Source organism: Triturus cristatus, chromosome 4_1 (genome assembly GCF_964204655.1).
Source record: "Triturus cristatus chromosome 4_1, aTriCri1.1, whole genome shotgun sequence".
In the NCBI taxonomy this organism is placed as follows: Eukaryota; Metazoa; Chordata; class Amphibia; order Caudata; family Salamandridae; genus Triturus; species Triturus cristatus.
The window spans coordinates 920,809,931-920,941,775 of NC_140585.1; the positions used below are offsets into that span (position 1 = coordinate 920,809,931).

At 45.4% G+C, this 131,845-nt stretch overlaps 1 protein-coding gene and 1 long non-coding RNA gene across 11 annotated transcripts in view; both read right to left on the bottom strand.

Annotated features, from left to right (window-relative positions):
* The window catches only part of SBF1 (SET binding factor 1), a 1,208,265-nt gene extending 1,198,575 nt beyond the window's left edge, over nt 1-9,690 (bottom strand). For all 8 annotated transcript variants that reach the window (XM_085653743.1, XM_085653740.1, XM_085653741.1 and 5 more), the window contains exon 1: nt 9,476-9,690. In XM_085653743.1, the coding sequence (XP_085509869.1) occupies nt 9,476-9,530 (55 nt within the window). In that variant the 5' untranslated portion in view covers nt 9,531-9,690. The remainder of the gene's footprint in view (nt 1-9,475) is intronic.
* Nucleotides 9,691-38,880: 29,190 nt separating this feature from the next.
* Nucleotides 38,881-121,355, bottom strand: LOC146855814 (uncharacterized). 3 transcript variants are annotated; one of them, XR_014981398.1, is made up of 3 exons: nt 121,235-121,355; nt 110,384-110,461; nt 38,881-39,013 (listed from the first exon to the last, which is right to left on the bottom strand). It is a non-coding gene; the product is annotated as an uncharacterized LOC146855814 (long non-coding RNA). The 3 variants fall into 3 exon arrangements; XR_014981396.1 differs by lacking the exon at nt 121,235-121,355 and adding an exon at nt 120,626-120,763; XR_014981397.1 differs by lacking the exons at nt 38,881-39,013; nt 121,235-121,355 and adding exons at nt 46,506-46,628; nt 120,626-120,763.
* Between the last annotated feature and the right edge of the window lie 10,490 nt (nt 121,356-131,845).

Consider the following 131,845-nt stretch of genomic DNA (forward strand, 5'->3'; position numbering starts at 1 on the left):
GAAAAACAACAATACCTAGCTCTTTGGCTGCAAACGAAAATGGGTCAGACAAGGATGTCATTTCCTGGAAGAACTTTTCTTACAAACCAGTGAGAGAGAGATATAGATATATATAGATATATATATATATATATATAGACAGTGAAAGAGAGAGAAGCGGCAGCATTATCGATGTTTAATGACTGCCGACCTACAACAAGTAAGGAAAACAATGCCAACATCAATCCTAGGGAAACAAACACTACATTACGAGACAAATTCAGATTACTGGAAAAGAAAAGGCGTTCAGAACAGAGTAAATGGTGGGAATCACGTTCTTTACAGATGTATCTAGATGTAGACAGAGTACCACGTGGATTAAGAATACTTCTAGCACCAAGTTATAAGGCCCCCAACCCACTCATGATGCGGGAGTGGGCAGAATGTAATTTGGACTCTTCCAAACGACTAATGCAAATTCTTATTAAGTATGCAGACATCGATCGCACTGCCTTGCTGGATGAAATAGCAAAAATCAATGAAGATATTGATACAATAGACCAACTGGAAGAGAAAGTAAAACTACGTGAGGAAATGCTAACAAGGCTTAAAAAAGAAGAAGATAAAATAAAGGAGCGTAAAACCTACAAATTTTTCCGCGATAAAACGGACTATGAAGTAGGACAAATCTTTACTTTTTCTAAAAAATATGAAACGCTCAGGGCAAATAGAGACAGCAGAAAAACAGAAACTATTAAAGCCAAAACTAACAAGACAGACGTAGCATCATCGAGTACGTCACAACCTGAATTAAGCTCGGCCCCGGATAGTGACTCAGAACGAGAATTTGCATCCAACCAAGGCAGGCCGAAACAAACATTAGATGAGGAATTGTCTTTTTTATGCGAGGACAGACGGCAAACTCTCCGTCCTCGCATACAGAAAAATTATGGCCAAACAAAAACTGGAAAAGACGATAACGACGGAAGGCAAAACACAAAAGATACGTATCGCAGGAAAAGAGGCGGGTGGAGGAAATGACAGCTACCCAACCAATAGCCACAAACAAAACGATTATAAACCTATCAGATACGATTTTAAACGATAATGACATAAGAACATTAAATCTGGGTTTAACATATTGTCCTGCAAACAACTTTAATTATGTAAGGACAAGACTTGATATATTCAAAAGCACACGCAAGATTAAACTGCAGAAATGTTATCTTCTAAATCGAAACTCCAGTGGGAATGATTCTGCCATAGCAACAGAAATAAAAACTCCAAATCTAATAGGAGCCACACAAGCTGATGACATATTTCTCAATGGAATGCACGAATTACGGGATCCACAACATAATGGGGATCTACTTGTTCTACCTCAAGATGATCCAAATCTATCTGTTGTTGAACCTGAGAATATGCTAATACGAAGTAAATCTCCCTTAACCAACTTTAAACCAAAGTCAACATTTAATCCTGTTATGTTGAAAGATTCGATTGACTTATTTCATGATCAAATTACAGATCAATTAAAGGAGCTCAACAGGAAGATTTTTTGTGGAAAACCTAAATTCAATAAAGAGAAACTTGATTATATGGCTTTGATGTCTAAACTGAAAAAGAACAACAAAATAACAATCCGTGCCTCTGATAAGGGTGGTAACATTGTATTGATGTCCAAAGAAAAATACATTAAGGAGGCATATAACCAACTCAATGACAGAACCTATTAAACCAGATGCAATGGAACCGAACTAAAAACAATGTACACAGCATTTTATAAAAAACTGTCAACCTGGAAATCTAATAATTTGATTACTGGACAAGAATTCAAGTTCTTAAAAAATGATTTTCCTGTGGTGCCTACTATTTATTTTTTACCCAAAATCCACAAAGACCCTATAAATCCACCTGGAAGACCCATTATTTCTGCAAGAAATGGATGCTTTGAACACACATCGCAATATGTGGACTTTTTTCTACAGAGTTTAGTAAAAGCCCTTCCTTCATATGTGAGCGACACTAGTGACTTTTTACGTAAGATCAAAAACGTCATTTGGCAACCTATTTTTCTTTTAATTGCCCTTGATGTCAGCTCACTCTATACCAGCATCCAACACACAGATGGTCTGAGGGCACTTGACTATTTTTGGGAGAAATCTATGGGTAATTTGATGTGTCATAAAAGGATAATTGAAATGGTCGAGTTCTTTTTAACAAATAACATTTTTATGTTTAAAAACCTTCTTTACAGACAATTGAGAAGTGTTGCGATGGGGGCCAACTTCTCCCCAAGCTATGCATGTTTACACATGGGCTGGTGGGAGGAGCTGGTCCTCATGACGGAATACAAGGAGGTTATGACAACTAATGTTAAGCTATGGTTGCGTTTTATAGATGATCTATTCATTATATGGAATGGCAGCTTTGATAGAGCTCAAGAATTTGTGCAGGTCATCAACATGAATGATTTAAATTTGCAATTCATAGCAAAGACAATGATTTACGGATGGCCCAATTAGAATGTAAACAGAGATTCAAAGAAAGGGGCTATTCCGACCATATCATAGATATTGCTATTGAAAAATCAATGTGTAAAAATAGAGCTGAATTACTAAAGGAAACAGAAACTGTGACCAACATTACTAAAATAGAAATAAAAACAAAGGCAAACCATGAAAATACTGAAAACAAATTTAGATTCATTGTCCAGTACAGTAAACAGCATAAAAAAATTGAATCCATCATAACTAGGAATTGGCCTTTAATCTTGAGCGACCCTATAATAGGCCCTAGATTACCCAAAAGGCCTTCTATTACTTATAGTAGAGGTCGTTCTATGAGGGATGAAGTGATTAAAACTAGCCCGGAAGTCATAGAATCTACAAATTGGTTACAAACACATACGGGCTTCTTTAACTGCAAATCATGTAAAGCCTGTCAACAGGGTGAAAACAAAACTACTTATATCACCCCTATTGACCAGAAAAAACACAAAATTGACAAGCTACTCACATGTAAAACTGAGTATGCGATTTATGTCTTGTCATGCCCTTGTAACCTGCTGTATGTTGGGAGCACAAAGCTCCAAGTCCATAAAAGAATTCTACAACACTTAAGGGCTATAAACAATCAAGACAATACCTACCCAGTAGCTCGTCATTTCAAAATCAAGCATGATTCTAAAAGTAAAGGAGTTAAAATATTTTGTAATTGACTCCATTCCTGCAAGTAGAAGGGGAGGTAACAGGGAACCAAAATTGCGCCAATTGGAATCCAGATATATTCTAGAACTTAACACCAAACGGCCATCTGGCCTGAACATTACTGAGGATCTTTTTACGTGTTTATAAGAATGCTTTTCCAGGTTATTGACACAAAAAAACATGGGATTTTATGAAAATGGGGATTTTAACACTATGGTTATTAACTATTTATGAATGATTTAGTGATCTTTTATATACATATTTATCTTGATGCATATATGAAAATTTAAGCGGGTTTTATCCATTTTAGATTACAATGTATTAGCTTATTTAATAGTTATTATTTATGTATTTATTCATCTATGTGTATGTAGGATTCCTGGTCTGTTCATGATTACAAATGGATATTTTATCATTACATATCCCTTCATAACACCCAGAAAATGTACTCTTATGTTGATATGAGATTTGGACTGAAAAACTATGATGTGATAGATGCTTGGACAAATTAAATGTCCAAATGCATGCATTTGTACTTTATACTAATCTATGAACTGAACAATATTAAAGGAGAAACTTGTAGTTTATTAGAAAGTCTGGTCTTCTATCGTAATTGGTTTTGTATGCTTGAAACACCAATGAATATATATGCACAATGACGTTATATAAACCAATGGATGTTCTTTCGCTGTGTCATGTGATCAAGGCCCGTGGGAAGGGCTGAAACGCGTCATAGCGACCTCTTGCCCCGAATAAACTTTTTGGCACTTAATTGTGGTCCGTATCCGTTTGTTTGCCCTGGAAATATGTGCAATTCAAGCGGAGTATTTAGATATATATTTATTATGATTCATAGCAGTTCAACCCTGAAAAAGACACTGTAAAAATGGTGGGATGGCCAGCAGGTTAAGAGCGGGCGATTACCACAGCCCCATTGTAAAAGATGGTCGATGCAGGTAAAATTAATCTGAGAGCATATGAAAAAATAGTTACATGTGAATTGTTAAGCCAACACACTGACACTGCTCTACAGAGGAAGCAGAAAGAAAACCGCGAACACTCTTTGGTAAGAGCATATGAGCATCCTTTTAATCAGCAGGATATACACATTTCCAAAGGGGTAGATATATTCCGCTAATCCATTGAATCCTGTGAACATGTAAAATGCTGTGTGAAAGTATATAAGAAGATGCAAAGGGTGGACCTTTGCACTACAATTCATATAACATATCAGTAAAGGTTTGCCTTTTATAAATTCTAAATTGTACTGTAGCTTAGATATTTAATTTTCTGTGCATAGATTTTCATTTATTATTTAATTTTTTTTTTTTAAAAGAACACTTTGTGGCTTCAAAATGCGGCCAAACTGAAGAAACTACTTAGTTGAAGCAAATATAAAAAAGTAAAACAACCAAACACCTGCCCAGCAATAAACAAATCTGAAATGCATACTTTAAATATTAGTGAAGGGCCACTATATTAAGTGCAAGAATGTTGTGCAGTAATACTGATCAGAACAAAATTATTCTGTTATTCCAGTTTGAAAAGAATACAAAAACAATATAGGAAATACAACACTAATATTTGTTGAGAATTGCTCATCAGTTCATGAGCAAGTCCGACTCAGCTGTACAGTACAGAACAGTAAAACAACCTAATAGGACACTCAACATCATAACCGTGAAGGAAAGTGGGGCCAGGACCAGAAATCTACACTTGTGAACAATTCATAAGTTTCTGCTTCAGCGCATGTCAAATAAGCACATCTATTTAATTAATACAAAAGAAGCCTTTTTAGTTTAAACTGTCAACATAAATGAGATTTGTGAGCACAACAAAAAGCATAAGGTGATTTTGTCCAACATCAGTGCACTACAAGCCCGGTCAATAGGTAAATTACACAAATGCATAACTAGCTGGTCCCAAAAAGGCACAGCCCATATCAGTGAGTTATTCCAGATGTTTAATTTAATTGGACGAAAACAAATTTCACATTTTCAAGAACCCAACACCAGATTCAGTAAGTTATAGTAAGTCTGTGCTAGCTTTCCTCTTCACAATAAGTATTTAAACGGAAACGCCTTCATATTAACTTAAGTCTGAGATCTATCTGTGCTAACATATTGGACATACACAAGGAACTACAATATTAGACAGAAAGCTACAACAAATTACTAAAACAATAGTAAAGAAACAAAAAAATATGGGAAGGACACACATTCAATATTGTCCACCGCAGTCATTTAATAAAAAGAAAAAAAGATTTGGTAACTTGTATTGCTAAAGAAAAAGCTAACATCGATGAATAATACACTTCTTTAAATGACTCTCCATGTATATCATAACATGGAGAAACCCCACAAAACGGAAGTTTGAAGGATTGAACACTGAATTCAGACAGAAAAAATATGAAACACAGGAAAATACTCAATGGATAACACAGTGGACATTAGAAGTGACCTTTCATACTGAAACATAACGCACCCTTTCTGGATTATGAAGTTCTAACTGAAGGTATCAAGTCCCAGCTCTTAAGATAGGCCCTTGAATTTAATCATGATCAGTGTGTGGACCAGGCCTACATATGAATGTAAAATTGTAATATGAATGGTGGCATTACAAACACAAGTTTCATATCAACTCTCTTGTCCCAACTGCATATAAAACGAAGAGCACACTGCTGGTTGCATTAGAGAAGCCAATTTAATGCACTAAAATTCCTTTTCTGTTCATGACAAAACAAAGCATACACAAAACAGACAGCATACTGAAGTAGATAGTAGACCTTTCCCTACTTCTATGCAGAGCAACAATCTGCAGTAGTCAGCACATGGAAAACAAACGTTGACAAACGTTGACAAAAACAACTCAGCAATGATCTAACAGACACCAAACCAGTCCAGATAGCGAGAACTCAAAGAAACCTCTGAAGATGCTGGACAAGACTTTGAAGTAGACAGTAAATCCTTAGAAAAATAAAGGATAGGAATGCAAAGGAACATAGTCATCCAAAAAGGATTAAATCATCAGTATGTCAACATACAAAAATAATTCTGTCCATTTCTCTAGAAAGATCAGCAGACGTAAAGAAAATAGAACCCGTCAAAAAAAAGCATGCCACTAGTACTATAAAATACAGCACGCCAAAGAACATTATCAGACACAACCTAACAAAGTTTATCCCAGGAGATCTCTCCATCACTTCTCCCTTTAACTTATGCCTGCTCAGGACCATTAACTTTAAACTCAACATCTTTGAATGGACAACCCAGTACAGTAACCAGCTATGGACTATGAACATAAGTATTTACCAAAAAAGGGACCGGCAGAGCTGCTCAAAGCTGCCAGCTTACTGAAAAACAAACTGCATACCTATCGCTAACACTTCTTCATCCATCAAACTAAGCGTTGAGTCCCAACACAATAACCGCACCTTGGTAGTCATCATGCACAGCATGGAAACTATTCCCACATAGGATCAAAACATAAACAACATTCTTTCAAACCTCACACCATACACTGTGTAGCATGCTACCAATGTATGTAGGCGATTCAACAGCCTGACAATGGCTAAAACGTGTTATAAAAATGTTGCAATACAACCAGTAAAGCAAGAGGAACGCAGTCCCACAAGCACTGAAGCACAAAGAACCGTCAAACAAAATCCTTAAAAACTTCAAGGACAGAAAGTCAGTAGAAGCCGAAAGGATCCCAGGCAGTAAAACCATGAGAAGGGGACGGCTAGGAAGAAAGCCTTGCAAATCAGGTAGAAAGACAACTTAGCCTTCAACCAGGCAGCAAGCCAATGGCATGAGTCAGTCAAACAGTAAGCAAGTGCATCCTATCAACAGCCAGCAAGCCCAGGGAATCAGTCACACAAGCCAAAAAAAGTCACAAAGAGAGAGGACCAATGTTAATAAACGCACATGCAGTTAGTCTCTCCCCCCCCCCCAAAAAAACAAACAAAATACATCAAAGGTTGCAACCCAACAAAAACAGTCATAAATGCAGCAAGTCAATGTAATATGAAAGAAGTCCAAAAAAAATCCAGTTCGACAGTAAGTCCTCCATTCCACTCATACAATAAGCAGGCCAACAAGAGTAATCAGCAGACAGTAAGATTAAGGCCATTTCAAAGACCAGCAAGTCAAATGAAAATATCGAACAGCATCAATTCAACGAAATGTCAACAGGCATCCAAATAACAGAGCCTTTTAAGTGGCAGAAAGTCAAAAGAAGTCACTGAAGGAGCAGCACTTTATCTGAAACGATCATACAAGCAACCAGCCAACAAAAACCTTCAAAAGGGCAGGAGGTGAATAGAGGCACAGAAAACTGAACCAATCAAATGGCAACAAATCAACATAACCTGTCAAACTGACACAAGGACAACTGCAAACCAGCAGGCGCCCAGCATCAAGCCAATTGAACATTAAACATGTATCAAGCCAACAAAAATTGTCACATAGGCAGACGACAATCTAAATGTCAGTCAAGTAGCATACTAATAAACCTGTCAACGGGAGCAAGCCAACAGAACCTCTCAGATAAACAATAAACCAATGAAATCTATTAACAAACACTAAGCGAATCAAACACGTCGTAGAAGCAGTAAGCCAATAGAATTGGCCAAATAGGTAGCAAAATAAAAGAAGTGTCAAAGAGGCAGGAAGCTATAAATCTTAAATTGCCATTATTCAAACGGATCTCTTCCAAACGGGACAAATAAAGGAGCAAACCAACAAAACTCTTATGAAAAAAAGCAATAGTACCAGTCATCGAGTTCTCAGATATCCATAAGATAGTACCTTGGCCCATGAAGGTGGCCCTGATCAAGGGTTACCTCATTCCGAACTCTACTCCCCCTACCACAGAATAGTCCACCAACAAAAGCAATGCCTTTCCCACAGCTGTGCCATCTCAAGAGCCACTGCCACTTGTCCAGAACCCAAGCATACCCTTTCCTTCTGCTGCACTCAACAAAGTTGCACACAGAAGAGTTGCCACTTTAGTCCTACTTTCTTTTGTCAGCTTATCTAACTCAGGATCGTGTTTGTCACCTCTTAGTCAAGCTCTACTCTTATAGCATCCTTCCATCAACAACACATCTCTCGATGCCTCAGTATGAAGTGCAATCAGGTAAACTAAACAATTTTGTCCACACATGGGTTTCGCTTGAACTAGTCCTACACCCTTGTGGTAAACATCTTTCCTCCAAAAATTACTACTGACATAGGCATTCCTTCTTTGCACACTCGGCATGTTTAATGCGTCCCATGAATGGTACCCTGTAACCCTTGCCCCCTAACTGACAGACCTCTTCCCTAATAATGGTACATCAGGCACACCGCAAAACTGTATGGTTACCATGCACATGAATTGTATAATTTCCCATTCGTGGGATTGGGGAGGGTGATTTAAGAGCACTGAATCAAAATAAAAAATGTATTTCAAACTTTGAGCTTCCACTTTATGTAACCTTTGCTTTTAATGTGAGCTGAAAAGGTATATAAATGAAACGATGTACTATTTACAATAAAGTTCATTTTCCCATCACGCACCAAATCTAGTGGAGTACCTTCTTGTGGCACATCAATGATCTAAACATAGATATTACCACGGCATTGCACGTGGAAACTCGGTACAGTTGTGTCTCAGCTACTTCTAAATGGGTGTGTTTCCGCATGTATGGGGAGTAAAATCAAATGCGCCGCGCCAGCATGCCGTTTAACAGTTGAGCTGCTCCTATCATTTCAACAAGAAACACACTACGCAGTAGTTGCCAAAAGTGAACACTTTTATATGTATACATAAATAGAAGAGGTAGGATGGTACAGTCGAGGGAAAGCAACATACGTTTGTTCTGGGTAACGTAGTAGTGGGTTGAAGAAGTGCATCATTAGAATAGTTATAGGCATGACTCCTTAATAATGATGCCAGTCTACAATAACAATGGTACTCTTCTTAGGCTTTTACAACACGTACAGCAACTGTACACTTCAAGCTCTCTACGTCCTGCTACATGAATCACTTCTGTCATTAATATTAATTTCTACGGAAACGTAAATACACTCCCAACCACTTCAGTAGTAAGGCATTCTCATCGAAAACCATTTACCCCTCCACCCAATCTATTTGACATACCTCCTTCCAGGATACACCCCTCGTCTACCCTAAGTGAAGGTACACAACCAACAGTCACCTCCGTCTCCGCCCTATAGTGATGGCATACTTCACACCAGTAATGATACACTTGGCCCCACCCCCAGCCATAATATACTCCTTACCTCTCCTTTCTAAATCGAATCCCACCAGCACGAAGTAGTCCGCCAGGCGGGTCATGCTTATGTCGCGGTACCCCGGGCGCTGCTGTTGCTCATGTCCCGCGGTGGTTCAGGATAGAGGCAGTGGTGACACACACTGAACCCCAGCGGCACCCCATAGCCGCCATCTTCCTGCAAATCCGATCTGAGGCTGCTGCGCACGCGCCGACCGGCGAGTCAGGGCGGGGACGCCACAGAGTTCAGGCAGCTCAGCTGATTGTAAACCACGCATGTGCGAGATGAATGGCAAGTGGCAGACGTTCGCTCATGCGCAGAACAAAGGGACTGTTTACTTCGCTAGCGCGCTTGGTAGTGGCTGGATTATATTAGTAGCCGTCTCTTATCTAAGAAGGCAGCGGGTTCGCACTCAGGGAGTCGTGGGGTCTCAACTGCACCAATGTTGCTTCCTCTGTCGCTTTTAGAGTCGGGCGATATGTAAATAATGTCTCTGTTGTAGTCCTCTTTCTACTTCAATGAGCTGCGAATGACAGTGAGGAAGTAGGAGGGCCTTCATGTCATGACAGTCTATCTCAATTCCAGGGAGGAACACCCTTGTCATTCTCAACTACCTAGTAGCTGCTTTGCACAGTAGACGGTGCATTATGCCAATGAGAATATAGATTAAAGTATTTGAAATTCATGTTACACGAGTAATATTGTACTCTTTCTGGGATTGTCTCGCATCTCACCCTTCTTTTGCAGTTTTATATAGTGCGAACGTGTCCAAGAGTATTGGAGGAGAGTAGTTTGAGCTCTCTTTTATATTTACAGTTGGAGTGCGTTATAATCACGGTTAGACAGCACTCACATATATATTCTGTGTAATAAATGTATGAAAAGAGGAAAGGGAAATACAAGATGATTACGTATCATCATGATTAACCACACTTTAGTTTGCACTTTAGAAATGTACTGACTGTAGAGAGCCACCCGGCCACTCTGATGGAGCAGGTAAAGCAACATTTTGTATATCTCCTCTATTTTGCATGAAAATACTAATCACTTAACCGATTTATATTAATAATTTGAATTAACTGTTTGCAGTGTTATATTAATCAACCATTTGCACTTTTAGTAAACACCAATTACACGCGGGACTCATTGCTATTTGCATGGCAGAATAACCCTAATAATAACTGTGGTACGCCTATTAATAAAAGTACGTGTGGTAATAGGATATTGCATGATTTATGTCGCTTTTGTGATGTTTGCGTTCCCGTTTGGACCGAATGGTGAGTTTTATTGCTTTAAATGTCGCTAAAAGCTAGGAAAATACTAATACATAAAGGGATTAGTGAGGGTTTAACATTAGAATCTACATTTCTGTGTATTAATTACTCTTTTGTGTTTGTTTTGCTTAAGCTGGCATTTGGGCCTTCCAAACCATGACATCCAAAATGGAGTTCAGAAGTGGCCACATCTCGGCAGCACGAAGTCTACTGCGCAGACTCGGATGGCTCCGTAGACCTCCATTTATAAACAAAAATGGTTCTGTCTGGTTTAATTATCTTTGCACATAAAGAGTCACATAAACCAAATATCAATGGGACATGAATGACACACACGTCTAACCAGATAGGAAGCGTTATCTGGAATAATCAGAATAACAATGTTTATGCATATCCACTTTGCATTTTATCAGAATTACTTAATTCAGATATATTAATCTTTTCAAAAGTACACAGAGGCTGTTCAGAAATAGGTCAAATATATACATATAGTGCTCATGTGAAAAAGGTGCCTAGTGATCAACTTGGTGCAATATGTACAAGGTGATTTCAAGATTTATATACAAGGGAAAAGACAAAAGTTATATTGAGGCGCAAAGATAATTAAACCCGACAGAACCATTTTTGTTTATAAACGTTATACCCAGGTTCTGAGGGACACGGGTCGCCCCACTTTGTTTTTCAATCCGTAGACCTCCAGGCAACCTCGAGTCAGAACACAGTGTTCCTGGTCAAGGATAGGAACATGGAGGACTGCCAAACTTCAGTTAGTAAAAAACCAATACAAGAACAATGAATATCCACAACCAGAAGAGAATACATTGTTTCATGGACATGCCCAGGACAGAGGAAGTGACTTAACATTTCTTTGGGAACCAAAAGTCTGATAAAGTTCGACAATGTTAAAATTTCCTTCAAGTTGACCAATCAGATTGTAGTATTGGTAAAAGAATGTTTCATGTTATCCCAAATTTTATTATAAAAATGGTAGTAGAATAGGGAGGAGTTACCTCCCCTCACGCCCCTACCGACCCCACAGGCTATGACAGACAAGCTAGATGCTTGCACGATTCTTGGTCCTTTGGAGATCTTTGGGACTGTGACGTGCTGAGCCGAGAACTTATCCGGACATTGAGTCTTGGCCTGCTTATTGGGACAATTGAGCAGAGAAATTCGGTTTATGCAGAGCCAATTGGATTAGAAAAGCCCCGATAGCAAGAATAGGTAAATATAAAATGACATGTGATTTGTGCTGTTTGACTAAATTTCAACTTGATTGACCAAAATGCTAATTTTATAATTGCAAACAAGATTTAGATAAACAAAATATTTGATTAACAAAAAAATTGAGTTTGTGATTTTTCAAATAAAAGATTACAGGATTCTGAAGCTTAAATGTGTTTTAGCTGGTTCTAAATCCCCATCAACCAGTCCAACTAATTGGTTCATCGACCAAGTGGTGGAGTGTCTTGATGTTAAGGTTAGGATCCTATAGGTGGTGATTCAAATGTATTATCTGTAATATAATTTCTCTTTCCTATAGGTAATAAGGTACTCCCCCACATGACCAGCGCATCATCCCTCCTGTGTGCAGACTCGTGAGAGAACGTATGAGTGTTGGCGTTATGGGCCCCACCAATGAATGCGTGTATTGAGTGAGTTAGTGTGACGACGGGTCTGCGACACAGGGAGGATATTTGTAAATTGCCCCCCCCCCCAGTTTTCGCGCTGGATCAACTCCCTTAAATTGTATCGTTACACACCCCTCGTGACCGGGCTCAGTCGGAGGGGATAAATAAACGGGCGGCGATCGCCCGTGATCACTTGACGAGCAGTGTACCTGGTGTGTGTGGTATCCGTGTTGTGGTATCCTGCTCTATCAGGATACTCGCGACACGTGGGTAGGCCACAGGCTTGAGCAGCACGCAAATGAGGGACACAGACACTGTGGTTTACTGCTGGGCCAAGACCCCGAGCGGTCCTGAGCCCCTTTATTTAAACCCTCGGGCAAGCCCGCCCTCGTGGTGTGTGTGTACGTGTGAGGCGTGCGTGGACGGGCCGGGTGGCTCCGTCACTACATCCCTCCAATCTTTTAGATTCAGAGACCCTTTCGGGTTTTGTTCAGTCTTTCTTTGTGCACCACGCTAAGTCTCCCAGTCTCTGGCTGGGGGTTGGGTTCGGCCGGAGACCATACCTCCGGCTCCCGGAGTTCTTCATTGCTTCCGACCCCTCCATGTCCCTCTATGGCTCGGAGGACACGGCTCCAGAATTTTGCAGTGCTTCCGCCGTCTCTAATTCTCTTCCTGCTTGGTGTTGCATAGGCTCCGGGCTGCCAAGAGGGGTGTCCGTGGTGACTACCCCTTCCCCTTCCTCTGGGTCTTCCGTGGCTTGGTCGGTCGGTGGTGGACCGTTCACGACTTTCTTGAACCATGAGGTATTCCTCGTGACTACGCGAGTCGCGCGCATGGCAGATACCATGGTGCCGTGCACATTGATGACCTCCCACACCTCGGGCTCATACGGGGTGCGATACTTCCAGCCGGGGTAGCGGTCCTTCACCACCACTCGGTCTCCAATGTGAATGTTCACCGGTTGTGCCCTTCGAGCTTGGCTCGCCTTATCATTGGACGCTTTCCTTCGGGTCTGGGCAGCCCCTTGATCCAACTCTGGGGGACTCCACGAGGGGTCCGTGGGAACACTGTCTCTTGACGTCCTCCGAAACACCTGGTGAGCCGGTGCACACTGGGTGGTGCAGTGTGGAGTTTGACGATAGGCACTGAGAAACTGCAGAAGGCACTGCTCGGCATCTTCTCCCCTCTCAGCTCCGATTCTGAGGGCCCGGTTCATTGTTCGCATAAACCGTTCCACCTCCCAGTTCTCCTGGGACCACTGTGGCATGATCTTGTGGTGTTGAATGCCTCCGGAGGCTAGGTACTCCTGGAAGTCTCTTCCCTGGAACGGCGGCCCATTATCTGACTTGATCTCCGCAGGCAGTCCCATCATGGTGAAGGCGCGCTCAAGAGTGGTCTTGACGTGGTGAAACGCTGTTGACGACACTACCTCCACCAACGGGAACTTGGAGTGAGAGTCGACGAGTACCAGGGTGCTCCGTCCGTCTGGAAATGACCCGAAATCAAGACTCACTTTGGACCACGGCTCCAGGCATGGATCTTCTGTGATTACCGGGTGGGGCGCAGGACCGCCACCCGTAATGTTCCAGGCATGGCATGTGCTGACAACTTCCTCGACCATGGCGTCCATCCCCGGGAACCAGACTTTGCTCCTCAGCCTAGCCTTGGTCTTCGAGACTCCTTGATGCCCTTGGTGCGCTAGACGGACCACTTCTTCTTGAAGGCTCCTCGGAATCGCGAGGGTGGTTCCCCACAATACAACTCCATGAAGGCCCTCGCTGAGTTCGCTCTGGACCCTCCACACTTGTTGTCGGAACAGCCTTTCGTCCTCATTCAGGGAGCTGATTCCGTCTAGGAAGTGACACCAGTTCCTATTGGCTAACGTGGTCTTGACCTTAGCAAGGCACTCATCGGATTCGGTTGCCTTTCCGATATCTTCTAGCGTTAGGGCGACTGGACATGCTTCGAGGGAGACCATCCGGACAAACTCTTCAGTGAAGTCTTCATCGGCCAATGCATTGGACGGCACTGGCAGGCCGGGGTGCCGCGACAGGAAGTCGGCAGGGTTGTTGACCCCCGGACGGAAGATAACTTCAAAGAGGTAGGCCTGCAGCGGAACTGCCCACCTCTCGACCCGGGGAGGAGCAAGCCGAGATGTGCCAGCGAAGAGAGGAACCAGAGGCTTGTGGTCTGTGACTACCCGGAATTTATGCCCATACAAATAGAGATGAAAGTGCTGGCACGTCCATTTAATGGCCAGGTCCTTGTGCTCTATCTGTGCGTACCGCATCTCTGTTGCAATCAACGCCCTGCTGGCGTACGCGGTTGGAACCCATTCCTTGGACTCTGTCTCCTGCATCAGGACTGTGCCCAGTCCTACGGGACTTGCATCCACCACTACTTCGGTGGGCCGATGTGGGCGAAAGTATGCCATGACTTTGTCGTCGATGAGGGCCTCCTTGACGGACTGGAATGCCAGATCTTCATTCGCGCACCAGACCCACAGTTGACCAGATTTTGTGAGGATGCGAAGTGGCTCGGACAGGGACGCCAGGTTGGGAATGAACTGGCCACAGTACTTGGCCATCCTGAGGAAACTCCGAACTTCAGTGGCTAACGTGGGCCACGGGGCAGAACGTATGGCCGCCGCCTTCTTCGGGTCAACACGCAGCCCTTCCCTGGAGAAGATATATCCGAAGAAGTCCATCGACTCCTGATAGAATGAGCACTTGGCTCTGTGCAGGGTGAGTCCGTTGTCTGCTAGCCGTTGAAGGGTGGCTCGGAGGTGTACATGGTGCTCCTCTAGCATCTTGGAGAATACGAGAATGTCATCGCTCAAGTTTATTACACCCTGCAGTCCCATGAGAGTCTCCCTTATTGTGTTCTGGAACACCTCCACAGCCGAAGAGACGCCGAAGCCCAGTCTTTTATAGCGACGCAGTCCTACGTGAGTGGAGAATGTTGTGATGTTCCTACTGTCGGGGGTGGAGCTCCAGCTGATGATAGCTGGCACTGAGGTCGAGTTTGGTAAACCACTTGACGCCGTTCAGGTCGGCCACAATGTTATCCATCGTGGGTGTGAGATGACGCTCCCTCTACAAGGCCTTGTTTGGTAGGTGGATGTCAACGTAGAGTCAAATGGCTCCTGGCTGTTTTGGTTTCGGGGCTACGACTAGAGGGGACACCCACGGTGTGGGGCCCAACACCTTCTCTATCAACCCCAGGTCCTCCAACTTCTTCAGCTCCTCCTCCACTTGTGGCCACAAGTGAAATGGCACCCGCCGATGCCTCAGGGCCATGGGCCGGACCGTCGGATCGACGTGTAGCTTGAACGTCATCCCCTTCATGCAACCAAGGCCCTCAAACAGCATGGGAAAGTCTCTCAGCATCTCCCGGGCATGCAGATCATGCACCTGGTTTGCAAAGAACACTAACTACAGGTCCTTTGCCGTGTGGCAACTGAGGAGGGTGCCTCATTTTCCCTCGGTGATGTGGAACTTCATGTTGAGATGATGGCCTTCGTTGGCAATTTCGACCTCCATGACTCCTTGTAGCGGAAGTGGCTCATTTCTTTCCATCGTATGTGTATATCCTTGCCTTGGACGGTAGGAGTGGCGGGCGTGGCAATAGTTTCTCGTACTGGTCACTGTCCATCATGTTTACTGACGCTCCGGTGTCTATGAGGGCACTCACAGGAGACCCAGCTACGGTGATGGTGCACATGGGCGGCGCTTTGTTCCTTCTCAGCCGACAAATGACACAAAGAATACGTCGTCGGGATCAGCTCCCAGGCCAAACCCAGGTGGGGTGCTGTCCACTTGCTCCACCGGGTCCTCTATTATCAGTTGCCTCACCGCCGTCGAGAGTCCACGTGGGCCAGGGGCGTTGCCCCTTCCTCTTCCACTCCTGCAGACCTTTGCAAAATGGTTCAGTTTTCCACACTGGGGGCACGTCTTTCCTCTCGCGAAGCACCTACCTGCCGGAGGGTGCAACCTGTGATGTGGGCCGGTTGAGGGCCGCCTCCATCTCGTCCGCATGCGTGTTGGACAGCTCGTGGGACCTGGCGAGCACAAGGATCTCATCCAGACTGATGCCCGGTTGGCGTAATATCAGGAAGCGCAGTGTCTGTGAACGACATTCCTGAATGACTTGCGCCCTGATCGCCTCCCTCTGGTCTGGCAGCGTGCAGGAACTCACTAACGTCCATAGACAAGCGTAGAAAATATCTATGGTCTCAGCCTCTCCTTGTTGCGCTTGTCTGAGTTTGAACCACTCAAAGTCGGGGTTTATCTGGGGGTTGAAATGCCTGTTCAAGGCCGCAACCGCTCCGTTGTAGTCATCGTCCGGCCCAGTGTTGGGCAACGTCTCAAACAACTCGTACAGTTCACCCCCTCCGTAGCACATGAGAAGCGACCTCTTCACCCTTCCGTCGGTTTCCCGCACACCCACGAAGTAATTGTCCAGGCGGCCGATCCAGGACTTCCAGCGTGCCACAGCAGTGGCGGGATCCAAGAGTTCATTGAATGACTGTAGGGGGGCAGCGTTGGCCTGAGCAGGCTGGGGATGATCTGGCACAGCTGCCTGCTGGGGCACTGGTGGCGGTGCCACAGGGGCATTACCCCCTCCATCTGCGTTTTGCACACTCATTATTGTTCGCTAACGCGTTCCACCAACACTGGGTGCGCGAACAGCAGGGTAGGTGTGGTGGGGCAGGGACGCCCTCTGGCAGGGAGTCGCAGACAGCGTGAGTATGGTACAATGTTCCTTGCAGCCGCAGAGGCCAGGTGGGAGACACCGGTGCGTGTGACACGCAGGTAAGTGATGTCAACGCTTGGTAGGTTGCAGGCTGCAAGTGACGTGCCTGAAGTGCTGTGCAGTCTCTAGGGCGAGAGGCCAAACAGAAGTTGCTGGCGTGTGGAGATGCTGGGCTGCCGCTGTGGGCACTTGCAAACTGGTGGGCCAGTTGGGAGACTTCACACTCACTTGGGCCCTGATGCTCTCCCGCTTCACTGCATGCACGGGGGACGTCTCTTTCCGACCTGCCGGCCGTGAGCGCAACCCAGGGAGCGTGGCCCACAGCAGGCCTCGCAGGCATAGGGGCGCTGGCTCGACCACACAGACGTGGGAGCAGCGGGTCTGGCGCACGCACAGACACGCATCCAGCAGGGCCGGCCTCACCTCTTGATTACTGCTCCAGGCGCCACCGGTCTTCACTCCACCTCCGCCGCCGCGCGACCCCGATGTCGGGGCAGGCAACCAGGTATTGCGGGGTGGGCACCCGCTGATGAGGTGCGCAACGGCGCGACCTCCACTGATGAGCAGCAACATCGCGCGGGGTGGGCACCCGCCGTGATGACACGCCGGGGCCGACAGGCTGGCCGCGCACGCCCGCGGGAATCCTTCCCGGCGGCACCCTGCCGCGACCACAGCACCGGATAATGTGGGTGAGGCACAACAGAGGCATGGGTGGGACCCGTCTCGTTGCCAGTGTGGTATCCTGCTCTATCAGGATACTCGCGACACGTGGGTAGGCCACAGGCTTGAGCAGCATGCAAATGAGGGACACAGACACTGTGGTTTACTGCTGGGCCAAGACCCCGAGCGGTCCTGAGCCCCTTTATTTAAACCCTCGGGCGAGCCCGCCTTCGGGGTGCGTGCATGCGTGTGAGGCGTGCGTGGACGGGCCGGGTGGCTCCGTCACTACACCTGTGGCGCTGCGCTGTCTTGGGCCTTCCGTGCCTTCAGGGCTGAACGCTACACTGGCGACGAGGGAGTGTCGACTCCTCGCTGCCAACCAGCTGCTGCCTCGTTCCTGTGCTGCCATGCCGGTCGCCGCTGGTGCCCTCGTTTACTTCTGTCCAGCGGCTCCACCCGCTGCCACCTGTCACGCAGGGGCACCCTCAGTGCCGAAGAGCTACACGGGGCAGACCCACCTTCCTGTCCTTGTATCTGCCCGCAGTGCTTGCCGGCTGCCAGCGGCCCTTGGTGATGCCGCATCACAGGGGGCATGGTTCCCCCCCTCAACAAGACGGCATCGTCTCCTGCCTCCGGCGCTGCCCAGAGCGGCTGTGTGCACGCCTCCCTGCCTGTTGAAAGTGAAGGTGAGGTGGGAACACTTGGGGCTGCCGTCCATTGAGTCCCTCCTGGGTCCACACAAGTGGAAAGGAAGGAAGCACAGTATTTATTTATAAAGTTATATATAGCGCGAACAAGATCCCGAAGGATATCAGAGCGCTTTACATTAGGATGGAAAGAAGGACAAAAATGCAAAATCGGCATCAAGTAAGAGTTAAAAAAAACAGGATTGATCGCAGATTTCAGGACAATTGCACCATGGAGGGTAATACAATAAACAGGTATAGGCGGGCAGTGAAGGGGGTCACAGTATGTGGTAAAGAGGAGCAGTAACAAATGATGGTACAATGGAAGTAGGAAACAATGTCTTCAAGCAGATGAGCCTAGCCCAATTAGGGTAAGAATGTATTTATAAGGAATCTTTTGGCTTCCAATTTGAATGCCATCGTTGAGGAGATTCTGCGTACTTCTGGTGGAAGAGAGTATCATATCTTTGGGGCAGCGCCAGAGAAGGCCAAGTTCTCTTTTTGCTAAGGATGAGTGGTTTCAAGAGGAAAGTATTGGCGCTTCTTGAGGCTCTTACACCACAAGATAGCTCAAGTTTTTGCGCAAGGTACCTGGGAGTATCGAAGTGAAGGGCTTTGTGTGCCAGAACGGCAATCTTTACCTGAATTCGTGCTTCGTAGGGCAACCATTTAAGAGATTTTAGGACTGGGGATATGTGCTCATTTCGTTTCATGCCTGAAACCAGTCTAGCCGCTGTGTTCAGTGATGCCCTTAGTGGAGCCAGGGTGTACTTGGGAAGGCCACAGAGGGTAGCGCTGCCGTAGACAAGCCTCAGCAAGACAAGTGCTTGAACCACCTGGTTTAATAGTTCTGAGTGTCCTCATTAAGTGGTTTGCTCCCTTACACACCTTACTGATATGATTTTTCATATTCAGGTGCCTGTCCATGGTGACTCTGAGCTATTTGGCTGAGTCTATGATGAGAGGAGTGCGGTTGAAGGCAGCGAGGTGACTCAGCCACAGGTCTAGCTTAGGGATGTGGTTCGGAGGGGAGATGAGCAGGAATTCAGTTTTGGAGGTGTTGAGCAGGAGATTGAGTTTAAGTTAGTGTTGAATGAGATGATGTTTTCCGGGGAAGAGATTTTCAAATAGTATTGCGTATCGTCCGCATACATATGGAAGAGAATGTTAGTGGAGTTTAATGAGTTAGCTAAAGGTTCCAAGAACAGGTTGAAGAGGATAGGAGATAGGGCGGACCCTTGGGGAACCCCCATAAGACCTGGACAGGGCTGGGAGAGAGTGGTTTACCTTGACTTTTTGAGATCTGTGGTGAAGGAAGGACGAGAACCATTGTAGCACCTGACCAGAAAAACCCATCCTGTTTTTCAGAATGACAAGGAGGTTGTCATGATTAACCGTGTCGAATGCGGAGGAAAGGTCAAGGAGGATCAGGAGGCAGGATTCGTTTTGGTCAAGCATTTTTAAAATGTCATCCATAACGTGAGTGAGCGTCGATTCGGTGCTGTGCCCCTTCCGAAAGCCGTATTGATGCTGGTCAAGGAGTTGGTAATTCTCTATGTGAGCACAGAGTTGGGATTGTACTCATTTTTTTATGAGTTTCGCTAGGGTGGGGATGTTGGAGATAGGGCGGAAGTTATTGAGTTCATCTTTGTCTGCGTTCATTTTCTTTAGTATAGGTGATACCTGGGCTGCTTTTATGCAATCGGGGATCGTGCCTTGTGAAAGAGAAGCGTTTACAATCCTTGTCCAGGTGGGGATGAGTATATTCTTGATTTTTTTTAAGATGGCCGATGGCAACGGGTCACTGAAGTGGTTGGATGGGTTGATATTCTGAAGGATCTTGTTGATGTCTTTTTCACTGAATGGGGTAAAGGTGTCCATGACCCATTGTTCTTGGTGTTCAGGCTGGTAGAACTGCACTTTTCTAAGAGGTCAAGGGGTGATACGGCCCTGGGGGAAGGTAGTAGAGCCTTCTTAGAGGCGAGGTCAATAGAGATGAGTCTTGCTTTCTCAGTGAAGAAAGCAGCAAGTTCGTCGCAAGAGAGTGGGCTGCCACCAGGGTCAGAGTGGTTTGGACCTACAACTGATTGCTGTTTGACCAATTCGAAAAGTTTCTTGCCGCGGTTTGCCGCTTGCTCCAGTTGGTGTCTGAAGTAGTGAGCCTTAGCGATCTTAATTTGTTTGTTGTAGAGGCTCCTAGCATCTCTAACGAGTTTCAGTTGGTCCCAGTAGGGATTGGATCGCCAGGAACGTTCAACTGCCCTAAGGTTGCGGCGTTCCGTGTTTAAGTTGTCATTATACCAGGGTTTGGATATTTTTATTGAGGCATTTTTTTGTTGGATTTGAGCAATGTCATCCATGATGTTGGATATGGTCGAATTGTAGGAGTCGGTGAGTGGCTGCACCTCAACCAAGTCAGCTTGGGAGGAGAGGGACGATTTACAGTGGGCAGCTAGTTCATCAAAGTTTATTGATCTAAGGTCCCTTTTCCATATCTTTGATTTAGTTGGTTGAGCCTTCCTCATTGACACCTCCCTGTTAATATAAAAGAGGATGCTGTGGTGGTCGGACCAGTCACACGGGGTAATGGAGTCCAAGGTTATGGTCTGCCCTTTCGAGATAATGAGGTCTAGAGTTTCTCCTTTAATATGAGTTGGTTGGTCATAGTGTTGAGTCAGTTCTTGATCATTTAAGAATGATTTAAGGCAAGATACAGCGAGGTCATTGGGGTTAGACCAGTGAAGGTTAAAATCAGCAAGGAAGATTTGGGACACGGTTGAATCAACATTGACAGAGAGGATTTCCATTAGTTGCTCGATGAAGGGGAGATTGTCTCCTGGGGGGGTGGTAGAAGGTGTGAAGTTTACAAACCGGTAGGTTCATACTTGAGATGCTGAGACAAAGGTATTCACAGGAGGAAGGCTTGGAGGACACCAAGTGAGAGATCGAGAGTGTGATTCTATGAATACAGGCTAGGCCACCACCCAAATTCAGAGCTCTGTCTAGCCTAATTATGTTGTGAGTGGGAGGCACTAGGAGGTCTAAGATCGGAGTGGAAGAGGGATTTAGCCAAGTTTCAGTGAGGATGATAATGTCTGAGTCATTGTGTTGGATGAGGTCGAAGATGGCTGATCTGCAATTAAGTAATACACATTTAAGTCATAACGGATTAGGGGGGGAAGGAGTCTGGGTGACTGTCACACGAGTGTGGTTGGCATTATTGCTGCCTCTAAGATTGCAAGGAGGTTCTCTGTATGGGTTTGAATGGATGGATTGTATTTGTCTCGGCTGGATCATGTTGGGGTTGGACCAGGTAGAAAAAGACTTGTGAAGGTCCTGGAGATCAATGGACGCCGGGTGGGTCTCACATCTTCTGGGGCGGGACCCCGCTACAGCTGCACCTTGATGGGAACTATGGCTAGGCCGCCTCAATCACTATTTTTGCGGTACACGAGAAACAGATGGGGCTGTGAAACGATCACTACTGATGTAGTTTGAGGGCGATGAACTGTACAAACTATTCAGTACTTTACCCAACACCGGCAAAGATAACGACTACGATGCAGCGGTAGAAGCCTTAAATTAACATTTGGACCCGCAGATGAATCCCGACTATGAGCGGTTCAAGCTACGCCAAGCAAAACAGACAGACACAGAGTCAGTAGACATGCTCTATGACAGGCTGCAGAAGCTAGCTCGCACATGCGTGAACATTGATCAACATGAGGACATCCAGGCACAGATTATTCAGGGATGTAGGTCACTCGCACTCCGACGCCAAATACTCTGCCAACCAGGCATGTCGTCAGACGAAATTTTGGTCCTCGCACGCTCACATGAAGTCTCCAACAGCCGGGCGGATGAAATGTAAGCGACCAGGGTCAGGAACGGCAATACATCACCGGCAACGACAACTTCCATTAAAGAGGAAATGGTGGACGCCAGACAACGGTACCCGGGCCCACCTCAACTACTGAGCTCCCCGGGAAAAGACCCCGAAAAGTGCAGATGCTGCGGTTTTGACAACAAGCCAGCAGACCACTGCCGCTCTAGGTGCGGCAAGATCAACCACTATGCCAGCGTTTGCCACGGTGGAAGAGGGTGGCCGAGAGGAGGCAGCTCGGGAGGGCACACCACGACCCTTCGCCATTTGCCGCTCTTCATCCCTGGGACACCCCCCACCTATGGGCCCGCAGCACAATTTGAAGATGACGAGAACAACATCTTTGTGATCTCCTTTGCCGGACATTCTGGTCACAAGAGGCGTCCCCCACCTATGTGCACAGTGCGCGTCAACAATGTCCTGATTCAAACCCTGATTGACAATGGGACATCGGTAAATGTCATGGACTCAAACCACTACAAAAGGTTGGATGCCCGTCCTCCTCTCACCCCCAGCTCGGCCTGAATCTTCCCCTACGGGGTTACGAAGCCCTTACAGCTGTTGGGCATGATTGAAGTTGATGTTGCCAGTAAGTTTCACATAATGGAAGGCCACAAGCCAACGCTGCTTCGTTGCCACACCGCCGAAGACTTGGAGCTCGTGTTCTTCGCGGAGCAAATACACGACTAGCATGCAGAAGACCTGCTCGATGAGTTCCCTCAACTTTTCCAAGGGCTTGGGAAACTGAAAGACCACAAGGTAACTTTGCACATTGACAAAACCATAAAGCCCATGGCACTCAGGAATAGGCGAATCCCTTTCCACCTCTGCCCCCTGGTTAAGAAGGAGTTGCAAGACCTAAAACACCAAGGGGTAATCGAAAAGGGGATACACCAGACTCAGCTTCGGTGTCTCCTCAGCAGCGGAGGTGTTTCAGAATGCCTTCAGAGAAACACTCTCAGGGCTGGTGGGCGTCATAAACCTGAGTGATGGCATCCTCATATATTCCAACACCATGAGTGACTGCATGCCACGCTACAGCGCCTGACAGATTGTGGCCTCACCCTACACCAGAAAAAGTTCTCATTCTATCAGAACTCTATCGATTTCTTTGGATACGTGTTTTCCCACGAAGGTGTCCAAGTCGATCCCAGGTAAGCAGAAGACATCTGGGGGCCCTTGTTCTGCAAAACCCAACTGAACTGCGCAGATTCCTTGGCATGGTAACGTACTGCGGAAGATTCATATCTAGCCTGGCCACTTTTTTCAGATCCACTGCGCCAACTCACAAAGATTAGCGTGCCTTGGTCATGGGGTCCCAAGGAAGAGGTCACGTTTCAATAAATCAAGAAATCACTTCTGGATCAGACCACAATGGCCTACTTCCACACACAGAAGAAAATCGAGTTGATTGTGGAGGCCAGCCCCTTGGGGCTGGGAGCCGTCCTCCTGCAGGAAGGTGCTTGAGGGGAGTACGTCCCAGTGGCCTACGCGAGATGGGCGCTGTCGCAGACCGAGACCAGGTATGCCCAAATAAAACACAAGGCGCTACCCATCCAATGGGCCTGCCAGTCCTTCCATCCCTACTTATATGTGGTCACCCGTTCAGGGTAGTGACGGTTCATAAGCCACCCCTGCTGCTGTTCAGCAGATCATCCCGCCTGGCACCCTAACAATAGAACGATGGGCAATATAGCTCCAAACCTACTCGTTTCAGCTGGTCTACAGGCATGGTGTCCCAGCTGATTTTTTATCACGCCACCCCGCACCAAGCACCCCGAGAGAACAGACCCTGGAAGAAGAACACACGGAATGCTTTGTGAACATGGTGGAGCATCACGCCTGTCCAGTGGCCGTCAACCGAGAGGTCATAAAGGAAGCCACGGATGCTGAAGACACTCTGCGAAAGGTGAAGGAAACCTTGGAAAAAGGACAATCATACAAATTCCTGGAAGGATCAAAGCAGATGTTGGCGGATGAGTAGAACACGCACTACCAGGTCTGGAGGACACGACACAAACTGAGTATGAGTGGGTCGGGTTTGGTTCTGCGCACGCAAAGGATTGTCATCCCCAAGAGCCTTTCAGAGTCGGATGGTCATGCTCGCCCATCAAGGCCACCAAGAGGCCGCCAAGACCAAAGCAAGGCTCAGAGCGAAAGTGTGGTTCCCAGGCATAGATGAGCTAATTGACGAGGAACTCAGATGCTGCCACCCGTACAGCATCACCGGAAGGGATCCTGATCCAGCGCCCGTACTGATGGAAGCACCGTGCCTCACTCTGTGGGAAAGGGTTAGCGTCGACTTCGGAGTTTTCCCGATGGGAAGAACACCCTGGTGATCATAGACTCGTTCTCCATATTTCCAGTGGTTGAACTTGTACCCTTCATCGCATTTGTCCATGCTGGAGAAGACCTTCGCGATGTTTGGCTTGCCGGGATGAGTGTAGACCGATTATGGACCCCCCCTGCCAAGGGCAGGAATTTCAGGACATTCTGACACGAGGGGGCCATTCATCACCGGAGAATCACACCCCAATGGCCGCAGCCAAATGAGGAGGTGGAAAGATTCATGAGCACACTGAATCGAGCCCTCCGAATCGGAGTAGATCAGAACCAGGATGCTGAAGTATGTTTTTACCAGTTCCTCCTGGCCTACCAGAAGACCCTGCACTCCACCATGGGGTGTGCCCTGCAACCCTCCAATTTCGACGGTCGTCTAGGGACGTCATTCTGGAAGACTGAATGGGTGCCACCAAGTGTGGACGTGGAAAAGGTACAGCAGAAGCGGCAAACAACCAGTGAGAAGACCTCCCAAGATCGTCATGTGAGGGCTCTGTGTTTGAAATTCGGATCGCAAGTGGTAATCAAAGACCGACACCCAGGGTGGAAATTCCGTACACCCTACGAACCAGAAGTATGGACAGTAGTGCAGGTTGATGGCACCATGATAACAGCCAGGTGAGGCCGACATACGGTTGTGAGGAACGTGGCCTCCTTCAAGAGTGTTCCCCCAGATACCGCACCTGCCAGTGTCCGGAGGTGGGCAGAAAGCAACGTGAAAGACCAGGAACACCCACCTCATGTGGCCAACGAAGCTGGCATGCCGCCCACACCCCAACCGACAACCGGAGAGCCAACTGGAGGTGTAGGGCCTGGCAGTCAAGCACGGGAGAGTTAGATGGCACGGTCCGAAAGTACATCGGATGAAGATCGTGCTGGCGAACAAGAGCAGAGTGTGGCAACGAGAAGTCAGCAGTATCAGCTGGCCCGAACCCGGCGCCCAGCCAGAAGCTAAGAGATTTTGTCTGTAAATGTGCATAAAAGTTTTGGTTACTTATGTATGCTTTGATTAAAAGAGGAGAGGGATGAAGAGAGCCACCTGACCTCACCCCTAAAATGTATCATTACACATCCCTCATGACTGGGCTTGTTCCGAGGGGATAAATAAATGGGTGGTGATCACACGTGATCACTCACCAAGCAGCATACCAGGTGTGTTTGGTACCCGTGCGGTGCTGCGCTGTCTTGAACCTACCATGCTTTCAGGGGCGCCTGCTACACTGACTAGGGGAAGGGATAAGAAACTACATGTGTTTATTGACCTTTTTAATAATACACTCATAAGCTCTAGCAAATTAAGACTTGCCACTTATAACTGTTTAAATGTGCTGAAAGTATTGCTTATTTGTTTATAGAAATGCGCACATAATGTAATCTGTGCATTTTTAATTTAGCTTAACTGTTGGTCTGAAATGCATTTCTGATGTATTTTCTAGTTAACATTTGAATTCGTATTTTTTTTGCTTTATAGAATATTGCATGTATCTTCGGTTCCAACTCCAGGTGGACAGGCTTCATTATTTGGTAGAAAGAATTTCTTAGTAGATATAGTGGCTTAAGAAGGAGAATTGCAATAACGGATGGAGGACTAGCTCGTGGGAGAAGGAGATGGCATCAAGGATGTGCAAAATATCTCAGTGTATGAACATTGAGGCGAAGAAAGGAATCCGGAGGGGGCTGGAAATTGGAAATTTACTTGCAGCACTTTAGGAGGTGCCTCAATTCAGCGATTGGTTATGTTGTGATGTAGTTTGGAATAGCTGACACTCTATTTTAGTGCTCTTTCAGGTATAGACCTCATCTTAAGCTTTGTGGCTTCATGCTACATGACCCTGATTGGATGTACATCTTAGGAAGGATCTAACAGCTGACACCTTTTTCTTCCCCACCTTTGCTGGCCTGACTTTAGGTTAGAATTTCCACCTTAAGGTAGTGTAAGGACAGTTATGAATTTTTAGGGCTTTTGCTTAAGGCTTGATGCAATCCAAAGTGCTCTTTTATCTTTTGATAACATATGCTGTGGTGATTGAGTTAGCCGTTTTCTTTTTGTTATACCGACGTAGTCGGTTTGGAAGATTCAGCTTCAATCTGTTTACTTTGTATTTGGACACCATAATGCTTTGATTAGTGTAAAGTAATCTGTTTCAAAAATTGAATTAAGCACACTAACATGAATTTGGCTGTCGACCTGGGTTCTTACTTGGAGACATGGAATTTTAAATTCTAGGTATTTTTAAAGGAGTTTTCTCTTTACCTCTTATGCTGCTTAAAGAGAACCATCAAGTTAGATTATTTAGGAGTATGGGTTCCAGCTTTAACAGATGGTAGCTACAGAGGATGGTTCTGCACTTGAAGTAAGATAAAACATTTTTTTAAAACTTCTTTTTATTTTCACTGTGCTCAGTCAACAATACATGGAGGACACATTATACAGTATATCATCAATCAGTAAGTCATGAGTACAGTGGTCACATCAAATGTCATTTAACTAAATTATCATAACAAGGTTATAGTGGTTCTCTTCCTATAACTAAAGTCCCTTCCTACAGATCCCGATATGCCTGCCAATCACCTCATACTTTTTCCCATTTACGTGGGCACCCTCTGCTTATGTATATTCTATGTTCAGCTCGCCAGCACCAATTCAAATCTGTTTTCCAGTCAACTACTCTCAGCAGAGAAGCCGCCCCCCAGCACCTCACTATATTGTGCTTTGCCACCACCGTGGCCAGTGCCAACCATAAGTTTATCTAGACAAAGTCTCCTCCCCTGTGATAAGTAACAAATCTCATTTTGCTTCAAGAGGGACCTCAAAGTAAGAGAAAATTTAGAACCGAAATTAGACTAGCCTAGAGCCTTACCCCAACGTCCCAAGTCTAGTGCCTACGATTGAGAATTGGAGGACAAGCGGCATTCCAGTCACGCATGGTAAACGCAGTGGCAGAGGAGGAGTGAGTATTACTAGGGTTGTGTATGTGTGACAATATGCTATATTGCGGTGGAAATTTGGTTGTGTGATGTCTGGTGGAGATGTTGTGAGAAGTGTGTGAATGTGGTGACAAGATATTGTTGAAGTTGTTATTGGGCCTGACGTGGCCTAAGATCCCGGGATACATAGTAAGGTGCAGAAGACACCATGTTGTATTTGTCTGCTGTGTTTTGTGGGGGTTCATTGGGAGATGTTGTGGGTGGCCCCACGGAGACAGATACTCTGTGTGAATGAAACAGTTGTAAATAGTGTGGTAGACCTTTTTGTGCAGAAGGGAAACTATACTGATTCAGCTGATTCCCTACTGGTCGAGGTTTCATGTGCGAGTGTGTTCATTCTATGTGTGATTGAATTCTATCGATTCTTTAAGTGGAGCAGACAGTTGTTGTTTCAAAGGGAATGTGTGTGTGTGAAGGAGGGTGAGCTGCTGCGAGGAGTGAAAGTGACATCAGAGTGAACCGTGCTGGGATGTGTTGGATCAGATATTTGAAACTGTATTGTTGTTGTAACTCAGAGGATTGAAATTTGAAATATAATTATAAATTGTCAACGAGAAAAGTAAAATGCAGTGTTTTAAAGTGATCAGAGAGATGTTTAGAGGTGATGTGCATGGTCTTAATAGAATGGGGAAGAGCCACCCCCGGAGGAGATGCCAGCTCACTATATGGCGATGAACATAGGGCTTCACACTATCATTAGGCTTAAGAATTGGCATAAGGTCACTGAGAAAGAGGGTGCATTAACATTTCCACGCTATGCACATTAAATTCGAGAGTAATCAATCACTTGAGGGGAATGTTATTTGCAATGAAGCTATTACCTAGATCCACACAATTTGAAGCACTTGATGCATGGATGCGTGCAGCACATGCTAAGCAGACAGATCGCTATCAGGGAAAGATGAAAAAAGCGTTGCATGCTTACCAAGATGCACAACGGGATGAGAAGCAAAAGAGATGGAGAGTAGATATGATTGAGGGAGCGAGATTGTACCCTACATTAGTGGCTAATGGGGACGGGCTGGGGAAAGGAAAGAAAAAAGGACAAAAGAGTGATGAAGGTGAGGGATGAGAGGACAGCTACAGTGAAATGGGTGACAGTCTGTTGGACGGATTGTTGGCGGAACGTCCACCCCCATATAGCCAGGCATGCCTTGGAAATGGGCAACGTCTAGATGCCACTAGTAGCTCTATAAGCGCTTCAGCTCCCTTGGCTCCCAACCCGAAAGTTGTTGGGATCATTTTGACAGGGTCGTGCCATGTTGAGAGGAGATAAGAGGTGCAAACAGGTGTCTCAGAAGTTTCAGGACGTTGTAATTCCCATCCTACCACAAGGGTTCTGGATGCTTTTACAGTACTGGTTACCATTGGCCCTATCGTTCCCATATAGGATTTAAACCCAAGGGAAATGGAGATCAAGGGATGCCCATAGTAAAAGAGGGGGAACATTACAGTAAAAAGTAGAGGATCCTCACACGAGGTTTGTTCCCTTAACACCAATGAATATGAGTACACCTTGTGTGGTGACTGAAGATTCCTCAGCAGTTCCCGTTGGGTCTGGAACTGTCAGACCCCTTTTTGAGGTTACGGGGCTAGACACACGTGTGTGTGACACACTTCCCAGAGTGCAAAATAGCATGCCTCGAGAGACAGGCAATACACCTAAGTCACCTGAGAGCCAAACCCTGTTTCATTTCTTGGACTTAGAGAAGTGGTTGAAAGAACGTAGCAACACTAGTGAGAGCCAGAATAGATAGCCGAGCCAAGGAACTATTAAGTCCGCCATAAGGGTGGATTTGGTGGATGTGCTCAAGTTGAAAACTGAGTTGGATGCAATGATAAGTGTATCATTGGAGTTTTATCAAATAGACTCCTACCAAATGAATGAATTGATGTTGATGAGTAAAGATGTTACTAAAGAGTGTGAGAGGCGCACACAAAGTTATCTGAATTGGCCAGAAAATTTGAGGTAGACATGGAAAGGACTAAGGCATTTCAGAAGAATCATCGGCTTGTCTTTAGTGATCAAGACATAAAGAATTTGAGGGTGCCAGGATTCAAAACACAGATTAGAGAACTGATTTTATATATTCAAATCTAGAGTGCTTTGGATAAGTGGGAAGAGAGATGGGTGAAAAGGAAGACTGCGAAAGAGAAGGGAGCGACTGTTCAAGCCTTCCCTTTATGAATGGTGCCAAGTGGAGGATATGTAAATGTGCCTTGCAGTAGGGGTGATTTAGCTGCATTTACCAATGACTTTCCAAGATTGAGAGAAAAACCAGTAGAGTGGTACAAGCAGGTCGATCATTTTGTGAAAATCTCAAAGGTTTTGTATATCGATCTCAGTACGCCATTTGAAATTGTTGTTCTAAGTGATTTGTGGTCGGCATGTAAAATAGCTGTAGAATGACCAGATAGTGGGCCTAAATGGTGAAGAAAAAATATATTCAGGTGATTCCTTGGTTAAAGGCTAAGGTGGCCCCACAAAATGCTGATTTGCTTAAAATTGACAGAACCACACAGGAACCTAAGGAGACTATTCACGCTTACTATGAGAGGCTGTTGCAGGCTTTTAAGCAGTGCATTGGAATTGACACTCTTGAATCGAAGGACATTGGACAGATTGTGTTTAAATTTGTGACAGGGTTGCAAACTGAAATTAGCTTGATGATTAACAGCATTTGATATTCTTGCAGAACAAATCTATTGACAAAATTCTGGGTTATGCCAAATACTGAAGAGATGAAATCGAGGTGAGACATAAAAGGATGAAAGAGCAGCTTTTGGTGCAAAGTCTGTTCGGAGAGGCGGTCAGGGTCAACCCTATTGCGGAAATGTTGCTCCTATGACCGGCCCTTACCAGCAAGGAGTCCCGGTGAAGCAGGGTGGAGTAATGCAGGGGCAATGAAGCAGCAGGGGTGTTCTGGCAAACCCAAAGGCTGGAGTGTATGTGGCTACCTTAAAGAAAACCATCCCTTGCCATTATTGCAATAGAGTGGGGCATTGGAAGTGCGAATATCGCCTAAATCGAGCAAATCAAGATCAAAATGGGTGGTTTACTTAGCTACAGGGAAATGTTGCGTCACCTCCGATCATGCCTAGACCGAGATCTCAAAAGATAAGAGGACCGTAAGGCCCGTTGATGCAGATGCCACAGCCTCCGATGCCACCGCAAGCTTCACAGAATGTCTCTTATAATAATGTTCCATTTAAGCAGTATCCCATGTTTAACGTTTTCTATGATTCTGGCACCGATGAGTGGTTATGACGGTGCCTGAGAGGGGAGTGTACATGGCGCAGTCTTAGAGGTAGATCAGAGTGGTCCTTATGTCAATGTAGATGGTCACAATGTCACCTTTTTGGTTGATACTAGTGCTATCCGCTCTACTGTGAGAATAGCAGAAGCTCCTAACCGACCCCTTTCGGGAAAAACAATCCAAGTTGTAGGTGTCACAAATAGGAACTTATCAAATCCCTTGAGAGAAGAAGTTCCTGTAAAGATAGGAACTTTTGAGGATCATCATCAGTTTGTGGTGTGTGATTCAAGCCCTGTGAGTCTATTGGGACGAGATTTGTTGTGCAAGTTAAACTGCACAACAAATCTCAACAAACGAAATAAAGACCAAGGATGAGGATGATTATGTGGTGGTTTAACTGGCAAATCAAGATTTGGGAGCACATTGTTCCCTTTACTAATGACTGAGGACCTGCCGCTAGATCTTAGTGAGACAGTGGCAAGAACAGTCTGGGATTTTACAGAAAAGTACGTTGGGCTCATCAAAGGAGTTGAGCCTGTCCGTATACAAATTATGCTCAATGAAGAATATCAAAGAACACCACAGTACAATTTGATGCCCGAGACCATTGCTGGGATCACGCCTGTGATTGAATCTATGTTGAGCAATTTTGAGGGAGATCCTGAAGAGTCCATGCAACTCTCCCATCCTGGGCACACAGAAGCCTAGCGGTAAGTAGAGCATAATGCTGGATCTCCGCAAAATTAATAATGTGGTTGTTCTTTGTTGTCCCATGGTACCGACTCCATATGTGATACTGTTTCAGGTTCCATGTGAGGCCGAATGGTTCATGGTTATTGATCTGTGCAGGCTTTCTTTTCTTACCCCTCGCATGAAACCCAAGGGAAACCCAGGAAACCCCATGGGACCCCTTCCCCTTTGTGAATGTTTGTAAAATCATTTTTTAAGAGCAGGCAGTGGTGCGACTGTTTAAGCACCTGAACAAACATGCGAATGCCAAAAAGGCTGAGTTTGCTGGTAAATATTTTGTTTCACCACACATAATAGATACTGCGTATGCACACCAACATAACTTAACTTGTGCACTCACAGGAATTAAAAATAAATTAATTGATCAAGTAGAAGATAGATTTAGAGCAGTGGTAGCTAATGCTAAGATTGGATTTCGTATTCACAAGTGGACACAAGAGAAAAGGGACCATCAGACCGCAGAAAACACTGGAGCATTGTCATTGAATTGGCAACATGGAGGGAACTTGTGTGTACACCACCACAAAGTGATTACTGTTTCATAATTGCAGGGAATAGTGAATGTGATCACACCATTTGAAGTTCATGGATCTTGGAAGCTGTCTGTGGACAGGAGAGACCCAGTGATTCCTGGAGTTTATTACACTTGTGGGAGGAATGCTTATTTCAAATTTTTCAAATTACCCATTAGGTGGTATGGAACGTGTTGTTTGGGTGTGGTATTTCCAAAAATCTGTCACGTTGTTTGGGAGGAGAAGTCAGGACATAGACTTGGTTTGAGTGCAGGAGTGATTTGTGGGAGATAATTTTGGGGCTAATATACCTAGTGGTGGTGTGATACTAAATGACATTAAGATTTGGACACTGCCTACCCTGGTTGATAAGTTATCTACTAGCACTGCTGGATCCTTGTTGCCCATGAACACTGAGATAGTTGCTATTGGATCAATGGTTTTGCAGAACCGTCTTGCTTTAGACATCCTACTTGCAAAAGAAGGTGGAGTCTTCCAGATGCTAAGGATTCAGCAGTGTTGCACTTATATCCTTTATAAGAGCAGAGATTTATAAAAGTATATGAAGAACATCACTGACATTCCTGATTTAAGGGGATTGCCAACTGAAGGAGTTTGGGATTCAATTGGAAATTGATTTAGTGCTGTTGGTAGATTGTTTGCAAACCTGGGAAGTGGTATAGTTGACTAATCCTGAAACCTTTGCTAATCATTGGCATTTGTGCGCTTACCTTGGTGGGTGCTGTCAAAGGGTACAAGAAATGTCTAGAAATGAAGGGACAGAGTCAGAAATCAAGAGAGATACAACTAGAAAGACAATCACTATCAGTTCAGTTCAAATAACTTTATTCGATTCTTGTGAATCATAAAAGTATGCATATATACAAATATAAAAATACAATTAAAAACATTTATGAGGAATGAACATATTTTCTGCAGTAATTATTATGATACCAGCAAGACTCAATCAGTTTTAAAATTCACCCAGCCTTCAAAATCACATTTTATACATAAAATTGATTCATAAAAGGACCTACAATAAATATAACATTTTATTTCCTTTCACAATTCATAGCGTTTTCGGATTGAAAATGCTATTCTAATAAAACTAAGCACTGCACTATAGATTTCATCCGTAGATAATGATCTCAAATGATCAAAGCCCTCCATTTAAGAGCAAGGCCGAATGGTTTTCAATAAGGGCTTTATAAAACGTGCTCTAGGGGCTGCATACAATGAACAAAACAACATAAAGTGCATTGTGCTCTGTCTGTCCAAATTATTACATGGGCAGGGGGTTAGTCTCTCACACCAACCAACCTGTTTTGGATAAGCCACTAAAAAGTGCAATGTGCCGAGTCTTAATCTAGTCATCAGGAAACGCGATTGTGCATGCAGGGTAAAAGACAGGTAAAATTGCTGATAAGTTGGCATCCCACCATCCAACATTCCCCGATCCTGGTTAGACATACTTAATTCAATACAGTATGCATTTTTGATAACCATTTTCCAATTGTTCTGCTTAGTTTCTGGGTTATTATAATATTCTTCTAGTCCAATCTTACAAAAGGTGTTCCTTACATATGATAACCAAGGGAGTGACATTGCATTGTCCAAGTTCATACAATCCCTAAGTATACTCCTAGAGAATATTAGGTCTGAGGACCAGATTTTCCCCCATAGGATGAGTGGGCCAATGTTTATCCTGTCTTTCACAAATTCCAGGCCCACCTCGGAATGGCAAAACAATGTTGGTGAACCACTAGGAATCATTAACAATCTTTTAAAAAATGTATTCTCTAAAATCTGAATCTGGTAGCTCGTATAATAACCCCATACTCCAGCCCCAAAGGCAGCTACAGATCGACATTTTAATTTGTATAGAGTTATCATCTCTGCTACCGGCTTGTGTCCCAATTTGCAAGCAGAGCGGAAAAGCCCTTCTATTATTCTACTAGTCTGTTGGGTCCTCACAATAACGAGGTCATCCCAGTTTAATTTACTATTAAAAACATTACCTAAGTAAGTAAAGCTGGGCACCTTTTCAATAATTTTTCCCTTCACCATGAATTTCCTAGTTTTAGTTTGTTTTCTTTGGGCCACAGACCATAACAAATGATGTGCTCAAATTTACTTTAAGGTCCAGGGTTAACATAAAATCAGTGAAAACGGCGTATGATAGCAGGGGGACCAGTTTGCCATTTATTTTTGGAAAATCCAGATGTTGTTTAAGCAGGAATGCCTCTAAACCATTTGTATATATAAGGAATAGGAAGGGGGCCAGGATACATCCCTGGCAAACCCCTCCGTAGAGGCAATCGGCTTGATCTTCTCACCTCCTGACCCAAAACGAACCGCTACAGAAGTAGACTCATGCAGCCTACATAGTAGGGTGATGAGGGGTTCTTCAAAACCCATTTCCCCCATCAGCGTCCATAACGTCCCCCTACAGACAGTGTCGAAGGCGCTGGACAAGTCCATGAAGGCCAGGTGAATCAAGATCCCCCTGGCCCTCATGTACTTGCCCATAATCAATGATAAATTAAGACACTGTTCATTTGTTCCCATCCCCTTTCTAAATCCATATTGGGTATTGGCTATCAATCCAGAGGCATTTGCCCACGACGCCAATCGTGCCAAAATCACCCTCTCCATGACTTTACAAGTGGCATCTATTAGGGAAATTGGCCTAAAGCACGTGGGGTCATTCCTGTTTCCTTTTTTAAAAATTGGTACTACCACTGCTTCCTTCCATGATGATGGAATATGTCCAATTATTACATCTTTAAAAACATTAAGTAGTAGGGGTGCCCATAATTGAAAATTGCTTTTAAGTAGATCTAGGGGAACCCCATCTGGGCCTGGGGCTTTTAGAGATATACCCTTAGCTATCGCATCTTAGACCTCACTTAGGGAAAGCGATAGACTTAATCATTGGCAGATTGTAAATTAATAACTGTCTCGTCCCTTTGTTCTTGTATTGGTATTCCCAGAGGATTGAACATTTTTAAGAAATGGGCTTCCCAGGTTTCACCCGTAATGGTCGAGTCCATGCTTCTAGCATCAGTGGAGAAGAGCGGACGGTTTATAACCTCCCAAAAACTTTTAGAGTCCTTAAGGGAGCTGGCTCTCTCTAACTCCTCCCAGGCTGTTTTTCTTAATTCATTTTTCCTGGAATTAATTACTTTTTTGTAATTCTGTCTCGCTAACTTTACCTGGACCATATCCCAAGGGACCACTTGCAGGGGTCTCTTTGCATCTTGGAGCACTCAGCGTTAAACCATCTAATTTTAGGCAGATCCCGCTTCCTAATCAGCCTATTGAAGTTTTTGGCCACATTTGCACAAATTGATTCAAAAGACCGTATTACCATGTCTGAGGGGGAATCAAAGGTTAGGCAGATAAAAAAATTACTTTGATTTTCTTTTAAAATGGTCTCCTCAAAATGCTTTGAGTCTACCGAGCTCCATTTCAGCTTAACCCCTTGATTACGGTTGTAGTTTAGCGGGAATTTATCCCCTCTAGTTTTCTGTGCTGTAACATACATGGATAAGGTAAGAGGATTATGATCGCTAGCAGGGTGTGGTTCAACAGAGAAACTATCTACAAACCATGTATATTTACTGGATATTAGCATAAAATCTATTGTTCTCGCACTACCTCCCCCCTGATAGGTTGGAAACTGCGCAGAGGGTTTTCTAACCACAGTATTCATCATGCAAAGATCATTTACCAAGATGATGGTATTCAGTGCGTCGCCCTGTGGTGTATGTTTAAAATGCGACACAAGTTGGCTTTCAACATCCACTACCCCACACACTTTGTGTGAGCTATACGGACAAATAGTGCAGTTGAAGTCCCCCACCCAAATTAAACACAAAGGTTGATGATCTGAGGCCACTTTATTGATCTCCTCTTTTAATGTGTTAATAACCTCATTAACATTAGAGTCAAAAATATTATAGTACCAATTTATTAGTAAAATTGTTACATCAGTTAAATTAAAAATTAAAATAAGCTGGTACCATTGGGAATATATTATACTCTCTGTCCTAATTGAGTCATACACGAGTGAAATAAAAATCACTAAGCCTCCCTTAGCCCTCCCTGCTGGGGATGGATTTGCATGTTTATTTAACGAACGGTATCCATCAATAGCGATATCGACCCGACTCCAGGTTTCTTGGAGACAGATAATATCAAAGGTCTTCATATATTGCAACCAAGCCTCATCTATTAATTTTGAAGAAATACCCACGATGTTCCATGATATAAGCCTTAAAGGACATATGCTGGTATTCTGGACCCCAGGTGTTTCGTGGGCAATATCATTATCATTTGGGCTCCTAGCCAAAGGCTCATCTCCAACAATGTTATTAACATTTAAGTCATCGACTCCAATATTAGAATCTGTCCTTATATCAACTGCATTCTCGGAGTGCAGGTGCTGATGAGAGTAAGAGCTGGTGTCATGAGTATTTATAGTTAATGTGGCCGCTATACAACCTGAGTCCTTTCTTACAACATCTGCTACAGTTACAGAAATAGCAATTTCCCCTGAATTAATTCTGTCCGTGGTTAGTCAGTCTATATTGGCAAGGTCACTCAAAGCCTCATAGCGGTTGGGGTGAAACCAAGGAGGAGGAGGAAGAGGTAAGTGTGCCCCTACAGGTCTGCCTTCTTCAGCAGTATGCCAGCTAGTTCTTAATGGTTGATAGAAGAATCCCAAGGGCAGAACAGACATCCCCTCCATGCTTACAAAACAATTCTCCACCTTTTTTAATATGGTCCTAACTAAGGCTGGGGAACTAAAGGTCAATGCAATGCAATCCCCCTGGAAAGATTTGTTAGATTTCCCCACCCATCCTATACGACAGGCCATTTTAAATTCTTCAAATAGCAACCTATTGCTGTTACCTGTTCTAGCACTCAACAAGTGAAGGGATTTATTCCTCAGGGTTGACCAGTGCTCCAGGACTCCGATTGCTAATGTTGGAACATTGGCCAACACCACAATATATGGTGTTGCTTCTGGGGGTAAGTGTAAATTAGAGCATGAGAGACCAGAAGATCTTTGACCACAGAGTTGACTATTAGGGGCTCCTATATTTCGGGGTCCTTCTACAGAAATATTACCAGACATAGCTGTTCGATTGTTTCTTAAGCTATATACCGTCTGATCTTGCCTGGTTGATGGCCCTTCTGGCCGATGGTGTATGTCAATACGATTTGTGGATTGGTGTGCAGCCCTTAAACAGGAGGATTCAACCTGGCTCACTAATCTAGGGGCAGGTTCAGAATGCAGTACATCACCATCCCTGGCATTGGGGACTGAGGCGGGTGGGTAAAAAAGCAGTTATTAAATTGGGCCGTTGACCTGCCACTTTGTGAACTGATCGCTATGATGCTCAGAGTTTATGTACTGGTATGCCGCCCGGCCTCCGGGATGTGGGCTGATTGGCTGTGTGCTATGTTACGAAGATGGGTGTGCTCTGAGATATCATGTGGTGAAAGGTTGAAATCACGGATGCCTTACTCTTATTTCTGCAATAAAAACATGTTTACAAAAAAAAATCACCATCCCTGGCAACGCCCCCATCCCTGGCAACACCCCCGGCCACATCTGATCCACCGGTTATAAAAGATGCATGAATATTAGGCAAAGATTTAACTAGACAATGTATCCGTTCTTCCATTTCAGTTAACTTTTTTAAAATAGGGTCTAAGTGGGCTAAAATTACATGTTCTAAATTTTTCATAAAAGAGTCTTCCAGCTCTTTGCTGGCTGGAGCTTCCATATGTACCGCATCATCCGTTGCTTGACCTTGATAGGCCCCTTGGTTGCAACCTGTCTCAACATGTTTGCTCCTAATGCCCAGAGGCTTAGGGAAGGAAAGGGTTTGCTTATTTGGCTTGTTTTGTTTATCTGATGCGTGCCCCTTCCTTTTTTTGGGGGAAGGTGCAAGACTGTTCCCATGATTGATTTTCGCTTTTTGTCCTCTTGTGACCACGTTTGGCCTCCACGGAGTGTCAGATTTTTTCCCTTCACCCAGACCATCACAATTATCAAAACCCCGGAGACTTTATAGCCTCTGCTTGTGGCATAGCCAAGTTAGATTGGGACACTTGGGTTACATGGGATGTAGGGGGGACAGATGAAGCCAATGTCACAGGGGCTGTACGTTGTGGAAAATTTTGCGGGTCCAAGGACAATCTGCGTTCGGTCAACTGAATTTCATGTATAGGAGTCGACTCGGCCCTTAGCAGGAAGGCGTCCATTGTCCCCACTACCCCTTGACCGTTTCCATGTTTGGATCTATTCATCCTGTAAGCCTGAACAGCCTTGTCGACACAGTGTGGTACAGTATATCAAAATTGAGCAAAGAAGGATCGATTTCACAGTACCTTATTGCAGAGTATTAGATCCAGATGTTAATAATGGGGCCCAGCCCAGCCTCTTCCGGCCACGGATGGGTGCAGATGGGCCCGCCCTTGGCCCGGGCTTGGCCCGGGCATGCCCTCGCACCACCCGTGCTGCGTCTCGTGCTGTGGGAGGTCTGTGTGTGTTTTATCGCGCCTCCGGGCGTGGGGCGCAGCATCAGGGGCAGGCGTCTACTCAGGGCTGCTGGGAAGTGCAGTTCCTCCCCTCGCTGTTCCCCTCACGGCTGGATTAGGCAGCGGCAGCTGTTCTCCTCACGGCGGGAAGGTAGAGAAGATGGCCATTCCCCTCACGGCTGGTAAGTAGAAGAAATTGGTCGTTCCCCCTCAAGGCTGCGGTCTCTTGTTCTTGCGTCCCGATCCCTATCATGTTCTGAAACAATTTGAAGAGTTCAAAAGAAATTGAATTGCAACCACAACAGTTTAGATCGGTCAATCTGACAGATCATCTGATAAGATGATAAAGATTTGGTGATGGCTTGATACGCTTTCAGAGGGGGGATTGGAGGAGAGTAGTTTGAGCTCTCTTTTGAATTTACAGTAGGAGTGTGTTATAATCACGGTTAGTCAGCACTCACATAAAAATACTGTGTAATAAATGTATGAATGAGGAATACAAGATGATTATGTTTCTTCATGATTTACCAGTCTTTTGTTTGCACTTTAGAAATGTACTGACAAGGGGTGAATTTTTATTGCGTGAAGGGATAACAAACTACATGTCTTTATTGATTTTTAAAAAATATTACACTCGTAACCTCTAGTATATTAAGACTTGCCACTTATAACTGTTTAAATGTGCTGAAAGTATTGCTTATTTATTTATTGAAGTGCACACATAATGTAACCTGTGCATTGTTAATTTAGCCTAGCTGTGGGACTGAAATGCATTTCTGATGTATTTCCAGCTAACGTTTGAATTCGTATTTTGCTTGCCTCGTGGAATGTTGCATGTATCTTGTGTTCCCACTGCAGGTGGACAGGCTTCATTAGTGTAGAGAAATAATTATTGTTCTTAGTAGATAGAGTTGGCTGAGAAGGAGAAATGCGATAAGAGATGGCGGACCAGTTCTTGTGGGAGAAGGAGATGGCATCAAAGACATACAAAATATCTCAGCGTGTGAACTTGGAGACGGAGAAAGGAAGCCAAAGGGTGCTGGAAATGGAAATGTACTAGCAGCACTATGGGAGGTGCCTTAATTCAGCATTTGCTTATGTTGTGAAGTAGTGTAGGGATAGCTGACACTCTTCTTTCGTGCTCTTTGGGGGTATAGAACTCATCTTAAGCTTTGTGGCTTCATGCTACATGAGCCTGGTTGGAGTTACGTCTTAGGAAGGCTCTAACTGCTGACACCTTTTTCTTCCCCACCTTTTCTAGACTGACTTAAGGTTGGGATTTTCATCTTATGGTAGTGTAGGGTCATTAAGGGATTTGTAGGGCATTTGCTTAATGCTAGATGCAATCCAAAGTGCACTTTGTTGCAGTGATCAAATTAGTAGTTTTCTTTTTTTTAAATTCTCAGCCACATGTATAAATACGTTACATCAAAAGAAAACAGAAATAAAATACCAGTGATCATTATCAGAGCACATGAAAGAGCAGAACATAACTGTAGACATATCCACTTACAATTACCACACATAAAAAACAAAGGGAGACAGCTTACAGAAATAATATTGTATATTCTTAGTCCCATTGAAGACTGGACCACCACACCCTTTTAAATTTTAACCATGAGCGCGGACCTCTGGCTTTGGCTAGCGTTAATTCCATTTAATAAATTTCCCTTAGTAAGACCCAAAACTCATTAATGTTTGGACTCACTCTTTGAATCCATGATCGAGCAATACATAAACGCGCACATGCCAAAATGATTGAAACAAGTGATGTTGTAAGACAACCCCAATCTGAAAGTACCCCTAACACTATTTCCTTCTCTGAAATCTGGTTATCATGACCAACCAATGTTGCGAGCGCTTGGGTTACATCAGACCAAAATGCATTCAACATTGGACAGGTAATAAACATGTGACGTAAATCTGCAGCATATTTTTAAACTTTGGGCAATATGACTTAACAGCTGATTGAGAGTTAGCCCACGTAGAAATTCGCTCTGGGGTGTAATAGATCATAAATATAACTCTATGTTGCTGAAGTTTCAAATTTACTGACGTCACTGCAGAATCTATAATTTCCAATGATTCCTGTACCTCCTCTTTAGTTATATTAATATTGAAGATCCGACTTAACTTAACTGCTATCCGTATGCCGTCATCACTAACAGCTGCTATAAGTTTCTGATAAGTTTTGCCAATAGTTCCTCTGCCAGTAGTGTGAAAAAATACAGATAGTACCTCAGAAGGATTAGATAACTCTAATAAGCCCCGACCGCGAGTGAAAAAATCCCTTACTTCTAAATACTTGTACAAATAGGTCTGTTGCAACCCAAATTCTTCTTTCAGGGCTAAAAAAGATCGGAATCCCTGTCCATCATACAATTGACTAAGCTGTGTTATACCCTTGCGCTGCCACTCTTTTCCACCGTAATCGTGAAATATGTCAGGCAGCATGGGATTTCCCCATAATGCAGTATATACTTGCAGATCTGGTTGTGTATATTCCTTACGAATTTCATGCCATATCCTAGTAATGTCCATGACTACCTTGAATCGAACCCGCTTGTAATAATTAGGGTCAGATGTTTTGTACAATAAAAACCCCATATTGACTCCACAGGCCAGTTGGTATGAGAGCCAAATAGTACTAGTATCGGGCCCCTTAAGTAAACTTTGTATTCGACCGGAGAATGCAGCCCAAAAGTACAATTTAAAATCCGGGAGTTTAAAACCACCTTGTTTGTATGATAGTTTTATATACCGGATGGCTCTCCTTGCACGCTGATAGCCCCAAATAAAGCTACCAATGGCACGATCTAAATGCTTAAAAAACGTCAGCGGTACCCTTAGCGGGATCATGCGGAAAAGGTAAAAAAATTTCGAAAGAATATTCATTTTAACAACGTTGCACCTCCCATATATGCTAAGGGGAAGCTGATGCCAACATCGCAGTTTTGCCACCACCTTTTTAAGCAGTGACTCATAGCTTAGTGTAATCACTCGTCAATTTGGCTGCTAAAACAGACTCCCAAATATATTGCCGTTCTTGTAATCCCTAATGTTACTGGGGGCATTTCAAGTTGGAAATTTAAAATTGTCTGTGTCTTATTCAAGTTTAGGTTATAACCAGAAAAAGAGCCATATCGCTGGGCCTCTTGTATGATTTCAGCTAGAGCATTTACTGGTCTAATAGAAAAAATGTCGATATAATCCGCGTATGCGGTTAGTTTTAATTCCAGCCCATTAAGAACAACCGGAGGAATCTCAACATTACGCAGCAAATGTTTAATAAAAGGCTCAATATAAAGAGCTAAAAATTAAGGGGATAACGGCAGCCCTGCTGTGTACCCTTTTGGACAGCAAAGTAGGAAGAGGAATGTCCATTAAGCTTGACCGCAGCTATTGGGTTCCTATATAGTTTCTGTACTGCCGAGATGAACCTTTGACCAAGACCTATTGATGACAATGTCGACCATAGAGCTCCCCAAGTCAATCGGTCAAAGGCCTTCTCAGCGTCCAACATCAACATCCCAAACTGCTGACTCAATTGGCCAGAGATATCAAACGCAGCAATAGCTGTATTAATATGCACAGCCGTGTCTCTACCAGGGACAAAGCCATGCTGCTGTTCCGAGACTAAAAGATGAATAACTGGGGCCAACCGGGATGCGAGAATTTTTGATTTTTTTTTGCATCAGCATTAATCAGCGATATGGGCCGATAAGAGCTCATATCATCAATTGCTTTCCCCTTTTTTGGGAAAACAATAATATTGGTAGTATTCCAGGAGGAGGGGGCATCATCTTGAATAATTTTGTTGCATAATGCAAGAAAGATAGGTATTAATGTATCTTTAAAGATTTTATAAAATTCAAGCAGAATGTTGTCCTCACCAACTGTCTTGCCAGCTGGCAGAGCACTAATCGCTTCCTCAACTTCCCCAACGTCAACATCTTTTTGCTATGGCTCGGAGAGCAGTGGATTCAGAACAGGCATTGCACTCTCCTGTACATAATTCAAGGCAGTTTGTTGGCTGAAACATACTGAATCGCCATATAGGTCAGCATAAAATAGCCTAAATTGTTCCACTATATCTATAGATCTAGTGTAAACAAGACCGTCTACCCCTTTAATTAATTTAATATTCGATCTAGCCCTTTGATCAGCAATCTGGTTAGCCAACAAGCGGCCCACCCTTTCCCCGTATACATACTGTTTGGATTTGTACTTATGGTAGTTATTTGCTACTTTATCCTTTAACCTTCTACTGAGCTTTGCTCTTACCTCGACAACCTGCTGATAGATCATTTGTTCGCCTATATCCTTTGATGCAATGGCTCTAGCATGTTGTTGCTCCAGATCTAAATAGAGCCTATGTCCCAGCTCCAACATGCAGGCACCCTGCCAATTCTGTTTTACGATATATTGTAGCGTGACCCCTCTTACATAGGCCTTTAAACAGTCCCATACTATTGCAATAGGCTCCATGCCCCAGTTATTCTCTATATACTCCCCAAGTATTTCTTGCATAAATTCCACATACTCTGGATTACTGAGGAAGTGTCTAGGAAAAGAAAATTCCCTAACTGATTCTTTAATCCCAGGCTGAAACTGCACTGTTAGCATCACCGGATTGTGATCTGATGTAATTTTAGGACATACCTCTATGGATGCATTTTCCAACATAATATTATTAACAAAGATCATATCAATCCTCGAAATGTGTTTGTGCGGGGATGAAAATGTTTTATAACCTGGTACAGTTGGAAATAATCTCCTCCAAGAATCCTCCAACTGATGTATATGAAGGAGTTCTAAAATAGCAGCCCTAGTCTTACACATTCTAACTCAAGCTGTAGCATTAGTAGTATCAATCTTCCTATCTAGGATACAATTAAAATCTCCCATAACAATCAGCTCACCAGCCCACTCTAATAGCTCAGAACTTAAAGGAAAAGCAACATCCGGGCAATTAGTTTTGGGGCTGTATTCCATACATACTTTAACCTTACGCCCATAAATCATAAGTTGGACAATTGCCCATCTCCCTTTAGAGGCGGCTAATGTTCGAAGGACAGAAGCCCTACAGCTCTTGGACTTTAATAAAGCCACCCCTCGAATAGACATTGATTGCGAAGTACATACAATTATATCATAACCAAGCTGTTTTAACTGAGCTCTGTCCTTATAGGCAAGATGTGTTTTAGCCAGCCCTAGTATATGGGGTTTAAATACACGGAGCTCCTCCATTACTAACCGGCGCTTTCCAGCCTGATTAAGCCCCGAGACATTCCAACACATGTACTTAAGGTCCGGCATTTAATAGTGCTTGTAAACTCGATCCTATCATCTCCCCCCTCATTACATGCACCTTTCCCCTGTGCTCAACCAATTTGAGATTGACTAAACTGTGGCTCTTTAAACCCCCCTCCCTGACCACCAATTCCTACCAGTCGACCAATCAGCCATTTTTAAACCCTCCCCTTCCTACTGCCCCCCAGTGCCTACGAAAAGGAATCGCCCCCTTCCTTGTTGTCCCAAATTGACAGCATAGAGAAGACAGCCCTTCTACTCCTCCCACTAGTCCAAGGGCCCCCCGCACCCTGCCCATACCTCCCAATGTAAGTGTTCCACAATGTTTCACAGTGACATAGCAAGACCAAAATAGACAAAAATTAGTTTTAGAAATATAGATCAAGAGAAAAGTTTGCAGGTTATTCCCCTCTGTTGTCCTAATGATTACTACCTTTGAACATAAAGTCATTCCTTAACAATAGACTGCCACTTTGATAAGGCTTGTTTAACATGTGGACGGCCATCATTAAAAATCTTTAGACGGACCGGTTCTTGCAAAAACACTTGCAAACACACAGTCTTTGAGGGATCCATTAATTGGCGAAGCCTCCATTGCCTGTCCAGTGTTGCTTTACACAGGTCAGAACGCACAAAGATAGACATTGCATCCTCTTTGACTGCAGCCGATGGACGCGCCTTTAGATAGACCGCTTGACGTAGGAGGAAGTTGCCCAGAAACACAAGAATTGGCCGGGCAAGGTTGGACCTAACTTGGTTACCCTGCAAAATAAACAAAGGCCGTCTGTGTGCCCGTTGAACCTGAGTTTCCCTATCCCAGTCTGCCAAGTCAGAAAACACTTTCTGGAGAAGACTGACAGTGAAAGTCCGTGGATCATTGCCTTCCCTTCCTTCTGGAATGCCAAAAATCCTTAAATTCTGGCACCGCTGCTGATTCTCAAGATGTTCAATCTTGGATTGCACAAACAGCATTTGCGAATCCTGTATTTTTGCGAGATTCACAGTATACGTATTGGCATCTTCCACAGCCGCAACACGTTGCTATAAATCAGTAACCTCAGAAGAAAGCTGGGTAACCTTGGTTGTAACATCCGTCATCACTTGCTTAATCTCTCTGCTGTCAGCCTTGGCCTGTTGGTAGTACTCTTGAGCCTCAGCTCTCTGAATGACCAACACTTGCATAATCCTAGACAGTGAGGGCAGTTTTCTTTTTGTTAAACCGACTTAATTGGTTTTGAAGATTCAGCTTCATTCTGTTTACTTTGTATTTTTACACCATAATGCTTTGATCGGTGTATATTAATCTGTCTCAACATTTGAATTAAACACACTAACTTGAATTTAGCTGTTGACCTGGATCATAGTTAGAAACATAGAATTTTAAATTCTAGATATTTTGAAAGGAGTTTTCTCTTTACCTCTCATGCTGCTTAAAAAGAACCATCAAGTCAGATTATTTAGGAATTTGTGTTCCAGCTTTGCCTGTATTAAAGCTCTTTACACAAGTACCAGATTAAATATTTCATTTTATAAGGCGCGTGGAGGAAGAGGGGATTGGGTTATATGGATGTAGGTCCTCCCCACTGCAGGAGCTTACAAATGAATACGCCACACATGGAGGTCTGTAATGGAGGTCTTTGTTCTTCAGCATATGATCACACACTGCACTCTCATTACCTTGCCAGAGCACTGAGCCATATAGCCACATTTCTCTGCACTGAACTTATTTTTTAGGTGATTGAGGAATAAAGAGGAATTGACATCCTTCACAAATTTAATTTACAGTGCAGCCCATTTGGCTACACAGTGAAGACCCAAAGTCTTTAGATGGGATTTAAGAATAGATTTATTACAAATTCAAAGCCAAGCTGATGTACACTAATCTCAAGAATATTTTGTAAAAATACAGAATTACTACTGGTAGACCAAATCGTCTATCAAAGTTAAGTCTTAGTAACATGAAGCAGAAAACAAATTTAGTAATGGCAGTACAGAAAATGAGAAACAGAATCTGTTGGTCAGTTTATGTTTTTCGATCCTCTTGCCTATACATGAAGAAATGTAAGTTATCTAACTAACCCTAAACCAAGTAGTATTGGTGGGGAAACACTAATTCGATACAAAAAGCAGGAAGGTGTCAGCATTGTAGAGACTTCTGTAGAAGTTCTCCAAAATCAGAGGTATTGCTTAGCCTAAAGCCACAGATCGGAAATATAGCAAAAAGGTCTGAATCCCTCGAAACCTAAAAGAATCTGAGTAAAGCTAAAGTGTGACCACCAATTAAAACTACACAGAATGTTCGAGAATCACACTTCATATGTCTCGGGATCCTCCCCCCTTCTCATGGTAAAACTTGGCAGTTGCACTCCAAACTCCCCTCTTCTGATCCGTACATCCTAACGTCCTTGGATTTCTTCCATCTCCAGATACAACGTGAACAGTGGTCCTCCCTTTGTTCTTTAGCGCCTCTCATTCTTGTCAAAAGTACTTCTCCGAGGCCTAACTATCTCTCATACCCAATGTGGCTTTCACTAACTATGAGATAATTATGAACACACCTGCAAGAAGAAGAAAACATTACAACCCAAGCAACTTTCACATTAAATGGTAAACATTAGACTCCAATAACTTAGCAGTGCTATTTGACTTTATTGAAAAGTGTCCTAACAAACTCAACTTTGGTGCCATTTCTAAATGAAAAACAGTAGGGGCCATATGTAGGTAATATATATTTACCGATTCATAAATACCGAATTTTACCGATTCGGTATTTATGAATCGGTAAATAGAATGTAGGTAAACATTCGGTAATTATTACCGAATCGGTAATATTCGGTATTTATGAATCGGTATTTACCGATTCGGTAACAATGCATCCCTTCCAATTCATTCCTATGGGCCTGGAGGCCCATAGGAATGAATGGGAAGGCATTCACAATTACCGATTCGGTAAATACCGAATCGGTAATAGGGGGGAGCATATTCATGGGTGGCAGGGTGTCACATTGACACCCTGTTGCACCACTGAATTGTGCATGTGTGCACATGTGGCGCACATACATGCCCTAAGGGCATGTATGTCTCCCACATGGCACTTGTCAAAAAGCACAAAATTGCTTTTTAAAAGGTTTTCGTTATTTACCATCAACTTGTAGTTGGTGGTAAATAACAAATCCAGAAACCAAAAATGCACTCACTTGAGTGCCCCCTACATTGGATTTCAGGATTCGGTGATTTACCGAATCGGTATTTTACCGATTTCTTAAAATTCCGATTCTGTAAATTACCGAATCCTGAAATCCAGCCACCTACATCTCAAATGCCTAAATACCGGTCGGTAACGGGATATTTATCGATTTTCGGCCGTTACCGACCGGTATTTAGGTACCTACATATGGCCCTAGATGTCTGAAATTTTCAGTATAAGTGTTTATTAGTATAAAGATAATTTGTGTTCAGAAACAATGTTATTTTAATTACTTTTGGAATTAATTTACATGTTGCTATTTTCCTGAAATAATGGTAGTAGGCTGTACTTTAAGTTGAACATTTTTATGTTACAACTATGGACAACATTGCCTTATATATGATACGTATGATTTATTTCATTATGTTTGAACTTAATCAGGAGTTTGCTATATTAAAATATGAAATGTAGAATTTAACCCCTTCTATGCTCATGACGGAATGGTTCAGTCATGAGCAAACTTGCACAGCAGAGGGATTTCCTTTTTTTCTTTTTTGCCTTGGGAGGTGGGAAAGAGCTTCCCCAACCTCTCAAGGCATATTTTTTGTTTTCATTGTAATGACGATTGCGTGCATGGCGCGCTGACGCCATTACACTGAAAACGGAACTGAAACTTAGTTTCAGTTTCACTGTTTCAGTGCACTTCAGGCTATCTCAGCCCCCCGAGCACCGAAACACATGAGAGAGGTATCGTTGGAAAGGGGAGAATCTCCCCTTTCTAATGGTATCCTTTCCAAGTGGATCCCTCCTTGGGGATCACCCCAAGAAGGCATTCCCAAAGCAGGGATCCACTCACTAGGCACCAGGAAGGGGAGAGCGGCCCCTTGGGCAAGGGCCTTTGCTCCCACATTAAATTATGGAATCAACAGTTTTTCTGCACCCCTGGGGGGCAGATGGGGGCAGTAGCTCCCAATATGCCCCGTGGGGGTCAGAAAGCACCCTAGACACGAGGGATTCTTTTTTTTACGGACCAGGGGTGGGGGCTGCCCAGAATGGGCATGCCAATGCCCCCACCCTTTACCCCCAAAAAGGCAAAAGTATTTCTGCCCCCCCAGGGGGCAGATGGGGGCAATAGCCCTTGATCTGCCTGCTGGGGGGGGGGGCAGTAAGCACACTAGGCACAAGGGATTTATTTTGTATGAAGGGGTGGGGGTGCCCAGAATGGGCATGCCAATGCCCCCACCCCCCAAAAAAATGCCAAAATCTATCTGCTCCCCCAGGAGGCAGATGGGGATAGTAGCTCCTATTCTGCCCCACTGGGGGCAGAAAGCCAACTAGGCACCAGGTATTTTTTTTTGTACGTAGGGGCTGCCCAGAAAGGCCATACCAATGCCCCCTGTTAGACCTGCCAGTCCTTTGGCTGTCCCCTCCTCACCCTCTAATTTTTCTGTCCACTAGTTTTTTTTTGGTGTTGACTTAGAGTTCTGGGCGCCCCATTATCACTAATTGATGGTGTGGCGCAAGGTGCTTCCCTAAAATGGAGGGAGAGAGGGAGCTCCTCCACAAAATGGTGGCCTAAACTGTCACCTCAGAGCCTGGGCCATAGGCTGGCATGAGGGGTTCCAGAACCTTCTGGGCCACTCTATACAGTCAAGGCCCAGGCTATTTATAGAGGTGAGGGGCGACGGCCATTTTGTGTGTGAAGTGAGGTAGTCAGGAGTAAGGCACCTGAGTGGGGAGGTAGGTGCACTGGAGGGGGGAACTGACTGTTCTTAGGGCCTGCTTTTTCTCCCCCCCTCGGTTGACACTACCCCCTACCTCGTGACCTAGCCCTGCCTTCAGCCTCTGACCCTGGGATCACGTCAACCTTTTGTGCTCCCCGCCTAGCCAGGACCACTGAAGAGAACTGGGGAAGAGAGTTACTATCTCCGACCTTATCCTCTACTTCCCTGTTGTTGGCCGGAACCCTGGAATAATCGGGATCTAATTGACTGTCATCCTCCTTTGGCTGAATAAAACGTTATCACCGCCACAGACCCAGGAAATCCGCTGGGCGCCGAAATTATCTTCACCCCCGAGCTGCAGGACACCCCCCTTAATGTTAACCACCCCTGTCGGGGTTACCACAAAGAATTACTCACCGCTACGGCCCAGGGCCGGAAGGATTGCCCCCGTTGTCGCCGGGGCCCGCGGAGAAGCCCGGGGCCCCGCTGCTGCCGTCGCAGCCTGAGGAACACAGCGGAATGCGAGGGGGAAGGCCTTGGTAGGCCGTGAAGCAGCCCTCCATCATCACGTGACAGGGGCGGACTGCGCGACGCCGCCCCCGCCGCTGTGCAATTCACCGACTGGGCCGCGCCCCCGCAGGCCGTGCTGCCCCTGGCGGCTGCTGGCGCGGGCCCCTGAAGGCTGAAGTAAAATCCGCCGGGCCACTGCTGCGGAGAAGGCCCTCGGCCCGGACATCGCCGGGAGACCGGAGAGCCCGCCGTGTGGTCCCCGCCGGCTCCGGACCGCGCTGGGTAGAGCGCAGACTGGTGGGAGGCTCGTGAGGAGCGAAACCAGCGCACAGGCCTAGAGACGGCTGAAGAGTCAGGTAACTCCCGGGGAGGAGGGCGGGAGGCCCACGAGGCCCTGAGCACGCCCCTTCCCCGCGGAGATTCATTGCGGCGCCGCTAGACCCCCACTGACACAGAACTGGAAGGAACTGGGCCACGGGCCCTTCACTAGGTGTCTGACTGAAAGGACGTGGGGGAGAACAAAGGGGTCCACGAAGAGCGCCTTCACCCCTACCGGGCGAGAAGACATATTCTGGCTTGACGGGGAATGAGGGGTCCCCAGTACCCCGCCTAGTGCTCCCAGGAGAGGCGATGCGTGCTACTTCAATTGGGTGAGAGGGGTAGAGCTGTGATGTCTGGCCCAGGGGTATGAAAAGGGCAAGGCCCAAGGGAATCGCCAAGTTTAGCGCTATTGAATCACTGAGCACTACATTCTGCTTGAGGGCCATATCTGAAGTGCAGCGCTATGTTCAATGACCTATTCTAAAGCGCTAGGAAATTGCTATGTGTAGCGCTATGTTCACTGACCTATTTTAAAGCGCTAGGAAATTGCTATGTGTAGTGCTATGTTCAATGACCTATTCTAAAGCGCTAGGAAATTGCTATGTGTAGAGCTATGTTCACTGACCTATTTTAAAGCGCTAGGAAATTGCTATGTGTAGCGTTATGTTCACTGACCTATTTTAAAGCACTATGAAATTGCTAAGTGCAGCGCTATGTTCAATGCTAAGTTTAAAAGCGCTATTGATTATGTTATGCTGTGTTTGACGCTCCCCAGGATCACCAGGTGGCGCGCTTGATTTCATACCAGGTCTAAGGTATTTATGTACTGCCAATCTAGTCACAATTAAATGTTCTGACCCTAATGTGATATAGATAAAAACTGATTGGTTTAATTTGAAAGATAAGAGAAACATGATAAAAGGAAAGATAAAGCTTTTCTAACTTTTCTAATCTCTTGGTGTAGCGTCTTTTTTTGGTGGTGGTACGCTGGAGTGTTGAGGTGAGTGTGATGCAAGCACAACATGTTACTCTGGAATGAGGCCTTTCCACCTGAGCCAAGCTACCATAGGACTCTAGGTCCAACAAGTTGGTGGCAGCGGTGGGATTCTGAGCTTGTGCTTGCGTCCACTCATCAGCAATTCAGTGTGCGCCACGCACCCTACACCTGATTTTTGTTTTTATTGGAGTTTTCTCCAGGTTGTCTCCCTGATTGGATTCTTTGGATTTTCCAAAATTATTCCTGTCCTGTGGTGTGGTTTTCTTTTTAAAGAAGGTTCTTCTTACCTTGTGAGTTCTTTTCCGCATTGTTTAGGGCCCCACCTGGCTGGATGGAGTTTGAGCTGGGTAGGCTAGAGGAGTACACTGTAACCCAGCTAAAGGAATTCTGCCAGGAGAGGGGGGTATTTTTCAAGCAGGGAGCAAAGAAAGTGGAGCTCCAGACTAGCTTGAGAGCCTGGGTGATGGCCTACCATAGCGGGGAACGGGAGGAGGAAGGACCGGAACCGGACACCACGGAAGGGGCAGTATCACTTTTCCCCCCTGAGAGCAGCAATATGGTTGCAGGACCCAGGGCACCTTCAAGGGCCAGTAGTAGTGCTTCAGGGGGAAGCCTGTCTTCGGCTGATTTAGCCGACAGGAGGGAGGAGAGGCAATTCAGGATGGAATTAGCCCGCTTGGAGAAGGAGAGGGAAGAGCGGAGGTTCCTTCATGAGCTCCATTTGAAAAAATTGGATCTCCAGGCCCTTCAGTTAGGGACCCCCAGTAGTCCTGCTGGTGGCAGCGTACAGAAAGAAGTTCCCAGGGAGCCTAGACCCCACTTACCAAAGGACGTAGTTGCCTATGAGGTCTCCTTGCGAGCCCATGGGATCCCGGAAGCCCAGTGGGGTGGTGGTCTGTACAGGTACATGCCTCCGGTGGGGAGGGATGCCCTTTTAGGCCTAGAACAACGGGAGCAGACCAACTACCCCACCATGAGGGTCGCCTTGATTAGGAAGTTTGGGCTGACCCCTGAGAAGTACAGGCAGAGATTCCGGGGTAGCCAAAAGCTGGCCACCCAGAACTGGGTGGACTTCCTGGACTACGCCAAAAAGGCTTTGGAGGGCTGGGTGCAGGGCAGTGAGGTGAAAGACTACGAGGGGTTGTATAACCTGTTTTTGAGGGAGCACCTCCTCGAGAAAAGTTTTCCAGAGCTGCGTCAACACCTGGTGGACAGCAAGCTGACTAATCCTTGGAAGCTTGCGGAAGAGGCGGACATCGGGGCTAGTACCCGGGTGTCTTCAAAAGGAACTGGGGGGGATTCCCAAAGGACTGGACAGTGCGCTCCCCAGAAGAAAGAGGGGGGGAGACAAAAAGAAGGAGTTTCCTAAAGGCCGCCAAAAGAGTTCGCAGTGAAAGGGATCAGGATTCCCTCCTAAGGTTGGCCCCCACAAACCCCCTTATCCTGACCGTGGTCTACAGCCTAGGGTTGTCCGTTGCTATGAGTGTGGCGAGATTGGGCACTACAAGGGGGATTCTAAGTGTCCCAAGAGACCACACCCTCTCATTGGAGGAAAGACCCCTGGGGTGGCGAGTGCAGTGCTCGGGGAGGAGTTGCCCCTAGATAAGGGAGGTGAGTGGGCAGGGCTAACATTAGTGTCCCTGGGAGACTGCGAGATGGTTCCTAAGACCCATGTGCCCTCGAATACTACCAAGTACAGGCAATGGGTCACCATCAATGGCCAGAGGGTGGAGGCTCTGAGGGACACAGGAGCCAGCATGACTATGGTAAGGAGTCAGCTGGTGTCCCCAGAGCAGGTGGTTCCCAACGTAGTCCACCCGGTTGTGATGGCTGACAACCGAGAGGGTCACTATCCGATGGCTCAGAGTCCCTTTGAGTGGGGAGGGGTTGCGGGTCCTCTTCGAGTTGCGGTAAGCCCTGCCATGCCGGTCGACTGTCTGTTGGGAAATGACCTTGAACATACAGCCTGGAAGGAGGTCGAGTTCAAGGCTCATATGGAGATGTTGGGGTCGCCTGAGTGGACTTGTGCCAACACGCGGTCTGTGACTGCCCGGAGGGGGAGTTCGCAGAGGTTGGAGCCTGGGAAAAAGGCCCAACCAGCTGCCAAAAAGGGTAAACGGGGACAGGAGAAGCCTGCCCCGGCATCTGCACCTCGTAAGATGGATGGGGCAACTGAGGTGGTCCCGGAGTCCACAGAGGGGGATGTGACTTCCCTGGAGGGCTTGCCTACCCCTGCAGAATGGCAGGTGGAGTGAGGACCTACCAGGGAGGAGTTTTGTTGGGCCCAGAAGGAGTGCCCCACCCATGAGGGCTTACAGCGGCAGGCCGAAGCCCAGGCAGCGGGTAATGTCTCGGGGAACTTCCACATATATTGGGAAGATGGTCTCCTCTATAGCGAACCCAAGGCTCCGGTGCATGGATCATCCCGGGCCTTGGTGGTTCCCCAGCGTTACCGAGCCTTCCTTTTGGAATTGGCTCATGAGATACCCTTGGCAGGACACTTGGGACAGGACAAGACCTTTGCTCGGCTTGTCCCTCATTTCTCCTGGCCTCAGATGAGGATTACGTCCGACACTTTTTGTAGGACGTGTGTCACCTGCCAAGCTAATGGGAAAACAGGGGTAAAGCTGAAGGCTCCCCTGGAACCACTGCCTGTCGTTGGCACCCCCTTTGAAAGGGTGGGCATCGACATTGTTGGGCCATTGGATCCACCAACTTCTGCCGGTCACAGGTTTATCCTGGTTCTGGTGGATCATGCCACCCGGTACCCAGAGGCTATTCCTCTGAGGACCATTACTGCACCTGCGGTGGCACGGGCCCTGATGGGGATTTTCACCCGGATGGGTTTCCCCAAGGAAGTTGTGTCCGACAGAGGTGCCAACTTCATGTCGGCCTACATGCGGGCTATGTGGAAGGAGTGTGGAGTCACCTACCGGTTCTCCACCCCTTATCACCCTCAGACCAATGGTCTGGTGGAGAGGTTTAATAAAACCTTGAAGGACATGATCAGGAGTCTGCCCGAGAGCCTGCGGAGGAAATGGGACGTCCTCCTGCCTTGTTTGCTGTTCTCCTACAGGGAGGTACCGCAGAAGGGAGTGGGCTTTAGCCCCTTCGAGCTGTTGTATGGGCACCCTGTTCGTGGACCCCTCAGCCTGGTGAAGGATGGATGGGAAAAGACTCCCAGAAAACTTCCCCCGGATGTGGTGAGCTACATGCTGGCCTTTCGTAGCCAAATGGCTAGGTTGTGGAAGCAAGCTTCCGAAAACCTAGAAGCCAGCCAGACGGTCATGAAGGAGTGGTATGACCAAAATGCTCACCCGGTGGAGCTGGAGCCTGGCCAGAAGGTGTGGGTCATGGAGCCTGGAGAGCTTAGCGCCCTCCAGGATCGCTGGTCAGGCCCCTTTGAGGTGATTGAGAAGAAGGGCAAGGCCACCTATGTGGTGGATCTTAAGACCCCCAGGCAGCCCCATCGGGTGCTCCATGTCAACCGCCTGAAGCCCCACCAAGAGAGATCAGAGGTCACTTTGATGATGGTGACTGATGGGTCAGAGGAAGAGGAAAGTGAACCTCTCCCTGATCTTTTCGCGTCCCAAGAAAAGGATGGGTCGGTAGAGGGAGTGATCCTCTCACCATCTCTAACTCCCGAACAAGCGGAGAGACTGCCGCCAGGTTCTGGAGCAGTACGCTTCACTGTTCTCACTTATCCCGGGAAGGACTCATCTGTGTACCCATGATGTGGACACAGGGGACAGCCCACCTGTGAAGTCCAAGTCCTACCGCTTGTCGGATAAGGTGAAGGCTAGCATCCATGGTGAAGTCACTAAGATGCTGGAGCTGGTAGTAATTGAACCTTCAAGCAGTCCCTGGTCCAGTCTGGTGGTACTGGTACCTAAAGCTGCCCCGCCGGGCACCACCCCAGAACTCAGGTTCTGTGTGGATTACAGGGGACTGAACTCTGTGACGAAGACCGATGCTCATCCTATCCCGAGGGCGGATGAGCTCATGGACCGGTTGGGAGCTGCCCAATATCTGAGTACCTTCGACCTTACATCCGGGTACTGGCAGATCTCCCTGACAGATGGAGCAAAGGAAAGGTCAGCCTTCTCCACACCTGAGGGTCACTACCAGTTCTGCGTGATGCCCTTTGGGCTCAAGAACGCCCCTGCCACTTTTCAGCGGCTGGTGAACCAGGTCCTCTCCGGGATGGAGGCTTTCTCGGCTGCTTACCTGGATGACTTCGCCGTCTTCAGCAGCAGCTGGGAGGACCATTTGTGTCACCTTCAGGCTATCCTTCAGGTCCTGCAGCAGGCGGGTCTGACGATCAAGGCCAGTAAGTGCCAGATCGGGCAGGGGTCGGTAGTGTACCTCGGTAACTTGGTGGGTCGGGGCAAGGTGCAACCCCTCCAGGCCAAGATTGAAACCATTATGGCCTGGGAACCCCCCAAGACTCAGACGGAGGTCCGAGCCTTTCTGGGCCTCACCGGTTACTACCGACGCTTCGTCAAGGGGTATGGTACTATCGTGGCTCCCTTGACTGAGCTTACATCAAAGAAGCACCCTCGACGGGTAATCTGGACCGAGGTGTGTCAACGAGCCTTTGACACCCTGAAACAAGCAATGTGTGAGGCGCCTGTCCTCAGGGCCCCTGACTTCTCCAAAGAATTCATCGTCTAAACGGATGCGTCGGAGCATGGCATCGGGCAGTGCTGTCACAGCTCAATGAAGAGGGTCTGGACCAACCTGTGGTTTTCCTATCCAGGAGACTACTCCCCCAGGAACAGAGGTGGAGTGCAATCGAAACGGGAGGCTTTTGCGGTGGTGTGGGCTCTAAAGAAGCTGCGGCCATACCTGTTTGGCTCGCACTTCCTGGTTCAGACCGACCACCGGCCCCTCAGGTGGCTGATGCAAATGAGGGGCGAGAATCCTAAGTTGTTGAGGTGGTCCATCTCCCTACAGGGAATGGACTTTAGGGTGGAACATCGCCCAGGAGTGGACCACGCCAATGCTGACGGTCTCTCCAGGTATTTCCGCCTTAGTGAAGAGAACTCCCAAGGGATTGGGTAGCTCTCCCCACTTTCAGCTGGGGGGGACGCGTGTTAGACCTGCCAGTCCTTTGGCTGTCCCCTCCTCATTTTTTCTTCCTTTACCCTCTAATTTTTCTGTCCACTAGTTTTTTTTTGGTGTTGACTTAGTGTAATGCCCTGAACGTCTCAGGATCGTTTAACAGACACGATAATGAGAACGCAACCACTTGTGAAGGTTTAGTTATTTTAATGAAGGCAAAAATAATACAAGGAATAAACAAAGGTTATAGTCACTGGAATCCTCCAGGCTAAGTACGTTACCAGCCCACAGCACGGATGGTCCTAACCGTCCTCTGCATATACGCCGATCCCGGTGTATGCCAACAGAGGGCAGATATGAAATGGCCGACAATGCCAATCGGCAGGCTGTGAGGGGCACGAAGAGTGTTGGGGAGAATCGAGGAGTCAGGGAAACACCCAGCCGGGGTCTCTACCTGAAGGGAGCAGCCGCTCAACCTCTTCCTCAGACTGCACCGGGACGCGGAGTCACCTCCTGGTGATGCGTCACCGATACCCCAATCACAAGCAAAGAAGACTGAACCGAGAGCAGCCGCTCGATCGATCCTGTGGACTTCCGAGTCTGTAACGCGGCAAACACCTCCTGGTGTGCGTTACAGCTGGCAGTCCCTGTATCTCTGGTCGGGCTGGGAGTTACGACTCCAACCAGCAAAAGCGCCACTGCGCTTTGACTCAGCCGAGTCAAAAAGCGAAGCTCAATGGTTATCCGGTAGAGCTTCCGGGTCCTTCACAGGTGACGATGGGGCAAGACACGGCCCAGGGAGTAACGACTCGACCTACCTCCGTTCTTGCCTTACTGGAGCACCACTCCGGAACACTGCTCTTCACTAAGCAGGTACGTCGGTGTAAACACAATATCCGATAGCGTTGTACCTCCCGGTTCCTCCCTTTATAGGGCGTGTTTTCCTTGAGTTATGTAACAGCTCTCCTGTTTACATAAGGGCGTGTTTTCCTTGAGTTATGTAACAGCTCTCCTGTTTACATAAGGGCGTGTTTTCCTTGAGTTATGTAACAGCTCTCCTGTTTACATAAGGGCGTGTTTTCCTTGAGTTATGTAACAGCTCTCCTGTTTACATAAGGGCGTGTTTTCCTTGAGTTATGTAACAGCTCTCCTGTTTACATAACCTCTCAACCGCTAAGCATCCTGGGAGATGTAGTCCGTTTTCGCTGGTTACCGTTTTCCTCCCCTCGCATCACAGGAATTCTTGACAGTACATCCTCCCTCTCAGCGGCTCCCCACGGGTCCAGCGCTGGCAGGAAAACGCCGATGGAACAAGGAGACCAAGCGCGGAGCATGAACCCCTTCAGCCGGTTCCCATGACTGCTCCTCCGGGCCATAGCCTTTCCACGCAACCAGGTACCACAGCTTCCCCCTGCGCCATTTGGACGCCCGTATGCCCGACACTTCATACTCCCCCTCCGACTCCACGCATACCGGCCTAGGTGTCCCAGACGGCTTGGAGGTTGCTGGTTTGAGCAATGATACATGAAAGACAGGGTGTATCCGCAATGACTGGGGCAAGCACACCTTCACGTTCACGGGACCCATACACTTGGTAATTCGATAGGGGCCCATGTACTTGGGATGGAACACACTGTTCTTTCGAAACCTCATGTTTCTTGTGGATATCCAGACGTAGTCTCCAGTGCGGTACAGTGGCCCGGGCCTTCTCTTCCTGTCTGCCGCAGCCTTGTATCTTCTCTTGGCCTCTATTAGGACAGCCCTTGAGCGCATCAACGTGTCTTTTATGTGTGCCACCCTGTCCGCTGTGGCGGGAATCCTGTCCTCTCTGAACGGATGTAGAAATGGCAAGAACCTGGGATGTTGGTCATAGTTGCTATAGAACGGAGATGACTGTGTGGAGCTGTGAGTGGCGTTGTTATAGGCGATCTCTGCAACCCATAGCAAGTCGACCCATTCTTCCCTGCCCTGGTCCACAAAACATCGCAGATACTGTTTGAGCGTTTGGTTCAGGCGCTCGGTTTGGCCGTCCGTTTGAGGGTGGTAGCTGGTGGACAGGGCGGTCTTAACATGCAGCGCAGTGCACCAAGTCTTCCAGAATTGCGCCGTAAACTGCGACCCCCGGTCCGACACGATCACCCCAGGTAATCCATGCAGTCGTACCACATTCTTTAGGAGTAGTGACGCCAATTCCCCGGCCGTAGGGACTCTCTTGCAGGGGATGAAGTGCCCCATTTTCGTCAAGTAATCCACCACCACCAGTATTGCCGTCATCCCCTGGTCTACTGGTAGGCCCACCACGAAGTCCAGTGATATGCTATCCCATGGTCTATCCGGGGTCGGAAGTGGATGTAAGAGCCCTTGGGTTCGGCCATGGTCGGCCTTCATGGTAGCACACGTAGGACACTCCTGTCCCCACCTCCTGACATCCACTCTCATTGTTGGCCACCAGAAATGCCGTCCCATGCTAGCCACCGTTTTTTCAAAGCCCAAATGACCTGCGCATGGAGAGTCATGGCACCAGATGAATGCTTGTTTCCTTAGCCTAGGCGTGGGTATCAATAGGCACCTGCCCTTCAGGGGTATCCCGTCCTTCAGCTGCCATTCTCTGTGACTGAGGAGCCACCTCCGCCATGCGAATGACCTGATCCCTCTCTTTATACCCCTCAGGAAAGTATCCGGTTGGATAACCCCCAATACCATCCTCGGGGAAATGATGGAATGCTCGGTCGCAGGCAATGGTTCCTTGACTGCAGATTGACGGGACAGGGCGTCCGCCTTCCGGTTTTCCGTCCCCGGCCGATATGTGATGCGGAAGTTGAACCCCGCAAAGAAGATCATCCACCGCAGCTGTCTGGGAGAAAGGTGTCTTGTGGCCGTCATGAACTGTAGGTTCCGATGGTCCGTGTACACCGATACCACATGTCTTGCCCCCATCAACCAATGCCTCCATTCGGTGAAGGCGTCCTTGATTGCGAGAAGCTCCTTCTCCGCAATATGGTAGTTGCGTTCGGCGTCGTTGAGTTTGCGGGACATGTACGCAACGGGATGAAGCACCCCTATGTCGTGGTTGCGTTGGGACAAGATAGCCCCCAGCGCCACATCCGATGCGTCCGCTTCCACCACGTAGGGGAGATCCGGATCGGGGTGAGCCAACACCGGCGCCTTACCAAAGGCGCCTTTCAGGGCCTCAAAGGCTTTGTTCGCTTCAGGGGACCAGACAAACTCCTTGGACTTCCTCAGTAGCTGTGTGATTGGGGCCACCAATCCTGAAAATCCATCTATAAACCGCCTGTAAAAGTTGGCGAAGCCAATGAAACTTTGGACGTCCTTCACGCTTTGGGGCACCGGCCATTCTTTCACCGCCTTGATCTTTCGTTCTGCCATCTCCTGTCCCTCTGGACTCAGCATCACTCCGAGGAATTCCACGGATGTGACGTGGAAGTCACACTTGCTGAGTTTACAAAACAGCATGTTTTCCCTCAGCTTTTGGAGCACAGCTTTGACGTGGTGTACGTGCTCCTCCACACTGGACGAATAGATGAGGATGTCGTCGATATATACGACCACGTAGATATCCAACTCCTCTCTGAATACCTCATTCAAAAAGTACTGAAAGGCTGCCGGGGCGTTGCACAGACCGAACGGCATGACGAGGTACTCAAAAAGGCCGAACCTGGTCTTAAAGGCGGTCTTCCACTCGTCTCCGTCCCTCATGCGCACCAGATGGTATGCCCCTTTCAAATCCAACTTGGTGTAGATACGAGCTTTCTTGACCTGTTCCAGAAGTACACTGATGAGAGGCAAGGGGTACCGATTCTTTACGGTTATCGCATTCAATGCCCTAAAGTCCACACAGGCTCTCAACTCCCCATTAGCCTTCGGGATGAAGAAGAGTGGCAAGGCGGCCGGAGACTTGGACGGGCGGATGAATCCTAGCTTGAGGAGTTTATCCAGGTACCCCCGGAGATGCACGTTTTCAGGCTCCTTCAGGGCATACAGCCTGCCGCTGGGAACGCTGGCCCCTGGCACCAGGTTGATCTGGCAGTCAAACTGTCTATGTGGTGGTAGCACTTCCGCCTTCACCTCATCAAATACATCCTCAAAACTGTGATAAGCCTGGGGGAGAGCCACATCTTTTTCTGCCGCTGTAGCCACCGTCTGACTCCCGCTCTCATCTGCGTCAAGGGATTCCGTTCTTATTCCACAATGCAGGATGCAATACGGTGACGTCAGTTCGATGCGATGTGTTGGCCAATCCACAGAGGGGTTGTGTTTCTGTAGCCACGGCAATCCCAATATGACGCCATATTGGGGCGCTCGGATGATGTTAAAATCGATTTGTTCCAAATGGTTCCTCCCACATCTCATCGGAAGGACCCCCGTGTGCTGCCCGATGGGCCCCGTCACCAATCGCCTTCCGTCTACAGCGTAGACGTCTTCGGGTACAGCTTTGGGAAGAAGCACTAGCCCTAGCCTGCATGCCTCGTTGTGGTCCATAAACATGCCAGTGGCCCCTGAATCCACCATGGCCACAACGGGTATCCACTGGTCATGCACTCCCACGTGCACCGTGAGAAACAGGTGTCGTTGTCCCTTAGTGACCGAGTTGGAAAGTGAAGGGATGGATGAGTGACTCCGAGATGCCCCTTCTTTGGTCTGGGAGTCCTCTAGTTTTCCGCCGGTACGTCCACCACGGCTGTTACCGACCGGTTGGCCCGATAACGTGACGTCTTCGGTTTGGCAGGGCATTCACGTACGTAGTGGCCTTTTTTGCCACAATATAGGCACAATCCTTGTTTACGGCGTGACTCTTTCTCCGTGGCTGTGAGGCTCGCTCGTATTGCGCCGATGTCCATGGGTTCTCCCTTGGATGCGGTGGAAGTTTCAGGACTTCCCACTGTCACATAGGATGGAAGGGATTTTCCTTTTCTCCCATGATCCCCCTTTCTTTCACTTAGCCTATGTTCCAGCCGTAATACCAGGTTGATAAGGCCCTCACATGTCTTGGGTTGTGGGTCAATATGAGCCACGGCGTCCTTGAGCTCATCGCACAGCCCGTGATGGAAGAGCGCCGTCTGTTTAGCAACAGGCCACTTGGTTTCCGCAACCAGCCTTCGGAACGCGTTGAGATACTGCACCAGGTCGTTGGATCCCTGTATCAACTCAAGCATTTCACGGTCCGCCGTGTACGAGTCAGCCCTTCTGTCGAAGACCTTCAGGAATTCCTCGCGAAAAGCACCCCAATCACATAAGATGGGGTCGTCCCTGCTCACCAGAGGTACGGCCCATTGTGCCGCGTTTCCAGCCAAATAGGATATAAGGAAAGCCACACGAGCCTGACTCGTGGGGAACGCCCTTGGTTTGCACGATAAATGTAGCGCCACTTGTGTGAGGAATACCTGCACTGTGTTAGGATCCCCACTGTACCTCTCTGGTGTTGCCAAGGGGACGGCTACCGGCATTTCCACTACTACCGCAGGGGTCTGGTTCGTGAGGGAGGTGCTGGGCGTGAGCGGGTCCAATTGGATAGCATCCAGTCTGGCTTTTACATCGGCTGTTTCTTGCGTGGAGGCAGCCAATTCAATTTGCACGGTCGCTAAAGCAGCCAGCACATCATCAAGTGTTGCCATGTCTGTTATCGACCGGGAGACAGTTAGTGTTATTAAGGTCGGATATTTTGTAACGCCCTGAACGTCTCAGGATCGTTTAACAGACACGATAATGAGAACGCAACCACTTGTGAAGGTTTAGTTATTTTAATGAAGGCAAAAATAATACAAGGAATAAACAAAGGTATAGTCACTGGAATCCTCCAGGCTAAGTACGTTACCAGCCCACAGCACGGATGGTCCTAACCGTCCTCTGCATATACGCCGATCCCGGTGTATGCCAACAGAGGGCAGATATGACATGGCCGACAATGCCAATCGGCAGGCTGTGAGGGGCACGAAGAGTGTTGGGGAGAATCGAGGAGTCAGGGAAACACCCAGCCGGGGTCTCTACCTGAAGGGAGCAGCCGCTCAACCTCTTCCTCAGACTGCACCGGGACGCGGAGTCACCTCCTGGTGATGCGTCACCGATACCCCAATCACAAGCAAAGAAGACTGAACCGAGAGCAGCCGCTCGATCGATCCTGTGGACTTCCGAGTCTGTAACGCGGCAAACACCTCCTGGTGTGCGTTACAGCTGGCAGTCCCTGTATCTCTGGTCGGGCTGGGAGTTACGACTCCAACCAGCAAAAGCGCCACTGCGCTTTGACTCAGCCGAGTCAAAAAGCGAAGCTCAATGGTTATCCGGTAGAGCTTCCGGGTCCTTCACAGGTGACGATGGGGCAAGACACGGCCCAGGGAGTAACGACTCGACCTACCTCCGTTCTTGCCTTACTGGAGCACCACTCCGGAACACTACTCTTCACTAAGCAGGTACGTCGGTGTAAACACAATATCCGACAGCGTTGTACCTCCCGGTTCCTCCCTTTATAGGGCGTGTTTTCCTTGAGTTATGTAACAGCTCTCCTGTTTACATAAGGGCGTGTTTTCCTTGAGTTATGTAACAGCTCTCCTGTTTACATAAGGGCGTGTTTTCCTTGAGTTATGTAACAGCTCTCCTGTTTACATAAGGGCGTGTTTTCCTTGAGTTATGTAACAGCTCTCCTGTTTACATAAGGGCGTGTTTTCCTTGAGTTATGTAACAGCTCTCCTGTTTACATAACCTCTCAACCGCTAAGCATCCTGGGAGATGTAGTCCGTTTTCGCTGGTTACCGTTTTCCTCCCCTCGCATGACAGGAATTCTTGACACTTAGAGGTTCTGGGCGCCCCATTATCACTAATTGATGGTGTGGCACAAGGTGCTTCCCTAAAATGGAGGGAGAGAGGGCGCTCCTCCACAAAATGGTGGCCTAAACTGTCAACTCAGAGCCTGGGCCATAGGCTGGCATGAGGGGTTCCAGAACCTTCTGGGCCACTCTAGACAGTCAAGGCCCAGGCTATATATAGAGGTGAGGGGCGACGGCCATTTTGTGTGTGAAGTGAGGTAGTCAGGAGTAAGGCACCTGAGTGGGGAGGTAGGTGCACTGGAGGGGGGAACTGACTGTTCTTAGGGCCTGCTTTTTCTCCCCCCTCGGTTGAAACTACCCCCTACCTCGTGACCTAGCCCTGCCTTCAGCCTCTGACCCATGTGCTCCCCGCCTAGCCAGGACCACTGAAGAGAACCGGGGAAGAGAGTTACTATCTCCGACCTTATCCTCTACTTCCCTGTTGTTGGCCGGAGCCCTGGAATAATCGGGATCTAATTGACTGTCATCCTCCTTTGGCTGAATAAAACCGCCACAGACCCAGGAAATAATCATCACCCCCGAGCTGCAGGACACCCCCCTTAATGTTAACCACCCCCGTCGGGGTTTCCACAAAGAATTACTCACCGCTACGGCCCAGGGCCAGAAGGATTGCTGCCGTGGTCGCCGGGGCCCGCGGAGAAGCGGGGGGCCCGCTGCTGCCGTCGCAGCCTGAGGAACACAGCGGAATGCGAGGGGGAAGGCCTTGGTAGGCCGTGAAGCTGCCCTCCATCATCACGTGACAGGGGCGGACTGCGCGACGCCGCCCCCGCCGCTGTGCAATTCACCGACTGGGTCGCGCCAACGCAGGCCGCGCTGCCCCTGGCGGCTGCGGGCGCGGGCCCCTGAAGGCTGAAGGAAAATCTGCTAGACCACTGCTGCGGGGAAGGCCCTCGGCCCGAACATCGCCGTGAGGTCCCCGCCGGCTCCGGACCGCACTGGGTAGAGCGCAGACTGGTGGGAGGCTCGTGAGGAGCGAAACCAGCGCACGGGCCTAGAGACGGCTGAAAAGTCAGGTAACTCCCGGGGAGGAGGGCGGGAGGCCCACGAGGCCCTGAGCACGCCCCTTCCCCGTGGAGATTCATCGTGGCGCCACTAGACCCCCACTGACACAGAACTGGAAGGAACTGGGCCACGGGCCCTTCACTAGGTGTCTGACTGAAAGGACGTGGGGGAGAACAAAGGGGTCCACGAAGAGCGCCTTCACCCCTACTGGGCGAGAAGACATAGTCTGGCTTGACGGGGAATGAGGGGTCCCCAGTACCCCGCCTAGTGCTCCCAGGAGAGGCGATGCGTGATACTTCATTTGGGTGCCAGGGGTAGAGCTGTGATGTCTGGCCCAGGGGTATGAAAAGGGCAAGGCCCGAGGGAATCGCCAAGTTTAGCGCTATTGAATCACTGAGCACTACATTCTGCTTGAGGGCCATATCTGAAGTGCAGCGCTATGTTCAATGACCTATTCTAAAGCGCTAGGAAATTGCTATGTGTAGCGCTATGTTCACTGACCTATTTTAAAGCGCTAGGAAATTGCTATGTGTAGCGCTATGTTCAATGACCTATTCTAAAGCGCTAGGAAATTGCTATGTGTAGCGCTATGTTCACTGACCTATTTTAAAGCGCTAGGAAATTGCTATGTGTAGTGTTATGTTCACTGACCTATTTTAAAGCGCTATGAAATTGCTAAGTGCAGCGCTATGTTCAATGCTAAGTTTAAAAGCGCTATTGATTATGTTATGCTGTGTTTGACGCTCCCCAGGATCACCAGGTGGCGCGCTTGATTTCATACCAGGTCTAAGGTATTTATGTACTGCCAATCTAGTCACAATGAAATGTTCTGACCCTAATGTGATATAGATAAAAACTGATTGGTTTCATTTGAAAGAAAAGAGAAACATGATAAAAGGAAAGATAAAGCTTTTCTAATTTTTCTAATCTCTTGGTGTAGCGTCGTTCTTAGTGGTGGTACGCTGGAGTGTTGAGGTGAGTGTGATGCAAGCACGACATGTTACTCTGGAATGAGGCCTTTCCACCTGAGCCAAGCTACCATAGGACTCTAGGTCCAACACCCCCATCCCCCCAAAAATTGCCACAGTCTGTCTGCCCCCGGGAGGCAGATGGGGGCAATAGCCCATTATCTGCCTCCCTGGGGGGGCAGAAAGCCCACTAGGCACCAATGATTTTTTTCTCCAAAATGCAGGGGTGCGGGCTGCCCAGAATGGGCATGCCAATGACCTCACACCCCCAAAAAAATGCCACAGTCTTTCTGCCCCCCGCAGAAGGCAGATGAGGACAGTAGCCCCTGATCTGCCTCTGGGTGGAGCAGAAAGCCCACCAGGCACCAGGGATTATTGTTATTTTCTTATAAGTAGGGGCTGCCCAGAATGGTCATGCCAATACCCCACCCCAAAAGAATTGCCACAGTCTTTCTGCCCCCCGGGAGGCAGATGAGGGCAATAGCCCTTTATCTGCCCCAGTAGGGGCAGAAAGCCCACTAGGCACCAGGGACTTTTATTCCAAAGTTCAGGGGTGGGGCTGTCCAGAATGGGTCTGCCAATGCCCCCTCCCCCCTAAAAAGAATTGCCACAGCCTTTCTGCCCCCCCCCCCCCCCCCAGGAGGCAGATGGGTCAGTAGCCCCTGATTTTACCCCGAGGGGGGACAGAAAGCCCACTAGGAACCAGGGATTTATTTTTTTTGTATGAAGGGGTGGGGGTGCCCAGAATGGGCATGCCAATGCCCCTACCCCCCAAACAAATGCCAAAATCTATCTCTTCCCCAGGATGCAGATGGGGATAATAGCTCCTATTCTGCCCCACTGGCGGCAGAAAGCCAACTAGGCACCAGGGATTTTTTTTGTACGCAGGGGCTGCCCAGAAAGGCAATACCAATGCCCCCATCCCCCCAAAAATTGCCACAGTCTGTCTGCCCCCGGGAGGCAGATGGGGGCAATAGCCCATTATCTGCCTCCCTGGGGGGGGGGGGGTCAGAAAGCCCACTAGGCACCAATGATTTTTTTCTCCAAAATGTAGGGGTGCGGGCTGCCCAGAATGGGCATGCCAATGACCTCACACCCCCAAAAAAAGGCCACAGTCTTTCTGCCCCCCGCAGAAGGCAGATGAGGACAGTAGCCCCTGATCTGCCTCTGGGTGGTGCAGAAAGCCCACCAGGCACCAGGGATTATTGTTATTTTCTTATAAGTAGGGGCTGCCCAGAATGGGCATGCCAATACCCCACCCCAAAAGAATTGCCACAGTCTTTCTGCCCCCCGGGAGGCAGATGGGGGCAATAGCCCTTAATCTGCCCCAGTAGGGGCAGAAAGCCCACTAGGCACCAGGGACTTTTTTTCCAAAGTTCAAGGGTGGGGCTGTCCAGAATGGGTCTGGCAATGCCCCCTCCCCCCTAAAAAGAATTGACACAGCCTTTCTGCCCCCCCCAGGAGGCAGATGGGTCAGTAGCCCCTGATTTTACCCCGAGGGGCGACAGAAAGCCCACTAGGAACCAGGGATTATTTTTTTTTGTATGTAGGGTAGGGGGCTGCCCAGAATGGGCATGCCAATGCACAACCCAAAAATAATTGCCACAGCCTTTCTGCCCCTCAAGGAGGCAGATGATCTGCCCCCCCCAGGCGGGGGCAAGGAGACCACTAGACGCCAGGGATTATGCTGGCTTTTTTATACGTAGTGGTGGGGGCTGGCCAGAATGGTCATACCAATGCCCCCACCCCTCCCCCCCAAAAATAGTCACAGTCTTTCTGCCCCCCTTTGGCAATAGTCCCCGATCTCCCCCCCCCCCCGGGCAGCAGAAAGCCCACTAGGCTCTGACCTTTTTTTTTTGCAATGTGCCTAGCTGTGGATTTTGAGCACTAGCGCTGCCGTCACCCAGGAAAACCTAGCAAACTTGTACACTTTTAAAAACTAGGCACCAAGGGGAATAAAGGATGGAGTGACTTGTGTGCCTCTCATCACGTTCTGTTATCCAGAGTCCCTTGCAAACCTCAAACTTAGTAAAAACAACACATTTTCCTCACATTTCTGTGATGGAAAGTTCTGGAATCTGTGCAGATCCACAAACTTCCACTCACCCAGCATTCTCCAAAGTTTCTCGATCAAAATGATACCTCACTTGTGTGGATAGGCCTGATACCCGCGGCAGGAAATAGCCCAAAACACAACGTGGACACAACATATTTTTCCAGTGAAAACTGACCCTTTTCTGCAATGTGCCTAGCTTTGGATTTTGGACCCTAGTTCTGCTGGCACCTAAGGAAACCCAGCAAACCTATACATTTTTTAAAACTAAACACCCAGAGGAATCCAGGATGTAGTGACTTGTGTGGCTCTCGCCAGGTTCTGTTACCTAAAATCCCTTGCAAATCTCAAACCTTGTAAAAAGATAAACATTTCCCTCACATTTCTGTGATGGAAAGTTCCGGAATCTGCGTAGATCCACAAACTTCCACCCACCCAGCATTTCTATAATCTTCCCAATAAAAATGGTACCTCACTTGTGTCGGTAGGCCTAGGACTTGCCAAAAATGCAATGTGGACACATCACATTTTTCCACATTAAACTGATCCAATTTTTTGCAATGTGCCTAGAAGTGGATTTTGGGCTCTAGCTCAGCCTAGCAAACCTGTATATTTTTTAAAACTAGACAACCTGGGTAATCCAGTATGGGGTGACTTGTGTGGCTCTCACCAGGTTCTGTTACCCAGAATACTTTGCAAACTTTAGGAAAAAAACCTAATTTTCCTCACATTTCTGTGATGGAAAGTTCTGGAATTTAAGGGGAGCAACAAACTTCCACCAATCCAGCATTCCCTCAAGTTTCCCGATAAAAATGGTACCTCACTTGTGTGGGTAGTCCTAGAGCCCGTGACAGGAAATGGTTTTGGACCTCAGGCTCGGTAGCCATCTGGGGACACCTACCAAACCCACACATTACTCAAAACTAGACACCCGGGGGAGTCCAGGGAGGTTTGACTTGGGTGGATCCCCTAACATTTTCCTACCCAGAATCGCCTGCAAACCTCAAATTTAGCTGAAAAAAATCACTTCTCCCACACATTTGTGCGTGTGATCACCGGGCCGGCACAAATGTCCTACCACTTAGCGTTCACCTTGGTCTCCAGAGTAAAATGATACCTCAATTGTGTGGCTGTCCAATGCAGAATCGGCTAAAAGCGTATTTATAAAAAATGTTATTGCTTAGTATTTGCGTTGCTATACTCTTAATCCCTATGTCTTTGGCCCTTCCCAGTCACAGGCTCTTGGTACACCCACACAAATGAGGTATCATTTTACTCGGGTGAACAAGGGAAACACTGGGTGGTAGGACATTTGTGCCGGCACGGTGATCCCACACAAAAATGTAAAAAGTGATTTTTGCAGCTACATTTTGAGGTTTGCAGGGAATTCTGGGTAGGTAAACTTTGGGAGTTCCACGTAAGCCATACCTCCATGGACTCCCCAGGGTGTCTAGTTTTCAGAAATGTGTGGGTTTGGAAGGTTTCCCTAGATGGCCACCGAGCCCGGGGCCAGAAACCCAGGTGCCCCCCTTGCAAAACCAAGTTGTTTTGTGATAGGTAATTTTGATGTCTCCACAATATGTTTTTCCTGTCGCGGGCACTTGGCCCACCCACATGAGTGAGGTACCATTTTTATCAAGAGACCTGGGGGAATGCTGGGTGGTAGGAAATTTGTGTCAGCTCGGTGATCCCACAACTTTTCCCACTCAGAAATTTGAGAAACGTGATTTTTTTCAGCTAAATCTGAGGTTTGCGGGGGATTCAGGGTAGGAAAACATTGGGGGGTACACACAAGCCATACCTCCCTGAACTCCCCCGGGTGTCTAGTATTCACAGATGTCTGGGTTTTGTAGGTTTTCCTAAATGGCCGTCGAGCGCGTGGCTAAAAACCCAGATGAGCCCCTTTGCAAAACCAGGTCGTTTTGTGATAGGTAATTTTGATGTCTCTACAGAAATGTGGGGAAAATGTGTTTTGTTTTTACAAAGTTTGAGGTTTACAAGGGATTCTAGGTAACAGAACCTGGTGGGAGCCACACAAGTCACCCCCTGCTGGATTCCCCTGGGTGTCTAAATTTAAAAAAATGTAAGGTTTGCTAGGTTTCCCTAGGTGCTGTCAGAGCTAGGGTTAAAAATCTACAGCTAGGCACGTTGCAAAAAAAGGGTCAGTTTTCAAAGTAAAAATGTGGTGTGTCCATGTTGCTTTTTGGCCTATTTCCTGTTGTGGGCACCAGGCCTACCCACACAAATTAGGTACCATTTTTATCAGGAGACTTTGGGGAATGTGGGGTGGGTGGAATTTTGTGGATCGATGCAGATTCCAGAACTTTCCATCACAGAAATGTGAGGAAAATATGTTTTTTGTGACAAAGTTTGAGGTTTGCAAGAGATTCTGGGTAACAAAACCTGGTGAGAGCCACACAAGTCACTCCCTCCTGGATTCCCTTGGGTGTCTAATTTTCAAAAAAGTATAGGTTTGCTAGGTTTCCCTAGCTGCTGGTAGAGCTAAGGTTCAAAATCCACAGCTAGGCACTTTGAAAAAAAGGGTCAGTTTTCACTGCAAAAATGTGGTTTGGCCATGTTGCATTTTGGCCCGTTTACTGTCAGAGGCACTAGGCCTACCCACACAAGTGAGTAACTATTTTTATCGGGAAACTTTGGAAAATGCAGGGTGGGTGGAATTATGTGGATCCACGCAGATTCCAGAACTTTCCATCGCAGAAATGTGAGAAAATGTGTTTTTTCTGACAAAGTTTGAAGTTTGAAAGGAATTCTGGGCAACAGAACCTGGTGGAAACCAAATAAGTCAACCACTCCTGGATTCCCTTGGGCGTCTTTTTAAAAAAAAATGTATAGGTTTCCTAGGTTTCTCTAGGTACCGGCAGAGCTAGGGTTAAAAATCCACAGCTAGGCACTTTGAAAAGAAGGGTCAGTTTTCACTGTAAAAATGTGGTGTGTCCATGTTGTGTTTTGGCCTGTTTCCTGTCGTGGGCACTAGTCCTACCCACAAAAGTGAGGTACCATTTTTATCAGAAGACTTTGGGGAATGCGGGGTGGGTGTAAGTTTGTGGATCCACGCAGATTCCAGAACTTTCCATCCAAGAAATGTGAGGAAAATGTATGTTTTTTTAACAAAGTTTGAGGTTTGCAAGGGATTCTGGGTAACAGAGCCTGGATAGAGCCACACAAGTCACCCCCTCCTGGATTCCTCTGAGTGTCTAGTTTAAAAAAATGTATAGGTTTGCTAGGTTTTCCTAGGTGCCGTCAGAGCTAGGGTTTAAAATCCACAGCTAGGCACTTTGAAAAAAGAGGGACAGTTTTCACTGTAAAAGTGTGGTGTGTCCACAATGTGTTATGGACCATTTCCTGTCACGGGCACTAGGCCTACCTACACAAGTGAGGTACCATTTTTATCAGAAGACTTTGGGGAATTTTGTGGATCCGCACAGATTCCAGAACTTTCCATCACAGAAATGTGAGGAAAATGTGTTTTTTGTTTTTACAAAGTTTACGGTTTTCAAGGGATTATGGGTAACAGAACCTGGTGAGAGCCACACAAGTCAGCCCCTCCTGGATTTCCCTGGGTGTCTAGTTTTAAAAAATGTATAGGCTTGCTAGGTTTCCCTTGTGCCGGCAGAGCTAGGTTCCAAAATCCACAACTAGGCACTTTGCCAAAAAGGGTCCATTTTCACTGTAGAAATGTGGTGTGTCCACGTTGCATTTTGGGCCGTTTCCTGTCATGGGCACTAGGCCTATCCACACAAGTGAGGTACCATTGTTATTGGGAGAGTTAGGGGAACACAGAATTGTAGAGCAACTGGTATTACCTATTGACTCTCTACGCATTTATGCCTTCCAAATGTAAGACAATGTGTAAAAAAGAAGGGGCATATCATCAACGAGGCGATAAAAGATTATCGCCGCTTTTGCATCCTTTTTCGGGCGAAAAGCAGCGATAATTTTATCGCCAAATCAGCAAGGTCACGCTATCGCGTGAAACCTTGCATTAGCGCCTGAATTCTGAATGTCCAGCTTTGCATCTCTAATGAGATGCAAAGTGGGCGTTCCTGCCCTGACATGACTGGAGAAATGTCGCTAAGCGACATTTCTCCTATCATCAAGCCCCACGCTAAGAAGCATAGCGGCAAGAAAAGTAGCGATAACCCCTGTTATCGCTACTTTCCTTACGCCTGCTTCAAGACTGACTTAGCCATGATATCCTATGGAAGGTGGATATCATGGCTAAGTTTGCCTTGCCCTATCACCAAGCTAACGCCAAACTTTGTGAGATTATCGCTGGATTTCCAGCGATAATCTCACGTTTGGCAGTTAGCGCTAGGATTTTTATTGCTTTTGAGATAAGCGTTGCTAATAGCACGCTATCTCAGCGATAAAAATCCACGTTAGCGGGCGATAATTATCCTAGCGCTAAGTGCGCTTAGCGATAATTATCGCCGGTCCTTGATGATATGCCCCGAAGTCACTTTGAAAAATTTCCTATAATTCACATGCTAGTATGGGTATCTACAATTTTTGAGATGTGTAAATAGCTACTGCTTCTAAACTCTATATTTCATTCCCATTTTGGAAATACATAGGTGTCCTTGATACCTATTTTCATTTCACTCTTTATATTTAGCCGTATTAATTACCATATACCCGGTACACAATGAAAAACCATTTGCAAGATGCAGCTCAGTTATTGGCTCTGGGTTCCTCGGGCTCTAGGTGAACCTACAAGTCCTATATATCCCCACAACCAGAATGGTCAAGCAGATGTAACGGTATATTGCTTTAAAAAATCTGTCATACTTAGAAGAAGTTACAGGTGACAACGTCGGCACAAATGGCTGGTTTTTTCAACTCATTTTCAATTTTTCGTTTTTTAAACTGTTTCCTTGAAGGTTCTACACAAATGACCCCTTGCTGAGTTCAGAATGTTGTCTACTTTTGAGAAATGTATAGCCTGCCAAGATCCATTATTGCTTTTATACCCATTTCTAACACTAACTGGAAGGAGGTTGAAAGCACAAAACGTAGCAAAAGTAGGCTTTGTCCTAGTAAAATGTCAAAACTGTGTAAAAAGTGTGGTTTTCTGACAAAAGTCTGTCTGTCCCTGAAAGCTGGGAAGATGGTGATTTCAGCACCACAAACCCTTTGTTGATACCGTTTGCAGAGAAAAAAACAGACGCTTTCCTCTGCAGCACTTTTTTCCCATGTTTCCCGAAAAACCAAACATTTAGCTGTATTTTGGCTAATTTCTGGGTCCCTATCCAGGGAAATCAACACACCCTTGGTACCTTTAAAATCCCCAAGATGTTGGAAGAAAAGGACACAAATTTGGCATGGATACCTTATGTGGACAAAAAGTTACATGGGCCTAAGCACAGCACGAACTACCCCAAATAGCCAAAAAAAAGGCTTAGCACAGGAGAGGAAAAGGCCTAACAGCGAAAGGGTTAAACACGTCAAATTTTTTTTTTCTTTAGACTATATTCTATTATAGCCTTGTGCAATGGGCTTGATATGTTCTCAAATATTTCTTTATTTGTTCTTGGTTCATGCAACATTCCTTATGATAACAAAGACGCTTCTTTTCCCCTTGTGTGTGAATGGCGAGAAGCTGACTTTTCCCCCATATCCATAAAGAGTAACAAGCTGAAGAAGCTCTCTGTCTATTCACCTGGGAGGGTGGAAGGACATTAGTTTCTCATGACTTATGTGGGAATTTATGCTGGAGTAAGAATTTGTACCTGGAAAGACGAAATAACGATCACATGACAATCAGACTATTGTGGACTGACAATTCATGTCATGATGACAAACATGAACTATATAACCACGATGCACAGGAAGAGTAGTACGGTCCCTCATTCATTGCCCCCTTGCATCATTTGCATTTTATGCCTTTTTTGCACCTTTTTGAATCGAGCTTGTGTCTAAGCTCAGGCTGCACCTTGAAACTTTTCCTTTAACTCCTACCTGCCTGCTGAACTATCTTTTGTTATGCCCCTTTGCTTTTTGCCCTTGCGGATGAGCTTGCCTGTTGGACAATTTGGAGCAGTTTGGTGAGATACCAGACTTGAACCTTCCTGATTTATGCTCCGTTCCCCTTTGCCCTTTACCCATTGAATTTGACCCTAGTGGACTTTAATTTGATTCCTTTGCCAATGCTTAGAGAACCTTTGAGAACCAACTTCTTGCTTTGTTGGTGATAGAGATTATATTGCTGAGTATAAAACCATCCTCTTATGGATTTTTTAATTCAGGGATAGATTACTTTAACTAAATGTGTGATGTTATATTTCAAACGGTTAGATTTATGCTTGAACTACTTAAAATGTTACTTGTATGCATTGATTTTGGATCTTTAATACAATAATCAAATACATTCTCGACACTTGTCTGAGTCTTATTGTGTTTAATGTTATTTTACAGAAACTGTGCTAACTTCTAAATGCACTGTAAAAACAGTTATAGATTATTTCTGGAACATCAGGTTCTTTTGCTCTTGTTGTTTGTAGCCACAGCAGTGCTCTTAGTTTGTATGATTCTTGTTTGACTAAACTTCTTCAGGAGGTTCGTTCTGCCAGTTGCCATGCCATACTGTTTTTCTATATTTGAACCTGATTACTCATTTCTGAGTTGGCTACCAATCAATAGTTCCTTGATAAAGCAGGGATTTCCCTTAACAAATTTTTTGACAAACAAGAACAAAACAATCGTGACAATACCTATTAGAAATGATGACAATCGTGTGTTAGGCTTCACGTTTTTGGAAAACGACAAAATGCAACTTTGATTTAGATACTGCATCGTAAAAGCATGCAGAATGCTAGAATAAGGGTATGTTATATTTTATGTTTATTCTAATAGATGTGAATTATTAACACTTTTAATAACATTGATCTTATGATTTGATAATGTGATATTAATAATAACTAAGAAATATCACATGCAAAGAAAAAATGAATGTTTCATGTGCTAGAACTAAATAATTATTTCTTGTTGTAACATGTACACTGAAAATGAGAAAAGAAAAGTAGGTGCTACATGGTTTTAGTTAAAGTTGTTTTCGTGAATCTTTCGTCAAATGTACCTTTAAAACGTGTGTGCCTTAACATGTATGCAAATAAGCTTTATATGCACTTTTCCTTTATATGTGTAAAATTGACTTTGCATAATTGTATGCGTACCCTACACTTACATGACACAATTATGACTTGACTAAAGTGTTTATTAACACACTTATTTGTGAGATTAATAATATTTGCTATTCAACGCAATATTCATATTTCAGCATTATTCATCATGTGTAAGCTGTATTTCATAGAGGCCTCAAATCTTGCTTACTTTTCCAAACCGAACCCATGAACAGAATAGTCGGAAAACCTTTAGCAAAGTTGCCTCTTGTATTCTTACTCTCAGTGGTTTCCTTTGACATCCTCAGCACAGCTTAACTGTATTTACAACAAAGTCTGCTACATGCTAGAACAGATGCTTGAGAAAGGACTATCGACAATTCATAAGCATATTTTCACTGTACTCTCTGAAATATCTCATTGTTCATATGACTAAGCTTACTGATGGTTTAAAGAAACTACGTAACTTGAATTACTTAATTCTTCCGGATTGTATATTTTTTACCTACTACATCATCTTCATCCTATCGAAGACGACCAATGGGACAGAGTGGGCTGATATTTCTGATGATGTCAAGGGGTGTCACCCCAGAAACCTGTGGAGTATAATTGTTCAGATCTTCGAAATAAAGGTGTGGTGCAGCCAGCTTTACAGCAGTGAGACTGACAGCTTAGACATCTGAGGACCAAATTGATCAGTGACGTAATACTGCGATCTGCTGCTGACCGCTATGCTAGCTCAGTGGAACCTTTTCAGCTGAAGGGTTTGAGTAGTGCTGCGGTGACTTTGGAGTTGTAGCGACAAACCGGGACAGATTAATGTCCTTAATTAGCTGGATCAGGTCACTTGGAACTTAATGAACGTCCTTAAGGGTTTGTATGAGACTCAACTGATTTCCTACTGATCCATATGCTATAGACCAGTGGTTCCCAAACTTTTGACTCCTGAGGACCCCACTGAGTCACCACTGGAACTCGGGGACCCCCAAGCAATTTGTATGATTTAAATTTCAAACGTTAAAACAGTAATTCGAAAAAAATAAACACATGTGCACACAAAACAAATACTCGAAATACTAAGGATTTTAGGCGCATATTTACAAACCCCTACCACCATGGAAACATCACTTTTTGCAACGTTTGCGTGTCGATAGGGGCTTCGCCTTATTTACAAGGCAGCGGTAAACCACTTAATATGGTTTAACGCTGCCTTGTAAATAAAGCCCCCTTTCGCGCAATGCTTAGCGTGAAAGGGGTGGGTAGTGGGTTTTGCAGTGGGCATTCCACCGCAAAACCCATTGATTTTGATGCTGCCCCCTATTCACAGGGGCAGTGTAAATAGGAGGCAGCGCAAAATTTCACACCAGGGAAAACCAGGTCTTAACTTGGCAAAACAAGGAGAAATGCTTTATTTCTCCTCATTTTTGCTTTTTTCATGTGTGCTGCCTTGTGGAGCACACATTGAAAAAGCAAAACGCCTTGGATTATTTATGTTCAGGAAGGTGACCCTTCCTGTACATAAACAATCATTAAAAAAAACTGGCATTTTATAACTTCCATGTGTGCTGCATTAAGCAGCACACATACAAGTGACAAAACCCAATTTCAAGATTGTTTATGTGCAGGAAGGGTACATAAACAATCTTCCCCTGCACGCAGACACTCTTGCACTGTGTTGCAAGGGTGCCTGTGTTGGCGCTACACTGCTAAGTGTAGCACCACCACAGGGCAAAATGTAGGGCTGCACCATATTCTTGTAAATATGGTGCAGCCCTGCGTTTCTGAAATGGCGCCACGTGTCGTTAAGCCACAGAGGATAACGAAACGCTCCACCACTTCTTTTGTAAATATCCCCCTTAGTATTTTATATTGAAAGAATTTGCAAAAAAACTAACGTTTTAATGGGAAGGTTGGTGTTGCATCTCTGTGACTAACTTTTAAATGGTTGGTTTTATTTCGCAGTACGAGGCTCCTACTCCTGCCAGGGCCAGACCGGAAACCCAAAGCAGCCCTGGCAGATGTTTTCAGACCAGTCCCCATACGGTGCACACCAAGTGCATTGAGTGTGCCTGACCAATACAAAGAGGGCTTTGGGAGGCTCTCCCCCCAAAGAAATTTAGGAAACAATGGTGCAGTCTACAACACGTTTATCACTTTACATCACACACATATAGAGACAATTAATCATAAGTGTAAATCAGTGTATAGAAAATGTTACATAAGGCAAAGGGAACTACAAGGTGTAGGATTCACATGTCATTTATACTGGTAGGCATTTTTAAAGCGTGCTTGGTCTGGAGAAGCACAAAAAACTCGGGATTCAGAACATAAGACAGTGGTTAGCATTGACTTTAACAATAAAAATGTATTTCCACCCTAATAAACCTTTTTAGCAGCATCGGGATAATGAAAGACAGGGAAAAAACATAAGTTACTAACTTGTACCATGCAGTTTGCAAGCAGCTCTTTGATGACAGTTTATAGGTCACTGTGCTAGATTGCGGTTGTCACTTATGTACTGCGCAGTAACAAAATAATCTTTGTGACAAAAGCAGTAACTCACTCGCCTATGCACATAAAATACTGTTATTTAAAATGCACAGTTCAAGTTCTTTGCAATAGGCATATTAACCCTCTGTGCTAAATTAGATAACTCAAAGCTGCCACAGGACAAAACTCTCATCTCTCCAAGCAGGTGCATTAATCACTGGTGTTATCTTGACACTTTTATTGTTGCTGGAAAACTGCTAATTATACAAGTGCAGTGCTTTTTAAACTGCTGCCTGCGGACCCCCTGGGAAAGTGTCAGGGACCCCTGGGGGTCCCCGGACCACAGTTTGGGAAACACTGCTATAGACGTCCAGAAGGATATTTACCCTGTCATCCTTGGATCTCGGAGAATTTAAATTTGATTATTAAACCCATTATTAATTTAGAATTATCTTATTCCTGGTCCTCCTTTCAGCACAGAACAAGATCCATCGGAGGACCAAACGAGTGGTTGGATGAAACTAATTTCAAAAATAAAATTTGGGCCCAGTAGAAACACAACATCAGTTTTTCTGGTAGCGTGTTGGATGGTTTAGCTGCCTGACAAAACTGGGATGTAAGGGGGATGCATATTGAGTTCACTATAGATTTACCCAAAACCCGAGTTCAGTGAAATTTGACCAAGTTTCATTTCTGAAGAAAATAACAGAACAAAGAGACAAGCGGTGTGAGTATTAATATGGTCTTGCGCAATGCTGTTGCTTAATATGTAACTAATGAGAATTAGTAGATCAATGTTTTGGTGCTTAATGGTTGAATAAGTTGTTGTTGAATTGAAGTTGTTATTAGGTCAAAAGTGGTCTAAGATCTCGGGATATACACCTAAGGGTGGTCTCAGTGTAAGTTTGCTGTGTTTCGAAGGAGCTGTGCATGAGACGTCACCGGCAGTACCACCAGAGCAAGGAACTTTGGGTGAGTGTGAAGTTTTATCATTAGGGTTTTTCTCAAAGTGCACGGAGAAAAATCGTAAGGATTTTTAGGTGGAGACGCGCTGGTCGAGATTTTGCTTGGAGTGTATGGTTAAGCATTTCATCTGACTGAGTGAAGAATCTGTCATTTCTTTTCAGTGGAGCAGGCAAGAGTTTATTTTGAAAATCCTTTTGATTATACTGCTCTAATAAGCTGTGTCGAGATCAGTGCTGAAAGCAAGTTGGATTGTAAAGGAGGGGCAGCTGCTGCAAGGAGTCGTCTGACATCTTAGAGTGTCACACTTCGTTTGTCCAGTTCTTGTAAAAATGCGCTGGGATTGGTTGGCAGTGTTATAGAGAGCCACGCAGAGATTGGCAGCTTGAATGATAACAAGGAAGTATCTACTAGAGAATCGGGTGAAATAATTTGTAAAGGACATTAGAAAGCTTGAGTCGAGAGCAATGAAAATGTTAAAAAGTATAAAAACATTACTACAGGGAGAAGTGACTGTACCGACTAGAGAAGGGGTACCAATTCTGCCTGAAGGCACTTCTGCCTTGTATATGACCCAAGAGAAAGGCTATCATAGATGCACATGGTTAGAGAATTGGATGAAGTATACAGATAATGATGGACCTTTAACGTTTCCACAATAGGGAACATTTAATATACAAATTCTTGAAAATTAGAGGAGACAGTTGAACGATATTAAACCACCTCGGAGACCTATGCAGTTTGAAGCCTTTGGAGAATGTGAACATGTTGCTCATTAGAAAGAAAAACAGAAATATCAGGGAAGATATAAGAACACATTAAATAGGTATGTCGTGGCTAAATAGGATTCTCAACAGAGGATTTGGAGAAAAGACGTTGCAGAGGGAGCATGAATGTATCCCGTATTAGTTGCAGAAAAGGGTGAAGGAGAAAAATTTAAAGAAAAGAAAAAACATCTTGAGAGCTCTCAGACATTAGCATCAACAGATGAGAGTGAGAATGAGATAGATGATGAGTTTTCAAATGAATTATTATTGAATCGACCTCCACAATTTTTTTTTTATTTTTTTTTATAACATCTGTTCATTGAGTTTTGTATTACGGTTACAATTTATATTGTGCACATTCTCCATCAAAGTTATAGATGACTTACATTACTGCTTGTTACAAATAGTTTGGTATATGTATACATTTTTTTTTGTTTAGTTGTTTTGGTATTTAGTGTTCTACCATGCATGTGTTACATACATCAAGGTCTAAATGGGTAATTGGGCATGTTTGAGCCAATAAACAGGTGATTCTAATAACAGGTTTAACATAAACAACTGTAACTTCTGAGCGGGTTGGTGATAGTTTCCTTTCAGATATCAATCTCTCTCTATGTTTGCCCGTTTCCATTCACATTGTTCGATATCTATGCTGTGGGTTTCCGCCCCCGTGTTTCCATGTGTTGTGCAAGCTGATTAGGTGTTCGCATGTGCAATAGCTGATCAGCAGTCTTGTGCACAGTTTGTATGCTTACAGTTAATTGGCCTCTTCCAAAGGGTCTGTGGCTTGGGGTGAGAGGTGTACAGTGGGAATGTATAGTTAGTAATGGTCAGCCCAGTCAGTATTGACATTTCGTGTATGCACACTAGGGTTGGAGCGTTATTGGTGTCGTCTACAATTCATGGGTAAGTTCCATGTGCCTGTAGCTGTATGGTAATGTGGGTTGCGGCAGGGCGGCGGTGGAGGACTGTCTACAGGGACTTGCCTCTAAGGGTTGTTTACATAAAAGGTCTGTAGTGTAATTGTGCACAGTTGCCCATGTCCTCTAGTTCTGGGGGGGCAAAAAAGGGGGGGAGACGCAAATCTAAGTGATGGTTCCCCTCGCTGCCCAGCCCCTAGCGCCTCAACATCTCGGACTGCAACCTGCAGTATCAACAATTAGGTTTGCCAGGAGACGACAGAGAAGGAGCCTGTGTAATGCCAGAGTGTGTCCCCCGAAAATCATGTAATATGGCCTCCCAATGTGTTGCGATAGGCTCCTTGCGGACAACATGGGTATCTTCAGCTCACACCGCTACCCCCTCTGCCTTGGCCCATACCATGAGTCATTGCCTTCGGGCCAGACGGGCAGGAGGATCAGGCATTTTCCACTGTTTTGTGATCAGGCATTTAGCTGTCAGCATGCCTAAATCTAGGAAGCGGGAAGTGACTTTTAGTCTTTTACCTCTGGTGTAAAGGTGTAGTATGCATTTCTCCCATGTGCACTCCAGGTTGCGGCCCGTCCATGCTGCTATGGCGGTACTAACCTGATGCCAGTAAGCACACAGTGATGGGCAGGCCCATAAGATATGTAGCAAGTCAGAGTCCAGTTGCTGACATCTGGGTCATGTCACATCTGTCCGATTATAGAACGGGTTAATTTTCGCTGGGGTGAGGTAAGCCCTCTGAATTATATAATGTTGGAATAGCCTGAAGCGTGCGTTACGCGGGGCATAGATAGGACTGGTCAGCACTTCCAGCCACTCCTTGTCCTCAAAGGGGTGTCCCCTGTCCTCCTTCCATCGTTGTATAAGGGATGCCAGTGACACCTCTGTGTGAAGACGCAGTGAGTCGGCAAACCATTTAGTGAGATGTCTACCCCTTCCCATGTCGTGCAGGTTTTATGTGGTGAGATGTGTGGGCTGTTCAGTGATCATGTCGCCCCATTTACCTCTGAGGGCTACCAAGAGAGAGTGATAGTGTAAGAACTGGCATGGCGGTGGGTCGTTCAAGTCAGCTAACACGTCATATGGTAGAAGTGCCCCTTCCTGATAGAGGTCTCCATGCATTTGCACTCTAGATGCCAACCAGGTTGTTAACTCTGTGGTAGTCACTGCGCCGCCTTTCCGTGGTGTATCCTGCAGTGGCAGTGGCTGTGCCAGTGCGTATGCGGGTACTGTGCGCGTAATGTGTAGGCTTCAACGATAAACTTTGTGCGCGACCCTAAGGAGTATTTGTTCAGGTACTTTGCTCTTGGCCCATGGGTGGAATGTTTGAAGGGTGCGTGCCAGGGACCAGGGTGGGCCATCAGTGGCAGCGTCATACAATTGTATGTATGCCATCCACTTTGCCACCCATTGTAATTGCAAAGCTAAGTAGTACTGTTCCATGTTGGGGACCGCTAGGCCTCCTTCTGTTGGGAGGTAAAGTTTCACAAGGGCCACACGTCATTGAGACTCATTCCAAACGAATCTCTGGAAGAGACATGGTGTAACGTAGATGGGGAGGTTAGTAAAATAATATAGCATCCTGAGAAGCACTAACATTTTCAATAAGGCTATCTGGCCCGCAACTGACAAAGGTAGCGTGTGCTAGAAGGTCATTTATGAGCCCACTGCAATGATTGCTCTCCCTAGATTGCCATCCAGGAGGTCTTCCTGTTGATGGTAAATATGGATTTCTAGTAGCTGGAGGTTTCGGGCTGCCACTTAATGTACTCTCCATTAAAGATGGGTGCTGGATCTGGGTGCCCATGCCCAAAGGGGTATAGGCAGGATTTACTCCAGTTGACCTGTAAGCCAGAGAGTTTCGCAAATGCTGTGAGTGCATAAGTTAGTGTGGGCGGGAGTGAGTGCACATCCCTAAGGTATACCAGAATATCATCCGCGTACAGAGACACCGCATGTATACCATCATTCTGGGGGATTCCCCACTCTGTACCTCATTCCCAGAGGACTGCGCAAGTGGCTCCACTGCTAATGCAAATAACAGTGGAGATAGTGGGCATCCCTGCGAGTGCCTCGGCAGATAGGCATGGGTGAAGAAATGTGGCAGCCCGCCTTCACCCGCGCCATCGTCTGCGTGTATACTAGTCGGATCAATTGGAGAAAGTGGCCTCATTTCCATTTTGGTGAGAACCGTAAAAAGATAGTCCCATTCCAGGGAATGAAAGGCTTTCTCCAGGCCTAAGATCAGGCACCCTGAGTGCGGCCATCGTTGGAGAGAGTAAGTGACACCCTGCAGAATCGACTTGGATTCAGAGACATATTACGGGATGGGACAAAGTCATTCTGATCCGTGTGCACCAGCACTGGCATCAGTGGAGCCAGGCGATCGGCTAACACCTTGGCTAGGATTTTGTAGTCTGTATTTAGTGATTCCAGTGGGCGGTACGGTCCGGGTTCAGTCTGGTCCTTGTCGGGTTTAGGTAGGGAGACAAGTAATGCCTCACACTCAAGACAGGAAGGGAGCCACTGTCATGTGCTGCATTATATAACAACTGTAGGCGCGGTATTACTGTGTGTGCATAGGTTTTGTAATATTCAGAGGGGAGACCGTGGGTCTTACCTGTGGCTAAGGCCCGCATTACTTCATAAATTTCAACTGAGGTGATAGATTCCTCTAATTCTATTTGTTGTGCCTGGTCTAAGACTGGAAATCTAATTTGGGAGAAAAGGGTGGCGAACTGTGCATCACCGTAGGTGATTTTTGATATGTACAGGGCCCTGTAATAGCAGGTCATTTCCATGTGTATTTCAACTTGTGCATATAGTAGTCCATTCCCACTTCCAGAAGTATAAGCTCCCTCTCCCCCCTCCCCACTGCTTCGTCAATATGTTTGCAGATGTTCCAGTTAATACCCAAATATTTACCCCTGATGGTCACCTGGAATGCCTCCCATTCCGTAATCTTGTTCCCCACCGTCCCCTTATTGGGTTCAAAATACTTGATTGTGGTGGACGGTTGAAGGCGCAATGTGGGTATTACTTGCTGAGGTGTCCCCCAATTCAGTCGTATGAGTTGTGGGTTGTGGTCTGAATGTATGCAATCAAGACACTCTATATGGTCAACCATTGGGTATAGCGCCGTGGAGCCCACTTTACGGTCAATGCGTACATGCAGTCCATGTGGTGCTGAGTAGTGGGAGTATGTTTTTGCACTTGGGTTCCGTGCACACCAGAGGTCTACCAGAGACCAGTGGTTCAGTCAGTCTCTCAGTGTTTGTCAGGGAGTGTGTGCTGGACAAGGGTGGAAATGAGCAATCCAATGTTATGTCAATGACAGCGTTGTAATCCCCGCCCATTAGCCATGGGAGTCCACTCCATTCCGCCAATCCACCAGAGAGAGAGTGGAGGATTGGCGTCTGTTCCGAGTTGGGGGCGTATATTGCTCCCAGTACCAATTGCAGGCTGTTCAGACGGGTTTTTATAAACACATATCTCCCATTGGGGTCCATCTTCACCTCTTCTGCTATGAAAGGGGTCCCCGCCCTTATCCAGATCAGTAGCCCCCTCAAGTAGGATGAATAGCCGGTGGCAAATACCTGGCCGCGCCAACCGCGACGCAGCCAGTCAGCTTCCGGGAGGTCAGGTGTGCTCCTGCAGAAGGGCTATGTGGGTGGACCTACGCTTTAAGTAGGAGTAGATGGAATATCGGCATGCGGGCGTATGCATACCCCTCACATTCCATGTTATTATGTTTGTGTGGGCTTTTGTCATTGTAGAGATTTGTGTTGCACACTACTCAGCACTGCTTTGTAATTGGGATTTGTACCATGACATGTATTGTATATGGGGGTGATCGTATGCGGTAGGACAGCATTGCTCAGTTATTGAATCAACCTCCACCATATAACAAAGATCAATCACAAACAGAGTCAAATCATTTTGTGAGAACTCTACCAGATGCATCTTCATTGCCCAATAGCTCAAATCCTAATAATCCTTTTCTGATCGAAGAACAAACACCTAGAGGAGCAGGGTTTAATAACCCTAGCTCCTGATGCTCTTTCATTTCCAGTAACCATAGGACCTGTTATTCCTTTGTATCAATCAGGTAGTGGAGGACACCAGGTACATTTATTGTCTGTTCCCACTGGATTGGGAGGAACAAATATTATTCCACAGGTATCGAGTAGGGAACATATAAATCCAAATTCGACAAATCTGAATTGTGATATATCTTTTAAAGGAAATGAATCAGGATTTAGTATAGAAACAGCTCAAACCAACGTATCATGAAATCAAGTGAGACCGACCCCATTATCAGGTACAATAGAAAGAAATATGGGGACTCCTAATAGAGGAACGCAAGCCATGTAGGAAAGACATTACAAATGGGTACACAAGTTTCTTAAACACCTGTTAAAACCACTAATGGAGGGAGCAAGTGGGGGGGGGGGTCACAGGAGCATGTATTAGATAGACCCATAGGGCCTACCCTACAGGAACGTGATGATTGGATTAAGGATATAGCACTATCTACATTTGACAAGGGTACGGAAGTTCAGGGAACGTCTGTAGTGATAAATCCAAATGAAAAATCACATGATGTAGCAAAGCTTAAAGTGGAATTAGAAGAAATTATTTTGGGCACTATCAGTCCTGGTAGAATTATTCATTATGGGGGATGATGAATTGTTATTTGTATTTAAAGATATTACCAGAAGGGCTAGAAATACTCATGAAAAATTAGCTGAGGTTGCACAGAAATATGGAGTGGACATACGAAAATCAAAAGCATTACAAAAGACTTATTGATTAGACTTCTGTGACAAAGATCTCGAGAATCTAAAACCCTTAGATAAAAGACTACAGATTAAGGAGCTATTGACAACTCTTAGGAAATGGGGTGAGTTGGAGAAATGGGAAGGCAGGTGGGCTAAAAAGAAGGAAATGAAGAAAACGGCTATGCCCATGTATCCAATGTTTGAAGAGGAAACTGAAAATTGAGAAACAAAAATGTTTCCAATGAGGGCGTTGCCTGGAAGAGGTTATGTTCATGTTCCATGGACTAGACTGGATATACTGTCCTTCAAAAACGATTTCCCAAAACTAAGGGCGAAACCTGTCGAATGGTATAGACAAGTTGAAAGGTTGGTGAAAGTTAAAAGATTTTACTAAAAGATTTGGATACCTTTTTTGATATTGTGGTCTCTGGTGATTTATGGACTGAATGTAAAATTGCTATATATTGGCTTGAAAAGGAACCTGCTAGAGATCCAAGAATTGGCGCACCATCGTCAGAGGTAATGAAAAAGATATAATCAAGTCATTACCAATTTGAAAGGAAAGATTTCTTGAAAATAAATTGATTGGGTAAAGATTGACAGAACTACACAGGAGTTAAATGAAACAGTACACGCATATTATGGCCACTTTTACAGGCATTTAAGCAGTACAGTGAAATGGAAAATGTGTATGGAAAAGATATGAGACATTTTGTATATCGATTTGGGTATGGGTTAAGACCTGAAATAAGTGCCATGATACAACAGCATTTGATTTGTTGGCAGACCAAACCAATAGATGAGATTGTCCGGTATGCTAAATATTGTGGAGACGAAGTGGATTCTAAACATAAGAGAATAAAGGAAAAGTTGCAGTTGGCTCAAATGAGGGCAGGAAAGGTGCAGATTGCGCTGTTGTTGTACAGGGAAATGGTCAAGCGAATACAGGCATGTGGGCAGTAGCTGGCGGACAACAACAGAATGTGCTGATTCAGGGTAGAGGTTGAGGGACTTCAATAGAGACGTTGAAAAAGACCAATCTGTGTCATATTTGCGGCAAGTTCATGCATTGGAAGCGCGAGTGTCGGTTTAATCCACTAAAACAAGTGAATGGACAGAAATGCACAGCCCCAAGCAGGCAATATGATTCAGAATCAGCAGACTCAAAGGCAGAAACATTTAAATGTAAACATGCCACAAGCTCCTATGCCACACATGAATGGGCAGGTTCAAAAATGTAATGTGAACATAGGATTCCATACTAATGATCCAATTGATTCAAACCCAAATGTTGCTCAGCAATATTTGATTCAGTGACAATGATGTTGATTTGTCGCAATGACGGTGCAGGGAGAGGAGGAGGAATGCGTGCCTGGCGCATCCTTAGAGGTAGACCAGAAAGGTCCCTGTGTGGATGGCAAGGTAAACAGAACTCAAATACACAAAAGAGGGGGATTGGGAGAAGATTGGAAAGAGAAGTCCAGTACCTGTGCTCCCTAGAGTCAACCTATCAATTTGTTTTATATTTGTATTAATTTTATCCCCGTTTTATACAAGGCACATTCTTTGTACAGAGTCATGGCACATTCATCACAAAGTATGACACACAGAATATAATGACCAACTTAGACTGGCAAAAAATAATACACTAATACACTGGATAATTCTCCAATACAACCATTAGTTTGGCTCAAGATCCGCCATCCCCCCTGATTAAAAAACTAAAATAATCAAGCAACCACAAAAGTCATATACTACCAACAAAATGTTATTATAAATTTCCTACGCTTGCTGTAGCCAATTTTTGACAGGAGCCCATATCTGACAGCCCAAGACCCTCTTTCTTCGTCCTCTTACTTTATAAATTGAAGATTCTATATTATAAATGGCCAAAAGCCTTGAATGCCAATTCATAAATGTAGGGGGATCAGGGCGTATCCATTCGGAAGTGATGCATAAGCGAACCATAGCCATTGCCATTGCAATGAACAGAAATGCAATCATAGATCTTGGCCTTGTATTTCCTTCCATGTCAAATCCTAAGCCCAAAATTACCAGATCCGCAGTAATTATTATCGGAGTACCTAGAATAAAAGTCAAAACAATTTCAATCTTTTGAAGAAAAAAAAACAATCTGGGGCAGGAAAAGAACGTATGAACAGAGTCTGCTGCTTGTAATCCACACCTCTTACATTTCCCCCCCTCAAGTTCCCCCATTTAACAATCTTTCCTGGAGTATAATAAAGATCAAAAATAGAATTAAAATGCTGGCTCCTGAGTCTTCCAGTTATCAAAATCTGATTCGCCAAGTCCAAAGAATCCTCTATGTTTTCTCCAATATTTTCCAACTTATTTTCCCACTTTATATTCCAAGTGCAAATTTCATCAGGAAAAGCTTCCAGTAATTTTTGATAGATCTGTCCTATTGAAGATTTTCTTCCTATTATTTCAATCCGAGGGATCTTTTCAAACCTTAACTCTGAACAATGCACACCTCTCCCTAGAAAGCTACGAATCTGTAGAGATTTAAAAAAATCTTGTTTGGGTAGACTAAATTTCCTCAAATAAATCACCCAAAAAAGAAACTCCCTTCGTCCCCCATCTAAATGTGGTATGATCCTGAAAGATTACTGAGAGGATGCCGGAGGCCGATAATGCAGTATAGACACTTATATTTGGGATTTTCATCTTTTGCCGAATTTGTTTCCAAACTAAATAAGCAGCTTTAAGTACTTTAAACTTATTCTTTTTATAGTAACTAGGTTCTAGTATCCTGACCAGACAACTGTTTACTTCGTCCCCCAGCCCAAATTCATAAATAGTTGGTCTACTAGCTAACGGAATTTCAGCCTTGACCCCATGTAGAAGGGTCCCCATATCCTGTATCATGGATGCCCAATAATATAACAAAAAATAAGGGATCGCCCAACCTCCCCGGTGTCTCGGAAGAATCATCCATTTAAGCGCTCTTCTCGGTCTCCGATAGCCCTAAAGAAATCTGAAGCAGATCCCCTCTACCTTTGCTAGACAGGAAGTAGAAAACTCGAGGGGAATAGTCCTGAACAAATATAACAATTTTGGAAGGACCAGCATTTTTAAAACATTGCAACGCCCATGAAGAGAGAAATGTAAGTGGCCTAATCTCTCCAGTTTTCTATTAACAGTGTCCATCACTGGTATAAAATTCATATCAGGAATTTGATCTACTAGCGGTGTGTTCTTAATTCCCAGATACGTTGCTTCGGTAACAATTGGCAAATCTTCAGGGTACTGGGTATGTGAATGAAGAGTCTGGGTTTTATCCACATTTAATTTGTAGCCTGAAAATATACCAAACTCCTCACTGCTGGAAGCGCCAAAAGAACATCGCTAGTAAGGACCACAATATCATCAGCATATGCCAATGTTCTATATTCCATATTGTGAACTCTAACTTGATTAATATTGATACTCAAATTTAGTTTATTAAGAAATGGATCAATATATAATGCGAACAGCAAGGGGGAGCATGGGCACCCCTGCCTAGTGCCTCTACTAATACTAAACGATCTTGACTCCTGTCCAGAGATACGAATAACAGCTTCTGGACCTACATATAGGGCCTTAACTGCTTGGATGAATTCCATACAGAACCCCTTCCATTGCAGGACATACCACAGAAACCGCCAGGAGACCCTGTCGAACGCTTTCTCAGCGTCCAACAGGATCACCCCTAACGGAAACTGTCGGCTGAGCACAATCAAGAAGAGCAATTACACATCTCACATGATCAGTTGTATCCCTTCCCGGGATAAATCTATGCTGTTGGACTGAAACCAAGGGAGTAATGACTTTCCCTAACCGACAAGCCAAAATCTTAGAGAAGATTTTACTATCGGAATTAATAAGTGAGATAGGTCTATATGAAAGAGGGTTCAACTCAGGCTTATATATTGGTTTTTTTTTTTTTTTTTGAAACCGTTTATTACAAATCTCAAGAATATACAAATATGGGCCCACAACCTTCCAGCCGGCCGCTAGGAATGGCAGAAACATATGGCATACGTTCATAGAACACTTGGCGTTACAAAGGAGCATAAGCAGGAGTCATCAACATCATGGGCCACAGCCATAATACGTCACAGTGCGGTTTCATTTTATACAAACAACAAGAAAACAACACCCACAAGGCTACCCTACAGTCGAAAGTAGCAGCACGTGCTCCCCAATGGGGAACCCCAACTATCAGAGGAGTCCAAGGAGGGGAAGGGAAACAGAGCGAGGACTGGGGGAACCCTGTGCCCGGGGCTAGGGGAAGGGGTCAGCTAAGGGGACGGGGCTGGTGAGGCAGCAGGCAGCAATGGTGGCGCGCAAATACTCCCACGGTAGGCGTTCCAGGGGCCCCACACTTTCACCCATGTCCCAGGCTTACCCCTCGCCACATACACCACCTTTTCTCGAAACATGCACCAGTCCATGTGCTCTTTCCAGGCCGACACCGTCGGGGGGTTCTGGGATCCCCACAGTTGCGCAATGTCACGCTTAGCAATCATATATCCCAGAGTCACCCACCACGTTTGCGGAGCCGAGTAGTCAGTTGGTTCCCACACATTCAACAGGCATCTCCTCGCTTCTGGCAGCAGCGCAACACGCGTAACCACTCGCAGGACCTCGTGCACACCGCGCCAGAATCGCTCTACCTCCGGGCATTCCCATAAAATATGCAGGAAGGTCGCCACGGCACCACAACCACGCTTACACAATCCATCCACAGTATAGCCCATGCGCGGAAGCCTTGGCCCCGTCATGTAGACCCGGTGGAGTATCTTGAGCTGGACGAAGCGAAGGCGAGCCGGTATAGCCACCTCCTTCGGAGAGGCCACCGCGGAGATCCAGTCCTCATCGTCCAATTCCAGACCGTCGGCAACCCAAGCCTCGCGAAGGCCAATCAGCAAGCCCGATCGATCATTAATCAGTTTTTTATAAATAAGGGAGATCGTACTGTCTGGGACGTGGCCATCTAGCACTCTATCCTCCAGGGGGGAAGACTCCGGGATGGAGGCGACGTCTGGGAAGACGGAGCCCAGTGCATGACGGATCTGCAGGTATCGAAAGTATTCACTGCCCTGCAACTGAAACTCCGTCTGCAGCATCTCGAATGTTTTAAATCCTCCCCTCGACCAGAGATCCCCCACTTTACTGATGCCTATCATGTCCCATTTCGCGAAGCCCTTCGAGGTCCAGAGAGAGCCCAACTTCTCAGACGCATACAGCGGTGACGCCCGGGTCAAACGGTCCTTCCACCCCATAGCTGCATTAGCCGCATGCCATACTCTGACCATGACACGCGTAGGTCCCGTCAAGCGAGCGTCGGGCGCGCCAGAGTAGAGCGCTCGATTGTAGTCGCCACCGGGCAGTAGCATCTTGTCCATCTCAAACGCCGGGTTCAAGGCGGGCCCATAGAGGCCATGGTTAATTGCAGCTAGCTGGGAGGCCCAGTAATACCGTTTAATGTCCGGGAGGGCAATCCCCCCGTCATACCATGGGAGCGTCAACTTCGCCAGGGCAATGCGCGGCCTCCCGTCCCAGAACAGGCGGCGCTGTAAACTCTCCACCTCACGGAAGTAGCGCGCCGGGACTGGGTCCATAGTGTTCTGGAGAGCGTATAAGAAACGTGGCAACGACATCATCTTAAACAACGCCGCCCGGCCGAGCGGCGAAAGCGGCAGGCGCCGCCAGCGCACGACGTCCTCCTTCAAGCGCTGGAGAGGGGGAAGCAAGTTCCGCTCGTAGCGAGCCTCTGGGTCCAGAGTAATGTAGACACCCAGGTATCGAAACCCCTGAGAGGCAATCTGGATCGGACAACCCCGCGGAAGGACAGGAGCCTCCCCAGAGAGCACATACACGCATGATTTAGCCCAGTTGATGACAAGGCCTGAGTTCCGGCCGAATGAACGTAAAACATCAACCAGGACTATGAGTGACTTACGTGGGGAGGCTAGGTACAAAAGGATGTCGTCAGCGTATAGGGACACACGGTCCTCATATTCGGGGGTCCAACGGAGTCCACGGATGGAGGGGTGCCACCGCAGCCACTCCGCCAGGGGCTCCAAGGCCAGCGCAAACAGGAGCGGCGACAAGGGGCAGCCCTGTCGCGTGCCCCGGCCCAGCTCGAATGGGGCCGAAACTCTTCCATTCACCACCACCTGCGCCAATGGGCCCGAATACAACAATTTGACCCAACTGATGAAGCCCGGGCCGAATCCAAACTTCGCCAGCATCGCCCAAATGTATGGCCACTCAAGCGTGTCAAACGCCATAGTGGCGTCTAAGGACGCCAAAATGGCCGGCTCCCGCACGAATGGGACACGTGCGAGCACCCCGTGCAAGCGCCGCAGATTAAGGGCTGTATTGCGATGGGGGATAAAGCCGGACTGGTCTTGGTGAACCAGGTCGCCCACCACGCCGACCAGCCGATTGGCCAGCACCTTGGCGAGAATTTTGGGCTCCGCATTCAAAAGCGAGATAGGGCGATAGGATGTGACCCGGTCCCGAGGCCTCCCCTCCTTGTGGATCACCACGATAGTAGCCAGACGCTGGTCCGGCGGGAGGGAGCCCAGCGAGTGGGCCGCCAGGAACATCGCGCGGAGGTGGGGCGCCAGTACATCTGGTCGCAACTTATATAACTCGATAGGGATGCCATTTGGGCCCATGGCCTTGCCAGAGGCAACCGAACGTATGGCGAGGGCAATTTCGTCGGATGTAGGAGCGGCATCCAGCGACACCCTGTCCTCCTCCGAGAGGGAGGGCAGCGCGATATCCCTAAGCAGGGAATGGGAGTCCTCCTCCGAGCAAGGAGAGACCGGAGAATACACCTCGCGGAAATAATCCGCGAAACAGGAGACAATTTCTTCTGGCTCGATGACACTCACACCATCCGTCCTCTCAATCAGCGGGACCACACGATTCACTCTCTCCTTTTTATCCAACCACGCTATCAGTTTGCCCGCCTTATCACCCACATCATACAGTCGCCCCTGCTGCTCCCTACTGAGGCCCCTGGCCGCCTCCGTAACGAGGGCCCTGTAGGCCGCCTGCTTAAGTTGTAGGACATGCAGTGCAGCATCCGTCACTCCGCCCTCTAAATCACCCTCCAATTCAGCAATTTCGGCCTCCACCCGGGTAACCTCCTCCCGCTCGCGCCTCCGGGCATGGGAAATGAGGGACAGGGCCTCTCCTCTGAGAACTGTCTTGAAGGCTTCCCACAAGGAGATAGCCGAAGGGACGGACCCCACATTCTCATCAAAGTATCGCTGCAGGGATTTAATCACAGCAGCGCGAATGGTGGGGTCGCGCAGGTACCAGGCATTGATGGGAACTACCCTGCCCTCACCCCTCGGAAGGACATCAAAATGGAACAGGAGCGGGGAATGATCTGAGATACCCCGCGCCAGATGGCGCACCTCCCCCACACTCCCAGCATAGGCCGCCGGGACAAGGACATGATCAAGCCGTGAGAGGCTACCATGTGCCCCCGAGTGGAAAGTGTACTGCTGCTGCGTGGGATGTTTTAAGCGCCAGCAGTCCACCAATCCCAGTGTATCCAAGAGGCCAGATAGCCACGCCTGGGCCCGGGGGAGGTCCCTAGGGGGGTGACGATCCAGAGTCCCAGAAACCACCGCATTGAAGTCCCCCCCAACCACTAGGAGTCCCCCCGGAAGGCCCAGGAGGAGGCGCCCCAGGTCTGCAAAAGTGGTCGCCTGTAACCCCGGTGGGACGTATACCGATACAAAAACCACTACTTTGCCTTCCATTCTCCCCACTAAAACAGCATAGCGTCCCCTATCATCATGGCGCACCTCATCAATTTCCAACGGGAGCGAGTTCTTCACCATAATGCCCACACCCTGTGAGCCCGACGTGAAGCCCGAGTGGGCCACCAAACGATAGCCACGCCGATTCATGGCACAAAAAGAGTTTCCAATAAGGTGTGTCTCCTGCAGGAAGACTACATCGGGTGAGATTCGTTTCAAATACTGCAGGACCACACCTCGTTTGATCCTATCCCCCAGTCCATTAACGTTCCAAGACAACAAAGTCAACTCCCTACCCCCCATCACACACAGGAGCCATCAATCGTCCCCCGGAGAGCACCTTAAAAACAATACAGAAAAGGGTTTGCCTTGTGGTAAAAACGAACAACAACACCCCACCCCAACTCCCCCCCCCCCAACAGAACTCCCCCCTCCCTGCACCCCTGCGTGAGCCCAAACAGCCCCCCCAAAGTGCAGTGTGCCTGTCGCCCCATAGATGGTGAAACTAACTAAACCCCCAGAGGAGGAGGGAGAACCCCCAAGAGACCCCACACGACCTCCACAGGAGGAGACTTACTCGAACAGGCGAACAGTCAAAAGTGACATCAATTTTGTCCAGAGCGAGGCATAATATTAGTCCCTCAGTCCTGATCCGGCGGGCCCTCTCCCCCCACCGCTCCCCCCCCACCCCCCGATCCCGATCCCCAGGCAAGGTATCTAACCAGTCCCCGGCTGCTTCGGGACGATCAAAGAAGTGCGTACGGCCATCCAACTCCACCCGCAGCTTAGCCGGGAAAAGCATAGCGTACTTGAGATTTAGGTCCCGTAGACGACGTTTGACTCCGAGAAAGCTTAGTCTCTGCTTTTGGACCGCTGGGGTGAAGTCAGGATAAAAATTTATATCCATATTGTCGAGTCTGACCGGCCCCTGTAGTCTGGAGGATTGCAGGATAGCGTCTCTGTCCCGAAAGTTGAAAATCCGGGCGATGAGAGGCCTCGGGGGGGCTCCGGCCTTGGGCCTTCCCCCGGGAACCCTGTGGGCCCGCTCCACCGCGAAGAATTTACTCAGTCCCCGGGGCTGGAGGTGGGTGAGAATCAAGTCCTCTACGAATAGATCCGCCGCCGCCTCCTCCCGTCCCTCAGGCACCCCGAGAATACGGACATTGTTCCTCCGGGCCCGACCCTCAGAATCCTCCAGGCGACGATCCATCAGCGCGCTCGCCTGGCCAAGCCGGCGCACCTCCTTTTGGAGGGCTGCCACATCCGTCGTGAGGCCCGATGTGGTGTGGGCCAACGAATCGACCCGGTCATTAGTCTTGGATAAATCGGCCCTTACCAGGCCAACATCCACAAGGACCGAGTCAATTTTCTGCGCCAGTGTATCAAAACGCTGGTCCACCGAGGCCTTCATCTCAGCGATGGCGCCCATCACGTCTCGCAGGGTCAGGTCCGCGGGCAGAGCAGGAGCATCAGTCGGGCCCTCAGGGGACCTACGCGGCACCTCGGGAGATCCCTTCTGGAGGGTATAGCGGTCCATGCTGTTAGACTGGTGGACTGCGCCACGTCGGGTCGATTTCACCTTTGCCCGATCTCCATCTTGCTTTGTGGACATGGTTCCAGTCCCACGGCCGTGCCAGGCACGTCGTAAAGGGCGGGCAAGCCGGTTCACGGGATCCGGGGGGGGGTCACCACTGGGCCACGGGGCAAGTCACAGCCGGCGGGCCGGCAGGGCACCCCAACGGGGCCACACTACCTCACAGTGCCCCGCGACCCAACCTCGCCGAGACAGCAAGGAGGGTGCAAAAGCGAAAGTGAAAGTGCGGGGTACGCGAGCCGCCGCGCCCAGCCCGCCGCTGTTGTTTACTTTGCCTCCGGATCACCCCACAACTCCAATCCGGGGTCCGGCGTGGAGAAGGCCGGAAATCTCAATCGGTGCTACCGCCGGAGTCCGAGGTCCAATTTGGAAGCGGAAAGCGGGTGCCACCTCAGCTCGGGCTCACCAACACAGTCCCCTCATCTAGGACAGGATATTGTCAGGATATATGTAGGAGGTCGCGGAGGTCCTCGGGACCTCGCACCTACGCGGCCATCTTGGTTGCGCGCTAGGCTCCTCCCCTATATATTGTTTTTTAATATGATTATAGTTGTTATTCGCCAGGAGGCAGGGATAGAGCCCCTTTTGGCAGATTGAAATAACATCATAAAATCTTGTCGGAGTACCTGCCGAAATATCCTAAAATATTCCAGAGGGATGCCATCCGGGGCAACCGCCTTTCCAGTAGCTAAACACATTATAGCCCCCTCCACTTCTTCCCATGTAATTGGTGCTGCAAGAATCTCATTCCGGTCATGTGTGACCTTGGTTGTCACAAGATCTAAAAAAAATTCCTGCATCAAATCTTCTCTTCCTACTAACTCTCCCTCTGTGACAATTGGTTATAATACCTATTAAACACATTCAGGATTTCTACCGGGGAGTCCTGTATCTGGTCAGTGTGGTCTTTAATCCTGTGGATTCGATTAGCGACTTCCCACTGTTGTAATCGCTTTGCTAAAACCCTTCCTGTAGTTTCTCCTAATTCATATATTTCGGCCCCATAATGCGCATATTTAGCAGCTAGCTCCTCCCCAAAATGCTGATGAATGTTTGCCTTTAAAATCACAATAGCCTTTTGAGAATCCTCTATGTTTAAACTCCTTGCTATTTTCCGCATAAGTTCGATTTCCGCTAGTCTCAATTGTTCAATCCAGCCCCTGACTTCCCCCAGCATTCTTCTCTGATTGGATATAGAAAAACTAAGAGTCTCCCCACGTACCCCGGCCTTAAAGGCATCCCAGACCATAGAGTCGGAGGCTGTATTCCTGTTGATCTTGAAAAACTCTTCAATCCAGCTTGCCATATGAGCACAATATGCCTGGTTCAACAGCAATTTTCTTTCAAAAGTCCAAGGATTCTGTCTTTTAATCTTAGTGCTCAACGGTAGTTCTAATATTACCGGGTTATGATCTGAAATAACCGTAGGTGAGATCTCAATCTTGACCATCTCTGCAGTTTGGTTAGAAACGAAAAAAGAATCCAAACAAACTAATTTATTATGTGGGGCTGAATAAAAGGTAAACCCTGGATCATCTCGTTTATGCCTATGCCAAATATACACCAGTCCATGTTCCCTAATTAAGCCTTGAATAGCTTTAAAGACTTTTACTTTTCTTCCCTGATATAGGAGATTACTAGTTACATCAATATCGCTATCTAAATGGATATTAAGATCTCCACAGAAAATAAGAGGGTGAGGCCATAATGCTAATTCAACACTCAGATGGTTCATCACATCCGGATCATCTAAATTAGAGCCGTAAATTGAAAAAACAGTCAGTAATCATAATTCCCACAATGACCCAGCGCCCTATAATATCTTCCTTTACACGTTTACAACCTCCAATACTTCGTTTTGCCAGAATAGCCACCCCTTTAGTCGTTGTACCTAGTCTGGTACAAGATAGCATATCAAGACCCAAATCCCTCAACCAGCCACGCTTATTCCAGGATATATGAGTCTCTTGCAAGCATAACAAATCAATCTGCATAAACTGGAGGATTTTAGCTGTCAAACCTCTCTTTTTCCTGTCAGTCAGGCCACATATATTCCATGAACAAATGCGAATTCTACCCATCATCCCTGCACCTAAGATACACCAACTCAAGTCTTGCTAGCCCAAACCAGAAACCAGAATCGATAATATCCAAAAATGTGTTCTTTCTAACATAGAAACAAATGCCATAACCATAAATAGCAAAAAACACCAGTGCCACCCTCTTACCCCCCCCACTCCCCACCACCCCATGTCCATCCACCCATCCCCCTCCCCCCTTCCTCCCAAATGAAGCATAAGGACCAAAGTCCTCTGTGATAGGAAGCGGTTAGTCGCCCCCCAGCCCTCCCCCCCCAAAGAGCCAACAAAAAGTGCAAAAAAAGGAAAGAAAATCAGATGGGAAAAAACACATAAAAAAGGCATCTGATTATAGCATTAAACCAAACCAACAGGGGAAATTAGGCACCTTTTAGTAAATATATTATGTTCCATTATGTCCAGTTATCCACCTAAAATTGAATTTAGAAATTCTTTAGCTAGAATTTCCGAAGAAAAAAATTGTGTCTGACCCTTTAATATCATTTTCAATTTGGCAGGATTTAGTTAAAAAATCTGTGCCCCCTTCGCCTGAAATAAAGGAATCAGTTGTCGAAGATGCCACCTTCTCTCGACTGTTGCCTGGCAAAAATCGGGTTGAACAAAAAATTTGCATCCCTTTCCCGTTCTCTTCCTGTCTGGTCTAGCTAGATCATATATTGCCTCTCGAGCTAGGAAATTATTGCGACAGATCAAAATGGCTCTAGGTCTTTCAGTAGATCCCCCAATTTTTTCCATTGATTAAAAGGAAACCGATAGGCCCTTTGCAGTTCAACTTTCCAATCCAATTGTGGCAGTTCGGGAAATGCTTCAGAGAAGAGTTTCACCACATACTGTCAAATGTCATTACCTTCCAAACCTTCGGGAACCCCCAAAATCCTTAGGTTATTTCTTCTTGAGTGATTTCCCAGCTCAGCCAGCTTCCAGACTGTATCATCTTTCGGAGCCTTCAGTGATTCAGTGATAGACTTTTGCTGTGCTAGCTCGTCCTTCAATGTCGAGATTCTAGCTTCAGCCTCTCCAAATCTGGTTGCAAATTCTGAGCAGGTCTTTGCCACTCTGCGTACTGAATTCTGCAATTTTCGAACCGCGCCTTGAGTCCATGACCCTTCTGCCATAGTCTCCTCTCGATGGGCCATTATACTCTGATAGATGGTGGAAAGAGTAATTTCATCTTGCGGTTCTGTATTTGATCCAGAAGCTTCCGTGGACATTTCTCCATGCCCACCTTCATTATTACTCAGTTTTGGAGAGAAAGAGTAGTCCAAGTCCAATGAGCCGGCTGGACCCAAAACTTTATTTGCCATAGTTACGGGTTGTTCCCTATGTTTCCGAACAGTTCCAGTGTTTAAAGAAGCATCATCGCCTGTCTCCCTTTCTTCCAACCGTAGGTGGCTCGAATCGCTATATACTTTTGCGCGCGTCGGTCTTCACATCCAATATGGCCACCACCCGGAGCATATGTGTATGCCACTTTACGCGCTAGTCCCCCGAGTCACTCCACTTCAGGAAGTTGACACGCGGCTGATTCATGTGGTTAAAAGCAGCAGCTAGGTTCCTCCCTCCCACCAGTGATTGAGCAGGGGAGGGCAGGTAAACAGTTTACTCTATGGGAGGTCAATGTGAGTATTCTCCAACTGCTACTTTAACCTAATGAGTGCTTCCTCTACCCTCTTACCCTAATAACCCGCGACCACACAGTGGTAACTTTTACGCTGTGTCCGTTTTAGGTTTACTTCTCTAAAACCGAGCTCTTAGCCGAAGAAGCCTTACCTGACAACTCGTAGTGTATGGTTATTAATGTTTGTGTCTCTGTTCAATGTTCAGTGTATGTTACGCCACTATCATGTGTCAACCTGAGCTGATATCGGCCCACTTTGCAGTGTATGCGTTTTTTAACAAATCTTGACCACTGACTCGTTCACCACACCCGGGCAGGCTTTCTGTGTGTGAGGACATGCTGTTATTCACATGTTTGACTGCTTCCCACAACTACAATGGCAGGGATGAGCAACAGACCAGTTCACTTCACTACCGGCTTGCTGTTACTTACACGTTTGACTGCTTGCCACACCTATGATGGAAAGGATGAGCAACAGACCGGTTCACTTCCCTACCGGCTCTGGGCATGTGTACTGTGTATACCTTTTTAATTTCTACTACAACCACCCTCACGCTGAGATGGTCTACTCAGCTAAGCATTTAATTATCCTGACCACGAACGTAATATGATCTGACTGGCGCATGATCTATGTTCCGTCTGTGATGAACAAGTGTTGTTGCTGTTTTTTTCTCTCCCCTTTTCCCTTGTAGGTTGGATTTCGCAAATAAAGTGGTCATATCCAATTGGGTGCAGGGTCACCCCGACCACACCTGAATCTAGGTATCAATAGAGGGTTACTGTGTATCGCCATCCCAGTCCCTTTGTTCTTTCCTTTATATACTTGCTGCACGGTCCTGAAGAAATGCCACTGGATCCACTAGGGACCACGAGAGGTGTGAAACATGTCGACCTTAACCACTATTTTAGATCACCACTAGCACTACAAATACGCAGAAGGAGAATACTCCCTACTCTGTCCACCCTGTCAAGAGTACTCCTCTTGACTCCAGTTTTTAACTATATTACACAGACCCCAGACCCCAGAATAAAGTCTCTCCATGGTACCAGTGTGATATTTTTAACACACTTAACACTACACCCCCACACACTCCCACTCACCACTGCAGCGTTCCTCGAAAAGATCTCAGACAAAAAGCCCTTTCGCACGTCCTGTGGGGGACTGCAGCGCCACCGCCATGAGGAGCAATGACCGATGATGAAGCATGACACTCGCATGGGTGTGTGAGAGCACTTCATTAACAAGGAGGACTTCCCCCTTCAAAGGTTTACCAACTGACACTCCTTGACAGATTCCCTGTTGCCAGTCCCTCCCGCGACTAGACTGGTCCACTCTTCTTTAAGGAACAGCTACCTACTAGTGATTGATACGCAGACTCCAGGGAGCACGGGTACTGGACCTCTCTTTCCAATCTGCTCCCAGTCCCCCTATTTTGTGTATTTGAGATTTAGTACGGCAGCAAGACGTGGGACAATTTTCACTTCTATTTCTTTTCTGTACAAGTATACAACACAGTACCCCACGCCACATAATCAACTCACATTATAGGTCGACATCTCCACACTGCTCATCTTTGGAAGCATCATCCACTCTAGCACTTACTTTGAAACAAACACAGAGCAGGATGGACAATCCAAGCATCAGCATCGATGACGATACTGCAGCTGATATTTTGAGGGCACTTTCATTACTGGCGGCAGAGGGTAACACAGCCACAGGGAGTAAGACAGAGGACTGGAAAGCTCTCACAGCCCTCAGAAAGCAACAGATTAAGGCAGCTCTCCATTGATCCATTATGACGGAATACCTGAGAGCTAACATAGCCCCGAATGGCTTGCTAGTCACTCTCAACCCAAGGATCTTCCTCGAAGATCTCACCTTCCGCAGGGAATGGTCCAAGATAGCCTGGAAATCTACACGCGATTGGCTGGTACTTATCATCAATACAGCCAAACGCCTCTCTGACGCCTCACTCATTCAGATTACACAGGCAGAAAATGCACTCAAGACAGGCATTACCATCACTGCATTTAAATCTTGACTAGCCGAGATTAATGAGGAAATGAGTGAACACAAAGACACAAAGAATACCTCACAAAACAAAAGATCACTAAACTACAAAAGGACTTAAAATGTTTCGACCAAGAAAAGGTTTACCCCTACATTAAGAATGATTACCAGTTTCAGACCAATGACACATTCTACTGATGAAAGTACCGGCAATCTTTCAAGAAGATCTGGATCCGTAAGTAGTGACTGGAGCTACGAAGGCAGGAACTACTCCACAAGACTGAGGGGTAACCAGAACAACCAACCGCCTCCTCTCTTCCACAACTTCCCTATACATCCTTACCGACCCCAGATTTTCCCAGGACAATAGATGGGACCACCACCAATGTGGAACATACCACCTGTTCACCCACAACAGAGGCAATTATACCAACAATTTCTGAACCCCACTTTTTTCTACAGAGGGAGGGGCAGAGGAAGAGGCAGAAGAAGAGGCGCGAACAAGAACGTGCATTGGCAGGAGCCAGACGCACAGATGACACTGAGAAGCAAGACGACGGGTCAAAAACACTCGTAATGAACCTATCTTTCTGACAACTGGATAATAGGGAAACTGCCCTTTTTTTTAAAAGGGCTTAGGTTTTGTCCCAACTCAGCGGGCAGACTCTTCCCGTATCCAACAAGAACTGCATCAATTATTTCGTAAGATCAGGCTACGGGGCATATTTTCAGAACAAGCCCTACACTCCTGAAGAGGGAACGGGATATGGAAGAAGTTACATTTCATGACCCCAGCAGTGACGATTCCACACGAAATACACACCTTTGAACAGGCCATCCTCAAAGATGTGTCTAACCAGACCAATGACCGTCCTTTCAACAATCTATCCAAACAGGAAAGGACCCTACTAAAAGGTATTACGGAAGACACCACTATCATGATAAAACCAGTCGACAAAGGCGGTGCCATTGTGATTCAGGATGTTACCACTTATAACGAATAATGCCAAAGACTACTGGCCAATAACCGCTACTACCGCACTATTGAGGTCAACCCAAAAGAACGTCTTGCCACCAAATTCAGGAGTTTGGTATCTGAAGCTGAAACAGAAGGCTGGATCACTACACAAGAGGCCGGTTGATTAATGACCAACCCAGGATCTCATATTTCTATATCCTCCCTAAAATTCATAAGGGAGTGGACCTCCCACCAGGCCAGCAGATTGTTTCAGGTCTCTCCTTGAACCACGTAGCAAATTTAGAATTTTGCAATTTCTTTCTCAGACTGATGGTGATGGAGACCCCTACCTACCTCAGGGATACAACAGATGTCCTGAACCTGATTGAAACTTTCCCGACATCAGACAAGATTAATATCCTCATGATCTTGGATGTGGAGGCATTGTACACCAACATCCTTCAGGACGCCACCCTTGAAGTCATGGAAAAATCCTCCACACAAAAAAACCCTGGTCATTCAACACCCCGATCAACTTCATTGTTGAATGTGCCTCCATAGCTCCTAAAGAGAACTTCTTTGCTTTCTACAACCAAAGCTACCATCAGGTACAGGGGACCAGCATGGGGAGAACTTTTGCCCTGAGCCTGGCCTGCATCTACATGGCGCCTTTTGAGAGAAAACACATTCTACACGAGAGCAACCCATTTCAGAACAACATACTGATATGGCGTCGGTACATCGAAGATGTCCTGGTTTTCTGGAGTGGTAACACTGACCAATGTGCATCTTTCTGTGATTGGGTCAACACACTCAACCCATTCTTAAAATTCATTAGCACATGGTCAACAAGTACAATCCCCTTTCTTGACCTGTCGATTTCTATTCGAGATGGGAAAATCTTTACCACCAATTACAGAAAACCAACGGACAGAAACAGCCTTCTCTTATACGACAGCCACCACCCGAAAGCACTTAGGGATAACCTTCCGGTGGGCCAGTTCCTTCGCTTACGTAGGAACTGCAACACCATAACCGAGTATGAAAGACAGGCGACCACCTTAAGATCCAACTTAGAGGATCACCACTACCCTCCCAAGGTCATCCAGCACACCTACAAAAGAGCCAAAAACAACCACAGAGAATGCCTGTTGGAGAGTAGGGAGAAAAGACACACAGACACGCTTACATGTGTGACTACTTTCACCCCCTCTTCCAACAGAGTACAGAAGGCCATTAAAAAGCATTGGGGGATCCTCCATACGGGCAACTTCACGCCAGGACCTAGTCCTCTTTTCACCTTTAAACGTACTTAGAATATGAGGGACCTTCTGGTACATACCTGCCCATGCACTCAACTGACAAAACAACCCACCCTATGGGCCTTACCACCTGTTGAAGGACATTACCAATGTGGATCATGCTCAGTATGCCATCTCACCAACACGACTAAGTATATAGACCTAGGATTGCAGAGGCCATGGCATCAAAAACGACACACGAACTGCAATACTAAAAACTGTGTGTATTTGATCACATGTCCCTGCAATTTCGGCTATGTGGGCATGACCATCAGACCTGTAAAAGTGCCGATAAGTAGCATCGGAGCACGTTCCGTTGCAAGAAAACTACATGAGAATGCAAAGCCATTTCTCTGAGATGCACCACATGCAGGATAACCTTCAATGGACCATCATTGACTTCAAACCTCATTGGTCAACCAGAACCCTGTTCTTGCAAGAGCAACGGTTGGTTTTCCGTCTACGGTCCAATACACAAGGCCTTAATGATGATATACCATGGGCCGAATTTATCAACTAGCCAGTCTCCAGCCGGTTACTGTGCAGATGGCAGACAGGTCCCACCTCACTAGCCGCTGTTGGTAGAGGCTTTGCTCTACAACCTACTCTCCCCTACCAAGCGACACTGTTTGGCTTGTTCCATCCCACAGGAGAGGTTGGCAGTGGTCATATTTTTTATAATTTGCTCACGAGCCACTCCAGTCCAGACTTACATTCCTCCTCTTTGACACCACTTGTTCTGACTTCACAGGCATGTTTTGGAACGTTATGACTGGGTTCTTCTATCACTCCAACTAGCTTTTTTGCTAAGTCAGGTTCTCTTCTTTATAGAAAACCACTATACCTCTCTGACCAGCTTTCTACTATTCTGCTGAGTAAAACCACTTTTTGACCTCCCATGTTACAGTATTAGGACTTTTTCTCCTTTGGTTCACACCCAACATGACCGCCTATTAGTGTTTACACAATAACGTACTCCATGCCACACAGCTGACCTACCCAATATGGCCGCCAAATATGCCTACATAAGAGCGCTCACACTCGCTCTGTTCCCCTCCATACTCACATCATCGTCGCTAAATTCTACCCAGACTACAGCCACGACTCGCGCTATATGCTTTCACGTGCGGTCTTCACATCCAATATGGCCGCCACCTAGATCATACACGTATGTCACTTTACGCGCCAGTCCCCCACGTCAATCCGCTTCAGGAAGTTGACACGTGGATGATCCATGTGGTTAAAAGTGGCAGCTAGGTTCCTTCCTCCCACCAGCGATTGAGCAGCGGAGGGCAGGTAACCAGTTTGCTTTATGGGAGGTCAATGTTAGTATTCTCCTACTGCTACTTTCACCTTATTGGTGCTTCCTCTACCCTCTTACACTAATAACCCGCGATCACACAGTGGTAACTTTTACGCTGTATCCGTTTTAGGTTTACTTCTCTAAAACCGCGCTCCTAGCTGAAGAAGCCTTCCCTGACAACTCGTGGGGTATGGTTATTAATGTTTGTGTGTCTGTCTGTACAATGTTCAGTGCATGTTACGCCACTATCATGTGTCAACCTGAGCTGATATCGGCCCACTTCACCGTGCATGCCTTTTTTAATGAATATTGACCACTGACTCATTCACCACACCCGGGCAGGCTTCCCTTGTGTGAGGGCATGCTGTTATTCACATGTTTGACTGCTTGCCACAACTACGATGGCAGGGATGAGCAATATACCAATTCACTCCACTACCGGCTTGCTGTTATTTACACGTTTGGCTGCTTGCCACACCTATGAAGGCAGGGATGAGCAATAGACCAGTTCACTTCCCTACTGGCTCTGGGCATGTGTACTGTGTATACTTTTTTAACTTTCTACTACAACCACCCTCACACTGAGATGGTCTACTCAGCTAAGCATTAAATTATCCTGACCACGAACGTAATATGATCTAAATGATGCATGATATTTATTCTGTCTGTGATGGACAAGTTTTGTCGCTGTCTTTTTCTCTCCCCTTGTAGGTCGGATTTCGCAAATAAAGTGGTCATATCCAATTGGGTGCAGGGTTACCCCGACCACACCTGAATCTAGGTATAAATAGAGGGTTACTGGGTGTCGCCGTCCCAGCCCCTTTGTTCTTTCCTTTATATACTTGCTGCACGGTCCTGAAGAAACTCCACTGGATCCACTAGGGACCACGAGAGGCGTGAAACATGTCGACCTGATACCACTATTTCAGATCAACACTAGCACTACGAATACGCGAAAGGAGAATACCCCCTACTCTGTCCACCCTGTCAAGAGTACTCCACTTGACTCCAGTTTTTAACCAATTTACACGGACCCCAGAATAAAGTCTCTCCAGGGTACCAGTGTGATATTTGTAACACACTTAGCACTACACCCTCCACACACTCCCACTCACCACTGCGGCGTTCCTCAAAAAGATCTCCGACAAAAAGCCCTCTCGCGGGGACCGTGGGGCACTGCAGCGTCACCCCCATGATGAGAAACGCCCGATGATGAAGCATGACACTCGCATTGGGTGTGTGAGGGCACTTCACTAAAAAGGAGGAATTTCCCCCTGTAAGAGTTTTCCAACTGACACTCCTTGACAGTTTCCCGGTCACCAATCCGTCCTGCGACTCAACTGGTCCACTCTTCTTTTAGGAACAGCTACCCTCTAGTGATTGATAAGGTAAACAGAATGCCTGTTTTATTCCTTGTTGATACTGGTGCTACCCATTCCACTGTGAGAACAGCGGAAAGTCCCAACCTACCCCTCTCGGGAGAAAGAATCCAAGTCGTAGGAGTTTCAAATCGATTAATGTCAAATCCTGTAACTGGACCTGTTAAGGTACAAATTGGCTCATTTGAGGACCTGCACTAATGTTTGATAAATGATTCTAGTCCAGTAAATCTATTGGGATGAAACCTGTTGTGCAAACCGAATTGTTCCCTTTATTGTTCCCCAAAAAGGAATTGAACAGAAGGCTTGGCACAAGTCAATGACAGGTACTCAGGAAGCTTACATATGCGACACCATCGCATTGCTGAATCATTTGGCCGTAAGTGGACATAAACTGTCACCAGCAAGTTACAATTCTGCAGTAGAGAAGACGTTTACTTAGGACGTCACATTGAAAAAGGAGCCAGAAAGGTGTCACAGGATTGGATTACTGCGATTCTGTCGATGAATCCTATTAGCACACAAAAGGAAGTTTGCATGTTCCTGGGAATGATTGGCTATTGTCGACAATGGATTCCAAATTTTTCATTGAAAGCCAAACCACTTCAAAGTCCTACACACAAAGATGTATCAGATCCAGTTCCATGGAACGATGAATGCATGCGCTCTTTTAATGAACTGCGAAAGAGTCTGTGTTGAGCTCCAGCTTTGGGAATGCCCTATTTAAACAAGAGTTTCACTCTGTTCTGCAGTGAGTATGAAGGCTGCTCATTGTCAGCTTTAATGCAAATGTATGGAACTGCGCGCAGGCCTGCTGCATATTTTTAAGCTACATTAGATCCTGTAGCTGCAGGTTTGCCAGGATGTCTAAAAACCGTTTCTGCCACATGTGTGAGTTTGGGGCAGTGTGAGAGCATTGTGATGGGTCATCCATTGAAAGTACATGTGCCACATTCTGCTGAGATTTTGCTTCCTTGTACTTGAATCCAACATCTCACCAGTAGCCGATTAACAAAATATGAGCAAGTGATTTTGGGTGCTGAGAATGTGTCACTGAAGCGATGTACACGTTTGAATCTGGCTACATTAATGCCCCTGCCAGGAAATGAAGTTGTGATTGATGAAGCAGATCATGATTGATCATGATTCCCTGGATCTGACTGAGTTATGTACCAAGCCTCGACCGGACATTCTGGATGTTCAATTACCTGAATCAGATCATGTGTTGGTCATGGATCATATTTGCGAGGGGCAGAAGGAAACTTGAGAGCTGCGTATGCCGTCTGTACTGTTGTGGGAGTGATGGAAGCTTCCTAGTTGCAAGGAGTGTATTCTGCCCAGGTTGCTGAGTTGGTTGCCTTGATGTGGGCTTGCAGAATTACTGAAGCGTTGAGAGTTACAATATGGCTTCAGGGGTTGTCCATGATTTTGGGCAATTGTTGTCTCAGCGTGGATTCATGACCTCTTCGGGATCACCCATCCGAAACAGAGAGAGCATGAAAAATCTACTGCTGTCATTACAACTGCCCACCCAAATTGAAGTGGTTAAGTACCCAGCCCATTGACAGGGAAATGATTATGTAATTGTCAGTAACTGCTATGCGGACGAGACCATGTGCTGTTGCGAGCTAAATTCATGCATTTTTAATGGAGACCCCTTAAAGAAGAAAACTGATGGCACAGAATTCAGGCTGATGTTGTCAACTGTGGAACCATGGGAAGAAATAATAGGCTTGCAGGGAGAAGTGCCAGAAACTGAAAGACAAGGGTGAATTAAAGCATGATGTACATAAAGACAGGAAGATGAGGTGTGGGTGCTATGATGCGTCTCTTTCGTCAAACATGGTACAACGCCAGATTTAGAGCAATTGCAGAAGTGCTGTGTCAGAGATGTGTAGTAGCAAAATGTGGGAAAGAAAACACTGGTCACAATGAGTCATGTGGGCAGATCTGGAGGACTGTTTAATAGGATGCAACTTGATTTCATTGAAATGCCCCCTTGCAATGGTTTGAAATATGCTTTGGTGATTGTGTTTGTTCTCTCATTGGGTGGAAGCCTGCCCAACAAGGCATAATGGCAGCCTAACTGTAGCAAGACTACTCCTTAGAGAACTCTTACTGTGTTTTCATTTTCTGACTACTTTGGAATTGGATAGAGGGACTGATTTTAACAATGAGGTTTTGAGGATGCTTTGCACAATATTACTTGAGAAGAAGTTACATTGTCCTTATTGACCAGAAACATCCGGAGTGGTTGAACAGGTTAATGGAATGCTGAAATCCAGACTGGCAAAAGTGTGTGTGTACGCATCTCTGAAATGGCCTGATGTTTTGCCTTTGGTGCTAATGAGTTTGAGAATTACCCCAGACAGAAGAACTGGACTGTCCCCACATGAAATCATTATGGGGAGGGCTATGAGACAGCCTGCAGACCCAGCTAATCAGTTAGTGAATATTACTGATGATTTGGTACTTGATTACTGTAAAGGATTGGCTGATGTGGTACGTTCTGTGTCCCAGCAGGTTGGGGAAGCTGCCACTTCACCTCGACAGTGGCAGTGCCACGACCTTAGTCCCGGCAACTGGGTCCTGTTGAAGAAACACGTATGCAAATTGTGTTTGAAGCCTCGTTGGTGTGTGCCATACCAGGTGATCTTTGTTACCACAACTGCTGTCAAATGTGGTGGTCTGTCTAATTAGGTACATGCTCCCCACACTCGCCAAGTTCCGTGTCCCCTTGAAGGTGCAGAACCTGTAGTGGATGTACCAGTCGTCACAGTGAGACATCCGACAAATAGTAGAGAGGGCGCCAGCTACTGGGTCTCGAAGTACTGGTTCAAGTAAGGGTCAGAGAGAGTCAGTCCCTGTTGGTAATGAGGGTTGTGGGGAAAGGGATGTGACTAGATAAGATTCTGACCCAGCTGATGCAAACAGTGCAACTGAAACGCGAATGGTAAGACGGAGACCGTTGGCCTAAAAGAACCAGCAGATTGATGCAAATCGGGACAGAAAGTAGATACCCACAACTGTTATTGAAGTCTCGCGTCAATCAGAACAGAGCGACACTGATGATGATGAACCAACAGTAAGAAGGTTGAAAAGAGTCAAAATACCAAATCGAAAATACGCTGCACCAGAGTGGACTTATCTGGCCGCAGCCAATGACTGGGAGAAAGCATACCGTGCTTTTTGCTTAGAAGATTTAAGCTCAGAAAAACCACAGTGAGGAACTGTCATACCAAAGAGACAATATCAAAGCAGGCAAAATGGAAAGGTCTACAAAAATCTGCAGAGAAGAAAATACAATGATATACTCCAGAAAAGCTGAAACCTGTGAATTGTGACGGTGAGAGAAAATAAAGAGAAACTCACTTAAGAGCACAATAATAAACATTTGCTGCAAATATAATGCTATATTAAGCATCCTCTGGGAAATTTTAACAGGAATCATGAAATTCAGTTCTGGCGAAGGGGTGAATTCAAACCCGGTATCGATAAAACGCAAACACATATGTGCATGCTTGATAGCTGCTTTTTCGATAGTTATTGTTGTGTTCCTTATTGTCTTAAATCTTCCTTATCATAGCTATATAAAAAATAATATTAAACCCACTTCTGTTACTAAACCATTTGGACAAAAAAATGACGAGGTCGTACCTAACATATTAACAGACAAAACGCTACATCAAGATCAATCTAGTACTCATTTCTCTCTAAACATTTTTACAAAGTTATTGTATGAGTACGTGGACACCATGGTTGCTCAGGATTGTTATGTATGCATGCAACTACCTACTTCTGTCTCAGAGGGGGTGACTTACCATTACTTACCTGTTACTTTATGGAATCTCATCTGGTGTGATACATTTGTTTTAGTGCAAAGGGTAATTTCAATATTACTATTCAAACTGTTATTTTGTATTTTCTGAAGTACCAATTAAGAAAAACATAAATATTGTACCAGACACACAGATGGCTGAAGTAATGGGTCAGTTTTTCCAATCAGCACAAACTATAGATACAGTTTATGCACACAGACATAACTTAACATGCGTCTTACATAATGTAGAAAAGGACTTTATAAATTCCGTCGAAGATAAGCGTAGGGAGATAAAGAAAAAGGCGGAAGGACAATCGAAAGTCCCACCCTGGGCACACAGAGAAACTGTACATAAAAAGGGGGATACACAACCTGCAATGGGTCTACATTAGCAACATATAGGAAAGTTATGCATATTACGATGTAGAACTGAATTTAACAATAAACTTGTTGGTTCCAGCGAATGTGATCACTCTTTACAAATTGTGGGAGGGCGGGCTTGTATCTTGAGGGAGTAGATCCTGTATTTCCTGGAATATATTACATCTGTGGGAAAATGCCAATTATAGGCTACCAAAACATTGGTATGGATGCTGTTATATGGGAATAGTATTTCCAAAAAATGATCATGTGGGACAAAGAGATGGAACCAAGTAATTTGAGCATATACGCTTAAGAAGGAGAGTAAGTGCTTCTGAGGTAATTGGGGATATATTTGGTGCAATAATGCCATCAGTTGGGGGTGATTCTAAATTCTCACAAAATTCCAAAACTTTCCACTGTAGTTGGTCATTTATCAACTGATACAGCTGGAGGATTCCTTTCCATAGATACTGAAATGGTTACTATCAGATCTATGGTGTTACAAAATCGTCTTGCATTAGACAGCCTTCTTGCAAAAGAGGGCGGGGTCTGCCGAATGCTGAAAGTTCATGAGTGTTGTACTTATATTCCTGACAAAAGTAAAGATTTGTGGGGGTAAATCAGCAACAATACCTATTTCGAAAAGGATTTGGGTGAACATAAGGCTGATGGAGCTTGGGTATCAATTGGGAAAGGGCTTACTTCTATGGAAAGATGGGTTGCAAATTTGGGAGGTAGTTTAGTTGGAAAAATATTAACACCCATACTAACTATTGCTATCTGTATACTAATAATAATAATGTTTATCAAATTCTATAAACACATAAAAGCAAAGAAAGAAACTAGAGGATTGAAGCAAAAGAAATCAGCAATTGAACTAGAAGAGAGACAATGTGGTTACTATGACAAACTAAAAACCTTAGAGCAATCTAGGCTAAAACGTTCGAAAATATCAGCACAATAAATGAATGAATGAATGAATGAATTCGGATTTCTAAAGCGCGGGTAGCTGCCCTGAGGCGTCCAAGCGCTAAATGTGACATCAGATAAGAGATAAGAGTGTGATGGCTTTATTAACCATCAAAGGGGGAATTGATAGAGCAGAGATTTCCCTTAACAACTTTTGTGACATACAAGAAAGAAACGATCGTGACAATACCAATTATAAATGATTGCAGACGTGTGTTAGGCTTCACATTTTTGGAAAACGACAAAATACAACTTTGATTTAGATACTGCATCATAAAAGCATGCGGAATGCTAAAGTAAGCTTATGTTATATTTTATGATTATTCTAAGTGTGTTTTATGTGCTAGAACTAAATAATTATTTCTTGTTGTAACATACACTGAAAATGGGAAGAGAAAAGTAGGTGATACATGGGTTTCAGTTGAAGTTGTTTTTGCGAATCTTTCTTCAAATGTACCTTTAAAACCTGTGTGTATTAATAACATAAATGCAAAGAAGATTTATATGTACTTTTCCTGTATATGTGTGTAACGTTGACATTTGTAAAATGTTATGAGTACCCAATAGTTACATGAAATAATTATGACTTGCCTGAAGTGTTTATTAACACATTTATTTGTGTGATTAATATTATTTGCTATTCAATGCAAGATTCATAGTTCAGCATAATTCATCGTCTATGAGCTGTATTTCACATAGGCCTCAAATCTTGTTTCCTTTTCCAAACGTGAACCTGTGAACTGAATAGTCACAATTCTGTGGAAACCTTTAGCAAAGTTACCAATTGTATTCTATCTCTCAATTGTTTCCTTTGACATCCTCAGCACAGTTTAACTGTATTTGCAACTAAAACTGTTACATACCTGATCAGATGCTTGAGAAAGGACTATCGACAATTCATAAGCATATTTTAACTGTACTCTCTGAAATATCCCATTGTTCATATGGCTAAGCTTACAATTGGTTTAAGGGAACTACGTAACTTGAATTACTCAATTCTTGAGGATTGTATACTTTTTACCTACTCACCCGAACTGCCTCAAATGGACCATCCTGGCCAATAACCAGTGGACAAAAGCGACACTTTTTCAGAAAGAACAATGCTGGATATTCCGCCTATCCCCAAATGTTATTGGGCCCAATGATTAAATCCCGGGGAATGAACTCGAGCACCCCTAAAGAACCCCACAAGGACCAACCACTACAGGACTAGAGCTATTGTACATGTGGATGCCTATTCCCCCCTGTTGTATTCCGTTATGACTTCTAATTCACGATACCTCACGAATACGTTGCCTGAACATAAATGACAAAATGCCCAAACTTAAGCACTTGACGATTTACAAGCATAATAGAAATATGTAGGAACTTGCCTTGAAGAAGACTTCAGCGAACTTCAGTTATGCAGACAACTTTTTTTTTCTTTTCAAATCCTTGCCGGTAGCTAAACGCTACGAAGAAGGAGAATAGACAAAAATTACGATCCAATTAAATGAAACACGAACAGATTACTTCGTAACTTGCCTGAAAATAATTATCAGTAGACATCATGAATTTCCCCAGCCAGGAACGTCAGTTGATGTAGGCCTTTGATAAACTTCAAGATCCCGAACTCGTCGCCATATGAAGTGTAATGGTGCGGAAATAATACACCATACACAATGAATATGTATCTATGTATTTATTATAATTACGAAAGCCAATAACAGCTGGAAATCACAGGTTGTCAGTCAACAGCCCGAGGGAAGAAGAATGCCCGTCTCCCACGGTGAAGTGTGTTAAATACGTATACAGAATTCCAAATGACGTAGGGTGTGTCCGCCAATTGGATTAAGCGTAATACAGAAACATGACCCCATTTAGGTATACAACACCCCCTCCTGAATCTGAATCATTAACAAGAAGGAGGTTTCCTTTACTTTAACAGACTTGCCTACCTATTGAATAGGTATTACATAAAAGAGCATCAGGGCAAGGTTACCATTACAAAAGAAGGAGTACTTTTTTGGACTCATTGACCTTAGAAACAATTTTTTATACACGTATATCATAATATCTATGATATCATTCACTACTAACATGAAAAAGCCCAGAATTTAGGAACCATCATAGAGGTATATTTAGGAACAATATTACCATGTAAACAAACTAGGGGTGATATTGCCCCTCGCTGACCCCTCTTGTCCATATACCTGATAATTTAGAAACCACCGTCAAGGTATGCTTAGGAACAATACAAGTACTGTAGACAAACTTGACTTTAATGCCCCCTTCGACTCCACATATACATATACCAGATACCTGACCATTTTAAGATGGCCGCCATCAGTCTGTGCACCCCACATAGACAGACCACGTCATCACAGCCTCAATAAACGGACCTTGAATGCTCGGACCTAGACCGGCGTCACAGCATTACGAAAGATGGGGACATCACTTACTTAGATACCACACCAAAATGGCCACCACTACTCTACCAAATGTACATGAAATCTATACAGAGACAACGTCATCATGCACCAATAGAGCAGACAGTAAGTGCCGACATGGAGACCCCCCTACCCCCCCAACAGCCAACAAAAACATGAGGGTTTCGGTACCTTGATAACAGTGCAACCTTGCACATGATCAACATTGCCACAATATCTGTTGATGACAGGTTATCCAATGGATTCCTTTCTCAGTTTCCACCTTCGGGCATGGAAGCGAGCCTGCCTTTTCAAAAAGCGCAGAAACAAAAACCCGCACCTGATCACAACTGTCCGGCTTCCAGTATGATAAAAACCAGGCCAGCCCTCCTACCCCTCATCTACAGGCTGGCAGCGTAGGGTAGGTCCCGGACAATGTCCTTGTAAGGATTTCGTGAGTTATTATCCATGTTGTGTTTATCAGCATTTTTACTAGCTACATCAATGTTTCTACTCATTGATACTATGTGGTCCGTACCAGCTTTTCCTTAAACAGCTAAACCGCTGACCTCTACGAGACCCAAGGGGCCTATCTTTCCTGTTTTTGTGGTAAGTTAAACTAATTTCAGCATCCATTGATGTACCTTACTTTTGTTTTTAACTCCAATACATATATTCTCCTCGGAGTTACGGGTACAAAGTATGTGTCTCTTTCTAGCCAGTCACATATATTCCTACACTCCTAGATGCTACGGGTAAATAGTGTGTGACTCCACAAGTGTGTTGTGTGTTTACTTTAATAAAACTAAGGGAATGTAAGAAGAAATCCTTGGAATGTGATCGCTCCACCCCTAGGGGAGCTCTACATCTGTTATGCTAAATCTGAACTGTTTCAGTTTGCATAAAGGTCTGACGGCAGTTCCCTCATGGCCATCCATTTCCCTTTTTCTTTCTCTTCTCCTATAGTTGGAATCACCCGCTGGTGTTGTTCTATTCATTTCCAAATGTGGGGACCTGCTAAAAAATAAGGGGCTCGTTTGCAATTCCACATAAGGTAGGTAATATCTAGGTCCTGATGAAGGCTTGAAACATGTTGATCCCACTATATCTAACTAAAATATAAATTTTGTTACACTTTCGCTGTCAAAGTATATTATTACCATAAATAGCACCACTGCTTTTAATAAGTCAAAAGAACCAGCACCCCATTAAAAAAACTTTTTTCTGGCCTCCTTAGACCTTTTTATATCACTTCACTTCACTCACCACCCTATCCCTACCCCCCTCACTGGCACTCATCATACAGCGTCAGATGATTAAAAAGATCTCCGCTAAAGAGCCCACAGGCCCGTCAGGCATTTCAGCACCGGCCTGACGAGGAGCGCCCAATGACAAAGCATGACACCCCACCATGTGTGTGAGGGCACTTTGATCTGACCACGTGGATCCCACGAGACCTTTGAGGAACTACCTTTCTGTGTTTGTATAATTTTTACCAACTACATCATCCTCATCCTATGGAAGATGACCAATAGGATAGAGTGGTCTGATATTTCTGATGATGTCAAGGGGTGTCACCCCGGAAACCTTTGGAGTATAATTGTTCAGATCTTGGAACTGAGGGTGCAGTGCAGCCAGCTTTACAGCGGTGAGATTGACGGCTTAGACATCTGAGGACCAGCGTGAACAGTGACGTAATACTGCGATCTGCTGCTAACCGGTATGCTAGCGCAGTGGAACCTCTTCGGCTGAAGGGTTATCATCATGCTGCGACTTTGGTGTTGCAGCTACGGACTGAGACAGATTACTGTCCTTAATGAACTGGCACTGCTCACTTGGAACTTACTGAACTTTCTTAAGGGTTGGTATGAGACTCGACTGATTCCCTATTGATCCATGTGCTATAGACATCCAAAATCTCCCTCGGCTGAGGATGATAATTCCCTTGTCATCCTTGCATCTCGGAGAATTTAAATTTGCTTATTAAACCCAATACTAGTTTTATTTTAGGGCTGGATGCTGTTTAATGTAATGTTCTTTACTTCTGAATGGATGACTAAACCTTGAAACTTAAACTAAATTCTGCTGATTCTGGCTCATTATTTCCTTGTAGATAAATCATTTGATTGATATCCTTTTAGTTGGTACTTTGAGTTTCTAAATGTCATAAAGTAACATTTGAATGTAGCAATTATCTTATTCCTGGTCCTCATTTGATAATTGCTCATCCTCCAAATATCCAGTCCCTTTCAGCACAGAACAAGATCCATCTGAGGACCAAACAAGTGTGATAGGTAGCCAGAGGTTAGATGAAACAACCTTCAAAAATAAAATTTGGGCCCTCTACAAACGGTACATCATCCTCATTGGGTAGCCGCAGTTGGACATTCTGATTCCTCACCCCTCACTACGACAGAGAAGGTCCATCGTAGGACCATGCGACTCTGAGGTGAAGTATTGAGTCCAAAGTGAAAATCCTACTCCATGGGCCCAGTAGGAGTGTTGAGGTCTAGGTTATGAGAGTAAAAGCTTCCCACGCTAACAGAACTTGGTAGCAGCGTAGTGTTTTTTGTATAGTGATGTTAAGTGTTTAAGGTGTCCAAATCAGATTGCCCTGTCCAGTCTAAAAGCCCAAATCCTATGGTTCGGCAGATGGATTGATGGAGTAACTGACGGATTATGACGACTTGTAGCAGCAAACGGAGTGTGAGTATTAATAGGGTTGCGCATTGCGATTGCTTTAGTTTAAGAATGCAGTCTTTAAAATGGCTATGTGTTGATTGAGCGAAGTGACAAAGTGGTTAAAGTCCATATAATGATCACAGTCCTTATCATGATTAAAGTCCATGTATGATTGTAGCGCTTAATGCAAAGAAGTTGAAGTTGTTTACGGGTCAGTTTGTGGCCTAAGATTCCGGGATAATATATGTCCACATAGTGGCCTGAGTGTAGAAGACAGTAAGTAAGTTGTCTGCTGTGTTGTGGTGTTTGTTGAGACATCGTTGACAACATCTTATGGAAAAGGACTTCCTTTTATGTGTTAGTGATAAACGATTGGTATAGTTGATCTCAGGTACACGGGGAATAACTGTATCAATTAAGGGTGAAATTCCGCTGTTCGAGATTTCATTTGAAGTGAATGAGAAGTATAGGTATAACAAGCATTTGCAATGCAATAGGTCTCGCATTATAAAAGTGTGAGCAGTTGGCATTGGTAATAGTAATGCAACACTATCTATTGGCATTTTAAATGATAATGGCATTTATTTATGTGTTTGTTTTATAAAATAGATAAAAAAGGCATTGTCATGAACAATGCCAATAGCTTTTGCAAATGCGAGACCTATTGCATTGCAAATGCTTTTTCTTTGAAGAATTCTTTTGAGTCACAAGGCATGGTGACTCCTACTGTAGTCTGTATTGCTCCACGTCTATTTATCTTGACAATATAGTGTGAGTCAATATTGTGGATGCCGATATGTCAACAACGATATCATGACACCACATCATCCTTAAATTGCAAAGGACTACCTTTTGTCAAGCAAATGCCTGCTTTTTGACTGCGCCCCTACAAATCACCAATCTCACCTAAGGTCGTCCATCAAAAACCTTCCAAGTAAATGAAGCCTTCCACTCAAAGAAAGCTTAATCTAGCTAGTCCTTCTTCTATTTCACAAACTCCACAGGAAGTGTGTTACAGCTGTGGGCCCTTGAATGTGACAGTGTTTTGTGAATGTGTGTCAATGCAGGTCTGTGTGTCAGTGAGTATGTGTGCCTTTGTGATGAGGCAGGGCGGTATGTGTAAGAGTTGGTCCAATCTCTTCTGCCAAAGGCTAACTTTTGAAAGTTGTGTTGACAAACTCAGCAACACAACAGACAGGTAGTTTAAGGAACTTTAGACAAGAAGTTCAGATCAGAGGTACTCTGATCTCCAGCTAACCCAGAAGAATGTCATGTTACTGCTTAGGGCCAAAAGGGGGTCCAGAAAGCCAGGAATTTTCTAAATAATTAAGGGCAGTTTAGTTGTTAGCAGTGCCTAATTTCAGCCGGTGGTTTCCGGTGCTCGGCACTGGCCCTTAATTGTCAACACTGGCGCTTGTGACAGTTTGCCACAAGGTGGCGCTGACTGGCTAATTTAGAGATGACAATACGAATTCAATATGCAATAATAAAAAATGACTATCACCTTCTGCCCAAGCAATTCGTATAGCTTAGGGGGTCTGTAATAGTCCAAATTGTCACACTTGTAGGAGTGTGATGGTCAGTTGTTGTGTTATCACTATCATTGGCAGCATGGCAGGGACAATATGTGGTGCAAGCAGCAGTGACTTCCTGACAAGAGCCCTGACACTTATGTTTTGTACAAATTTAGAACTTGTTTTTAGGGCCATTTGACATTTCACCAAAAGCACGTGCCACCTTCAACCTTCTGTTGAGTATGTGAATTCAAAAGTTAAAACACTAATCATGGAACTATTGGTTTGCAACGATGTTAAGCGCACTCCATGTACCAGAATGCTCAGGGGCTGAGCAGCTGAAAGTAATACACCACGTGAGTCTAAAAGACCAGATGGAGGCCACGTCCACCTGCAGCTAGTGGTCTCTCCTTCTAAGTTCCTCACCTTGAAGTACTTGTCGAGGACTTCACTGTAGTTGTTGCCCTTGGAGAGCCAGCCGTTTGGAATCACCTCAGCTTCCAGCCACTGAATAATGCGTTTCCGCAGCTCGTCCCGATCAGACTGGTAGCAGACAACTGCCAACCAGGGGAGAGGAGGAGAGAGTGTGAGCAAGAGATGTATAACTACCAGGAGAGGAGGTGTACAGCAGCCAATCAGAGCACAGGAGAGAGCGTGTGAGCAAGAGATGTACAACTAGCAGGAGAGAAGGCGTACAATAGCCAATCAGGGTACAGAAGGAGAGAGTGCGTGAAGCAACAGATGTACCCTCTCCCTTTTGAGGTATTCACTTCTCGTGCCCCAAAAGCAGATAGGGACATTAATCAACAAACACACAATGCGAGTGGCCAGCGCACACATACTCAGCAACGAGGCCAGCCTAGTGTATAAACGACTAGAAGGGCAGCCGCATTTTTAGCTTTAGTCACAAAAACGTGCCGTCCCTCATCGCGATCGTGATCACTGTAAAAGCGAAAGTGATCGCGATGACGCACACTAGGGATGCGCGCGCAGCAGCAGGGGGAGTGGTATGGTGCTGCGTGAGGTCTCACACTAACAATCCCTCATTGCGATCGCGGTGGCGCGCTTGCTTCATATTAGTACTTCGAAATAAATTGCATTCTTCAGTTTTGCAGGGGTCTTCAAGCATGCAGGGTTTTGTTAGATGTGAAATGACAATACCGGTGAAATTTTAAAAGGTTTCATCTGCTGTAATAAAAAAAACTTCAATCCCATCTGACTCCCCAGATCAGATAACAAACAACGCTCTGTTATTCATCTTAAAGTACTCGTTGCACTTAGGTGAAACGGAAATGGGGGTAAATTGTTCTTTGACATATAAATTACGGGTATTCTTCACCTGCAAATTTTCTGGACCCTCGGTGCATTATCGAAGAGAAAGATACACTTAGACTTGGGTTACCCTAATGCAATCAGCCCCGCAGCATGTTGGGAATCCCGCTGAAAGGCGGGTGGCTATTGATCAGCCGGGTCACGTGACTTCAGTGTGAACTGGGTCAGGATGAAAGCAAGCGCCGGAATTAGTGTTTCCCATGTAGCTCATTTGCATATGAAAAGAAGCCTTTCTGGTGTTCCGGCAGCCCAGATACGAATAACGCAAGACGTATCCGAGAGAGAGTGTGAATCGCGTGGGCAGTGTAACAGGGTTTGTTTTCCTCCATTGATTGGGTGGCAGTGCCCTCATCGCGATCGCGATCACAAAAGCGAAAGTGATCGTGATGATGCACGCTACGGATGCGCGCGCGGGAAACATAGATGGCTGGGCGAGAAGGGAGGGGGGAATGCGGGGAGCAGCTGTGCGCGTGCACGCCATCGTGCACTGTAGCTTGTCGACAGCACAAAAATGTGGGTAGCACTTTCTAAACCCACCTACTAAATGTCTCACGCGATAGCTCAGGCGAGACCTAAAAATGAAATGAAATGGGAATTTATAGAGCGCAAACATTCACCCAAGGGTATCATGGCGCTTGCTCAGCACAAGTCATACCGAACCAGTACAAAGCATCCTCAAAGATTGAAAAGCCCTGTCTTTAATGCCTTCCTGAATGGCAACAGGTGAGTTTCTTCCTAAAGCCGCACCGGAAGAGAATTTCAAAGTTTGGTCATGCCTACCAGAAAGCTCCTGCCACCTTAGGCGCACTTTTTGAACCTGGGAACTACCAGGTTGTGAGAGCGTGCTGAGCGAAGCTGGCGGGCAGGAACATAAGGCAACAGATTCTGTTTGAAGAATGCTGGCCCTTTATCATGTGTGGCTTAGAATGCAATGCAGAGAGCCTTAAACTCAATCCGCCTTTCCACTGGCAACCAGTGAAGCAATTTGAGCGCTGTGGAGGCCGATTTATGTTTCGGGATATTCAACAATAAGCGTGCTGCAGCATTTTGCACTATCTGCAACTTATTGAGGCATTTATTTTTTACGAAGGTTCATGAAGAGACCATTACAGTAATCGGCTCTAGATAATACAAGGGCCGAAACCACTAATTTCCTCAACTCAACTGGTATTAATGGAAGAATCTTTCTCAGTATTTTTAAGGTATAGAAGGAGGCAGATGTCACCTGATTGACGTAGCCCTCGAAGGAGAGTGTTGAGTCAAACGTGACCCCCAAGTTTTTGACCTTATTTTTTGGATTGGGAGGCGACCCTAATTCTGCCAGCCACAGAACAGGGGTCCAAAAGTTGGTGTGGTTGCCAAAAAGTAAGACTTCAGTCTTACTAGCATTCAACTTCAAACTATTTGAAGACATCCATTCCCCTACCTGATGGAGACAGGTGTGGAACTGTGCCGCTGTATCGTCTGCAGAACCTGACACTGAGACCACAATCTGAGTGTCATCTGTGTACGAGATAGCAGAGAAATCCAGAGATCTTATTAGCCTAGCCAGTGGCGCCACATAGATATTAAAAAGGGTAGGGCTCAATGACGAGCCCTGTGGTACTCCACATGGCAACATGGAGTATGGTGACTTGAAATCAGCAAGAGCCACAAATTGCTCCCGCCCATACAAAAATCATTTTAGTAAAACAAGCGCTTTCCCTTTGATACCAACCCCCTCCAAGACTTGCAAAAGTTTCTGATGGTTTACCGTATCAAATGCTGCAGAGAGGTCAAGCAGCACAAGTGCTGCATTGCCTCCTGCATCAACGGTCTGCCGAATCATTTCAGATGCTGAAATCAGCGCCAGTTCAGTACTGTGTTGCTTCCTAAAGAAAAAACTGGGAAGTATCTAGACAGGCATGCTTTTCCAGATAATCAGAAATAACGATATTCATGGCTTTCTCCACCATTTTTGCAGGTAGGGGGAGTCTGGAAATTGGTCAGTAATTATTAGGATCTGCTTCATCCAGGTTCACTTTTTTTAGAAGGGGGAGAACAGATGCCAATTTCCAGTTCGCCGGAAAAATCCCGGAAAGAAACATTTGATTGAAAATAGGGGTCAGGTAAGAAGCAAAAACCTCTGGCAAAAGATGAAAAATTCTGGGGGGATAGGGATCTAGGCGGACCCACATTTGGTAGACAGCAAAAGATTAATGACCTCCTCCGTTGTTAACAAAGGAAAGGAAAGAAGTTCATAAGGGTCACTACTGTCAGTGATATGAGGGAGGTTTCCCTTACAACGGAGGCAGCGCCAGGAATCCCTAATGACAGTGACGTCCCTGCAGTACCACTTTGTAAGAACCCACTGTAAACCGCATTTACCTTGTCTTGAAAAAACGAGGCCAGGGAGTTACAGAAAGTTTGGTTTAATGGTGAGACGGTTACCCCAGGGCATTTGGCTAGCTTTTTTACTGTAGAGAAAAGTTCCTTAGATGAGTTTTTAGCGTTTATTATGGCTGTAGTGAAATAGGAGGCTTTCTCCTTGAGTACTAGTTTTTTGTAATCAAGGAAAGCTTGTTTATAAACCATCCTATTGCTAGTGTCGTCGGAAGATCTCCACTTCTTCTCCAAACGATGGCACTTTTGTCTCTGTAGTCTGAGTTATTCAGAAAACCAAGGTTTCGTGTGCCTTGACCTGCGGCATATAGAGGACTTGACCGGAAGCACATGATCTATAGAGCTCCTTAAACAATCCTCAAAAATAGCAGCTGCCACAAGAAGGATTCTCTGAAAAAGCAGGAGGATTCTGGGACAGGGAGGTTTTAAGATCCTCAGTTGCAAGCCTATTCCAAGGTCGGACCTTTTTCAGCTGTTTATAATCAAATTTCCCTGCCTGAGGGTTTTGGATGAGTAGTGAAAACATTACTGCTTTATGGTCTGACCACACAAGCGGAAGTGAGGGGAGGCAATGCAAGGATTTATTGTTTGTAAACAGACCATCCAGCAAATGTCCCCCTGAGAAGGTCCCATCTGTTACCTGCTGAGTGAGGCCTAAGTTGTTTGTAATGTCAAGAAAATTAATAGCATCTCTATCTAAGGGATCTTCAAAATGAAGATTGAAATCACCCAAAAGTGTAAAATCTGATAACTGAGATATGATGTCCAAGGGGGTACCTATGGTGTTCATAAACTCGGCCCGGTGTCCAGGTGGCCGATAAAGTAAGATGCCATTAAGAGCATGATGGTTATTTATTAGAATCTTGAACATTAGGAATTCCACGATAGGGTCATTATTTTGAGGGTTGAAAGTTCCTTTCCACTTGTTCCTATATATAACAGCTAGCCCCGCCCCTTTTCCCCACCCTGTCTTGTCTATACATGGTGAATCCGGCCGGGACCACCGTGGCTAAGTCAGGGTCTGAGGAGGCATCCCCCCATGTTTCCGTGACAAAGGCTAGGTCTACAGCATGTGCTTCTACAAACAACGCAAACTCAGTCGCATGTTTACACAGGGAGCGGGCATTTATTAAAGTACCTAGTACAGCGCTTGACCCTCCCACCTCATCCTGCGTAGGATTGCAGACAGCTGATTTTAGTTGTGGTTTAGACGGGCAAATAATTAAACTACACTCCGGGAATTGAGAGGGAGCCATAGTGGAGTATGAAATGGACCTAGCCTTCTACCCGCAATTACCTTTTTTAATCAGGTAGAGTAGTTGGTCCCCGGTATAGGTGAACCCAGAAGCGAAATGGGTGCTGAAACCGACAGCATGCCTGGCACTAGGCACGGGCCAGGCGCAGACGGGCTTGCCTTTGGCGTGCCGGCAACGCGCCCGCAGCGCGCTCCCGCAGCGTGCTCCTGCAGCGCTCGGCCTCTTAGTGGCCGAGCTTTTATCTCCCCCCGTACCTGCATCCAGAGCGTAAGCCCGCCACTGCACCTTCCTGCCAAAGCGGAAGTGCACCACTGAAGGCAGTCCCCGTTAACAGCCCCAAAAGATGCAAGATCTACTAAGTGCAGGTATGATAAAACAAAGTGCAAAATCGGCAGTTGATTAAAATAAGAAACTTTCGTTTTTTTTTTAAAGAAGAAACATTTGTTTTTTTAAAAAGCCAAATTTTTAAAAACATGAGTCAAATTCAATGGTGACAATTATTTCCTAAATCAGGGCATAGTACAACAACGCTAAAAATTAACGTAACGTAACGTTTCCTTAAATACAAACAAAGGAGAGGCACGCTTAAACAGACGTGGTCTCTGGTTCAGGAATGAAATCACATGCGAGCAAAGGTTATTTCAAATTACCTTTTGAATGAAAGACATTCTTCCTTTAGTGGAGCAGACAGTTTTATGTTGAAACACTTGCATATTGTCTTGTGTATTTGCTTAGAAAACGCATCTTAGTAATTTGTAAAGGAGGGTGAGCTGCTGCAGGGAGTGAGTTTGACGTCACAGAGTATCACGCTGTGATTGGTCGGTTGGTGTAAAACCACGCTGGGATTGGTTGACAACATCACAGAAAGGCACGCTGTTATTGGTTGAGATTGACAAACTAGAGAATTGTGGAAGAATTTCATTTCCTCATTATACGGGAATCATTTGTGAAATACGAAATTGAATAAAAATGACGTTTTTAAAAGCTTTATGAAAACTGATAAAGAGATGTGACTATATTTGTTAGAATAAGAGAAGATACACAACCTAAGGGTACGCCAGGTTACACTGTATTATTGATAAAGGATTACATCAATGTCTTTAGCTTAAATATTGCCATGAAATTACAGAAAATGACAAAAGCCTAAGGTTTCCTCATTAAAGGCCATTTAATTTGAGAATCATTGAGAATTTGAGGAGGAAATTATGTGTGATGAGAACACCGCCTAGAGCAGCACAGATTGAAGCAATAAATACTTGGGAACACCTAGCTCATCAGAAAGAGAAAAGAAATATCATGCACGGTATAAGAAAACCCTAGATTATTATGCAGAAGCTAGATGGGATGCACAGCAAAGAGCATGGAGAGCAGATGCTGTTCAGGGAGCAAGGATGTATCCCTTGATACTGGCTGGAGGAGATGTTGAAGGGTAACGAAAACAGAAAAATAAATATACTGAGACAGAAAAGGGTAATACTGAAGTGGAAGAAGAAGCTGGTGACATTGATGATGATCTGTTAAATGACTTATTGTTGAGAAGTCCATCACCATACAATGAATCTCAGAGCGAGAGTATGGTAGATAAAAATAAAGCTGAGATTCCTAATGCCCCTGTTATGCCTGAAGTGCCAAAAGAAAATACACTCAATTCTGCTGCAAGAGAGGGAAAAGAAATTCTAGTTCCATTGAACCAATATATATTGAATGCTCCAGATGCTATAACTGGTCCTGTTACTATTGGACCTGCTGTACCTTTTTATAAATCTGGGTTACAGGTAAACACTGCACACACTTTGACTGTACCTACCATAATTAATACAGCACATGGTAATCCACTAGATTTGACAACAGGATCTTTGCTTCAGACACCAATTTTTCCAACTTAAAATGATACTGCTGCTCTAAAAGTACAAGGTCAAATTTAAATCACAAACAAATTGATTCCAGAGATAGCATGGTTCAGGGATTTCCACCTTTTTATGTCCCCAGAACAGGTGCGCCTCCTAAAATAAGATATCGTGCTACTGAAATTACTGCACCTGTGAAAATTTCTGTTCCTGATATATCTGCAATAGACATGCAACCTGGAACGAGTAAAGACTTGACTAATGGTGATTTGCATTCAAGCATTTCAAGAGCAGCATCTGGACTTATCCCAAAAGAATTATGTGATAGGGTGAGAGGGTTTGGTACCCCAATGAACTATAATCAAAGTTCAGACACAGCTCCAGCCTCTAGAGAAGGGAACAATTCTAGAGGTAGCCAGACTGAAAGTGGAGCTAGAAGAAATGATTTTGGAAACTCTTAGTCCATCTTGATTAGACACTTATCAGGAAGAGGAACCATGGTTCCTATGCAAGGATATTTCTAGACGAGCGAGAAAAACACATGAGAAGCTAGTTGAAATGGCTCAGGAAATGAAATCGACATTCAGAAATCCAAGGTCCTGCAAAGGACATACAGAATATACTTTAGTGGCAAAGACTTTGCAAACATGAGTCCTTCTGGAATGAAATGACAGATTAAGGAACTGATGATACTGATTAAGAAATGGAGCGAGAGAGATGGATGGGAAGGTAGATGGTTGAAAAAGAAGGAAGTACAGAAAGTTAGGATGGAGAGACCTGCAGTCATTATTGATGAAGGATTGAGTGAAGTACAGATACTTCCTCTGAGGGAGGTACCTGGTGGTGATATTTTGTCACTTACAAATGAATACCTGAAAATGAGAGATAATCCAGTGGAACGGTATAGACAGATTAAAAGGGTGGTGAAAATCTCAAACGTCCTGTGGATAGATTTGAATACCCTGTTTGTCATTTTAGTTCCTGGAGATTTGTGGACCGAGTGCAACATTTCTGTAGATTGGCCTAAAGGGGAAACAGAGAGGGAGCCTAGAAAGAGGTCCCCGATCTACAGTGGTATTAAAGAAATACTAATAAGTGATTACTTTCCTGAACACAAAGATTTCTCCTAAAGAAATAATTTGTCAAAAGATTGACAGAATGACCCAAGAACTTAAAGAATCAGTTCATGCTTTTTTCCAAGAGAGTGATACAGGTTTTCACCCAGTATAGTGGAACAGAAGATGTGGCAGAGAAAGATTTGGGACATTTTGTTTACAGATTTGCGAATGTTTTGCATCCTGAGATTGCATCTATAATTCTAAAGCGTTTTTTGTGTTGGCAGAACAAACTGGTTGATGATATTCTGCTTTAACCCATGTATTGTGGTGGTGACTTGGAATCAAAGCACAAAAAGCTAAAGGAGGTGTTAATGATAGCACAAATGAGAGCAGTACAAAAAGGTCAGAATCCTTTAGACAATACAGTTTCAGCACAGGGAGAATTTAACACAGTTCCTGTGATGCAGGATGTTAATGATTTCTAGCAACAGAATTACCAGACACAAGGTAGAGGTCATAGTGTTTCCATAGATTCTAGAAGGGGGCGAAGATTTGTCAGCTTTGAAGAAAACGAATCCTTGTCCCGTGTGTGGAAAATTTGGACATTGGAAACACAAGTGTAAATTTAATGGGAGTAATTATGGAAATCGAATGCAGAATTGAGGGAATGCACATTTACAGGGAAATGACATGGTCCAGACTCAGCAGGCACAAAGACAGAGTGATCAGAATCCTTATACATCCCAATCAATGCAAACAACTCAATCTTCAATGCCTCAACAGATTGCTTAAGGACAAAGGTACAATAAGAATCAGAGTCAGCAGATGAATAGAAACTCACTCCAAAATCAAAATGCGTCACAACAGTATTTGATTCAGACAGATGACTTCAATCAGGACCCGTCAGCCTGACAGTGCTTGAGGGGGTAGGAGGACTGCGTGCTTGGCATAGCCTTAGAGGTATACCAGATTGGTCCATATGTGGATGGTGAGGTAAATGGAAATCATGTTTCATTCCTCGTTGACACTGGTTCTACCCGCTCTACTGTAAGAACAAGAGAGGTTCCTAATCTACCCCTCTCAGGAGAAAGTATCCAAGTTGTAGGAGTTACAAAACAAAGTTGTCCACCCCAATTTCAGACCCGCTTCCTGCTAAAATAGGGTCTTTTGAGGATCGACATCGATTTGTGGTGTGTGATTCAAGTCCAGTGAATCTACACGGATGAGGTTTGCTATGTAAATTAAATTATTTCATCTATTTCTCTCCAAACGGTATTGAGTTTCATACCAATGATGAGGATGTTGTTATTAAACTTTCGGGACAGAGATCTGACATGGGAATTTATCCACTTCTAACCAAAGAGGATCTGCCCATTGAGCTGAGCGACACTGTTTTGCCTCAAGTTTGGGACTTTACAGGTAAAGATATTGTACTACTCAAAGCTGTTAAACTACTTTGAATCACAGTCAAACTCAATGCAGCATATCCTAGAATCCCACAATACAATTTGATTCAAGATACTATTGCAGAAATTACTCCTGTGATCGACTCAATGATTGAGCAAGGGATCCTAAAGAAGATAATAGGAAGTCCATGTAGCTCTCCCGTTATAGGCTTGCAGAAGACGAATGGCAAGTATCGTATTGTGTAGGATTTGCAGAAAATAAATTACACTGTTGTCTCTTGTTGTCCTGTGGTACTGAATCCAGCTGTGATCCTATTTCAAATTCCATGTGAAGCTGAATGTTTTTTAGTCATTGATTTGTGTCAAGCTTTCTTTTCCATTCCCGCGCATGAGGATAGTCAATCCTCTTCTCTTTCCATTTCGACAATCATGTTTTGCATGGTGCCAAGGCCCACAAGGGTATACAGAAAGCCCCTCAATTTTTAATCATATACTCAAGAAAAACCTTGAGTCTCTGTTTATGTCAAATCATTCCATGTTAGTCCAATATATTGACAACCTACTGGTGGCGTCAAATGCAAAGGAAGCTTGCAAGACTGATACCATTGCCCTTTTGAATCCTCTAGCCGAAAATGGACATAAAGTATCCCTGACTAAGATACAGTTTTGTCAAACTGAAGTCCTGACACCAAATTGAAAAAAGGGCAAGAAAAGTGTCACAAGAGAGAATCGCAGCAATTCTAAATATGAGTCCACCAATTACCCAGAAAGAAGTCTGCATGTTCTTAGGAATGTTGGGCTATTGTCGACAGTGGATTCCAAATTTCTGATTGACAGCGAAACCTCTCCAGAAGTTGACATACAAAGACATGTTTGACCGGTACCCTGGGATGACAGTTGTATGACTGCCTTCACTGAGTTGCGAGAATGCCATTGTAGGGCACTGGCTTTGGGAATGCCAGATTACAACAAGTGCTTTGTGTTATCCTGTAGTGAGAGAGAAGGCTGTGCTATTTCAGTACTGACACAGATGCACAGAAAGAATCTCCAACCTGTCACATATTTTTCTTTGACTCTTCATCCAGTATCTTCTGCATTGTGTGGATGTTTAAAAGCCGTTGCATCTGCATGCATGAGTCTTGAGCAGTGTGACAGCATAGTCATGGGACATCCACTGACTGTGTTCGCGCCTCACTCAGTGGAAATACTGTTGACCTGTTCTGTGACACCGTATTTAACCAATAGTCGCTTGACTGAATATGAAATACTTCTGGGTGTAGAGAACATTACATTTAAAAGATGCACGATAGTGAACGTTTCCACTCTGTTGCCACTGCCTGAACATGAAACTGTGACTGATGATGTTGAACATGATTGTCTGGAAGTGACCAAACTATGTACTAAGCCCTGACCAGATATAATGGGTGAGCCATTGCCTGAATCTGATCATGCGTTGTATGTTGATGGTTCTTGCTTGTGAGACAATGAAGGAAATCTGAAAGCTGCATATGCTGTTTGTACTGTTGCAGGTGTTGTTGAAGCGTCATGGTTGCAAGGAGTGTATTCAGCTCAAGTTGCTGAATTGATTGGACTAACATGAGCATGCAGCATCTCGGAACAACTCAGAGTTACCATATTTACAGATAGTCAGTATGGCTTGGCAGACGTGCATGACTTCAGGCAATTTGTGGTCACAGTGAGGGTTCATTACCACACGGTGATTGGATATGTTTCTTTAAAGGTGACATTAATCTAAAAGAGAGACACCCTTCTATTCCAAGAGCCAGGGTTCCATATTGATTCCTTCAAATACATTTCTTTTTAATGTCAAATGTGTATGTCTTATTTGTTGCCTCTCTCTTTATAATGTATTCATAATACCTTGTGCAATAGTTTTTTTATGACTGGGTTTAAAGCTGTTTTGAATTAGATGAACTTTATGTGATTGTACAAATTGTTTTATATGGCCTGATATTAAAAATTGATTATTAAGAACTGTCTTGTGGGTCCCTTTAAAGACAGGTGCAGAGGAGTGTATGATTTTGAAAGAAGTGAAGTGCGCAAGTGTATATATTGGGTTTTCCAAGAGGATCTATTGGTGACAATAAAGTCTTTAAGGGTGATGCCATGCTTTTGCCTCACACAAGAAGGGGTCCCGGTGACAAGTGAAACCTGGAGCTTCACTGATAGATGCATGCTCTGGCTGGGACAGTGACTTTCCAGTCACGGGACCTTCACCATGAGGAGCTGCAGGTGTCCGTCTGTGCCGGTCCCTCTGTTTTAGAGATTACATATGTTCATCAGCGCAGAGGTTGTCAGCCCCTTCTGACTCTTCTTCGAGGGACTCTCCTCTACCTTTTGCCCGGGATGGGCCTTATGTCCCGTGCGCACACCTTCTCCACGGATGCTCTTATGAGCAAAGCAAGCTAAAGGAAGTGCTCAGGATCATAGCGCCGAGAAGCAGCTGGGCCAAGAAGGAACTTGCACCAACAGTACGAAAGACAAAGAAGGTGAGAAGCATATTAAACAGGGGTCCCTTCGTATAAGACATCCTGACTTTCTGTTGGCTGAACAGGACCAGTTGTATTTTCTTTATTATAAAAGTCAGTAACGTGATTTATATTCTTGCTCAGTACAGTGCAGCGAGGTGTATGAAGTTTTTCAGTGGATTTGTTGCTTCTGAGTTATTAAATATGAAACATTATGCACTAAACCAGCCTATCTTCTAATTGTTACAACTCGAGTAAAGACCACATTATATTTACTTTGTTCTAAAACACTGCTATCTTTTTTTTAAAGTAGAGATTTTACAATTGGGGAATTACAAAAGTATTAACTCTGCTAATAATGTTCCTATTCCCCACGGTTGTCCAATTATAAATATTCACTTGTCGATATTTTAAAACAAATACATTGTTTATAGATAATAATGTTTGAGGGTTTGCGCAAACACAGGTGTGCAAAAGCAATGAACACCGAGAGTCATAAACGCGATATGAATCTGTATTTTTTTATTTGATAAGTATTTTTTCTTGGAGCAGGCGAGAAATGAAAATGTGTGGGCATCTGTGGTGTAATTAACGGTAAAGCAAGGCAATGTGATGGTAATATCTTTAATTTGTGCCTTTATTTGAAATGTGCTTCCCAGCTATAAAATTCTGTATCACCTCTCTGCTCCACTGGTGCACTTGGATTTCACTGCTTCAGAATAACAAAACATCACTGGTGAATGGTTTTGTCGATTCCCATGTATATAGAATGAGTGGCTGATTGGGGGCGTGGTTTGATGCGCAGTGAAGATGGCTGCCGTTCCTTGAGCTCTGCGACACTGCCGGTGCAGACGCTCAATGATCATGTGTTATGGGTGATTTTTGATCACCCTTGGATACCGGAGAGCAGCGGAACAGCTGGTGAGCACCGAGGAGTGTTTTGTTTTTCTCGTGCTCTAAGCCGCTTCGCTAGAGGCTGCGACACGTAAGAGAGCTCGGCCGCGGTAGTGCTCGGAAATGGCGGCCATCGTTCCAGTTTTCTCACAACACGACGTGTGAGGGCTGGAGCCCGCTATTAAATCCTCTGTGAATTTAAGGTTCACTCTGCCTAAAGATACTGTGCGCACTATTCTTGTTTGTTACATCGCTGAACTTACATTTATCAAGTGCTGTGGAAGGCTGTTATTCTTCACAATTGGAGGCTTCGAAATGGCGGCATACCGAGACCCTCACTGAAAAGTCTACAATTTTATTATTGATTCTTAACTCAGTGCTGGCTGTTCATTACATGGGAGGTGTTTTGACCATGATAGTGCCTCCTTGCTTTGGTGGTCCCTATTGCATGTTCGTCACGGCATGGCAGAGGATAAATCTGGTTGGCTTCTAAGTTTAAATAGGTTTCCCTTTTTTCTAACAAGACTTTGAGATAGAACGATCTCACAGAGTTCCAACTTTTAAACCCAGAAATATGTCTTCTCCAAGGCCATTGATTTTTAAACCTTTGCGACATTAACACACTGATCAAATCTTAGCATGAATGAGGAAGATCAAGACGGTTCAATGGGAAGGTCATAAAATCTCTATTTGGTAGGAATTTGCCAGGGATACCGTTTTTCGTCGCAAAGGCTTCCTCAATCTACACAGGAGGTCTTCTGATATGGGCATTCCATTTTCTTTTTCTGGGCCCTCAAGATTACGGATAATTTTTAAAGGTCAGCTACAGATCTTTTATAAACGAACAGATCTTTCTACATTTTTGGACAATCACTCTGAATACCATATGGACTCGAATTCTCTACCTGGTACTTCTCACTCCTAGTTATCTGTATTGGTTGATCTGCCCTGTTTCCTATATTTCCAGATAACCATTTTCTTTTTGTCGCTGACTAATATTCGCATTTGTCTTTGCCTATTCAAGTTTTTATAAGATTCCATATAATTTTGCCTATGCTGTTCCTATTGTGTGCTTTATAATAGCCTCTGTTGTGTTTTTGCTTAATATTGAGGATATAATACATTTTGCTGAACTGTGCTGATGCTCTTCATACTCTGGATAGCCAGATTTTGATATTTTATACAGTACCATGCAGTACATGAATTTGTATTTTGTTCTTTTTGGGATCATACTTTCCTAGATATGTCTTATGCAAAGTTGGTATACCTAGCTGACATGGTCCCCTTAAGGTATTTTGTTCTAATTTATTGGCATTGTTTCTGAAATTATTATCTTATTACTCTTGCTATAGGTAAGTATTCTACCTTCTACCTCTTATCCTTTATCTTTGCTCCTTCTTTCTATGAAAGTCTGTCTATGTGCTATATGCTGTTTAATGACTTCACTGATCACTAATGAAATACATTTCTATTTACTAATGATCTTCTATTACTTCATATATCTCTTTTGTTCTGATCTCAATTCCACAATGTAGGTTATGTTATTATGACATACATCTTTTATTAGTTGGTACTCCTAGTTTGCTATTACTTGATAGTTGTATAGTTATATTATAATATTGCAAGTATCAATTTGTAATCTATTTGAATGATCTGTTATAGATTGATTGAAGTATGTAAACTGGATTTATATGCTTTTATAGTTATGATTTGTTTGCTTATGAAATGTCATCTCATTGCAGATGTTCCATTTACATAATCTTTTATTTAGTTTCCTTCTATCTAATATTCTATTCTCATTGAATGGCATTGTTTATGAAATTACTTTCTTATTAATTATATACTTTGCTTTATAGTTTCTTTGCTATAGGTAAGTATTCTACCTTCTGCCCCTAACCTATTATCCTTTATCTTTGCTTCCTTTCTACATGGAAGTTTGTCTATATGTTATTTTTTATTTAATGATTCCACTGATCACCAATGACATGCGTCATTCTTTATCAATGTTCTCCTAATATTTTATACACCTATTTTGTTCTGTTCTCAGTGTTAGGTCATTATGAGTTGCATCTTTATTATTCATGCTCATAGGTTGTTATTACTTGATAGTTGTATAGTTATTTTATAATTTTGTACGTATCAATTTGGAATTTATCCAAATGATACTTATAGATGGTTTGAAGTATGTAAAAGCTGGAATTTATATGCTATTATAGTGTTGATTTGTTTGCTTATGGAATGTCATCTCTTTGCAGACATTCCATTTACAGTATATTTATTTAGTCTTCTGCTACCTAATATTACACCCAATTTATGTGCTTGCTATTATTATGTATTTGGAATGGCAACATTTGTTATTTTGCTCTGTGGTTTGATTATGCTTGAGTTGTCTACACCGTTGTTGGCACCCTCTTCTGTTGCTCATCCACGTTGATTTCCCTTGCAATTTGTCTTTGTCAGGCATCCCCTGGGCTTCGATGTTGCTCTGGACGTTTCTGGAGTGCAATTGATCCCTCCTCTCTTCTCCCTTCTCTTTCTTCCTCTCTTTTATCCTCAACTTAATATTGGAACATCTACTTCACTTTCTTTGATTTTTAAGTATATTTTCATAATCTTTTTGTTTTTTATGTCCTTATTCCGCTAACTTTCTTGCTGGTATAGCTCTCAGCCCTCATAAGAAAGGAGGGATAGATAAGAAGTCCCCGCAAAGAATGCTGCTGTTTCCACATTCATCTACCTCCTGTACAGACAAGGATGGATGGGAGCCGGGACCTCCAGCATATATGGCTTAATCATTGGACCTGCTTAGCCGTTGTCTCCAAACTACATACAGGGCCCAGACCTTCTCCAAACCTTTAACGTCACAAGCAATATCATTCTGGCTTGTATACTTGATACTTCTGAGGCAGTCACCAGTGAGTAGGGGATTTTCAGATTTCCAAAGTCTGCGTATCTCCCGTCTCGCCACCAAAATCACATAAAAACTGATTTTGTTATAACGGGGTTTGCTCGTAAGCATGCTTCTGGATACAGCCCAAAGTATATAAGTCGAGGGCTTACCTCTATCCGTTGACCGATCACTTCCTCTATAAAGTTACATACCGACATCCAGAAGGAGGCGATCTTCGGACACTGCATAAACATATGAAGGTCATCTGCCGATGAAAACATACACTTTGGACATGCATAAACATTCTCAGTCACTCTTGAGAGCCTGGCCCGAGGGACCAATATACCCTATAGGTGGTAAACAGGTGATTTCTCTTAAGTGAGACAGGTTTCACCACTGCACGTAGAGTGGAGAAAGAAGCTTGCCATGCTTGCATTAAGTCTCCCTCCCCATATCCCTCTACCCACAGATTGGAGATGTCTAACAAGCTCTTATCATCTGCCTCCAATAAGGCCCAATACCAGATTGAGACTTCCTTTTTTAGTGGACCAGTTCTCATTGTCTGTTAAAACATGGCTCATCTTCCTCTTCAACTCACTCTTGGGTGGCCCACCAGGAGTGTAGTTGGTAATATTTAAATCTCGTTAGTTGTCCCTTGGTACAGATGCTTAAGACCT